The 112,500-nt window shown below is 36.6% G+C and overlaps 7 protein-coding genes, 1 long non-coding RNA gene and 3 pseudogenes across 9 annotated transcripts in view; 3 read left to right on the forward strand and 8 right to left on the reverse strand.

The window, feature by feature from the left end:
* Nucleotides 1-2,560: 2,560 nt before the first annotated feature.
* On the reverse strand, nt 2,561-4,961 carry psmb9a (proteasome 20S subunit beta 9a). Its single transcript, XM_058753687.1, has 6 exons — nt 4,681-4,961; nt 4,382-4,449; nt 3,983-4,114; nt 3,723-3,852; nt 3,443-3,584; nt 2,561-2,812 (listed from the first exon to the last, which is right to left on the reverse strand). Exons 1-6 carry the CDS (start codon nt 4,735-4,737, stop codon nt 2,685-2,687), a joined length of 657 nt encoding a protein of 218 aa, XP_058609670.1. The 5' UTR covers nt 4,738-4,961; the 3' UTR covers nt 2,561-2,684.
* A 790-nt stretch (nt 4,962-5,751) lies between these two features.
* psmb12 (proteasome 20S subunit beta 12) lies at nt 5,752-7,986 on the reverse strand. Its single transcript, XM_058753633.1, has 5 exons — nt 7,851-7,986; nt 6,966-7,036; nt 6,749-6,880; nt 6,117-6,655; nt 5,752-6,011 (listed from the first exon to the last, which is right to left on the reverse strand). Exons 1-4 carry the CDS (start codon nt 7,896-7,898, stop codon nt 6,523-6,525), a joined length of 384 nt encoding a protein of 127 aa, XP_058609616.1. The 5' UTR covers nt 7,899-7,986; the 3' UTR covers nt 5,752-6,011; nt 6,117-6,522.
* On the forward strand, nt 7,951-13,243 carry psmb13a (proteasome 20S subunit beta 13a). Its single transcript, XM_058753631.1, is given in 10 exon segments — nt 7,951-8,106; nt 8,371-8,464; nt 8,545-8,642; nt 8,852-8,992; nt 9,145-9,260; nt 9,948-10,006; nt 12,559-12,661; nt 12,664-12,687; nt 12,690-12,708; nt 12,928-13,243. Coding segments are annotated over 10 exon segments (837 nt in total). The 5' UTR covers nt 7,951-8,044; the 3' UTR covers nt 13,049-13,243.
* Nucleotides 13,244-14,224: 981 nt separating this feature from the next.
* psmb8a (proteasome 20S subunit beta 8A) lies at nt 14,225-22,192 on the forward strand. The gene is made up of 6 exons (XM_058753632.1): nt 14,225-14,665; nt 15,067-15,208; nt 15,377-15,488; nt 16,631-16,760; nt 18,555-18,759; nt 22,018-22,192. Exons 1-6 carry the CDS (start codon nt 14,534-14,536, stop codon nt 22,104-22,106), a joined length of 810 nt encoding a protein of 269 aa, XP_058609615.1. The 5' UTR covers nt 14,225-14,533; the 3' UTR covers nt 22,107-22,192.
* A 5,912-nt stretch (nt 22,193-28,104) lies between these two features.
* Nucleotides 28,105-30,563, reverse strand: LOC131525168 (class I histocompatibility antigen, F10 alpha chain-like; annotated as a pseudogene).
* A 1,243-nt stretch (nt 30,564-31,806) lies between these two features.
* LOC131525222 (H-2 class I histocompatibility antigen, Q9 alpha chain-like) lies at nt 31,807-51,721 on the reverse strand. The gene is made up of 8 exons (XM_058752599.1): nt 51,583-51,721; nt 47,604-47,864; nt 34,659-34,934; nt 33,294-33,587; nt 32,977-33,075; nt 32,863-32,877; nt 32,578-32,630; nt 31,807-32,471 (listed from the first exon to the last, which is right to left on the reverse strand). The coding sequence occupies exons 1-8, from the start codon at nt 51,632-51,634 to the stop codon at nt 32,460-32,462; spliced, it is 1,062 nt and encodes a 353-aa protein (XP_058608582.1). The 5' UTR covers nt 51,635-51,721; the 3' UTR covers nt 31,807-32,459.
* Nucleotides 51,722-60,421: 8,700 nt separating this feature from the next.
* Nucleotides 60,422-70,054, reverse strand: LOC131525221 (major histocompatibility complex class I-related gene protein-like). Its single transcript, XM_058752598.1, has 10 exons — nt 69,923-70,054; nt 68,106-68,366; nt 64,650-64,928; nt 64,009-64,290; nt 63,157-63,285; nt 62,816-62,857; nt 61,637-61,675; nt 61,420-61,518; nt 61,302-61,332; nt 60,422-60,894 (listed from the first exon to the last, which is right to left on the reverse strand). The coding sequence occupies exons 1-9, from the start codon at nt 69,969-69,971 to the stop codon at nt 61,304-61,306; spliced, it is 1,209 nt and encodes a 402-aa protein (XP_058608581.1). The 5' UTR covers nt 69,972-70,054; the 3' UTR covers nt 60,422-60,894; nt 61,302-61,303.
* Nucleotides 70,055-72,173: 2,119 nt separating this feature from the next.
* LOC131525220 (tapasin-like) lies at nt 72,174-76,901 on the forward strand (annotated as a pseudogene).
* Nucleotides 76,902-77,101: 200 nt separating this feature from the next.
* On the reverse strand, nt 77,102-91,254 carry LOC131525223 (major histocompatibility complex class I-related gene protein-like; annotated as a pseudogene).
* Nucleotides 91,255-98,407: 7,153 nt separating this feature from the next.
* The window catches only part of LOC131525225 (H-2 class I histocompatibility antigen, Q9 alpha chain-like), a 24,162-nt gene continuing 10,069 nt past the window's right edge, over nt 98,408-112,500 (reverse strand). Inside the window, exons 2-8 of the mRNA XM_058752601.1 lie at nt 103,367-103,627; nt 101,263-101,538; nt 100,059-100,352; nt 99,739-99,837; nt 99,625-99,639; nt 99,339-99,392; nt 98,408-99,235 (exon numbers count right to left, since the gene is read on the reverse strand). Coding sequence (XP_058608584.1) covers nt 99,343-99,392; nt 99,625-99,639; nt 99,739-99,837; nt 100,059-100,352; nt 101,263-101,538; nt 103,367-103,627 — 995 coding nt within the window. The 3' untranslated portion in view covers nt 98,408-99,235; nt 99,339-99,342. The remainder of the gene's footprint in view (nt 99,236-99,338; nt 99,393-99,624; nt 99,640-99,738; nt 99,838-100,058; nt 100,353-101,262; nt 101,539-103,366; nt 103,628-112,500) is intronic.
* On the reverse strand, nt 106,125-112,164 carry LOC131525226 (uncharacterized). 2 transcript variants are annotated; one of them, XR_009267154.1, is made up of 3 exons: nt 108,474-112,164; nt 108,214-108,312; nt 106,125-106,571 (listed from the first exon to the last, which is right to left on the reverse strand). It is a non-coding gene; the product is annotated as an uncharacterized LOC131525226 (long non-coding RNA). The 2 variants fall into 2 exon arrangements; XR_009267153.1 differs by having other exon boundaries at nt 108,860-112,158.

Genomic DNA, 112,500 nt, shown 5'->3' on the forward strand with positions numbered 1-112,500 from the left:
TATAAAGCAGATCCCGCGTACAGCAGCGCGCACCGCAGGGCAGATTCAGCCCACTGGCGAAACAGATTATAGTCGAGGTTTCTTGTACGAGACTTCAGCAAAGTTCCTCCGAGGTCCAGTGTGTAAACTATTATTATGTCTACACACAATACACACGCGAACACTAAAACTTTACGCATGTTGCATGTAGTATAAATCGGTTACGCCAAATAACCCGTACACATAAATTATTCTAAAAACAAAACAAACAAAAAAAAAAAGTTTTCAGTTAGTCTGGATTTCTTGTCGGTAACGTTTTAACCTTTCCTACAGAGTGCGAGGTTATCTTCTCTTCACACGGCACCGGGGCATTTTAGGACACCGACATTATTTTACTTTCAGTTTCTCAGGATGGGATTTTCCTTCAACACATAACAAAAAGCCTGCGCTTTGCTTATACGTTCACATTTAAACCTTGACTCAATCGGTCAATTTTCAGATCTCAAATCAAGTCATTCGACAGTAATTTTCTTTGATGCCCCTTGGTCATTAAATAATTAACATACAGCGGATATTTGTTTTTCTTTTTAAATAACAACAATAATAATAATAAAATTATTTTTAAATGTTAGGAACATATATATATATATTATTAACATAGGTCTATTTCTTTTTGTGCGTCTCCCTTTCCCGTGAAGAAAACTTGCTCTACAGCCTGCCTCGGTCATTTCTGCCTAGCAATTGATGACGACTTGACGAGTCAGAACAACAGAGACTTACTGAAAGAGATTTTGAGCGGGCTACATTTTGCTGTGTTTTGATATGTCCATTAGTAGAATTCATTATTGTTTTCACAGACTGTGATGAAGCGTTTCCAGTTATTACAGTTTTTTACAATTGCTTACACTCTAAAATTCTAAATAACACAGTTAGTGAAACCTCACACTCAAGGAGCAACCTCAGTCCAGATCTGCAGAACTATAAGCACATTCTCAGCCTCACACTTTTTGCAAGACACTAAACACACTTCTTTACATTAGACACAGAAATCTAACATGATATCACTTCTTTGCCATTTCAAGACACTGCTTTCCAAAATAACACACCTATAATACGCCATTTGATCACACAAGCTTTCCATTGATATATGGTTTGTTAGGATTAGGTTAGGACAATTCGGCCTAGATACAACTAGGCTATTTGAAAATCTGGAATCTGAGGGTGCAAAAAAAATCAAAATATTGAGAAAATCGCCTTTAAAGTTGTCCAAATGAAGTCCTTAGCGATGCATATTACTAATCAAAAATGAAGTTTTGATATATTTACAGTAGGAAATTTACAAAATATCTTCATAGAACATGATCTTTACTTAATATCCTAATGATTTTTGGCATGAAAGAGAAATCGATAATTTTGACCCATACTATAATTTTTACTATAAAACTGTTTACAAATAAAATTATGATCGATAATATCTACAAACAGGGGCGCCGGGGTGTGGGGAAGATATTTAAGTCCAAGGGCCCGACGAGGGAGAGGGGGACCAGATTTCTACCGAAGGACGCTATGAAATATCTTATTTTATAGCACTGATTAAAGATTACAAATATCAGTTAAGTTTTACATTCATGAAAGTACAAGTTAATGCGAAAGGGAGAGGGTGAAGTAAAATTCTTATCCCTAAAAATAGACATTGTACTAAATTTTTTAGATTGGAGAATTATACATCCTTGAAATTTTACATGATAAAAGAGGATGCTAAAACACATGTAAAGCAAAAATCACAGGCAAATTATACAGTGATGTGCACGCAAGTTATTTAAGGTGTTTCAATTGTCCTTCTGTTCCAACTGTACACAGTTACCCTACATTGTGTTTATTACCTTGGCATTAAAAGATACCTTATTGTAAGTGTTACAGTTTCACTGTCATCAGCTTTTTTTAATAAGAAAATGTAACACCCAAAAGTCACGTATACTCCTACATTTCTCTCTTCAGATGCACTTTTGAAATATCTAGCTTTGCAGTTTCTGTGTGAATGTTTGAACACAATGATTATTGGTGGAATGGGCTGTGAGGCAAGGGGCACCAGGTAAAATCTTGCCTAGGGCAGCAAATTGGCCAGGGCCGGCCCTGCATTGAATGACAGAAAACTGGTTAACACTGCTGCATGTGTATTTCTAATACAACAAGGGAGTAACAGAGTTGACATCTTTCTCTCTTTTGACCAGTGTAATCAATCTTTCTATATTCTTCCCTTTTTTGGGAAGTCAAAGAAACACTGTTTTATTTTGCTATTTGTGCAAATGGGAATGCTATTTGTATAATTTGTATTATTAGTTGTAGTAATAATTAGTAGTTTCCATTCACCAGTATAAGTTTACACAACTACAGCATGACGACCCCAGCTCTGAGGACCCCAGAAATGTGAAAAGGGTCCATAAAGGTTATGCATTGCATTATGTATTTTGTTTTGACTTTGTTTAAATATTTGACAGAAAGGATTTTTGTATTAGAATTAGACAACTAAAAGCCTACTTTTTTATTATCAAACCTTTTAAGAAAAATTGAACAAAGAATGTCACAAAAGGCGTTTGTGTTTTTAATTCAAGTGATACAAACAATTTAGCAATTTTATGCAGTATTTTGTCCTGCTGTACGCAGGTTACAAGTACATGCTGTCAATATGAGCAATGTCCTTTAATTCACTGATCAAAAAATTTGGGCAGTTCATTTCCTAAGACACACTTCTCTTCTGCTCCATCTTTATCAATGGTAACAACATATGCAACGCCTCCACTTGAGCCATCCCGACCCATCGCCAGAGTGAGAGCTACAGAGAGAGAGAGAGGTGAAAAGGCTTTCACATCTAATAGTACATTCATTCATTCAACTTTATTTCCAGACTTAAGGTCCATTAGTAATAACACACACTACAAAACAGTACAATGCACATTCAAAATAGATTAGTATAATAGATTAAATAGATACACTGATTATAAAAAAAACTTTAAAATCCTTTAGAATTATCCAAAGTCCTGTCATGATCTTCATTGGTTTACAGTCTTTAAGTACAAGTTATCAAGAAAGTATGATAAGAAGCACTTTCAAGGAGTTGCAGTCCATATACAATCAGTCTCTTGGCAGAGGTAATGTCACAGAAGAATCCACCACATTGATAAAACTGGCACTCATGGGAGAAATCTAAACACTAATGCCTCGTCATCAAATAAAACTGTATCATGACAGTTGCACGTCTTAGATGCTTTTGTATTTCTTTGGATCTGTTTTCTGCACAAGACAATAGTGTTGAATCTTTTAAAATCTAAAAGCAATAGGCTACACTTTGGAAAATGATAATGCATGCTATGATTGGTTTGCATTTATCACATAATACCTTCTCTTGTTTTAAATTATCACTTTTTTTTATTTATGCAGTTGTATATTGCACTGACAAACTTACCATTCACTACAAACTCTTGGCATTCTCTCTTTGTCATGTTTTTTCGGTACTCTGCATCCACAAACCCATTAATGTAAAAACTCCCAGAGCCACCGATAGCAAAAGGCTGCCTAGTCAGCAAACCACTCAGTGTTGCATAGACCTGTGTGGAATGAGGCACAAATTACCACATTTACAATAATAATATTATTATAATATTTTAAATGTACAATTTGTTTCAAAATGATCTGTTATACACATTAACTAAAACAATTTGTAATAAAATCAAAAATGAGCGAACCTGTCCTCCTTTTTTTCTGTCCCACCCTGCAACAATAAGATGTGCTGATAGTTCCTCTTTATATTTGTATGAAATGTTCTTCACCAGAGTAGCAGCAGAGCAGACCAGTGGGTCATCTTCCACCTCAATACTGTCAAGACACATTATTCAGCAAATTTATGAGATACTGCAAATGAAGCATGTTCCCTTTTTAATCATTGCACCGATGCGTAGGTAAATAGCCTAGACTCAAAGAATAACAGTACATTGGTGCTAAATACCTGTGCACATCCAGTTGGTAGTTGACAATCTCAGCAATGGTTTGAGCATCTGCTGCTGATCCAGACAGAGCACAGTAGATTTTGTCATGGAGCGGGGAGAGCTTGTTCATCACACGATTCACCACTGACTCCCTGAGAACAGTTTACAAAGAAATATATTTTTTCTATGAATCTTATTTCAAATATTAACTGAATAAATAATTATCAATGAATGATACTAATGTGTGTCTGTGTTTTGTAAAGTAAAATTCCAATGAGTTTATGTTATTTTATATAAAAGGTCCTAAGTAGTTTGTTATTCTGATGTTTTAAACTTTCAGTGACAAGTTTTGTACAGACTAATCATTTATGGTGCAAATCTTAGCCTACATCTTCTCATAAACCACAGGTGTCTCTTACCCCGCTGACACGCGCGAATCTGAGCCAAGAACAACTCCACCGTCAAAAGTAACCGCGATGATGGTCGTCTAAAATGGGATAAAAAAGAAAAAGGCAAACACATCTGTGTTCAAAATATATAGCCTATGCCAAGGCGAGTTTTAATTTTACTTACAATATATAAATGCTGAAGCAAGTTATGACTGAACTAGTTATCGTAAACAGCTTTAGATGTAAAATTTAAAACACGTTTCGCTAATGAATACGTTTATGCAGCTTGAAATAAACGAGTCTTTAAAGCACATGAGGCGATAACTCACCCCGGTTTTGACTTCTTCAGATAGCCATTCCGGCTCTGGAAACATTTCCTCCGACATTTTGAATGGATGGAAAGCGACTACCTGTCCTGTGCAAACCTGCCTGTGTTTGACACCAGAAGAGACTCGATACTCGATAGCTCTGCGTACCTCAAACGAAGCTCTTAACAGCGAGAAAATGAATTAGATTGCGAAAAAAGACGCTTTCTTGTACTGCCAGGCCTGTAGCATTTTAATGTGCCTACATTATTCCTCCATTTTCTGTCAATAACAGAAAGTGAAACTAAAGTAAGTTAGGCTACTTCCCATTGTGCTCATCACAGACTGAAGCAAGTAGGCTATATGACTGAATTTTAAATAGCCTACCATGTTAAAAAGTCAAGCTACTTGATACAGACAAATTAGATTAGATTTTGAAAATTACACGTTACAGTAAAAACAACAAATAAAACTGTCAAACAGTGAAAATTCAACTTAATTATTTATACCCCGGTGCATGCTGGGAACGCAAGTGTCATCAAATTAAGTAGATTTTACATAATGTTAAAGGCCCTACCTCTGAAAATTACATTTTCATAAATTTATAAATCTATACATTCATAATTTATTTTTTTTCCTATTGGTATTAATAAATATTACAAACAATCCTACTATGTGCGTATAGGCCTAAACTAGTTTCAATTTCTACACAAATTGAGTACAAATGTAGAAAAAGCTTACAATTTTCAATGTAATGCCTAAACTCAATATACTAAATCTGCTCTGCTTTATTTACTTAAATATAAAAACAATGTTTTAGCGTTTTCTTCAAATTTATGGTCTAAGACTGAAAGGTAATCTTGTATGGGTTCCCGGGCCCTTCCAGGTATCACATTCATGAGGCAAAGATATAGGAAAAATAGATCAATTCATACACTGTCTTTTCTGAAAGCACCTCTTGCCAGTTTGTTTGCACATATCCACAATGTGTAGTTCAGTTTATGCAATTCTTTCTATAACTAAATGAAGTGATCTAAAAATGATATAATATGCATTTTATGTCATGTATGTAAGAAAGGGACATCACACCGTATATATATATCTTTATTTATTATGAATAACAAAAGAGGTATGAGAAATACGTTTTAGCAAAATCATAAATCTGCACACATCCAATCACAAAGTAGTGATATTTGTAGAACCATCCACGTTGGTAATATTTGTGTTCTATTCATCGTGGAACTTGGGCAGTTTATCTCCTGGAACAACTATATGCTTGACTCCTGCTTCAGTGATCACAACCAGGTGAACCACACCGCCACTAACATTGTCCCGACCCATAGCCAGAGCCAGAGCTGTAGAGACACAAACATTAACCATCAGCTTTTAAAACAGTTTTTTTTATTCGCTGGACATATATGTCTATAACAGTTTTTATTGCAAAAATCTATGTAGCCTACTATTTGTGGAAAACTGCATAGCCTCTTCTAAACTCATGTCAGGTTTGAATTTGGCATCCACATAACCATAGATATACGTGCTGCCAGATCCACCGATGGTGAAAGGCTGACTGAGCAGCATTCCTCCCAAAGACACTACGTATATCTGTGCAAAGACAACACATTTGCAAAAGAGAATGTCATTCATCTGCATTGCAGAGATTTGTATAACATTTGAATACATAGACAAAAACATGATTTTTCTGTACTTTTTTTTCGCTAGGTAATCTTTTTCAATCCAAATTGGTGCTGTTAGTATTATATTATTCTCTTTATTATTTTTATTTATTTGCATGCATACAACTTTGAGATTGTGAAGCAGAACTGTATTCAGATCCTCTGTTCTTAGTTTGTGTTTAGTAGAGCATCACCTGTGGTCCTTCTTCCTGTCCCAGCCCGCTGTGATGAAGCCCGCCTGCAGCTCTTCCTTATTACTATAGCAAAGTTCCCTCATGATGGATGCTGCGGCTTTTACCAAAGGAGGAGATTCCATCTGAATACTAAAGTCACAGAAAGATTTTACAGCCACAGACAATTCTTCTAACTTATTAGCTTGGTCTTTCTTCCTAAAAATGCTGCAGAAATAAACAGACCTGTGAAAAGACAGCTGGAATTTGGCCATTTTGGTAACAGCTTGTGCATCTGCCAGTGATCCAGCTATGCAGCAAAATATTCTATCATGCACCTGGATCAGCTTGTTGATGGTTTTGGAAGACACATAAGATCTGTAATAAAGGTTATATTGTAGTTAAAAGAGGTGTAATTGTGTGTTATGCAATTTAACAATTTGTTGGAAAACAGCCTACTCACTCTCCCATAGAAGCTCTCGAGTCAGACCCAATGATAACTCCTCCATTGAACTTAACAGCAAGAATGGTGGTCTAAAAAATAAATAATTAAATAATAATTCATTAAAAAAAAAAATAGAAGTATCATTAATACAAAATGTAAATAAATTATAATAAATTTGACACTTACTACAAAAAATATAATTTTATAAATAAAAACATAAAAATATATAGCCAACTTATACATTATAAAATACATTTAAAAAAACACACACAAATCTAAACTAAATACTGAGTACACAAATCTCCCATAACAACATAAAAATACCTTTCAATTTCCAATATCACAATTGTCCAATGCCAAGAATAGATCAGTTGCCATATTAACTGTTTAGGTGTAACAAATCTCACAAATGCTGATGTTAAATAAAAATTAAGAAGAGCCATTCAATAAATGTGTTGAAGTGAGATTTAGTGACATCTATGGTCAAAAGGAAAATTAATCAAGGAAGGATCCCTACACCTTCTACCATTATTTTACATGCAAAAATGCGTAAGATAAGTAGGAATGTATGTCACAGTCTATAATTAAAACTTTAGATCTCTCCAGATGGAGGCTGATATTTCAACACTATCCTCGTCCTGAAGAATCATGCCACAATAGATCCACGAAATCGAAAGTAACTTTAGCCACGTTATACTTTGGACTGCAGATTCACAACTACACAGATGAAAATTGTAATATATTTAAAAGAGTATTTTATAACGTCGTCTCAGAGTAAGACGATAGATAAACAGCACCTGCCTGTTCGGCGACGCGTATTTAAAATCAATTTCGCGTCAGTTTTCCAAACAACGCTACAAAGGTTTGAGAGTCATATATAAACACGATAAATAGTCTACTTACGCCGGTGCTGACACCTTTTACTTGTGCGTGTGAATGATGCCTGTCCATTATTACAAACTCGACATACAAATTGTGGATAAATGTCTCGAGCTCGCGTCTCTCGGCTGTGACTGAACGCGCTCGTCTGAAACAGCAAACCTAGCGATCGAGATTCGCATTACATGCAGAGAACAGTTCCCGATTAGATTCTAGACATGGCACTTTCTTGCGTCCTCGAACCTGCTTTGTCTGGTTTTAACTTCGACAATTCCACAAGGTAAGAAGGAATTAGGCTTGATACAGTCATGTTATGATAATGCTGTGCGTAAAATGTAGAAAATACACTTTGCATCGTCGTAAAAATTGGTTCACGGTGTCGGAACAAAAGTGAAAGTGTGAAAACGTACATTGTCTTTTAGAATCGATTTTAAAGTAATCTTCATACATCAAATACATTCTGTAAAACTTTTTAAAAGTATGTTCTGACATGACGATTCTTTGCAATCTCCGATATGATACACAAATCTCCTTCTTCATTTAGAAATATTGTACTGGAGAATGGCTCAGAAGAGGGGAAAATCAAGGCACCAAAACCCATGAAAACAGGCACCACTATTGCTGGATTGGTTTATAAGGTAACCAGAATATCAAAACATGATAATTTGTCATATATTGTTTCTGTCAGACTAAACAGTGAGTGTGTGTGTGTGTATAGGATGGTGTAGTTCTGGGAGCAGACACAAGAGCCACCTCTGATGAAGTAGTTGCAGATAAAAAGTGTGCCAAGATTCACTACATTGCACCTAATATATAGTAAGTAACAGTAAGGGTTAAAAATCCAAGGTTGGAGCCCTTAATCCCAAACTGCACCAGTTATAAAAAATAAAAAAAGGGTTTAATGTCTATGGGCTTTTTAAAAAAAAAAAAAAAAAAAAGAATGTCAGATTTACATCATTTATAAAGCAAATAATTATAAAAATGCATGTAACTTATTATAAATTATTTTATTTTATTTTTGTTAGTTGTTGTGGAGCAGGAACAGCTGCGGACACAGAGAAGACAACAGATATGCTGTCATCAAACCTCACCATTTTCTCCATGAACAGTGGCAGGAACCCAAGAGTCATCATGGCTGTTAACATACTACAAGACATGCTCTTCAGGTGTGTGCAGACTGCAGACTGTGTATTATTAGCTTCACCTGTTATCACACAAACATTGTGTGAACATGTATGTTTGTACCTTTGAAGTATAAGGCTGTGTTTTATGTGATATCACTCTCTAATGTTTAATTGCTTATGATACTGTTTCTCAGGTATCGAGGTATGATTGGAGCTCATCTGATTTTAGGCGGTGTTGACTGCACTGGCAGTCACCTGTACACGGTTGGCCCTTATGGGAGCATGGACAAGGTGCCATATCTTGGAATGGGTATGTGACATCCAATTGATGATTGATTAACTTATTACTTAAGAATGTGCTAATTGAGATCAATATGTATTTCTGTTAGATGAAAATATATAGTAATGCTGCACATTTAACTGATTTTCAAAAAGATTTTCAAAAAGCTATAGTCTTGAATGTTACTTGCTCTGCTTTCACAATGGAAATTCATAGATTTTTGCATATATGTGACCCTGGACCACAAAACCAGTCTTAAGTCGCCGGGGTATATTTGTAGCAATAGCCAACAATACAGTGTATGGGACAAAATTATCAATTTTTCTTTTATGCCAAAAATCATTAGGATATTAAGTAAAGATCATGTTCCATGAATATATTTAGTGAATTTCCTACCATAAATATATCAAAACTTAATTTTTGATCAGTAATATGCATTGTTAAGAACTTCATTTGGACAACTTTAAAGGTGATTTTCTCAGTATTTAGATTTTTTTGCACCCTCAGATTCCAGATTTTCAAATAGTTGTATCTCAGCCAAATATTGTCCGATCCTAACAAACCATACATCAATGGAAACCTTATTTATTCAGCTTTCAGATTATGTATAAATCTCAATTTCGAAAAACTGACACTTATGACTGGTTTTGTGGTCCAGGGTCACATATGTGATCAATTCTCAAGTGAATAATCACAGCTATGTTTCTGCGTTTTAAGGATCTGGTAAACTGCCTGCTATGGGGATACTAGAGGACAGATTCAAAGCAAACATGGATGTAAGTTGCTTTTTTGTTGAACCTGCTTATTGTACGTTTCCTAATGTCAATATTACTGTTCCTGTAGCTCAAGGTGAAGTAAATGCAACAGAAAAAAATTGTATTTTCTACACTCAATAAGTTGGTTTAAGGGGTCATGAATTGCATATGATAATGTTTCCTGAGGTGTAGTTATAATGTTATATGATTTGTGTATCAAATATTGTCATAGTTTAGAAATAAAAAGCCATTTTCTACCCTGATTTTAGCCCTCTGATTTGAAAGCTCTGTTTGAAGGGGCGTGTCTGCTGTGAGACTTCAGTGTTGCGATGATTGGCTAACATTTTTATATATCAAATAAGTATTACATGTGGAGCTCTCTCAAAAACTTTTACTACGTTTTTACTATTACAGCTGTTGAGATTAACTAATCATGGAGAGTGTTGATTATAGCATTATATTCAGATCTACTCTTGTCGCATGAAAGGTTGCAGTGATGAGCATCAGAATCAGAAAGAGCTTTATTGCCGAGTATGTTTGCACATACAAGGAATTTGTTTTAGTGTCACAAGCTTCCAGTACACAGAGACAACAACAACACACAGATAATAAAAATAAGATGTGAATAAAATACACATACATAAATATAAATAAACCACAAAAAAGGAATAAATTGTATGTACAGGTGTGCTATAGATAGAATAGGAATAGAATAAAAAAATTAAAAAAAGTTGTAGGGATGTACTATGAAGGGTGATAAATAAGTATAAGGTTATTGCACATACTTTTATTGCACAATGGGAGAACATTTAACTGTTCATGAGGTAGATTGCCTGGGGAAAGAAACTGTTCTTGTGTCTGACTGTCCTGGTATTTGGGCCTCTGTAGCGCCGACCAGATGACAAAAGTTCAAAAAGGGGATGACTTGGATGTGAGGGATCCAGAGTGATTTTCTGAGCCCTTTTCCTCATTCTGGATGTATACAGTTCTTGGATGGAGGGCAGGGGAGCACCGATAATCCTTTTAGCAGTCCGAACCATTCTCTGTAGTCTTCTGATGTCTGATTTTGTAGCTGAACCAAACCAGACAGTATCGAAGTGCACAGGACAGACTCGATTGTAGCCGATGACAAACTGTTGAGTGCATGAATGCAGTACTCTCGTAATTGCAACTCGGGTTTTGCACTTTCACAGATGCTTTCATCATAACTAACAGTGCAAACATGATGTAAATAAGAGATTCATTGTGCAGTGTAGACTGCGTCACTGAATATACACTCATGCTATGTGACTTACAGCTCCAGCAATAGAAAGGGAGCGTTCTTTGATCGCTTTGTGTATATAATTTAAGATTATGCATTAGAATTAACACGGTTATTTAAATGTTGTAGTATTACTATCAGGCCCTTATCTTACAGTAAAAGTCTGTTTGCAAAGCCTGTGCCAAAACTGCGACTGATTTACCAAAGAATCCACAGTGAAATGTACTGAACAAACAAATAATGCTCTGCTGAGACATCCACATAGTTAAAAATAAATAATCACTTTCCTAGGATTAGGATCCTTTGGAAGGCAATGTGTTTTTTTTTAGTCCAGTGATCCTGTATTGCTCTTCTCTCCTTATCATTTCACTAATGCTCCAGTGGGCGGGGCCAAATATGCGATGATGTAGAAGTAGGCGTTGATCTGATTCTGCAGAGGCGGGCTTTCATTGCACTATTATGTCATAATGTGACAAAATATAAAACGAGTCTTTTCTGATCTTGGTTTCAAAAAAAGGTTGTTTTTGGACTAACGAGGAAGTTTTGAGCTCTGAAACTCTTAGGATGTACATTGACCTCTTACATGTCAAAACATCAAGGAAAATTTGATTTCTCAATTCATGACCCCTTTAACTTGAAAAGCGTATTCTACTTGTGTGCTCAATTCAAATATGTAGAAATGAAAGTTCTAACTTACAAGTATTACTTTGAAATGTTATTTACAGTGCAGTTCTCAAGTACTGATTCAAATGTAGGAAAGCTAGTTTATCCACAAGTTAGTACTTTTCAGTGGTATAAAAGTGCAATTTTCACTATTTCTTTTGCAGATGTTGTTGTAAAGTTCTGTAACATGCCTGGAGTTTGTGTGAAAAAAAAAAAAAAGTCATCGTTTGTCACCATTATCATGTTTTATGTGCTGAGGTCCGTGTGGGTCTGTCTTTTGTTTCCAAAATAAATATTTAAAGGTCATGTCTCACAGATTAGACAATAAGAATTTAGTTCTTGATCTGATTGGTTTAAAATGTGCCTTTAAGTTAACCTTGTAAGACAATTCAAGATTTGTATGTTTTTTTAATGTTTTGAGATTATTTTTAAATCTTGTTGTTAAAGTTCAAAGTTATTCTATAAATTGAAAGGCTTTAGAATTACTCACATTTTTCAATATATCACAATGTATATTTTACTTCATTTTCTGAAAAAATTGTGTGAAAATGCTTGTGCAAAAGAAGTTTTGAGTAAACTGTACTTTACATTTTGTTTAGTGTATGAAACTACATCTTTCTGTCACTATTGTCTTTCATTCAACCTTTAGCTGGAGGAGGCCAAGGCACTGGTAAGCGATGCCATCCATGCAGGGATCATGAGTGACCTGGGATCAGGCAACAACATAGACCTGTGTGTGATTACGAAAGAGGGGTGGACTATATCAGACCTCACCGAGAGTCCCTTATAACTATAAGAGGTAAAAAAAATTAATTAATAAAAATAAAAAAAAAACACCAGCATTTTTGTCATTCTTGAGGTTTTGATGTTTTTTTCTTTTTATAAAATAACACATTTTTACTTACTGTAAAATTATATAATGTCACAGCAATTCAATGCATATTTAAAGGTTAGTGTTAATTGTGCCTAATGCCTAATATTGGTAATATACTGATCTCTCTTTGTCTTTCTCTTACAGACAGGCAAAGTACAAATATAAGCCAGGTACAACACCGGTTTTAACTAAAACCGTGAATCAGCTGGAGCTGGAGTTAGTGCATGAGACAGTTCAAATGATGGAAACAGCAGGATCCAGCTGAGCCAAGGAATACCCTGTGATGTTATAATGTGATCTGGAAGAGGATCGTTTCAACTCAGCTACTGTTTTGACAAACAAATGGAAAACAATTCAGATTGTGGTGTAAAATGTGTTTTTTATGTCTGATGTTTGTTCGCATAATTCCATGGCTGCTAGTGGACTAATAATCATCAATAAACTATTACAATTTCCAGCATATGCCCTGCACAGCAATTTTTTTTTATGTTTTAGAAACAAAGATCTGTTTTAGTAAACACAACACTTGACAAAAAATAAAAATAAATAAATAACACAAATAAATTCCAAATATATTTCGTGAAATATTGCTATTATTGGTTATTTAATATGCTCAAATGAATGATTAAAGCCAAATGAAAGAGATTTCAAAACAACAATGTTGCAAATCATAAATACTTGCCTCTTGGTCCTTGTGTTCCATTTCGAAAAAGTGGGCATGCTACATATATATAGAGAGAGAGAGAGCAACCATATGTGACCCTGGACCACAAAACCAGTTTTAAGTCGCTGGGGTATATTTGTAGCAATAGCCAAAAATGCATTGTTTGGGTCAAAATTATCCATTTTTCTTTTATGCCAAAAATCATTAGGATATTAAGTAAAGATCATGTTCCGTGAAGATATTTTGTAAATTTCTTACCGTAAATTTTGATATTTTGATTTTTTTGCACCCTCAGATTCCAGATTTTCTAATAGTTGTATCTCAGCCAAATATTGTCCGATCCTAACAAACCATACATCAATGGACAGCTTATTTATTCAGCTTTCAAATTATGTATAAATCTCAATTTCGAAAAATTGACACTTAAAACTGGTTTTGTGGTCCAGAGGGTCACATATTATATCAAATTAAAGGACATTTAAAGAAAAGCGCAAAAAAAGTTCAGTCAATGGCCTTTAAAAAGACAACTGAACAGCATTAGTAGGCTACTGATACATTCAAGTAGGGTCACTCTGTTCATTAGTTCATTTAGGCTAATTGCAATCTTTTTTATAAAATAGTTTATTCTGCAGTTTCAGACATTAAACTCAACAACCCGCAATAGGGTGTCCTTACGTTTCCGCACTTTCCCAAAGTTTAACCTGGTCTTAACCTGCATCGGGTAAATCTACCCAGATACTGACGACGCTGACAGACTCTCGCTCCTATTGGTCAACCAGCTTTATACAGAACATTTTCCTCAGACAATCTCAAAATTATCATGTTTATCGCAAATACTCGTAAACAACATAAAATAGACAAATAGAAGAAATGAATTTACAGCTGTTATTCGAAGTTATAGATTATAGTTTTATAATATAAGATATTTTCTGGTCGTAATCGAAACTATTAACTATTCTACTAAATCTTTCGGTTTCGAAATCATTGTCTTCCGCATGGGATCGTGTTTCCTTCATGTAAAATACACTTAGGCCATTTCGTTTTTACTGTCTGAATTACATTAATTGTACTTTCTTTATATAAAGAATGGCTCTTTCGGATGTAAGTGGATATAATTCCGCATCACAGTTTGGCTTTAAGCAAACGCATCTCGATCGGTCGAATCACTATAGTTTTGGGACCAAATGCCAGGAGTTCGCGGTACCTGTTGGAGTCGACGTAAGTAACTTTATTAATATCAATTCTTCACTAAATATTATAGACACATTGTTACGGTGTTATGTGATAGACAGCATAAAAACACCCATGCTCGCACCCAAACATGTTGAACAGATTAATAAAAAAATTATCCCTTGATACACAAATCTTTATTTTTCCAGTTTTGTATACTATCTTCAGCAATTGTATAGAGCATGTAATATGTAATTAAAATGGCATTTTAAAGGTTTTTGATTTGCTTATATGGCAAGAATATTGAGAATATGTCTAGGGTTAATTTGCTTATTGAAACATAGGGGGCAGAGTCTCAGCAACAGCAAAAACTAACATTTAAGAAAAAAAAAAAAAAACATGTAAATATGAATTATCCTGCCTTGTAATATATGCTGTGTTCCCATCAGCCCTCCAAGTTTCTGAAATCATGCAGTTGTGAGGATGGCGTTTCCATAGATCTGAATCATGGCACCACAACCCTGGCGTTTAAGTTCCGTCATGGAGTCATTGTGGCCGTTGACTCCAGAGCATCAGCTGGAAAATACATCGGTAAGCAAGCATCCATACAGTTTTAAAGTGGATAAACTCTTCCATGGAAGCAAGCTCACACCGTAGTACAAAGCTTGTCATTCATACTGAAAACAGCATTCAGAATAAAACACAATTGTCAAACTGTATTTTTTTCTATATCATGATGTTTCTTCCGATGTGTTGCAGCATCAAAGGAGGCCAATAAAGTGATAGAGATCAACCCTTACCTGCTGGGCACCATGTCCGGCAGCGCTGCAGACTGTCAGTACTGGGAGAGACTGCTGGCTAAAGAGTGCAGGTCTGTCTCAGCATGCATATGAAGGGGATGAGCATCTGCTCACAGGATGAAGTTACCAGTGTTCAGCTGTGTCAGAAAATGCATTCAGTCAAAAGCTTTGGTTAAAGATTATTAGAAGAACAGTCTTAAAAAAAATACTATTCACATCATGTGAAAATAATCAGCGCATCAGCAAAGATTAAAAGGGATAGTTCACCCAAAAAATACAACATTTTGTCATCATTTACTCGCCCTCATGTCGTGCCAAACCTGTATGACTTACTTTCTTCTGCTGAACACAAAAGAATGATCAATGTTATTTGAGGAATGTTCAATTTAATGGGATCAAACAAAAAAACTGTTAAACTCCAAAAAAGACATAAAAGCATGAAGCAACACTTTTTTATGATGAACAGATTGAAATTTAAGCCTAAATCAAAATATTGATCAATGCACATGTACACAGACCACATCAAATATGGCGACACAAACTTCAATTGGTTCTCGTATGTCATGATGTGATCACATATCATGATGTTTAAGGATTGTGTCATCATATTTGTAGTCTGTAAATGTGTTTTAATTGATTTACTCATTTTAAAGTGAATAAATACTTAAATTTCGATCTGTTCATTATAAAAAAGTGATCATGACATAAAAGTTTAGAATGACGTGAGTAAATCATAGTAAATTATGACTTTTCATTTTGGGGTGAACTATCACCTCTTTTTCTTCTTTCAATTTAAAATTCTCATGTAGAAATGTGTGGTTAATGACCACAGTTCCCGAGGAATTGAAAATGCATTTTCATCCATTACTGTTGTGATTTTATCTTAAGAAATTCAAGTGTGCAGAAGCCCACAATGTTGATTCCTACACTCTCAGAAAAAAAGATACAAAGCTGTCACTGGGGCGGTACCTTTTTACTGTAAAAGGTACACTTTATGCACTATTATGTACATTTAAAGTACTAACATGGTACCTTTAAGGAACTAAGTATGTAACATTTAGGGTAAATAAGGTACAAAAGATGTATCTTTTAGCTTTTGTTTATAGGATACCACTCCAGTGACAGATTTGTACCTCATTTTCTGAGAGTGTATATTTGCAATTATTCTTTATCAATATATTAATATGTTAGTAATTATGTGATTTAAAAACAGACTTTACAAACTGCGTAACAAGCAGAGGATCTCAGTGTCTGCGGCCTCTAAACTGCTGTCCAACATGATGCTGGGATACAGAGGCATGGGTCTGTCTATGGGGAGTATGATCTGCGGCTGGGACAAACAGGTAATGTGTGTTTATATACAGTCATGGCCAAAAATATCGGCACCCTTGCTAAATATGATCAAAGAAGGCTGTGAAAATTAATCTGCATTGTTAATCCTTTTGATCTTTTATTAAAAAAAAATCACAAAAATCTAACCTTTCATTGGATAATAAGAATTTAAAATGGGGGGAATATCATTATGAAATAAATGTTTTTCTCAAATACACGTTGGACACAATTATTGGCACCCCTAGAAATTCTTATGAGTAAAATATCTCTGAAGTATATTCCCATCCATATTCACAATTATGAGCACTCCAGGGTGATTATGAACATGAAATTATCCAGCCATGGCTTCCTTTCACAGAAATATAAATAGGAGGGAAAACAAAGCCCAAATTCCCTTAATCATCCATCACAATGAGAAAAACCAAAGAATATATTTCTGATAATTGAGCTTCACAAATGAGTGAAGTGGCTTTAAGAAAAGAGCTAGATCAGTGAAAATCCCCATTTCCACCATCAGGGCAATAATTAAGAATTTCCAATCAACATAAAATGTTATGAAACTGCCTGGAAGAGGACGTGTGTCTATATCGTCCTAATGCACGGTGAGAAGGAGAGTTTGAGTGGCTAAAGACTCTCCAAGGACCACAGCTGGAGAATTGCAGAAAATAGTTGAGTCTCGGGGTCAGAAAACCTTTTAAAAAATTGTCAAACAGCAGCTACATCAGCACATGTTGTTTGGGAGGGTTTCAAGAAAAATTCTCCTCGCTCATCCAAAAACAAACTCCAGCATATTCAGTTATCAGACACGACTGGAACTTCAAATGGGACTGGCTTCTATGGTCAGATGAAACTAAAAAATGAGCTTTTTAGCAGCAAACACTCAAGATGGGTTTGGTGAACACAGGGATAAAAAGTACCCCATGTGTACAATGAAATATACTGCTGTATTTTTGATGTTGTGGGCCTATATTTCTGCTGGAGGTCCTGGACATCTTGTTTAGACACATGGCATCATGGATTCTATCAAATACCAACAGATAAAAATCAATAAGTGACTGACTCTGTTAGAAATCTTATAATGGGCCATGTTTGGATCTTCCAACCGTACAATAATCCAAACACAAACCTCAAAACAACACAAAAATGGGTCACTGAGCACAAAACCAAGCTTCTGCTGGCCATTCCAGTCCTCTGACCTGAACCCTGTAGAAAATGAGTGAACTGAAGAGAAGAAGCACCATCGTGGAGCTGTGAATCTAAAGGGTCTGGAGTGATTCTGGATGAAGGAATGGTCTCTGATCTCTTGTCAGGTGTCTCTAACCTCATCAGGCATTATAGGAGAACATTTAGAGCTGTTAAACTGGCAAATGGAGGTTTCAAAAGTATTGAATAAAAGGGTGCCGTTAATTGTGGGCAATGTGTATTAGACATTTATTTCATAATGATATTTCGCCCATTTTAAATTCTTATTATCCAATGAAAGGTTAGATTTTTGTGAATTTTTTAATAAAAGATCAAAAGGATTAACAAATACAGATTAATTTTCACAGCCTTCTTTGATCATATGTACCAAGGGTGCTGATATTTTTAGCCATTACTGTAGAACTGTTTTTGTGTTTTTTTGCTTATTAGCATATTTTCAGGGTGCTCTCAGTATAAGCATATAATATTATACAACAGTATTAAATAAAACAATAAAATAATATTGTAATGCTCTCAGTAAGATCTGGTGTCACATATTCTATGCGTCACAGCTGCGCACATAATCTTCAGTTATGTTCATATTATGTTTTCCCTCACATCAGGGTCCAGGTCTGTACTATGTAGATGATGATGGCACTCGTCTCTCCGGCCGGATGTTCTCCACTGGCTGTGGGAACAGTTATGCGTATGGTGTAGTGGACAGCGGTTATCGTGAGGATATGACTGTAGAGGAGGCGTATGAGCTGGGCCGTCGTGGTATAGCTCATGCCACACACAGAGACGCTTACTCTGGTGGTGTGGTCAACCGTAAGTACAGCAGTGTATTACAAACTGGCTAACAATAAACCTGAGACTGACACCTTCTTTAACAGTAAATATATACATTTGTTCTTTTAATAATATTAACTTGATGTGCCATTTTGCTTAAACCAAAAGCTGTGAGAAATGTCTATTTTGTCTTCAGTAATAAGTTTACGGTGACCGGGAGGGTACATGCTTGGTTCACTTAATTTTGTTGTGGCTACGTCATATTAACTCATGGGAATGTGATATTATGTCATGGCCACACGATGTGACGTCATGGCCTCGAGAGCCTAAGTTGAGGGAACGATATATTTTTCCCGTGGCCACGAGCAGGGGCAGACTTAACCAATAAGCGAGGTAAGCGGCCGCTTAGGGCCCCGGAGAATCAGGGGGCCCCATCTGATATTGGCGAAACATATTTGCAGCGTTGAACAATGTAGCCGTTCACAGACATGTGCGCTGTTTTCTTGAACGCAGTGACCAGATCAAAATGTGAGTTTTTGTCAAGTGCTGAGTTCTGCAAGTTCGGGAATCATCTCATTATAACAAAGTGTAGATGTAAATAAGAGATTCATTGTGCAGTGTAGCTTATTAACGGAATGTCGTGAGATCGCAATGAATTGAAGTGAGAGACAGCTATAGTGATTATGAGGAAGCGCTCTTTGCGCGCATGCTAGGCTGTCTGACTGTCTCAGAACATAGATATTCACCTCAGTAAAGAAAGTATTGTGTTTCAAGTCACAATTTTATTTATCTTGATGTTTCAAAATGACTCTCTTGTGTGCTTCTCCAAGGCGCACTGGCACGAACTGCCGCGTACTCGTATAAATGCACGAATGCAACGACTGGAGATTTTCCCTTAATAATAATCATTTTCGATTTTTTTCTCGGCAAAGCCTACAGTATGCCTTCAGAACACTTGGAATATATAATGAGTTGCCTGGGATAATTTTATGTTTGTAAAAAGATTGGAAAGGTTTACAATTTATTAAATGGACAAGTGCAAGTTTTTTTTTTTTTTATCTTTTCGTAATTTGTAATCTCCAAAAATAAGGTAGCCAAATTTGGCTTTAGAACAGCATCAGGTTGACAAATTACTGGTTGTGACGGTACAAATAAACTATAAACTAGAGCGAGATAAGCAAAATAAGGGTTATAAACACTTGGAATATGGAATGAGTTGCATAGTAGATAGTTTTATGTTTGTAAAAAGATTGAACATTTTTACAATTTATTAAATGGACAAGTGCACGCATTTTTCTTTTCTTTATTTCTTTATTTTTTGATAATGTCTTCCTTTTGTGATCCGAAAAAAAATAAAAAATAAGGTAGCCTAATTTGGCTTTAGAACAGCAGCAAGTAGACTAATTAATGGTTGTGAAGGGATAAATAAACTAAAAACAAGAACAAGCGAGCAAAATAGGGGTTAAGCATAAAAGGACACATAGTTATTGTATGGGACCCCATACCTGGAATTTGCTTAGGGCCCCCAAATCACTAAGTCCGCCCCTGGCCATGAGTTTAATGCATAAACAAACCTGCATCACCATAGCAACCTGGGATTATCAGAGATGGATTTATTAATATTTTATTTTGAATTAAGAAATTATTATATTAATTACTATAGAAATTATTACATTATTAAATTATTATATTAACCATAGGCCTTAGCTAACGGACTGTTTTGCGTGCGATCTAGACAGAATTCGAATGAAGTTTATCATGAATAAATGTTACATAAAGTACATAGCCTACAATAAAATAGGCCTACAAGAAAACATTATTATCCATCCCACAGTCTTGTAAGTCCATTAACTAATAGTCTTTTTCCAGTAATATTTGTATATTATTATTATTATAATTAGCTATTATTAGTAGTAGTAGTAGTAGTATTAGCCTATTGTTATTGGTTATATTTTTATATTAGTTTATATTAGTTTTTTCCCTTCATTTCGATCTCTTTACTTAACATTCTGAATACTTTTGTAAATAATAGCCTACTGTAAATTGACATGCCAATAAAGCTTTGATTATGCTGACTTGAATTTTTACTGGAATGCAGTTTAAATTTAACATATATTTCATTTTATTTCGGCTAATTAATAGACTATAATTATAAATACTATAGTGTTTCGTTGAGGAATTAATCATTCACGTAGTTTCATTTGTAAATGAAAACACAACACGCTCATTTATCATCACACACGGGCATAAATACAATCATAAAGTCAAAACTTTATTGGCACAATTGTCAGGCATTCAGAACGTTAATTAGGTAAAGCGATACACTAATTGAAAGGGGAAATAATAAATTATTAAGCTACATTTATATGAAATAAATATAAAATATAGCCCTAACAAGTTAATAATAATAATAATAATTATTATTATATACAAATATTAAATTAAATGTTTCATGTTAATAAAAATGTTTTATCCATTTCTGATAATCCCAGGTTGCTATGGTGACACAGGTTTGTTTACGCATTAACTCGTGGCCACTAGAAAATATTTTGTTCCGTTGGAAACTCAAAAGCGAAGACCAGGAGACTCTTGGGTATCTTCAGCAGAGAACGTGCTGCGTGGCGCTGCAGTCATCAAAAGCCTAACTAAGGCAGTGTTACATTGTAGTTTATATAATTTAGGGGGCAGTGTTTAGGAATGGAGACAGGTGACGACCTCAAACAAAGCATGCAAATGAAGTATTCAGGTATAGCAACCCGCCCCATTTAACCAGTCCTAATCTAATCAGCATAACTGCCCAAAGACTGGGGCAGGGGCATCAAGAGCCATTACAAACAAAAGGTGAGAGTCTCAGTATCTGGCTCATTTGACTTACAATAAGAGAACAGGAACTGGCAGGAACCTCTTGCTACAAACTTTGTTTAACAGAATCATTCATCTGATGTCATCATCTTCACCATAAATGCTAAATACAATGTATTTCACCTTAGATTGTATGTCAGGACATAGGATCAGTAGATCTAAAACAGATTCTTAAATTTGTAATCCCACAGTTCCCTCAACATAGAATCTCGAGGCCACGACATAATATCACATTCCTACGAGTTAATATGACGTTCCTACAAATTAAGATCTCGTGGCCACGACAAAACTATAAGTGAACCAAACATGTCCCCTCCCGGTCACCGTACTTTTTGTTCTACAGTATTGTTTTCTTAATTCATTCATTCATTAACAACGTTGTTGTTGAACACTGTTTGTATGCTGTACTTAAGATGGTATGTTTGCACCTTTTAGTGTACCACATGCAGGAGGACGGCTGGATCAAGGTGTGCAAGGAGGACGTGTCCGAGTTAATCCACAAATATAAGAAGGGAATGTTCTGATCACATCTGATCTCTCATTCATTCAAAACCCACTGTTTTATTATTGTAACTGACACAGTAAACAATAAATTCTCAAATCAAATCAATGTTTTTGGTGCATTCTTTGTAATATGTCTTTTCTGTAAGAAGTCTTCAGGTGAATAAAAATTGACTTAATATACTTAATGGCAAATGTAGCCCCTGCAGAGGTGAACACAGTACACAATTCCATTATTTGAGTGAAAGTACAGATACACAACAGTTCTTCTGTGGCTTTATGGGTAATATTTTCACTTACACAATTTAGCAAAATCAAGACAATATTGTGTCTAATATATACCACAATATTTACTTCTTCTTTTTGAATTGTTGTAAATAAATATCACATTTGCAATTGGTCAGTGTTCAAAAAAATGCTGGGAAATAACTTCACTTCACTGATTACTGATAGACAGTCTGAAAAAAGTCATGTTTTACCCACTGACTTTCAAAGCTGCTACATAGTAACGACTTTCCACTTTGAGGACCTTGATAGAAATGTAGTGTATAGTGAAAATTATGATATGTGTCTGTCAAATGTAGTGACGATAAAGTCAAGTTTCCAGAAAAAAATAATACTCAAAAAGTGTACTTAAGTAAATGTACTTCATTACTATCCAACTCTAAGCCCCTGTATTTGAAATGATTTACATTTACATTTAGTCATTTAGCAGACACTTTTATCCAAAGCAACTTACAAATGAGGGCAATAGAAGCTAGTGTTAGTATTTTTTTTTTTTTTTAAGAAAACAAGCAGTTAGTAAATGAATAGAGTGCAAGTCTAAAAGGGACAAGTTTTTTATTTATTTAAAGAATAGAATTAGAATAGAGAGTGCTAGAGTTAGAGGGTCAAATATAGATGGAAGATATGTGTTTTTAACCGATTCTTGAAGACGGCTAAGGACTCAGCTGCTCAGATTGAGTTGGGCAGGTCATTCCACCAGGAGGGAACATTTCATTTAAAAGTCCGTGAAAGTGATTTTGAGCCTCTTTGGGATGAACAATAATGTGTCATTCACTTGCAGAATGCAAGTTTCTAGAGGGCACATAAGTCTGAAGTAATGAATTTAGGTAAAGGGGTGCAGAGCCAGAGGTGGTTTTGTAGTTAAACATCAATGCCTTGAATTTTATGCCAGCACAAAACTGGTCTAGGCATCATCACAATACAGAATTATGGAAGCTCAGTAACAATGGAACAAAATGGAAGTTATGAATGTTATTTTTAGTCAAACCCTTAAATTCAAGCATTAATAAACATTATTTTTACTTTTACTCCAATGAAAATTTTGAACTAAGATCAAAATTCTGTAAATGAAAAATGTATCATTCTTATGGATTGCCAAAGCTAAATAAAATAACAAATAAATAAATGAATACATAAAAATATACAAAGAGAGGTAAAATCAATCTATCAATCTACAAGAAAGCAACGAAGATAAATATGTCTATGTTTATTTCCTCATGCACAATTGTATTTTTCCCTAATTTATTTCTTTTTACTGAAGTCATTTAAAGCAATGAAAGAAGATCTTGGCCATATCACCCACTTTCTAGGCCACTTGACTTGCACTACTCAGAGTTCTGAAAGCTTCTTCCTTGCTTTTGCCAGAACACCCCCATTTTACCCTACGGACAAAGAAATTAATAAATAAATAAATGTGGAAATAAATCAGTTGCACTAGTGTGTCCCTTCCCTTTCTTAAAATAGGAAATTACTGCAGCTGTAATTATTTTTGTATCTTGCAGACATGTTCCGAGATGGATCCAGTTACAGTTGTCATCTTAAATTCAGTCATTAAAAAGACATGATATTATTCTTATGACTCTGACATTCTGTAGGTGAAGAATGTGGCATGCCAGCATGCTTGGCCAATTATATTGTACCAACAGTTAGGTAGAATTCAGTGAAGCAGCTTGTACTGTATATCATGTCACACTTGCTTTGGTGATTAGAGAAGAAGCATCTGATAGAAACCTGATCTGATTACAATGTTTTAATTTCAAACTGAGCAGGAAAGCTTATGTCAGTTCCCCAATCACTAATACAGCTAAATTAATTTAATGAATGGAGAAAAAATTATTTGACGTAATGATTGCACATTCTTCTCCTTCAAAAATATTATAGCCTATTCCTTTCATGTGATCGCTGGTACCACCACAGTCACCCTTGACATTTATATAGATTTCTTTGGGATTTTATAAACAGATTATCTATTTAGTCAGTTAGGTCGATGATTCATTTTTAAAAGGAATCAAATATTTCTCAGCAGAATACGAAATGAATAAGTAGAAATAAATATTTTGCTCAATAGTAACATGGCCAGATTTATTTCACCAGCTATTCCACTGCAAGATTCCACAAATTATACTGCATCCCTGCAGTGGCGAATTAAGTGATTCTGATTTATATTTCAAATCTTATGAATGGACTCAGATACCTTCTGCTGTTTTAAGTAATGACAGACATTCACTGTTTCTTCCTTTTTATGAGATTTTCTTTATTTTTAAAGAATCAAAGTGACATTACATCATTTTGAAGGCAACCAATATTCAGAGAAATCGTGTATATTTTATTTAATGTCCAGATGTAAAAATTTAACAGCACAACATATTTTGAACCAGTTATTTTGTACATTATGTCATCTAAATCATTTAAAAAAAAGAATTAAAAAGAATTCTATAAACATTAATAGCTCAACAATCCCCTGCAAAGCATAAAATACAAAGCCTGCATATTGAGATGTTTAATTGGAAAAACCCAATTATTAAATCTAGACCGTTTAAAGTACTTAAAATATTGCATTTAATAAACTATTTTTTAAACAATTCCATTGACTTCTTAGTCTCCTACAGAAATTGTCAGCAAAACACAAATAAGCTTTATAGACTTGGATAGGCTGTTGTACCCAGGTGGTTACATTGACATTTTATATATATATATATATATATATATTGTAACGGTAGGAAGAATCACACGACACGGAGGTACAATAAATGCCCCGAAGGGTGCGTTTATTGGGTGCGTGAATGCGTGCCGTAGTGCTCGTGAGTGAGGAAGTCGTGCTCCAGGATCCGCTCGTGTCCCTGTGCTCTGCGTGGGTGAGAGTTCCGTGATCGTGTCGTTCGTGCGTTGAGGGCTGGCCGGTTAGTCGCTGCTTTCTGTGGCAGAGAGAAAGAGAAGTTAGCGGTGCGTGCGCTGGAGTCATGTCTCACCCTCCTCTCCTTCTGGCTTGCTTTTATCCCCTTCTTAATTGGCTCCAGGTGCGGCCGGCCAGCCCGTGCTAATGACGTGCAGGTGATTCTCCTCTGTTTCCAGGGCGACGCTGATGAGGTCCCGGGACACGCGTCACAATATATATATATATATATATATATATATATATATATATATATATATATATATATATATATATATATATATATATATATATATTTATTGTGGCGGTGGAAGAATCACACAACAAGGTGGGTCAATGAATGCCCGAAGGGTGCGTTTATTGTGCCAAGAATTCGTGCCAAAGTGCTCGTGTGAGATATTCTCGTGCTCCAGGATCGCGTCTTCCCTCCTTCCACGTGGGTGAGTGCTGGATGTCGGGTGGTGGTTTTGCCTCGGAGCTGGCCGGTCAGACACTGCTCTCCGTCAAGTAAGGAGAGGGAGGTTAGCGATCTCATAGTCGGAGACGTATCTCACCAGTCTGTGCGTGTTGGCGGCTTTTGTAGGTGTCTCTTGATTTGGTTCAGGTGTGGCCGGCCAGCCCGCGCTGATGGCGTGCAGGTGTTCCTCCTCCGTTTCCAGGGCGACGCTGATGAGGCCTTGGGACACGCGTCACACTCCCCCCCCCTAAGCGTTGTCCTGGTCCTGCGAGCCAAAGGGGAAATTAGGGGTGGGTGGGGAGAGAAAGCTGACAGACCTGCGAAAGCTGCCCATATCCGCGAGAGTCCATCGGCGTTAGCGTTGACCGTCCCCGCCCAGTGTCGCACGACGAAGTGGAAGTCCTGGAGCGCCAAGAACCAGCGGGTGACCCTGGCGTTGGTGTCCTTGGCCCGGGCCATCCATTGTAATGGGGCATGGTCAGTGAAGAGAGTGAACTTTCTGCCAAGGAGGTAATACCTGAGCTCCAGGACTGCCCACTTGACGGCCAACGCCTCCTTCTCGACGGCGGCATATCGTTGCTCTGTTGGGGTCAGCTTCCGACTGATGTAAATCACCGGGTGTTCCTCACCGTCCTGTACCTGGGAGAGGACGGCTCCCAACCCGGTGTTGGAGGTGTCCGTTTGTAACAGGAAAGGGCAGTTAAAGTCCGGGGCTCGTAGTACCGGTTCCGCGGTGAGAGCCGCCTTCACTTTCCGGAACGCCTCGGCTTCGGTGGGGCCCCAGGGGATCTTCTCTGGCTGCCCCTTCCTGGTCAGGTCTGTCAGGGGCGCTGCTAAGGAGGAGAAGTTAGGGATAAAACATCGATAGCACCCCGCCAATCCCAAAAAGGCACGCACCTGGGTTTTTGAGGTGGGCCGTGGGGCCGAGAGGATAGCTGCCACCTTCTTCTCCTGGGGTCTAATGAGGCCCCGGCCCACCTGGAAGCCCAGGTACTTGGCTTTCGTAGAGGGCCAGGTGACATTTCCGGGGATTGGTGGTCAGTCCCGCCCTGCGCAGCTCCACAAGCACCCTCCGCAGCCGCTCCAGGTGGGGTCCTCCCAGGTCTCCGAATGAACGACGACATCATCCAGATAGGCTGCGGCGTAGGACTGGTGGGGCCTCAGTAGGATGTCCATCATCCGCTGGAAGGTGGCTGGGGCCCCATGCAGGCCGAAGGGGAGAACCCGATACTGCCAGTGGCCACTGGGGGTGGAGAAGGCTGTCTTGGGTTTGGCTTCATCCGTTAGTGGTACTTGCCAGTAGCCTTTAGTGAGGTCCAGCGTTGAGATATATCGGGCTCTCCCCAGCCGATCCAGCAGCTCATCCACCCGCGGCATGGGATAGCCATCGAACTCGGAGACTTCGTTTAGGCGGTGGAAGTCGTTACAAAAGCGGAGGGTGCCATCTGGTTTCGGGACCATGACGATGGGGCTGGACCATGGGCTGCGCGAGGGCTCTATTACCCCTAACTTCAACATCTCCTGCACCTCCCCTTCGATGGCGTGTTGCCGAGCCTCCGGAACTCGGTAGGGCCGCTGCCAAACAATGGTTCCAGGTGGTGTGCGTACGTCATGTTGGAGGACGTGGGTCCGCCCAGGGAGTGGGGAGAACACATCGGAGAATTGACCGACCAGATGTTGTAGCTCGTTCTTCTGGGCAGCCGATAGGTGGGGGTTGACGTCTACAACCACGGGGTTGGAGGTGGCCAGGGCAACCCATCGCTTTAGGAGGTTGACATGGTATAATTGCTCTTCCTTTCTTTTCCCAGGCTGTCGCACTCTGTAGGTGACGGGCCCCACTCTCTCGGTCACCGTATATGGACCTTGCCACTTCGCGAGGAACTTGCACGTTGCCGTCGGAACTAGGACCAAGACAAGGTCTCCTGGCTGGAACTCCCGTGGTTGGGCTGCCCGATCATAGTGGCGTTGTTGGGCCTGCTGGGCTTTCCTGAGATGCTCCCGGACCATTGGCATGACCCTGTCGATCCGCTCCCTCATCTTGCGGATGTGCTCGATGGTGGACCGATGGGCGGCCGGCTGTTGTTCCCACGCTTCCTTGGCGACGTCGAGTAGACCGCGAGGCTGACGTCCGAATAGGAGCTCAAATGGGGTGAAGCCGGTGGACGCTTGTGGCACTTCCCGGATGCCGAAGAGAATATATGGCAGCATCCGGTCCCGGGGGGGGAACAAAAAAAAAAAAAAAGAAGAAAAAAAAAACGATGCTTGTCTGTGATTCTCCTGGAATTATGCCCGCATTCTCTCACTGCTCTCCGTCAAGTAAGGAGAGGGAGGTTAGCGATCTCATAGTCGGAGACGTATCTCACCAGTCTGTGCGTGTTGGCGGCTTTTGTAGGTGTCTCTTGATTTGGTTCAGGTGTGGCCGGCCAGCCCGCGCTGATGGCGTGCAGGTGTTCCTCCTCCGTTTCCAGGGCGACGCTGATGAGGCCTCAGGACACGCGTCACAATATCCAAATCTTACAATCAACTTTGCTAATCAATCATTGGCATTCTTGTGTATTTGTCACTACAGGGAAAAATATATTTTCATAAAGTAAAATCAACAAAATGAATGTAAATCAAGATGAACAGAAATCATGAAGGAACAAAAACTTGATGTAATTAATGTAGAATCATAAGACATGAATCCCATCACAGAAATCTACAATTTTGCGTGCATGTGTCCATTTTTGTTCAATTGTTTGTGCAGTTTATGACTGGACAGATGTGCAGTTGGACTAGCATCATTTTTCAACTTCATCTCTCCCAAGTGTCTGGTCTCCTAAAATACCAAAAAAAAACATTACATTTTGTCTGTTTCACATAACTGAGGGAGATATACTTATGAATAAAAACACTTACATCATCATGCATTAGGAGTTGTTTGAACCATCATCAGATGCTACAACAGAAAACAATATTACAGATAAATAATACAACAGACAGCGCATACAAAACTGTTTATATATATACAGTGTCATTTATTTTGATTACAATAAAGAGAAATATTGTAGAACAAAACTTCTATTTTGATTTACTATATACATTTCTCAAACATTATGTTGCAAAATCAGATTTGAATATGAACATAATACACAGACTAATATAAATCAGTGTCCAGCGGCAGAGTCCATGTGATATTAATGTACTTAAATTAAATAGAGATTATGAGGAATTTACCATTGACTGGTTTGAAGTCTGAAAAACAACCAGAGAAATGGACTTTAAGTTCAGTAATTTCACCCATCAGAGCAGCACACAAATGTGTGAAACATACTCAATACAGTCATGATAATATTACAGTCTCTGTCTCACCTGTCTCTTTCTTTTTCTGCAACACCTTAAACACAATGACCTCCAACAGAGGGACAACAGCAGCAACAACACCAACAATGATACCAATGGGAAGAGAATCTGAAGAATATGATCAGATAAAAAAATTTAAAACAAAAAAGAGATCGTTAATGAACATTTTTGAAGATACAAAAACAGAATCTGTGACTGTAATGCTACCAACTAATAATAATACAGGGCATGATATATTATGTTTGCAGAAGTGAAACAAATGATCTCCATCAACATTGTTCATGGTCTGCTCATCAATACAATCTTAACATTATTAATCACTCTTACTGTCTGCCAGTATCTCTCTGATTGTTTTGCCCTGATGCTCCACCACACAGCTGAACTTGTTCTTCTTCAGCTCATCAGATGTAACTCTGATGTTGCTCAACCTCTGAAAGGTCCCATCCTCAAACTACGCATAATAATATACCCTTATTACCCGTATTATCTGTTTTCGGGCAGCACACTTCTTAAACTAGATAATGTACAGACCCTCCAGCGATGCCCAACGTGTGAAATATGCAGGTTTATACCATAAAAATCTCCTGCATGTCATTCACATTCTGTTCTCATTTTTAAGCAGATAAATGTTGTTTTTTAAGCATACAAGTGCTCTATTTTTTGCTAAAAATGGGAATGCATTTATGATAAGCGTTCACTGTGCAGTGCTCTGCAGTGACACAATTTATAGGCTATTATTACATTTTCTCTCCAGTGTCCCTGCCATAACCCACATACTTCTGCTGTTTGCCTGTGTTCTGGTGGAATCCCATTTAATCTTGGTAATCATAGCTTGAGGATTGGCAGCAGTCCAAGTGTGGGTGCTCTTATCCAGACTGATGAAGTCCTCTCCAACATAACATAGTTTGTAACCATAAGTATCCTCGTTTGGTTCCATCAGTATCCAGCTCACAGCCAAACTGGGATATGTGAGCAGCTGAGAAGTGAAAATCAACACAGATCATATCACACTCACCTGTCATCTTGTTAATTACTCATTAGTCCCTCGTTTGCTTTATTATTTCTAATTCTTGTGTTCCTGAGTTATCCGTTTTCCTGAGTGAGTCTTGAATTAAAGACTATTTGGATTTTATTTTTGTCTTTGTGTGCTAATTATACTGCAACCACCTGTGTCAGCATGATATTAACTAATATTAAATATTAACTATTAATTAAGATTAATAAATTCTGTGTAAGTATTGTTCATGTTAACTAATATAGTTAACTTATGATAAATCCTTATTGTAAATTGTTAACAAAAAATGTATGTGAGATATGCAAAGATGAATTATCTTGGAATCTGACGACTTCAAAATAGAAACCGAACTTATTGCTGTAGTTAAAGACATTTTTAGGTAAATGTATTAACAGTCTGAATGTGACACTGATGTGGATAGTGTCCGTAATTAGAAACTTAGATGTGTGATTTAGGTCCATGTACATACACAAACCTCTAGACACCATTACAATTATGTAAGCTCTAACAACACAAACATTATGAATGTCCTTTTTTTTTTTTATTAGTCAAATCCTTAAATCAAGCGTTATTAAAAAGATGACTCTTATCTACAAGATTGTTTCTCTTGAACAAAAATTGATCAAAGATTACATTTTGTAAATGAAGAAAGTGCCTTACTTGTCCAATATTACTGAAGGCCTTTAGTTGCTAAGTAGAATTGAGTGCAACAGGCTGTGTATCAAACAAATGATGGAAACTTCCCATCTTTGTGAGCATGAATGTTTGGGAAATTCATCAATGAATTAGTGGTTTTAATAAAAGTACTAAGAATTTGACAATGGCAAGTCACAGTTAGATTACAGCTAAATAAATTGACATTAATTACTATATATTTACTTGCTGGGTAAAATGTTTAACCCAACCTTCTGGGCAGTAACCCAACCGCTGGGTCTAAACCCAGCATTTTTTTAGAGTGTTATTAATCTAGCAGCAAACAGCTAATGGGTTCCGATTTTCAAGTAAAAAAAAATATATATATATATACTTTTATTTATTTTATATACTTTTAAAAGGCTGTATCACGTAGAATTAGTTAAGATGGATCCACCACAGTCTAGCTATCATTTTCTTTGGAATATATCTAACCAAAGAGTGACCCTTAAGAGCTCTTTAAAGTACTAAATATTATTTCTGGTGTCATATCTAAGCAGTTCAACACTCCTTTCCTCCATTCCTTCTTGTGTTCATTGTGAATATATCACTACATTTCACCAGCAAAAAATCTATAAATTCTGCTGCATGGCTGAAGTGGTGAATACAGTCATTTTGATTCTGATTAATATTTCATATTCATTCATATAGCAAAATTTAATTAATAGATTCTGATAAAATATGGATACTGCTGTTTTGTGAGGGAGTAAGTATCCTGAAAGTCAGACATTCACTACTTGGCCTTTTTTGTGAGGTTTATTTATTTTTAAAGAATCAAAATAAGATTACAATGTTTTGAAGGCAACCAATATACAAAAAAATATTCATGTAACTTAATTTAGATTTAGTAACCTCAAATAAAGGAAAATATTTATAGTTTACTGTACTGTGCAGATGTTCATGTAAAGGTATAACAGTACAATATACATCACAAGAATCAATATTATTCTGTAGTAAAACTTATCTAAATAATGTAAAACAAAAAGGAACAGAAAACTTCCAATAATCCCATAGAAGAAAAAAAATATGAAGCCTACATATTGTTTAATTTTATTGATGGAGTAGCTCAATTCCAAAATTCATCCAAAATTAAAGTTATTTTAAGTTTTGCAGTAGATAAAGAATTTGATAGCATTCCCCTGATTTATTTCATATTCCATCTCCCACATAAATAGTCTCTCTAGAAACATCACACACTTACAGAGAGTGATTTTCTTAGACTGAGATATAGACTGGTCTTACTCAAGAGCTTAAACTGACTATAAACACTTTCTAGTGTTTATTTTCACAAGTTTCTCTTTTTTTTTTCACAATCAGTAATATCACAAATCCTACAAATGAATCAAACTTGCAAATCAATTATTCGTATTCTTGGTTACTTTTGTCACCAAAGAGAAATATATACATTTTACAATTAAAATCTGAGATCAACATGCCATCTTAAAATGAACAAGTTCCTACAATTAATGAAAACCAAAAATGAACATAAAATGTGATGAAACAAAAACTTTACTTTGCAGATGTAATTAATGTAGAACCATAATATAGATCAATCCCATCACTGAAATATATGATCCTGTGTGTGTGTGAGAGAGAGAGAAAGTGTGTGTGTGTGTGTGTGTGTGTGTGTGTGTGTTGTAAGCAAGATGGACAGCAGAATAGGCATCTTTTTTAACTTCATCTCTCGACGCTCATCTGGTCTCCTAAAATGCCAGAAATTACATTTCATTGAATTCACATGACTGAAACAGTTGCACTAATGAATAATAATAATAATAATAATAATAATAATAATAATAATGCACTTACATCTTTATGGTTTTGATTAGAATGAGTTGAGCTGTTAGAGCCATCATCAGACGCTAGAACAGAAAACAAATTACAATCATCATGACAGTATAGCTACATCAGTTGCACAATTTCTTATTTATTAGATCTATTTAAAGAAACATATTATAGAACTATATTGACTTACTCTTTGACTTTACATGAACAAAATTTTAGAAATATAAACATATTACTATTAACCACATCAAGAATGGCAGAGCCCATCTGTTATTAATAAATATCAAACAGAGATTAAGAAAAACTTACCAACAGGTTTGAAGCCTGAAAAACATAAATCCAGAGAGATTAAATATTAGCACACGAATGTGTAAAACATGCAATGTAGTCAATAGTGATGATAATAATATCTGAGTCTCTCACCTTTCTTTTTCTGATACACCATAAACCCAGCAACAGCAATGATCACCAGCAGGAGGACAACAGCAACAACACCAACAATGATCCCGATGGGGACAGAAGCTGAAGAATCAGATCAGGTGAAAACATCAGGTTATTTAAGAGGCTGACAATCTTAGAAACTGGTACAGGTTTCAAATTTCAGTAGATGACAACAACAACATCTATGAGTGTGACATCTGCAGAATATTAGAGCAGTCTAATCAGATACTGGCAATAGCAAATTATTTCCTTTAACATTTTGAGTTTGATGGTCTACTCGTCAAGTCAATCGCTCTCACCGTGGTTAGTTTTGATCTTGTCCTCTGTCAGAATCTCTCTAATGGTTTTGCCCTGATGCTCCACCACACATTTGTACTCATTCTTCTTCCACTCTTCAGGTTTAACATTGAGGGTGCTCACTCTCTGAAAGGTGCCGTCCTCATTGATAATAAGTTCACCCAGATCCACATCCTCATCATGTTCTTGCCCCTCCCTTTGCCAGGAGATAGTTACTCCACTGGGGTAAAAACCTGTAGCATGACACGAGACTGAAGACGAGGGAGACTTCTGCAGCAGAGACACCTGAGGAGAGACTGAAGAGAGAGAGAGAAATTAAGATAAACAGAGAGAAAATTAGATATAGTCTGCAATATTAAAATAAAATAAAGCAAATCTATAAGGTTCTATATATTTCTTCTCATTATCTGTTTTTGTAGTCCAAATAATCTGTTATTAATCAGACTGATGGCTCAATAAGAGTGAAAAGCTTTCATGTAAACACCATTCAATCCAACTGAGCTTGATCTAAATGAAATTTCAATCAGATTAAAAAAGGTGGCGTAAAATAATCTGATCATTAGAAAAAAAATGCAGCATCTTCTCATATTCAAATAAACCGTGCTATGAAGCACCTGTCCTTTTATAGATCTATTTACATGTGTTTTACATCTTATGAACTGGCCAGTGAAGGAGACTGAATATTTAATAATTATTTCTGGAAAAAAAAAAGAGCTCTTCTGTCATATTTGTCAAGGCAAAAACGACAACTGTAATCATGGTAGCTCCAGTGAGATTATAGCAGTTCTTTCTCCAGTTCTGAAAGAGGCAGCTGATGCACTGTGCATGTGCTGAATACATGAATGCACATTTAAACAAATGTGAATTGGATTGTGAAGTTTAAGGTTTATATAAACAGAGCTTTCAGGATCTGAAATCGATTGGATCCATCCAGATTGATGAAAATTGGTGCATGTACTGTAAACATATTTGTCTCCTGGATTATTCTAATAGTGCTTCACACTCTCTGGGCCTCGTGTTAATGTGAAAATTCAGTTTGTGTAGTGTTGCTGTATGATAAAAATCCCTCATAAATACCAGATATACATGTTAATATACAACAGCATTTAGCATTATGCATGATTATATCATAAATATCAAAATGTGATTCGAACAACCTTCTAACATCTTGTAGGCATTTACATCATGTTTTAATTTTTAAGCAAGTGAATGCAGACAGAGTATAAAGACAGAGTGTAAAGGAGATATAGTCACATATTCCCAAACTTTTTGTTGTATACAACTGTTCTGTTTCCTGGTGAAAAGATAAAGGCTGCTATGATGAATGCTCACTATGCAGTGATTATCAAAACAACTGATATTCCTACCTTTTCTCTCCAGAGTGCTCTTGCCATAACCCACATACTTCTGCAGCCACTCAATGCATATGTTCTCCAGGTAATTAGATTGAGAATTTGCTAATGCTCCAGTGGAATCCCATTTAACCTTGGTAGTCATAGCTTGAGGATTAGCAGCAGTGAAGGTGCGGGTGCTCTTATCCAGACTGATGAAGTCCTCTCCATCATAACCAATCTGCCAGTATCCTCGTTTGGTGCCATCACCATCCAGCTCACAGCCGTACATGAACTGGAACGTGTGAACACCTGAGAGGAGAAAATCAACACAGATTATTATATCACACTCACCATTCTTCATTTTCTCTAATACAATCTTAAAGACTTGTTGATTAAGCAGAACATCTTCCAGTCTTCTTTTTCTACACAAAACCAAACATCCCCATAAAGATGAAAGCAACTATGATTAGCTAATGGAACTGGTTTTATACTAAAATACATTAGCATTCAGAAGAAGTGAATAAATGAATATGATTACTTATAAACACAAAACCTTTGTCTGAGCATATATACTGAAAATATCTGACAGCTGAAGGTTATTCAGTAAAAGGTGAAAGTCAGAATCAACACAAGCTGTTCTTTAGGCTTTTGACAAACAGTGTTCAGTGCTGCTGCTGATTAGAAATATGGGCAGAAGAAATATGTGAGAGAGCATGGTTACAGTGCAGATGTTATACTTTGTATATACAAATTTCCTTAAATGTGCATGAGAGATGTTTGTATGCCATGGTCGCACTAAAAAATGAACATATCTAATGTCCAATACCTTTACGGCAGCACATTCCAACACAATGATAATGGTATTAACAAACAGTGTTAACTCTGATCAGCAGCGTAGAGGAGAGAATTAAACCATCTAAAGCATCTCTGCACAAACATTTCACTTTTTCTCCTCTGTTTCTAAAGCAGAATCAGTTCATTTCTTACAAAAGAACTAGATTAAAAAGATTGTCAAGACAAATTTTATGTTGCTTTGGAAAGCAGTTTAAAAAGTGTGAAGTTTTAAATTTGAATCGCTTTTAAAAGCTTGAAGTTTGAACACCTGAAATGTAACTTTTTTATTTTCAGTGAAATCAATGTAACAAATTTTTATTTGATAATATTTTTTTCTTTTATATTTTGTATTTTGAGAGAATTTCATGGTACTAGTTAATATTTATGCAATAATTATGATCACTGAAAACACTGAAAATGTATTATTTCACTGAAAATAATGCATTTTTCCTAATATTTTCATCTCATCTAAAAAATCTATGCTCACACATTTCACTTTTTCTCCTCTGTTTCTGAAGCAGAACCAGTTCATCTCTTACAAAAAATAAATATTAATCAAATGATTTGATGTTTGGTTTAGTCGGTTCATCTTCCGCTGATGCTGACAGACACTGAACTGAAATACTGACAGTGTTTCCTAACTACTGAATACAGCAGCACAGCAAAATAAATTATTTTTAACAGAGATGTGAGTTTATCATCTGAATTTATTATGATGAGCAAGACTGGCTGCTGTGAAATAATACAGAGACAATAAACAGACATGATTTCTATTGTGATGTCCTCTCTGGATGAACAATCAGTGCACAATCAGTGTGATCTGACTCATGAATCAACAACTCTTATGAATCGATCTGAGTCAATCACTCACTGAATGAATCGTTAGGAGCCGCTGTCAATCGATTCGCTGCGGCGGAGGTCATGTGATTTTAATCACGTCCAATCAAACTGAACCATGATCTGTTTCTGTGTTGTGTGTATTTTAGGTTTGTGCGACTCAAATCAGTGAAGATACTGAATTCTTGTTTAAAGACGAACATTAGAAAGAACATTCTGTCATAATAAATGGTACTTTCATTTAAAAATAAACGTTGCCAAAAGTGGTATTGAAAATGCTTAATATTTAGGATCAATTACACTTCAAGTCATCATTAATGCAGTCAGTTAATGAACTGAAATCTTAAATTCCTCATGATTCCTGTCACTACTCATCTAATATTTTACTGTCTAAACTGATCAAGATGTTTCCATCCAAAGTCAGGAATTAAACTTATGCGCAAAACTGGAATATCGCATAAAACTTTAGCGAATAAAGCACCGTTTCCATCCAGCGAGCTGAAGAGAACAAAATCCTTTTAATTAATTTTAATTATCAAATTTAATTTTCTGCAGCAGGAGAAGGCACTGTATATAATAATGTTTGTAAACAATAAACTACGAGCTTCAGAGTGCAGACAAAACGCAGTCATGTTTTCTTATTTTCTGAGTCTGCTGTTTGTGACGCAGTTCTGGGAATTAATTATAACGAAGCACTTTGACAAGACTGTGCTCAAGCATTTTAAAATGACAAAACTATCATTTCAGAAGCTGTGAACGAGATCGAGTTATGTGTCTCGTCGCAAAGCCACGCGTCTTTTTTGATGCGCATGAAGGAATGTACTCGGTAAAAGTGTTTCCATCGTAGTTCCATGCGCATGTTTTCTTACTGGATATGAAATTTATCCGACTTAGTTTTTTAGCATTTTTAGAGTTTATGTGCATCTTGCCGTTTCCATCCATTATTTTATGCAATATCCCAAAATGTGCATAAAAATAGGTGGATAGAAACATTAAAGCAGAGTTTTCTCGACAGCAGAGAGCAGAATCTCTAAAGTGACCATGATATTAAAATCAAACCAGAACTGCATTTGATTGATCTCAGAGCAAAACTAGATCAAGTTCAGCTCTGATGCTGCTTCGAGAGTTTAATATAGTTTATATCTGATCGCTCTGCAGCAGAGACACAGATGTGTGTCTGTTTACATTTGAATCTTTTGACAGTTGAGATTCAGTTGAAGTTTGAACGGATTCAAGATTCCGAACGTTCCGTTAATGAAAGTCTATGAGGTTCTTGTGAGTCTTGATCGTCTGCGGCGGAAAAACTGTCAGTTAGAAAAGATAAAATAATAAACAAATTAATCAGCTTAAGTCAGGAAAATCACAGTAATGGCTTCTTGACTCATTAATTTATTATTAATTATTTATTTTATTTGAAATTCAATTCTATTTGAATTGATCCGTCTGTCTTTCTGTCTCTCTTCACTGGGTTCAGTGTGTCTCTGTGACTCTGAGCGTCTCGTACAGGTCATTATTCATTAGAAACAATCAAAGTCCAGCTGAAACACCAGCTTAGACCTGTATTTATAGCTCCTGCTTGTCTATGTGGTCTAGTGCTGGTCTGGAGCTGGTCTGGAGCTGGTTAAGGTAGTTAATAAGTCTGGTGGGATCGTTTAAGAAAGCAGCATTCAAACACACATATAAGGGTTTCCAGCTGAAGTGCTCACTGGACTCTATCTAGTGCACTTCCTCGCTGTCTACGGGAGCTTCTTCTAAGCAGCGATTGAAACAGACCCTCATTAGAGATTAATGTGGAGTTTACTCATTTCTCTTTCACAGCAGTGAGGGAAAGTCACATTGGCTGACGAAATCAGACTTTTGTTTACATTCAATAAAAATGATCATAGTTTGATGACGTGTTTTATTCACGTTAATCATACATTGCGTAGGTCACTATAAAGTTTACTCTGGTCTTATCTCAGTCGTTCACTTTCTTGTGTTCAGGGAGAAGAGGATGTATTTACGTGTTGTGAATCCGACAGGCTTTTGTCTCCTTTACGGTTTTTTTATTTTAGATGAAATTATATTTTAATTAAGGTCTCTGATTTCTTACAAAAGAAGAACTAGATTAAAAAGATATTAAAAGACAAACTTTATGTTGCTTGAGAAAGCAGTTTAAAAAGCGTGAAATCTTAAGTAGTTTTACATTTGAATTGCTTTTAAAAACTTGAAGTTTGAACACATGAAATGCAACTTTGTTTTATTTTCAGTAAAACTATTATAATATATTTTTGTTCAATAATATTTTGTCTTTTTTATTTTGAGAGAATTTCATGGTACTAATTAATATTTATGCAATAATTATTATCACTTTTTACCACCGAAAATAATAACTCTTTTTTCTAATATTTTCATCTCATCTAAAGCATCTCTGCTCACACATTTTTATTTTCAGTAAAATCAATGTAATATATTTTAGTTCAATAATATTTTTCTTCTCTATTTTGTATTTTAAGATAATTTCATGTTTCTAATTAATATTTATGCAATAATCACGATCACTTTTTTCCCATCGAAAATAATAACTTTTTTTTCTAATATTTTCATCTCATCTAAAGCATCTCTTTCAATTTCAATTTCAAAAACTTCATTTGTCCCCGAGGAGCAATTCAAAGTCACACCGAGCAGCACTTCAAGAAAATCAACACTTTTTCAGATAAATACACAATGCGCAAATAAACAAGTAAATATTTTTTTAAAATTCAAAACTGAAGAATTTAAACAGTATAAACAAGAATTGTAGATTTCCAGGAACTATGTGTTTACAACATTACAATATTATTGCACTGATAATGATAAACAATAACAATAACAGCAAAGATAATTTGGTTCTAAGAAGGAGTCCTAAAAGTGCATAATAAACAAATAAGGAGAGTCTGTACAGAATAGAATTAATACTAAGTTTAGAAACTTAAAAGCAGAACGGCTTCAGGACCAAAGGTGTCCCTCCTCGAAGCCGTCCTCCAGAGGAGAGCCACTCAAAGCTGAGTGAAGAACATGTGACGGGTCTTTAATAATCCTGCTCGCTGACCTGAGTGTGTGTGTGTGTGTGTGTGTGTGTGTGTGTAAGAGATCTAACACACGAACCAATCATCTCAGAGCACACTGTGACGCACCCTGCAGCCGCTTCTGTTCTGAGACCAATACACTGAAACCAACAAGTTCTGCAGAACGAGACGAGACTCTCAATGAAAGCGTAATAAAAGCACAACAGAACGTCTCCAAAGCAGCGAAGTCTCCTCAGAAGATACTGCGGCGGCCGACGCCTCCTGAGAGTCTCCTCTGTGTCGGAGAGATTGACCAGAACTCTCTGAGACCCGTTGCTCAAGAAGTCCAGCGAGCACAGAATCAGCCGCTCGTCCGGATGAAAGCGAGACAGAGTTTAGAAACACAACGAGAGGCTGCAAGGCATCGAACGCTGAAGAGACGTCAGCAAACAGAAGTCCGACTGAAGCGTCGAGGAGCTGCAGGTGTTTGTGAACACATCTATAATAACTGTTTTAGCGTCGTCAGCACCTCTTCCAGCACGACACGTGACCTGAAGAGGATCTATCAGGGAGTCCGGCGCTCTGATGATGAGATGTTTTAGGATCCTCTCCGTAGAGCCACGGCTCGCAGGTCATTCAGTGCTTTGCTCTTATTTTTCTCAGGGATGGGAATCACTGCTTTATCTCTGATTCAGAGCCGGTGAAGAAAATCCTCTTCTTCCTTTTCAGGATCTCCTTAAGCTCTTTGTGATCCGAGGATTGTTGTTAGAGAAGATGGAGACTGTTTCTGAAGGAGCGATGTTATCGACACAGAAGGAGATATATATATATATATATACGATGAAACCGTCTCTATCTGCTCGCTGATGTTATTGGAGGAGGAACGAAGGCTGTCCCAGTCTGTGCTTGTAGGGGTTGAATACTTTCCAGTGTGCGCTGTGTGATGTTGTTAGTAAGCTTCGTGTGTCTGCTAACAGCTGGTGTATATGCTGGAGCGAGCAGGACGGTGTGGTGTGAAGGGCTCTCGCGGGACCCGCGCAGATCTGACGGAGCCGGCGGGTTTAGCTTTGCTTCGCTCAGAAAGTTTGGCGGGAGACTCGTGGGATTCGGCGTGTAATAGAAACGGAGTCGACACACGAGGTTGAGAAGAACATTAAAGCGGCTGTTTACTCGACGAAAGCAAAGCAAGGCAAGACGTCTGGAAACAATTCTCAAACGCCACTGAAAACATGTTAAACTTCGTAAGTTGCGATAAATGTGCAAAAGTGTTCGTTTACAGCGAACGTGAATCTGGCGGCTCAGGCGACGCACCTGTTATCTGAGTCCTACGTGTTTATTTATTTACTAAGTTAAAGTTTGTCATATTGTGCTTTGGCTTATTTACTTCAGCAGTTTGTTAGCAGTTAAACTGTGTGTTTAGTTGATCGTGTGGCGCGTGTGAATCCTGCGGTGCGGTTAAAAACTGAGGCGCCGCTCGCTGTGGCTTTGTTTTCACGGTTAATGTTTTATAACGCTAATAAAAAACACCCGATGTTTGTCACGTGTGGTGCTTTGGTTTAGCATTACTTCGTCTTATTTAAACGCAGTCGTGTTTAAAGCCTGTTATTCTGGATGTTAACTTGGACGAATGTTTAGTCGAGTATTTGTGTGTTTTTCACGAGCTCTGAGAGAAAGTCTCGGGTTTAAGAAACTAAATTGTGTCGCTGCAGCAAACTCTCAGCAAAAACATACATTTTATATGTTCATTTAGTTTTGTTCGTAACATAATATAAAGCCATAATATAATATTAAAATGTAAATAACTGTTTTTAAATACATTATATTTGTGAAATTTTTTTTTGAATGATTACAATTATTATTATTTTTTTATTAGCTAGTAAACAAGTAAAACTACACTTTCTGAGCAGTTATAGTTTAAGCCGTGTGTTTGTAGTTAGTTAGTGATACACTTTAAGAAAAGTCTGTAAAATAGGACACAATCTACTCTGTTAATATGAAGGGATTTTCTGTATTGATTTTTCCACAGGTTTTTACCTGCATTTTTAAACACGCGTTGTATTTTGTGTTTTTGGGTTACAGCAGATAATGGAGAACAAAACGTGCTGCTCTCAGAAGATCAACAAAACACAACATAAACATATAAGAACAATAATGAATAGTGCTGCTCAACTATTTCAATCTCTGTTCACACATTTCACTTTTCTCCTGTTTCTGAAGCAGAACCAGTTCATTTCTTACAAAAGAAGAACTAGATTAAAAAGATATTAAAAGACAAACTATCTGTTGCTTGAGAAACAGTTTAAAAAGCTTGAAGTTTGAAGTCGTTTTAAATCTGAATTGCTTTTAAAAGCTTGAAGTTTGAACACCTGAAATGCAACTTTGTTTTATTTTCAGTAAAACCAAAGTAATATAGTTTTGTTTGATAATATTTTGTCTTCTTTATTATGTATTTTGAGAGAATTTCATGGTTCTAATTAATATTTATGCAATAATTATGATACAATTTCCCCCCGCTGAAAAATAAATAAATAAATAAATAAATTCTAATATTTTCGTCTCATCTAAAGCATCTCTGCTCACACATTTCACTTTTTCTCCTCTGTTTCTGAAGCAGAACCAGTTCATTTCTTACAAAAGAAGAAATATTAATCAAATGATTTGAAGTTTGTTCAGTCGGTTCGTCTTCCTCTGATGCTGACAGACACTGAACTGAAATACTGACAGTGTTTCCTAACCACTGAATCTACAGCAGCACAGCAAAATAAATCATTTTTAACTGAAATGTGAGTTTATCATCTGAATTTATTATAATGAGAGAGAAAGACTGGTTGCTGTGAAATAATACAAAAACAATAAACAGACATGATTTCTATTGTGACGTCTTCTCTGGATGAAAACGATCAATCAGTGCACAATCAGTGTGATCAGCTGTTTACTGATTCGCTGCGGCGGAGGTCATGTGATTTCCATCACGTCCAATCAAACAGAACCATGAACTGTTTCTGCGTCGTGTGTATTTTAGGTTTGTGTGACTCAGATCAGTGAAGATACTGAATGGCTGTTAAAGACGAACATTAGGAAGAACATTCTGTCATAATACTTTAACTTAAAAAGAAATGTTACAAAAAGTAGTATTGATTATGCTTAATATTTTTAAGCATTAGGATCAATTATTCTCCAAGTACTTAAAGAATCATTAATGAATCAGTTAATGAACTAGAACCTTAAACAAAGAGTACAGAAGACCAAGAGGCGATTTCTAAACAAAGACAATCTACACTGAAGAAAATAAATGTGTTAAATCTCAAGTAACAAAATGAAGTGAAAAGTGACTTCTAGTATACAAGATTATTTGGGAAACATGCACATTAAGTAAAAATCTTGCCTTTCATCATTTGTTCAAAGACCCTGACAGGTGAATATTCACAAAAGTGTAAAAATATTGTGTGTTTTGAAGCGGGACGTAGCGCTGTCTTATGCACCTGCTGCCTTTAACAGTTTTTAATCTAGTAGTAAACTTACATCCTTTTAGGATCTGCAGGTCCTAGCCATAGAAAACATAATAATGATTATATGGATATGACACTATAGTTATAATGAGCTTATGCAACTTTACACATTTACAATTACTTACTATATTATTATTTATCATTGCTCCACTGGGTCTGAAATATTGTAGGTTTTAATCTGCTGAACACACTACGAACATGAGGATCTGGAGCTTGATGCATTGCTGTGTCTGTCATCATTAAACAATTAAACAATTTTGGATAAAGTGGCTGTACATGTGTTTTTGTTTTGTTTGTTACATAAAAACGTTTTTTTTTGTTGTTTTTTTACAGTCTTCCTTTAACGGACACTAATATAAGACAATACTGCAAAAACAGTTTACTGTCAAGCTGTTATATTCCTGTTATATATTTATTGTCCAACATTATTGTCCTAATTTTTCTGTCATTAATTTAATTAATTTCATAATGCTGATATTAATTCAGTGTTTATAATGCTAACACTTGAACTTGAAATATTTTCAGCCGAAGCTGACATGGTTTCTAGAGAGCAAAAGGTTTTGTGAAAAAAAGGGAAGACTTTAAAATAAAGTCTGTAAAATAAACTGTTGAAAGGATTTGATGATCACTAGTCTAGTGATTGTACGTTATTGTTGTCATCGTTTCAGGCTGTATTTCAGCTTTAATGCACGGTTTTTTAAACAAATCAGCTGATATTTGCCACAGCGACAGCTAGAAACTAGTGGACTCTAGAGTTTCGTCTCTTGCTCTTTGCCTTAAATATGATTTCTGTCACTGCTCATCTATTATTTTACTGTCTAAACTAATCAAGATGTTTCCATCCAAAGTTACGAATTAAACTTACGCACAAAATTGGATTATCGCATAAAACATTTGCGAATAAAGCACTGTTTCCATGCAGTGAGCTGAAGAGAACAAAATCATCACTTCCTGATTAACGTGCGCTAAATATCACAAAGAAAACATGAATTTGCTGCAGCAGGAGAACTGTATATAATCATTTTTATAATAAATCACGAGCTTCAGAGCTCGCAGATGAAACACGCTCATTTTTTCTTATTTTCTGAGTCTGCTGTTTGTTAATTAACGCAGTTCTGGGAGTTAATTATAACGAAGCACTTTAACGAGACTTTGCTGAAGCATTTTAAAATGACAAAACTATATTTCAGACGCTGTGAACGAGATCGAGTCCAGTTATGCGTCCCATCGCAAAGCCACGCGTCTTTTTTGATGCTCATGAAGGAATTTATTCAGTAAAAGTGTTTCTATCGTAGTTTATGTGCATGTTTTCTTACTGGATAAGAAATGTATCCGACTTAGTTGAGCGCATAAGTTTTTTATGCTCATTTTTAGAGTTTATGCGCATCTTGGCGTTTCCATCCAGCGTTTTTTAATGCGATATCCCAAAATGATAATAAAAATAAGTGGATGGAAAAATATAAAGCAGAGTTTTCTCGACAGCAGAGAGCAGAATCTCTAAAGTGACCGTGATATTAAAATCAAACCAGAACTGCATCTGATTGATCTCAGAGCAAAACTAGATCAAGTTCATCGAGATCAGCTCTGATGCTGCTTCGACAGAGACTCGTCTGAGAGTTTAATATAGTTTATATCTGATCGCTCTGCAGCAGAGACACAGATGTGTGTCTGTTTACATTTGAATCTTCTGACAGTTGAGATTCAGTTGAAGTTTGAACGGATTCAAGATTCCGAACATTCCGTCAATGAAAGTCTTCGGACCTTTTCACGTTTCCGGGTTTCTCAGCAGCGGAAGTCATCATAGTCGGGTTAACTTGAAGAGCGGTGAATGGGAGGGTACCACAAATATATTTTTGCACTCCCATTTGCTCAAACAGCAATAGAAAAACTCCATGAAAGTGTTTCATGACTTTCAATAAAAGGGAAAAACTGAGAGAGACTGATAACGACAGTCAGAAGAGACAACGATGTCAAATTCACCTTCCCTCCCACAGACGCCGCATTAGAAACACTCGCATTAGCGTTAACTAGTTTATTTGTAATTTGATGTAAGATAATACAATACAAAGAATAGTGTTATAAATGTAAGTACATTTTTTTTAAAATACAAATATGAAAAACTTGAGGATTTATGATGCTGATGACGGTTAAATGCGTTCATCACAGTCTTGTGAAAAGGGTTCATGAGGTTCTTGTGAGTCTTGATCATCTGCGGCGGGAAAACTGTCTGATCAGTTAGAAACGATCAAATAATAAACAAATTAATCAGCTCAAGTCAGGAAAATCACAGTAATGGCTTCTCGATTCATTCATTTATTATTCATTATTTATTTTATTTGAAATGAAATGATATTTGAATTGATGCGTCTGTCTTTCTGTCTCTCTTCACTGGGTTCAGTGTGTCTCTGTGACTCTGAGCGTCTCGTTACGGTTCATTATTCATTAGAGACAATGAAAGTGCAGCTGATAGACCAGCTTAGACCTCGCCGTCTACGAGAGCTTCTTCTGAAGCAGCGACTGAAACAGAGCCTCATTAGAGACTAATGTGGAGTTGACTGACGAAATTAGACTTTTGTTTACATTTGATAAAATTGATCATAATTTGATGATGTGTTTTATTCACGTCAATTATACACTGTGTGGGTCACTATAAAGTTTACTCTGTTCTTATCTCAGTCGTCCGGTCGCTCACTTTCTTGTGTTCAGGGAGAAGAGGATGAATTCACGTGTTGTGAATCCGACAGGCTTTTGTCTCCTTTACGGTTTTTTATTTTAAGTCGCAGCCGTGTTGTGTTTGTGTTCAGCTCTTTCTGCTGCATTCATCAAATAATCAACACCCTTCTGAAGACCAGCTTAGACTGGTTTATGAGGGTTTGTGCTGGTCTGGTGCTGGTTTAGTTCCTAATTAAGGTAGTTAAGAACCAGTTCATTTCTTACAAAAGAAGAACTAGATTAAAAACATTGTCAAGACAAACTATCTGTTGTTTGAGAAACAGTTTAAAAAGTGTGAAGTTTGAAGTAGTTTTAACCCTAAAACAGGCAGCGTTTACCACGAGATACACTCTTTAGTGGCACATTTCACTTTTCTCCTGTTTCTGAAGAAAAACTAGTTAATTTCTTACAAAAGAAGAACTAGATTAAAAAGATACTAAAATTAAGATTTCTGTTGCTTGAGAAAGCAGTTTAAAATGCATCAAGTAGTTTTAAATTTGAATTATTTGTAAAAGTTTGAACACCTGAAATGTAACTTTGTTTTATTTTTAAACTTTTGTTTTAACTTTGCAAAATCAATGTAATATATTGTTGTTCAGTAATATTTTTTTCAATAATGTTGCTATTTTTCTTTTATATTTTGAGAGAATTTCATGGTACTAATGAATATTTATGAAATAACTATGATACATTTTTCCCCATCAAAAATAATAATTAAAAAATTATAATATTTTCATCTCATCTAAAGCATCTCTGCTCTCACACATCTAACTTTTTCTCCTCTGTTTCTGAAGCAGAACCAGTTTATTTCTTGCAAAAGAAGAACTAGATCAAGAAGATCGTCAAGACAAACTATCTGTTGAACACCTGAAATTTAACTTTGTTTTATTTTGAGCAAAATAAATGTAATATATTTTTGTTCAATAATATATATATATATTATTGAACAAAATTATTACAGCGTATATATATTTATTTTATTTTAATTTTTTTGAAAGAGAGAGAGAATTTAATGGTACAAATTAATATTTACACAATAATAATGATCACTTTTTTTCCCCATCGACAATAATACATTTTTCCTAATATTTTCATCTCATTTAAAGCATCTCTGCTCACACATTTTTATTTTCAGTAAAATCAATGTAATAAGTTTTTGTTCAATAATTTTTTATTTTGTATTTTGAAAGAATTTCATGGCACTAATTAATATTTATGCAATAATTACGATTAATACTTTTTTCCCCAAATATTTTCATCTCATCTAAAGCATCTCTGTTCACACATTTCACTTTTTCTCCTCTGTTTCTGAAGCAGAACCAGTTCATTTCTTACAAAAGAAGAACTAGATTGACTAAATGAATCTGATTGATCTCAGAGCAAAACTAGATCAAGTTCATCGAGATCAGCTCTGATGCTGCTTTGACAAAACCTCGTCTGAGAGTTTAATATAGTTTTAATAGTTGATCGTTCTGCAGCAGCTACAGCAGAAAGACAGTATGACAGACAGTGAGAAAGACAGATGTGTGTGCAACTTTTTACACTGGAATGTTTTGACCATTGTAGTTTTAGTTGGAGTTTGAACAGATTTTGCTGTTTGAATATTCTGCCAATTGTCTATGGGACTTCTGTCAATTTTGATCATCTGCTGTGGGAAAACCATTAGTCTGGTCATTCATAAAAGATACAATCAAAACATTAATCAGTTCAAATAGAATACTTTGTCAAGACAACATATAGAAGCACACAAGCTATTGTGAGCTTTTATCTTTCTTTTTTGAGAAAGCAAGACAGAAAAATAACAGTAATGACCTCTAGATTAATGAAATCATTATGTATTATATCATTTATTGTTTTAGAACTGTCTGACTTGACTGCTTTCTTGGTTCTTTCAACTCCCAGACAAGCAACTACTATTGAGATGAATAGTAATTCTACAGTCTCCCAGTATTTGTTTACCTGTCTAAACATACATACCAAAACTCAACTAATTTAGGTGTTTGTTTGTTTGTTTATTATTGATGGGTGTGTAAAAATACGAATCATACAGTAGTGCTCACCTCCAGTCTGATTAAAGCGATCTTTGGCAACATTGATGTTGTTCACGAAGCTTTGTTCTGTCCCAATGGTCTTCTGAGTTTCCCCCTCCCAGTACTCTTCTCCTTCAGATTTAGCCATCCACTCTTGTCTGGGAGTCTCTCTGCGAATGTTACTGTCATAGTATGTGAAAGGCTGTCCATCTACAATCCCAACTGTCACAAACTGTGGAAAATTTGGTAAACCTGATGTTGCTGTATAGAAGTATTGCAGGGAATGTTTTCCTGAAAGAAAACAGAAACAAACAGAAGAAAAACTCAATGCTTTAATAATGACAACAGTAATTGAGATTCCTTTCACCCTCTATGACAGAAAAGAAAATCGGTAGAGACACTTTGCAGATCTGATGGAAAATGTACATTTATTGCATAAACTTAAGAACTTAATTTTCCTGTGAACTGCCTGATGCAACTCAAAGAGTTTTCTAATAATAATCGTTAATAAATCCCGCACTGCCCTCTAGTGTCAACAGCAAAAATATTCTCTGGAGTAATATTAGAATTGTAACCTCAATAAGTTACTCAGTTACAGTTTCTCCAGTCTCAGCCTCAGACTGAAGGTCTGGCTACAGGAGACTACAGTTTCTCTCAGCACTGTGTTACATTTCTCAGATCACTACTGAAATTCTCAAAACTGCTTGTTCAAGCTCTGCATCATCTAGTGACTTGTGTAGATCAGAAAAGCAACTTCTCATTCTTCATTCCTGAACATTCAGTTCTCTTTTAGAAGAAAACAAACACAACCTCAAGTATTTATTTAATACAGTGGCTAAATTAACAAAAAATATAACATCATCAGGTGCAGACTTTACCCAGCAGCACAGCAGTAATGACTTTATAAAAAGTAGTTACTTCCAAGATCAAAACTATTAGAGATACAATTGTAACCATGCAGCTGTCAGCCACAGTATCGCATCAGATAATACACTATAGATCCCCTGAAGAACAATTCCACTCATTCTCTTCTATTGGAAATTAAGAATTGTATAATATAATTGTATATATTTTGTCCCAAAAACCTTCAAATTGGCTGTAATTAAGCCTCTCATTCAAAAACCACAACTTGCCCCAAAGAATTAATTAGACCGATCTTGAATCATTTCTAAAGCTTTGGGACTCAATTTTATTTCCACAGTGAAAGCCATTATCCACAAATGAAGAAAACTTGGAACAGTGGTGTGAACCTTCCCAGGAGTGGCCGGCCTACCAAAATTACCCCAAGAGCGCAGCGACGACTCATCCAGGAGGTCACAAAAGACCCCAGAACAACATCTAAAGAACTGCAGGCCTCACTTGCCTCAGTTAAGGTCAGTGTTCATGACTCCACCATAAGAAAGAGACTGAGCAAAAACAGCATTCATGGGAGAGTTCCAAGACGAAAATCGCTTCTGAGCAAAAAGAACATAAAGGCTCGTCTCAGTTTTGCCAGAAAGCATCTTGATGATCCCCAAGACTTTTGGCAAAATACTCTGTGGACTGACGAGACAAAAGGTGTGAACTTTTTGGAAGGTGTGTGTCCCGTTACATCTGGTGTAAAAGTAACACAGCATTTCAGAAAAAGGATTGTTAGGCTGCATTAATTAGGTCAACCAGAACCGGGAACACTCCCCATAACACACGATGTACTTGTTACATCGTAAGAAGAATGGCATCTACGCTAATATTAGTCCGTTTCTTTCTTATTCCGAGGTCACCGTAGCCACCCGATACAGACCGTATCCAGATCAGATGGTGGATCAGCACCTAGAGACGACCTCTACAGCCCTGAACGTAAGCGGAGATCAGGACACCTAGATGAGCCCCAGAGACATGCTTTGGAAACAGCCGCATTCTGCTTGTTTCCAAATCCTTACACACACTTGAACCTAAAATAATCATTCATAAAATTCGAAAAGGTTGAAGCGAATTACAAGGGTGTTCACAGTGGGCTGTGTTTACATTAATCTCGTGTCATAAAAACATTCTGAGCCGAGGTGAAATTACAGACTCAGCCGAACGAACAAGCGCTCTTCAGCATTCTTCTTCTTGAGCATTTGAATATGCGGATAATAAATAGATTAGAGCGCCATCTGCTGTTAAAATCTAAGCTCAGAATCGCATCGCGATGCATTCTGAAAATCTCAGAATCGATCCAGAAGAATTTATTTATAGAAAGACTCAGCTCCTATAAATATCTAGGTATTTGGTTGGCTGAAAGATTAGCTTTTGATATTCATATTGATAAGTTGCTGAAAAAGCTTAGACTAAAACTAGGCTTCTTTTATCGTCTCAAAAACTGTTTCCCTTATAAGGCCCGTAAGAAATTGGTAGAGAGTACATTTTTATCCATAATTGATTATGGTGATCATCTATATATGCATGCAGCTACTTCTTTACTTAGAAAACTAGACTCTGTTTATCATGCAGCATTACGTTTTATTACAGGTGCAGAGTCAAGGATGCATCACTGTATTCTGTATGAATCTTTGGATTGGTTATCCTTATATCAAAGGAGAAAGCTACATATGTATTTATTCATCATAAAGGCCCTCTTAGGTAAATTACCACCTTATATTTCTAATTTGTTAACGTTAAATATCAACAGTCGCTGTACTAGATCAGGTTCTTGTATTCGGTTAACAGTTCCAAGGTTATTGTCAAAATTTGGTAAATGTGCTTTTTCTGCTTATGCTCCTTGGGCTTGGAATGAACTGCAAAATGTAATTAATCTGGATACACTTCCAACATTGAGCACTTTTAAATGTCTTTTGTATAATGTTTTAAAGGATACTTGTAATTGCTTTTCATGATCAGACTCTATTTATGAATTGTGATTGTGTAATTTGTGGTATTGTCTTTGTGACATTTTTTGTTTGAAACTTTATGTGCTGCCGTCTTGACCAGGTCTCACTGGAAGAAGAGATAGTAATATCTCAATGTGACTACCTGGTTAAATAAAGGAAAAATAAAAAATAAAAGAATCAATGTATCGTCCCAGCCCTAGTATTTATGTTTAGATATGTATTTAAATGAATCTCAAAATACTAGAAATAGGCCATTATCATTAAATAATAATAATAATTTTACATAGGCCTATTTTAAATTACATAAATTATTTAAAAGGACAAACAAATGCATATGAATTTTAATAATAATAATAATAATATCTGTACATATTGTTTGTAAACCTGAACATTAATCATGTATAAAACATTACGTGATAATGAAATCTTACCAGCTCTTGCACTACACATGAAAAAGAAAAGAAAAACCAAGATATGCATGTCTACAATAGTATCCGCCTTCATTTAAGAAGTTTATGATCCGAGCTCGCAAACTGAAAGACTAGAAAAGTGCGATGCATTTTAGGCAATGATGTCCACGCCTACAGCGGACTAGCCTACATTAACAAATTATGGTCAATAGAATTAGAAATTACCTCTAACTTTACTCATTATTCTCTAGGATGCATGCACTAAAACATGTTCATTAGACAAGTTGTGAGTAATCAGTAGTTTATAACTATAGGCTTACATTACTTTAACTCTCTAAATATAGGCACAGCACATTACAAAACGAGCATGCGTAGGCTAAAAAAAGGGTTAAGGATGCATTTAAAATTATTCTGGCCTATTCTAGGCTATTTAATCTTCAGGCTACGAATGCTCACAATTGATACTGTATGTCGTTACTCAAATCCACATTTAAGTCAAATCAGGTCAGTTTTTCCGCCTGAAATGCCATGTTTAATCATCGGGCTGTATTATTAACCCAATCATCAAAACTAAATTACATTATTAAAAAAAATAATAATAAAAATTTTAAAAAGCAAACAAAAACACATGACATTTTGAATCTGTTAATAATTCATTTTAAATCAGTGACGATAGCAACATTAAACATTTTTACACTGTATAAAACATCAAATAATCAACCATAGAATAACGTCAAACAATCAACTCACCAGCATAAACGAGTTGGATCCCGATGAGCAGAAGAGCTAGTACGGACTGCATGTTTACTTTTTGATTTTAAAAAATCGTTCTACAGTAATTAGCTTGTCTTGTTTTAGACGCCTCAGTGACTGTCTATAAACTGGCGAATGTCCCTGCGAGAGCTCATATATAGCTCTTGAAGCTGTAGCCAATAGATATTCTGGACAGATTCAACGTCATCAGTCTCTAAGATGAATTTCATACACTGGGTTGTTTTCGAAAGCGAAAACAAAATAAAGTGTATCACGGCCTTAACCACCCTTGTATCCCATTTCCAACCTATATTTTTCACATCGTATATACAGACGCTTGACATTACCCTACTGTAATTTTTTTTAAATATATTTTAAAGCTTGTTTTTTTTTTCCAACTGGAGCTAATTTCATTTAGCAACTTGGACTATGTTGTTAATTATTACATCTGTAAGTCTCATGGAGTTAGTCTAAATAATGATTAAGCCAATCAATCAATGTTGTTGCCTTACTAGCTAATCTCTTAGATTGTTCCACATATTGTACAAAAGTAAACAAAAAATGTAAAAAAAGAATAAAAAAAAAAAAGGTGTTGGTCACAAATTCAACAAGCATGTGTGTTTTTTCTAGTAGTGGTCCTCCAAACTACAATACCAGTATCATGTTGTTTCTTTAGCTGTTGTGTAAACAATAAACAATAAATCCACATTTTAGGCTATATACCACTTTTTTTGTTTTTATTTTATTTTATTTTACTGTCTTTCCGCAGTAGCCTACAGTTGGGTAGGCTACTGTTTGATTATCAGAAAATTGTTATTATTATTAACAAGTAACTGTTGAATAGACTAAAAATAATATTAATAATAAAAAGATAAAATTGACTCAGGGCTCAACATGAAGTTTTTTTTTCTACTGGCCTGGGGTGCGTTTCCCAAAATCAACTAGGCCTGTGGATGCAAGTCCTGTTGTTACCAATAGTTCAATGGAACATCAGACCATAGTTAGCCAACGATGATTTTGGGAAACACACCCTTGATCAGGCCAGTAGATCAGATATTTAGGCCTACTGGCCCTGCCAAAACATTCACTAGTCCGTATAAATATTGTTTTCATTGTTTTTGACCTATGAAACCTTAGGATCAACAATTTATAGACCAGTGAAATTTCAGTCACAGCAAAAACTACTAGCCTAACTAATACAAAGTTCAAACATTAAAGACAAGTAAATAGTCAATAATAAAATAAGAACAAATAAGTAAATTACAAGCAATAGCACAAATAATAGAACAAAGATAGGCTACATTAAAGAAACTACTTCACATTGTTTGTAAAAACTGTATTACTATATGAAATAGTATACAGAAATACCTATTAAAGCTACGTTATTTAGTTAAGAGCAGTGAGTAATTCTCTATTTTTCTTTTGTTGTTTAATTATTACAGTACCATAGGAAAAGCACAGATCCATTATACCTTTGACACCCATCCAATACTTTAATAACCTACTCATCAAGACAGACATTCTGACATAATTTTGTGTTTATTTGCTCAAGAAGACGTGAAAGAGAACTCAATTCGGTATTCGCGTGCTCTCTTAGTAGCAGCTTTCTCTGTGTGTGTGTCCAGTGTGCACATGCGCAGAAACAAGCAAACATGCTTAAACTGACAAGACTTAAAAACATGTGAGAATGATAAACTTTCTTGAGGACGCAGTACTGGCCCCATCATTCAAACAGCTATTTATAAATTGGGGCTGAAGCCCACCTTAAAAGGGTCTAGAACCGCCCCTGTGACTTTGGCACAATCACCTCTGATACGAGATTACTCTTTATTGTAATTTAAAAACAAGCATTTTCTGTAAAGCTTCTTTGAAACTATATGTATTCTGAAAAGTGGTGTTTAAATAGACGTGAATTGAAATTATTTGTTTATTATCATGCTCTGAAGCACATAAAACTGAGTACAAAAACTTGGCTGGTCCATTAGAAATACAAATGCACCTGATTTACAACTGCCCAGTTCTACATGCATTTCTCTACAAACAACAATAAAAATGTTTTTGGTGATGCAGCTTGATCCACTACAATTTTGTATCTTCATCAAGATAGTGTTTGTTTTATTAACAAAATATTTTAGTTAATTTTGCATAATTAACAAAATTTGATTGAAAAAGTGCTGCATTTATGCAGAATTATAAATACTGAAAGTAAAGAACTCAAAACCTCAATTTTAAACAAGGCACAACATTATGCTAAGAGACAATTAACATCCGCTTTAACTAAATAGCACTTTTTCTAAAATTGTACAAATCCATCAACTTATTGTGATCAAGTTATTCAACACAAATTTCACCGCCTGAAAAAAAATAATATAATAATAAATAAATAAAACACTGGAAAATGATATGCAAATAAACATGAATAAAACCACATGCTATACAGGTTTGGCTATCTGTTGTTACCACACTACAAAAGAAGAGACGGTATTTCCCTGTGTCCTTAACTGCACTCTGTTATGAGAAATCACGTGATATTATGGCAAACTCCTCCAGCGTCAAATCAATAGTATATGATATGACGCGTTTGGGATACTATTGTTGGCTTGGAGCGCCACCTAGTGGAAACTAATAGCTAGAAGTTTTAGCAAAATACATGACTTTTAGGCCCGGTTTCAATAGCAGCGAGTGATATCACAAATTTTTGAAAACTCTTCATACTATTTATCCTTTAGTACAAAACAGTGCTAAACTAGCCTTTTTTTAATGTCTAAATATAAATCCTAAAGCAAACAGTAATAAATAAAATAAAATATATTGTAACTGGTATGTAAATGGTAGCTGTACTCCTAACACTGTATCATTAATATGTAAAATAGTCAAAACTAAGAAGTCATGTGTGTAAGTAGGTTTGTTACCAATTTACCTGTTGACTGGTTGAAGCGTGCCTTTAGGGCCTGGATGTTGTTTTTGAAGAGCCGATGCTGACCAATATCAGTCTGAGTCTCTCTGGTCCAGTAATCTGCTCCCTCATTCTGTCTGATCCACTCTGTCTTTGGCACAGCTTTCATTGTGTTGCTGTCAAAGTAATAAAACAGCCCTTCATCAACCAGACCTACCACAGTGAACTCTGGGAAGACATTGATTCTAGACACAGCAGTGTAGAAATATCTCAGAGAGTGTGTTCCTGAGGAGAGAGACACAAACAGAAAGGACATCTCCACATAAAGCCTGTTCAAAATTCACACTTTAAGTATTACATCAACACTGAAATTAACAGTATAGGCTATATTTAAATAATTTATGCCATAGCAGGTGAAAACAGTTACCTATATTGCAATATTTAAATTTACTAACAAAAAAAGAAAAGAAAAAAATGACACCCTGATATACAAAAGGACTGTAGCTTTAGTTGTTTATTGTCCGTCTAATTATGTTCATATTCCAGATCTTCCTATGTTGCCTAAATTTACATTTGAGACGAGTTATTGTACTAAAAATATAGCAAGATGTGCTGTATTTTTTATTAAAACAATATTTACTCATAGTCTTATTGGTCAAGTGTGCTAAAACACATAAGTGTTTTGATTCCAGTTACTTTAAAAAATATAACACAAGAAGACAGATAAAAAAGACATACAGTATCTACACACAGTAAACTCCCCTGCAAACATGCCCCTGCGGGGCCCATGCTGGCTTTTTGTGGGCACAGTGGGCTAGGGCCAGCCCACACCAAACAGGCCCAGTGCGGGCTTGCCCAGGCAAGGCCCACAGCTTTGGGCTCACCGCAGGCTCTCTGTGAGCAACCCACACTATGGGACTGCCCACATTAATCCAATGATGGCCCAGTGTGGCCCAGCCCATTCGGGCCCAGAGCAACTTTTGTACCTTTGGACCCATGCAGGTTTTTGTGTAGGCAGCCCTGTAATGCAACTAGGAGAATACTAACATTGACTGGCCATTCTTTAGCCACTCAGTTGAACTGGAATGGCTCAAACCAAAAGTCACCTTTTCGGGAAACTGTTGCAGGGATCCTCAAATCTGGCTCACGAGATCCACTTTCCTGCAGAGTTTAGTTCTAACCTTAATCGAACACACCTGAGCATGCTAATCAATGTCTTTAGGATCATTCGAAAATCACAGTTGGGTGAGTTTGATAAAAGTTGGAACTAAACTCTGCAGTAAAGTGGGTCTCATGAGTCATATCTGAGGTGCAACAGACATGAGCCTGTTAATAATAATTTTGTGGCGGTTTTCTTCCTTACCACTAGGGGTGCTAGGGTGTTTTAAACACACCTGCCCAGACTGTAACACCACCACCACCAAAGGCTCATCTGGTGACACAACGTGATCTCACAGAATTCCGTGTAATGTTCACGGACTTAATTAACCCCGAATCTGTGGTGGCATCACGGAATCGCCGAAAATTCCGTGATGGGCTCACAGAAGTGATACCAATGTAAGTCAGTGACAGGCATCAGCCGTGCTCCACGGAAACCCTTAGCATCAAATATGCCGACGCGATACTGGGACATTTATCGTCATTATTGTTCAGAACTGGGTAGGTTTAGGGTAGGGGTGGGGTCAGGTACTCCAGTGAAAGTATAACTGCATCGGAGTCACTCTTTTTACGTTGAACCAGTGAATCCGTGCATGGACCACGGCTGATGCCTTCTGTGAGCCCATCACGGAATTCTCGGCGATTCCGTGATGCCACCACAGATTCGGGGTTAATTAAGTCCGTGAACATTACACGGAATTCTGTGAGATCAGGTTGGGTGACAACCGTGGCTGATGCACAGCTTTCTCCTTGATGTCTCCAACAGCATTGGTGGCCATCATTTCTGCTCAATGTGAATTGACTTTAATCAGAGAACAGCACTGGTTCCTCATCCAGCGCAAATGCTCCTTGGCCCATGCAAGTCTCCCTGGCCATTACAGTCTGGGCAGGTGTGTTTAGTCAATACAGAACTGGCCTACACCTTGTGAACGGTACTGTGACAAGCCAATACTACCTGAATAACATCATTAATCCAGTCATTGTGCCTCTGCATGAGCAACACAGGCCTGATTTCATCTTCATGGACGACAATGCCCCAGCTCCTCGAGGTCATATCATCAGGGAACGGCTGTTGGAGGCTGGGGCACTTCAAATGGAGTGGCCTGCACTTTCTCCAGACCTGAATCCCATAGAAAATACATGGGATCAGCTGAGTCGTCGTGTAAAGTGTCGTAACCCTGCACCCCAGAACCTCAATTACCTGAGGGCAGCCCTTCAAGAAGGGCTTGCCATGCCTCAGCAGACAATAAGTCGACTTGTGAACATCATGAGGCGTTGTTGTCAAGCTGTAATTGATGCGCAAGGACACGTGAGAAGTTATTGAGACATTGACATTTTTGTTGTGGTATAGCCACCACTGTTGTTAGCTTTCGTTTCAATAAATAGTTTGAGATGAAGAAATTAATATTGCATGGTTCTACATAAATGCTCTACTTTCACGATATAATATCGCTGTAGCATGAATTTTTACATTTTTCATGAATTTCACCCGAAAGTCAAATATCCCTAACTTTTTGTGAGTAGTTTATTTGTCATTTTATAGGTAGTTAAACACTTTAAGATATAGGCACAGTTCTAACTTAAAAGCAAAATTGAACTTTGGTACAGTATTGGATTGCAATACTTAAGCAGATTAAATATATATTTTAACACCATGTTGACTAAAACCAAGTTTAGTTTACTGTACCACCCAACATTACCAAAGTTAAAAAGTTGCTTTTAAATGTTGAGCACTTCCTGAAATACATATAGGGTTCAGACAATTTGATTTTTAATATGATACGTTTAAGTTTAAATGTAATTCTAGGCCTAGTAAATCAATTTATTGTAATTATATTATAAAAACCTAACTTTTACTAATTTCTTACAGATGCAGTGATCCAGAAATTTCTTCACCAAGGGCCTATTGGGGATGGTAATAAACCAAAACCTAACCAAGCTGTGGGAATACAAAACTGTAGACCTTTAGCTGAACCACTATAATGGGTTGATGTTCTGTTTCTTATGCCTGTTCAGTGTTTTGATCAGTTATATTGTTTTGTTTTGTTTTCTATTTAAATAAAGACTGTTTAAATAAAGATGTTACTTTTTGTAGCTTATTGCACCATTTAATATTTAAATGAAACAAAGATCACGTATTAAAAGATCAAATATATGAAACCATATATTTCATAATTAAAAGATTATGGCATATATAAGTGACACGTCACATATATGTAAATCATTTTCTATGCATATATGTCTAATTTGTATATAACACATAATTAAAATAGACATATATCTCACATATATTAATAATTATATGCAGTGGGTACGGAAAGTATTCAGACCCCCTTAAATTTTTCACTCTTTGTTATATTGCAGCCATTTGCTAAAATCATTTAAGTTCTTTTTTTTTCCTCATTAATGTACACACAGCACCACATATTGACAGAAAAACACAGAATTGTTGACATTTTTGCAGATTTATTAAAAAAGAAAAACTGAAATATCACATGGTCCTAAGTATTCAGACCCTTTGCTGTGACACTCATATATTTAACTCAGGTGCTGTCCATTTCTTCTGATCATCCTTGAGATGGTTCTACACCTTCATTTGAGTCCAGCTGTGTTTGATTATACTGATTGGACTTGATTAGGAAAGCCACACACCTGTCTATATAAGACCTTACAGCTCACAGTGCATGTCAGAGCAAATGAGAATCATGAGGTCAAAGGAACTGCCTGAAGAGCTCAGAGACAGAATTGTGGCAAGGCACAGATCTGGCCAAGGTTACAAAAACATTTCTGCTGCACTTAAGGTTCCTAAGAGCACAGTGGCCTCCATAATCCTTAAATGGAAGACATTTGGGACGACCAGAACCCTTCCTAGAGCTGGCCGTCCGGCCAAACTGAGCTATCGGGGGAGAAGAGCCTTGGTGAGAGAGGTAAAGAAGAACCCAAAGATCACTGTGGCTGAGCTCCAGAGATGCAGTCGGGAGATGGGAGAAAGTTGTAGAAAGTCAACCATCACTGCAGCCCTCCACCAGTCGGGACTTTATGGCAGAGTGGCCCGACGGAAGCCTCTCCTCAGTGCAAGACACATGAAAGCCCACATGGAGTTTAAGATGGTGAGAAATAAGATTCTCTGGTCTGATGAGACCAAGATAGAACTTTTTGGCCTTAATTCTAAGCGGTATGTGTGGAGACAACCAGGCACTGCTCATCACCTGTCCAATACAGTCCCAACAGTGAAGCATGGTGGTGGCAGCATCATGCTGTGGGGGTGTTTTTCAGCTGCAGGGACAGGACGACTGGTTGCAATCGAGGGAAAGATGAATGCGGCCAAGTACAGGGATATCCTGGACGAAAACCTTCTCCAGAGTGCTCAGGACCTCAGACTGGGCCGAAGGTTTACCTTCCAACAAGACAATGACCCTAAGCACACAGCTAAAATAACGAAGGAGTGGCCAAATTCCTTGACACGTCTGTGTGTGGTGGCTCTTGATGCCTTGACCCCAGCTTCAGTCCATTCCTTGTGAAGTTCACTCAAATTCTTGAATTGATTTTGCTTGACAATCCTCATAAGGCTGCGGTTCTCTCGGTTGGTTGTGCATCTTTTTCTTCCACACTTTTTCCATCCACTCAACTTTCTGTTAACATGCTTGGATACAGCACTCTGTGAACAGCCAGCTTCTTTGGCAATGAATGTTTGTGGCTTACCCTCCTTGTGAAGGGTGTCAATGATTGTCTTCTTGACAACTGTCAGATCGGCAGTCTTCCCCATGATTGTGTCGCCTAGTGAACCAAACTGAGAGACCATTTTGAAGGCTCAGGAAACCTTTGCAGGTGTTTTGAGTTGATTAGCTGATTGGCATGTCACCATATTCATAATTTGTTGAGAGTGAATTGGTGGGTTTTTGTTAAATGTGAGCCAAAATCATCACAATTAAAAGAACCAAAGACTTAAACTACTTCAGTCTGTGTGCACTGAATTTATTTAATACACGAGTTTCACAATTTGAGTTGAATTACTGAAATAAATTAACTTTTCCACGACATTCTAATTTATTGAGTTTATGCACCTGTATATATATATATATGTATATGTATATATATTCATTACATTTTATATTATCATTTCACACATGGATTGGCATTTTCTTTAATGTATTTCTATAATAAAAATACATATCTGATATGACTTAATAAAAAACACTTAAAAATCTAAACTCCTATGTAGACATGTTTACAGCTATTGATTCTAAAACTTATTTATATTGCATATTGTCTATATGTTTATATTAATTTAAAATAAAAGCTTAATAATTACTATTAAACTAAGCTGGCTTGTGTAATGGATTAAGGGTATAATAATTATAAAAAATAATCATCTCTAAAAATCAGATTTTATATTTTAAAATGTTTTACTATGTAGCGTCCTTTAATTTGGAGTAAGAGAAACTGGAGGAGTGGCTTTATTGCGTCAGAGACGTTTCACTTTGCTTGAAGCTGATTGGTCAGATTTCAGTTTGAGATCTCTAAACCAGAACATAACCTGCCGGAGCAGGTTAGCTGTGGAGCGTAAGTTACTATGGTGATGAACACTGCTAAAAGCCAAAACACTTTCATGGTACCTAAAACCCAGAGTTGGCGCAAACTAAACTGAAACTTACCTGGCTAGCCAGCTAAACCGGCTTCATGGTACAGACCCCTGGTCAAAGCTAAACACTGTAGGAAAGTAGCTCTTCCAGGAGCAAGATTGGACACTCCTGAGCTAAAACAAAACATGACAACAGCATACCAGGGATAAAATAAACTTTTAATGCTTGACTGTTTGTTGTAATTTATTTCAAAGCAACAAATGGAGAGTTACATGATAAGAATAACATATTTAAATCCACAACAATGTTAAGGCACTGTAATTAGTTATTTCCTAATTTTAATTTTTTCCTAAGTTATTTCCCCCTTTAATCAAAGTTACACACAAATTTACATTCAGAACACAAATACATACTCTTGCGCACATGAATATGCACTCATAAAACACAAATTCACACCCACAACCAAAGACCAACCATTTACACTGGTTTCTAAAGATACATCGTGCATTATGCATGCCCACTTAACAAAAACAGCTTATCTGAAATTAATTCTGCATGACTGCACAAGCGACGCATAGAAACAATTGATTAAAAATATCTCTGATATCTCTGGTTATCTTCTCATGTTCTCCACCAACTGCATTAAAGAAGAAGTGTGGTGTAGCATTACCTCTTTGAAAAAAAAAGTCCAAAATTAGTGAAATTTTTTAATTTTTCCTCAAAAAATAATACATTTTCTCACTATAACTAAAAAAAATTGGGTAACTCTTTACAATAACGTGTAATTTATTAACATTAGTTAATGTATTAACCAACATGAACAAACAATGAACAATGCATTTATTACTCTATTCATCTTTGTTAACGTTAGTTAATGAAAATACAGTTGTTCATTGTTTATTCATGTTAGTTCACCGTACATTAACTAATGTTAACAAACAACTTGTGATTTTAATAATGCATTAGTAAATGTTGAAATTAACATTAACTAAGATTAATAAATTCTGTAGAAGTATTGGTCATTTTTAGTTCATGTTAACTAATGAACCTTATTGTAAAGTGTTACTAAGTGTTCTCACAGTCATCTTGTGTCATTCGCAGTCATCTTGTCTGTTTAAGAAAAAATGGATAATTATAGTTAATTCAGCAGGACTTGTCAGATGCATGGTTTGAGAAAAAGAAAAAAAAGATTCTTACGTAATAAAGTTGTGGTGCTGTCACAACTTGAGCTGTCAGAGCTAACAGAGCCATTATCTGATCCACTATCTAAGTTACTGCAATATCCAGGGTCCAGAGCTGGAAAGGAAAATTAAATTTTGAAACAAAAATGCCAGAACACACTGATCAAGATTGATACTGAGACTCAACTACAATAGTTGCATGTTTTTGCTGTTGTTTTTAATTATTCACTTACGTATTAGGCTTTTGCTTCCAGCAATTCGGTCGTCACAGGCTGGCGAAAAAAATCAAACTTTTACAACAAAACTCCACTGCAAATTTAGTATCCCATTTAGCAAGTTCAAATCCCATGGTATTATAGATCCATCTAGAGTTAGAGTGCAATATAAACTAGACTACAATCTCACTTTAATATTTTTAAAAATGATTTTGGTGTAGAGACTATTTTATCATGCACCGTTAATCCTTTTAGGGGTTGCTGGGTGGGGGAGTGCTTATGTAGTTAAGAAAAATTATTTTTTATTAGTCTTTGTAACAGAGTCTTGTGCATATGTGATAACTTAAAGGGATATGAAAATTCTCTCATCCTTTATTCTTTTGCCGTGCCAGATGTATATGACTTTCTGATGAACACAAATAAAGATTTTTAGAAAAATAACCCATCTCTGAGTCCAGTTGCATGACATGAAATTTTTGATGTGAAAGCTCACTACTGTTTCACAACACATTTATGCCATGCTTCGTTTACCTCAAGTGTGAACTAATGAACCTGCATATGACAGTTGGCCAGAAGTGATGGTTTACAGTTTAAAAATGTTTTTTTTTGTTTGTTTGTTTGTCTGTCTGTTTGATTGTTTGTTTCATTTCACTTCAGAATACACTGATTCTTCCACTAGGGTTGTATGGATTCCCATAGTGTTCACTTTGTGTGGTTTGGTTTTTGAAGCATCAGCTTAGGGTGTCCCATACACTTGCATTTTATGGACTCACAAAGATGCATTATTTCTCTAAAAATCTTTCTGTATTCATCTAAATAAAGAAACATTTGGTATGGAAGGTAAAAGATGAGAATTTTCATTTTTGGGTGGAGTATCCCTTAAAATAATAGTTTACTATGAAAAAGCATTAGTTACATAGAGAGCCTATGTCACTAGTCTTATCACTATATTTGATTAATGATTAATTAATTAATTTTGGTTATGTGCATTTTTTCAAACTCTTTGCACAGTTGGTTTTTCCAACATGCAACTTTATAAAAAGCTTTAATTCAGATCTAAAAATCAACTCATTCAACCCTATAGCAAACATTCACACCCAGCAAAAACACTTTATCGCTGCCAGAACACACTGCAAAAGATGAGCTGATAATCAACTGCACTATACATAATACACTATATGTGTACATAATACTTACTTTTTAGGCTCTCTGTGTTTTTAACACTTGAGCAGGCAGAGGCTGAAGAAGAAAAACAAACTTTTACAACAAGAACACACTGCTCATACACAATGCCTAAAACAGCATATCTGTGAAAGACTGTTTACACAGTGCTAATAGACACAATGGTAATGAAATGAGAGAAAAAAAAAAACTTTAGGAATAATCTACTGAAGAGCAATCCTGTAAATGCTATTATCAACTGGTAAAAAAAAAAAAATGATGTTCAAATAATAGTCTACTACTATCTATAATCTGAATCACGTGACTAACTAAAGCAGCACACAATACATATATAGTAAAGTCATTTCTGCTCTCACCTAATTTCTCTTTCTTCTCATGCAGCATATATCTCTTTCTTCTTACACATATAGCAAGAACCAACAGGGAGCTGGCAGTATTAACAGCAACAACAGCACAAATAATGATGCCAATGGGAACAGAATCTCCTGTTTGAGCAGAGGAAAACATTAGATTACTCAGTGATATATTACATTTTTTTTAAAAACAATACAGTTACATAAAAAAACAACACAAACTTTATAGGTTTATACTATATTGCATGAGCAATATAATGAATGACTTTTAAGCATTTTATTGTTCTGTTGTAACATCCAAGTAGTAGGTTTGCTATTGTTCATTCTCTCCTAATCAGTCTCTTTATTAACGAGAGAATGGGATACAGTCAACACTTTTGAGTCTAGGTCTGAAAAAATGTAATGAATACTCGTTTAATTTTTCAGTTAAAATCCCTGTTAATAAATCATTAGACAAAGACATATTTTCCACTTCAGGTTTTTTTTTTTTTTTCTCCATTCTGTCACAGAGGGAGTTTTGGTTCCTTGCCGCTGTTGCCTCTGGCTTGCTCAGTTGGGTACACTTAATTTCTAGCGATTATCGACGATTTGATTGCACAGATACTATTTAAACTAAACTGAGCTAGACAATGACATCTCTGAATTCAATAATGAAATGCCTTTAACTGAAAATTGAGTGACACTCTACTGACACTCTATCCTCCAATTTGATACTGTTAAGTGCTTTGACACAATCTGTATTGTTAAAAGCGCTATATAAATAAAGGTGACTTGACTTGACTTGACTTCAAAATGTTTTATCACTGGAGGGATTTACCCACCATATTTTTAGTTCACTCATCTAATTTTTCTTACCATTGTTTGTCCTGATCTCATCCTCTGTCACACTCTTGCCCTGGTGCTCCACCACACAGCTGAACTTGTTGTTCTTCCACTCTTCAGGTGTAACTGTGATGGTACTCCTCTTCTGAAAGGTCCCGTCCTCATTGGGAAGAAGTTCACCAACCTCCACATCCTCATCATGTTCTTGTCCATTTCTCATCCAGGATATTGTTACTCCGCTGGGGTAAAAACCTGTAGCATGACACGCCACTTGAGATGAGGGATCCTTCTGCAGCAGAGACACCTGAGGAGAGACTAAAGAAATACAAGTGATGTTATGCCTTCAGCTGCTGTAAATGATCCAAAAATCGGGTGTGCTTGGTCTTCAGTGAACATCTAAAACACACAATAAATAAACTACAGTAGTCTTTTAACTGATGCTTTATCCAATTTCCATTTAAAGAACACCTCTGTTATTAATTTCCATAAAGATCAGACAATCTGTAATGCTTAAAATAATCAAAACAATCTACACTGAAGGAAAGAAGTGTTGAGAAACCTCAGCTGAAAAAAAAAAAGCATAAATAAAAAATTATTTGATCAATGACTTGTAGCATAAAAGATTGTTTTAGGAAAACATGCACACATTTACTCCTGGATAAGAACTGATGTACCTGTTTTCTCCAGGCTGCTCTTTCCATAATGCAGATATTTCTTCAGCCACTCAATGCACTGAGCGCTGAGGTAATGTTTGTCAGTCTCAAGGAAGCCTCTGTCATTGTTCCACTTCCATGCAGTAAGCAATCCTTGCTGCACTGCTGAAATAAATCTCAGCTCATTAAAATCCAAAGCCACAAAGTCCTCTCCATCATAACCAAACTGATGAAACGCATTTGTTGCTTCAGTCTGATCATCCCACTCACAGCCATACATCAGCTGGACTGTGTGCACACCTGAGGAAGAGAGACATAATGAATCTGTAATCTATTCATACAGTTAGAATTAAATCATCAGACAATCAGAATGTCCCAATATATTTGACAATTAAATTAATCTGGTTGATCATATTTTGGAAGAGTGTGACTTTATAATTTAACATATCTGTCACATATCTGACAAATCCCATCTGATCCTCAGCTTCAGCAGTGGCCAAAAAAAAAAAAAAAAAAAAACCGCAGGAGAACAATCTAATTCTGAGGAACCACAGGAGACACGGGGACAGAGAGATGACGTGAAACACTCTTAAAGTGTAGAAAACAGATTCTTTAAGGAAATCAGTCATGATTTCATTCAGCAGGATGTCCTGTTATATTACTGCAGCTCATCTAAAACCAGCTCTGCTCAAACACTGAACTTTTCTCCTCTGTTTCTATGACAGGACCAGATAATTTCTTACAAAAAAAAAAAAGTTTAAAAAGTTCAATGTTGGCTTGAGAAATCAGTTTAACACTCAGACTGCTATGTGGTTGCTAGGGTGTTCTATGTGGTTGTTATACAGAGCCACGTTTATCACAAAACACTGATGAAAGCATATATACCCCCACTTTATTAGTATTTAAATAGTATATATTTACGTTGAACTTTATTCTTGAACAGATGGCGCTGTATTGAGCAGTATATAAAAAGTGTTTCTGTTGCTCATGAAAACTTTTCTGAAATGTCTTGTGTATTTGACAAATATTGCATTTTATTTACTTCATCTGTGATAGAGTATGCAAGCACCGTGTGAGCGTCACTAACGGGAGCAGAAAGTGTCCGGCTTGACGTATCTGTTTTCAACTCTGCCCCTGATTGCAAGTGGCTACTCTTGTTTATTCTGTATTTTGAGAGAATTTCATGGTACTAATTAATATTAATGAAATAATTATGATAAATTTTTCCCATCAAAAATAATAATTATAAAATTATAATATTTTCATCTCATCTAAAGCATCTCTGTTCACACATTTCACTTTTTCTCCAGTTCATTTCTTACAAAACAAGAACTAGATTAAGAAGATTATCAAGACAAACTTTGTTGCTTGAGAAACAGTTTAAAAAGTGTGAAGTTTGAAGTAGTTTTAAATTTGAATTTCTTTTAAAAGCTTGAAGTTTGAACACCTCAAATGTAACTTTTAAATTGTCAGTAAAATCAATGTAATATATTTTTATTCAATAATATTTTTTATTTTGTATTTTGAAAGAATTCCATGGTACTAATTAATATTTATGCATTAATTATTAATGCACTCAAATGAATCCAATTACGATGTAAAGTTTTTCTTGATTGCTAAAACACTATAACCAGGCTTTTGAACTAAAATTTCAAAACCATAAGGCCATTTTTAAAAAAGCACACCCATTTCCCTAAACTATAAACACTGTTCCCCTGCTTCGACACATGAGTCAGATTTGGTGAACTGTTACTGCAAAACACAAATCCCTTCATTTCTCAGCTCTTACACCATGAGCTCATTTAGAAAACACTAGCATTCAATATTGTTCACTCAAGTCTGCACAGTTTGAGCTCAATTAGCACACAATCACAAGTGGAAACACTAGGAGTCAAAATTTATCACAAACCAATCAGAAGCTTCGATGGAGATAAAAGGATCAAAGTCAGCTGACAGTGTTTCTCAGTGGCTTTGGTGCATTTCTCAGATCAGAAATCAACTTCTCAAAACTACTTGTTCAACCTCCACATCATCGAGTCACTTGTGCACATCATAAAAAGTTTCTCATTCTTTTGATCAAGTTGTGATTGCTTTGGTTCATTCATGAACTGATTATGTACATTTCTCTACAGTTTCCTACATTATCAGTTACTAATGTCATGTTGCTCAAAATGTATTATTCACTCTTAAAAATAAAGGAGCTTCACGATGCCACAGAAGAACCTTTCTGTCTAAACGGTTCCATAAAGAACCTTTAAAAATCTGGTTTCTGTTTCACAAAAGCTTCTTTGTGGTGAAAGAAGGTTCTTCAGATTATAAAAAGGTAAGAAGGACTGTTCTTTAAAGAACGTTTGACTGAATGATTCTTTGTGGAACTAAACATGGTTCTTCTGAGGCATCTCTGTGAAGAAGCTTTGAAGCAGCTTTATTATTAAGAGTGTATAGATATCTGTGTTATTAGTTTCACCTCAAAACATCCAGTCATTAGTTCATCGTAGAAATCATTACATGCATCATTTTTTATCTAGTTATCATAAACTGTCAAGCATATTTTCTACACATTTCTATTAGACTTTTGATAAATTTGGCATGAATTGTTGAAGTGAATCTTGACTTTGACTAATGAAGAGAATAGAGATCAATGATAAAGCAGTTCTCTGAAACGAGCTAAAAGGTGCATCTCATCAATCTTCAGTTGAAAGCAAATATAGACGGAGAACACCACAAGAGTTACAAACTCTTTTCTCACATTTGACTTTTTCTCCCCTTTTTCTGAAGCAGAACCAGTTCATTTCTTACAAAAGAAGAACTAGGTTAAAAATATATTAAAATCAAACTTTCTGTTGCTTGAGAAAGCCAGGCCTGAAATTCTGACAGTATTTTGAAGCAGTTTGAAGGCATTTTAAAGTTTGAATGTTATAAGTTTGAAGTCATTTAAAAAAGCTTGAAGTTTGAAGGTTTTGAGTTCATTCCGTCTCTCCTTCTCTCAGGGTGGTTGCTAAGGTTTTGCTTTGTGGTTGCTAGGGCATTCTGAGTGACTGCTAGGGTATTATGGGTGGTTGCTAGACAGTTGCTGGGGCACTCTGGATGGTTGCTAGGGTGTTGCTAGATGGCTGCTAAGGTGTCTAAGGTGGTTGCTATGCGATTACTAGGGTACTCTGGGCAGTTGCTAGGGTGTTGCTATGTAGTTATGTAGTTTTAGCATGTATACTAGCTTGTTTCTAGCATTTGTCTAGCATTTTTGCATGGTTATTCTCCTGCACGCAGACTTATGAGACAGTGAAAGACCTTCTGAAAGACCAGTTTAGAGCTGCATGGATGACTCAACTCAAAACTGATTCAGTTTGGTGTGAGCTAGTCAGAGGTAAAGAGGATGTTGGTTAAACTTAAATCAACTAAAGACTCAGCAGGTGGGTATTAACGGGTGGTTGTAACATGTAGTGTGATATTGTGGGGCATAAAAATAATTTTACTAACCTCCAGTTTGATTGAAACGACCCATTGCTACTTGTATGTTGTTTTTGAAAGTTTGCTCTGTACCCACAATGACTTCAGTCTGTTGTTTCCAGTAGTCTGGACCCTCTGAATTCTTCATCCATTCTGTGCGGGGAACTGTCTGCTTGCTTATGCTGTCATAATGAGTTATCAACATGCCATCAACAACACCTATAGCTGTAAACTCAGGGTAGTTGGTGACCCCGGTTGTTGCTGTGTAAAAGGCTTTGAATGAGTGGGTGCCTGAAATGTTAGAGGGGAGAAAACACATTAGACATGATTCGGGATAGCAACACAAACCAAACAGACAGAACCAACAATGTCCCTACAATTCTTTTTTCTTTTCTTTTTTAAATAAAGCTCACAGGTGAAATATTGATGAACAGGTGTTTTCATGCATTTTAAATCATGTTCTCTCAAATGAATCCAACTTGTGAAGCAGAATCTGACCGGTGAAGTTGACACTCACTGAATTCATTACCCCTACTTAATTTAACTGAAGAAAGATTTCACACACAATTTAATTTGTTTCATTCAAAATAAATCTGTTTAGTTGGATCAAAGCAATTTAGCTGGTTTAAGTCAAATTAATTTAATCTAAAGTATGTTCAAATTTATGTTTGTCAATATCATTTTGTTTTTTTTTTATGGGGGACAAAATCTTTCTTGTTAATTCAACAAATTTTTAATATATATTTTTTTAAGCTTAAAGAAGTATTGTGTTCATCATTATACACACCTCATATAATAAACAAACACAAAAAAGACCGGTGTCAGTACTGTCGCTAGAAGAGCAATGATTTACTGCCCACAGCCTCACAGGCGACTCTTGCATAATGGTAAAGACAAAATGAAAAAACATTACATAAACTCCTCAAATGTCCAACATAACTCAACATTAAACATTAACATGTCTTTCCCTTTTCCCTGAAAAACACTTTAAAGATAATACTTAATCCCTAAATTTACTCTCCTAATGCAGTCCCTTGCAAAGCATGATGGGAACTACAGATCCACTGCCCAGTTAGTTATGTTAGTAAAAATTATTAATTTCCAAATGATTCCATTTTGCTTCAGCTATTACACATAAACTTTCTCTCTCACACACATAGATTTCAGTGATGTGATTGTTATTGATCTGTGTTGTGTCTGTTGTACTTGTGTTGTGTCCTTTATCTCTTCCAGTCCTAGCTTTTACTCATTTGAACGATGACTGTAACCTTGTATAAGGGCACTTCTCGTGTTTATTGTCATCTTATGGTAAATCGCTTGTTGTATTGCTCAACTGTAAATCACTTTTGATAAAAGCGTCTGCCAAATGAATAAATGATTTACATTTTCAAACTCAAACCAATAAGTTAAATATATTTGTTAGCTAATAATGCATTTATTTATTTTATTATACGCGCATGTTTTGGAATAGGCAATTCCTATTCTCCTGTTTCTCAGCATAGTAATTATTAGCTATTTAATATTGATTATTATTAAGCTATTATTATTGTTATTAGTAGTAGTAGGCTATGGTGAAGTCAGTTTTGTGAGCAAAGAATAATGTAATCAATATATAACGTCATAGACAAACATGAACAGGATAAGTTTAAAGTATGATCTTTAGGATATTAAATCATTAAAATATATAAAACACGTCAAAACACGTCTCTGAAAAAGTGTTAGTAACACAAATCTTTGAACTCGAGTGGGCTGTTCATATACAGGTCTGTTTCAGTAACAGAATAACTCTTAAAAAGCAATCACAACAAATAATAGGCTACTACTGTAATATTGAAATAATCACTCACCAGCATAAGCCAGATGAGCTCCGAGGAGCAAAAGCAGTACATGCCGCATCCTTGCTTTTCCCTGAGAAACAATTCCTTTCAGAAAAGCCTTCGACAAGATTTGTGTGATAAGTGATCCAGTCGCTTCGGTTGTCACAGTTGAACTGATGACGTGTTTCTGCGCAACGCCTCATAAATAGATTCTGAAATTCTAGCCAATAGCTTTTCTTGACAAGTTTGACGTCACGAGTTACTATGAGGTATTTCCTTCGCTAGGTTGATTATGAAAGCAAAGAGAAAATAGTAACTAAATGACTATGGTTTATGGAACCATGTGAGACTGTGTTAGAATTAAATATTTTCTCATTGGTTATTTGTTTTCTTACGCTAATGGAATGCACTGAAATGCTTGTCTACAAACATACTGCAAATCAAAAGTCAACTTTATACTGTGTTGGTTATATTAATAATATAAATAATATAAATCTTACACTGTAGTTGTTGACAAATGTTTGTAATTTCTGAGGATGCCACTGAGGAAGTACAGGGATGAAATCACTATCATACATGATCACTATATTCTTGAAGTGACAACAAAAGCTGTAAGTCTCTGTACAGAAACATAAAAGATTTTTAGGACAAAATACAAATTTGTGTTATAAAAATTTACATTTCACTTCTGGATTATAATTTCATTTGCAAACTCCCCGATATTACAGCGCATGCGAAACCACACAAAGCAAATACCCCAAAAGTGTGAAGCGGCGTGACCCGATGCATCCGCCAGCCGCGCGTTTTGAGGGGGCCTTTTTAAGCTATTTTTAAAATCAATTAATAAATTAAATCCCATATTATCATTACATTACATTACATATAATTAATAACATAAAGACTCAAACTCAGGCTCAAACTGACTGGCTTTCACTTTTATAGTGAGAGTAGCAGATTTTTTTTTTATTTTTTAAAGAGGAATGCTACTACATTAGCAATTCATCTAAAGAAGACAGTAACATACATAAGTGCTCTATACAAAGGTCTAAAGTAGGCTGGAAAAATAGCTGCATATACTGTATGTGAAAGTGCAACAGTAAACAGCAGAGAGCAACAACTGTGCAGTTGTAAGCAGTTAATATAGTCATTAATCAACAAAGAGCTATCAATATTTTGTGGTGGAGTGAATGTACACTAAAACTAAAGCTCTTACAGGCCTAATGACAAAATGAAGTGGCTAACATGTATTCTTCCCTCATCTTAAAAGATAAAATGTTCTTTATTTACAAAATATTTAGGTTAATTAAGCACTGATGAAGATACTATAGCTATGGATGAAGATTAGGTGCAAATAAGGAATCAAAAGTATGTATACCGACATGAATACTTAAAGGGACAGTTCACCCAAAAATGAAAATTGTGTCATCATTTACTCACCCTCAAGTATTTCCAAACCTGTATGAATTTCTTTGTTCTGCAGGACACAAAGGAAGATATTTTGAAGAAAGTTTGTAACCAGGCTGTTTTGGGGCACCATTGACTTCCATAGTAGGAAAAAAATGCTATGGAAGTCAATGGTGCCCCAGAACTGCTCTGTTTCCCACATTCTTCAGAATATCTTCCTTTGTGTTCAGCAGAACAAAGACATTCCTACAGGTTTGGAAATACTTGAGGGTGAGTAAATGATGACACAATTTTCATTTTTGGGTGAACTATCCCTTTAAAGTAAGAACACAAAACTTCCAATTTAAACAAGATTGTTCTGCAACCTGTAAGTTTTGCTAAACGAGAGATCAAGGAAACATTCTTCAATGTGATTTGAACCTTTTTGACATATCCTTCATCCTTTAACGAGCAAGTTTAGGTATACATTTTTCACACTCTAAATAAATAATAAAGACATAAATACATAATGTTATTGTTACCACACTACAAGAGACAGTAAGAGATGGTATTTCTCTGTGTCCTTAACTGCACTCTGTTCAGAGAAACCAAGTGATCTCGTGACAAACTCCTCAAATCCTCTCAGAGTCACATTCACTGTGTGGCCTAATAATGCTGGCTCGGAGCGCCACCTAGTGGAAATCAGTATACACTAGAAATACTAAAATACATGTATTAAAATTATTTGAGTGGATTTAATGTATATTCTAAGAGGTTAAAAAGATTATTGTAGGTGTAAACTGTGCCAAACGACGAACAAGTATTTTCAAATATCACACAATGCTATTAAACAATAAGCAGTTAAAGCGCATGCGTCGTAAACAGAGCGGAAGTGAAAGTGAAATGATGAAAGCTGTGCTAATATTTTGGGGAAACCCGACGGTTTTACAACACAGTTATAAACGCTGAATTTGGACATACAAATCAACGATGTCTGAGATCTCGACAATATACGAGATATCTATCATCGTATGTACATTGTTTTTTGGGGGTAGGTTTTGCTGCATGTTAGTAGCCTAATCGAGAGCGCTTTGTCTTTATTGCATTACATTATGTGTGCGACTTATGAACAGAATTGTCGATCTCTCTTATCCTGCAGCTTCCGGTTCTGTATGTCCGGTTCTGGAGTGCTGGTTTGTTCAGGAGAAACCGGGTCATGGAGGGGGTTTCTCAGCACCGATGAGTCAAGAGAAATCTCTCATGTTCATCAGAACTGAAGCCTTCAGTGAAGAGAGCTTGTCTGAGCTTCATCCTCCTGCAGACATCAGCTCATCCAGGATTTACTATGTGACCGGTCTGTGACAGCAGCATGGGATTTTTTTTAGACATTTGTGGACTAGGTCTATATATAAATACTATAGTAATTTATTGTAAATTCTATAGTGTTTTTGAGCCATACTATAGTAAAGTACTTTAATAAATTTTTTGTGTTAATTCTATAGTTGCTGTCATAATATAACAACTATAGTAATATAGACAAATTACTTTACCCAATACTGTACTAAGTTTTCTACAACTATAGGGTATATTATACTACAATACACAGTTTACTGTAGTAAAAACTAAAGTATACTACAGTATTTATTACAGTTTATCGGTTCACTATAGTTAATACTACAGTATGCAGTAGCATTCATTAACAAAGTGTTGTAAATACTATAATATATACAGTATAATACACTTTACTATAGTATGGTTCAAAAACACTATAGTATTTACTGTAAATCACTATAGTATTTTTTCATGTGGGCTGTAACTATTCATAAACTCTGTCCTTCATTCAAAAAGGATTTGTGTAATGTTGTGCTCACATTGTGGTCTGTATCTACTGTAAAGTTTATGGTATAGTAATATAGCCTAAAACTTACTGTCCAGCGAAATAAAAATACTGTATTTAAATCCCTTTTCTACACCAACCAGATCCAACTCTAGCCTACAATCACAGATGTTGCAGTACATTGGCACCTGTTTAGAGTGTAAGACAAGTTTTGATGATAGATTCAGATGAGAGCAAGTTTTGTATTTCATTTGGAAACCAAGGTCCTAGAGTCTGGAGGAAGGGTGGAGAAGTTCATAGCCCAAGTTGCTTGAAGTCCAGTGTTAAGTTTCCACAGTCTGTGATGATTTGGGGTGTAATGTCATCTGCTGGTGTTTGTCCATTGTGTTTTTTGAAAACCAAAGTCACTGCACCCGTTTACCAAGAAATTTTGGAGCACTTCATGCTTCCTTCTGCTGACCAGCTTTTTAAAGATGCTGATTTCATTTTCCAGCAGGATTTGGCACCTGCCCACACTGCCAAAAGCACCAAAAGTTGGTTAAATGACCATGGTGTTGGTGTGCTTGACTGGCCAGCAAACTCACCAGACCTGAACCTCATAGAGAATCTATGTGGTATTGTCAAGAGGAAAGTGAGAAACAAGAGACCCAAAAATGCAGATGAATGAATGAATGAATGAGGCATTTATATAGCGCTATTAATTACTACACCACCCAGATGCAAAACTACATCCACAGATGACAGTATAATGACAAGTTTTAAGTGATATCTAATCTTTAATGCATGTCCTCCTCCAGATCCCGCTGGTACGTTCTGCAGTGCTGCTCTGAATCCAGCCAAAGGCTCTGTGAACAAACCCAAGTGTGAGATTAACCCTTTCATGCCTCACGCCTCTATGGTCAGATGGACGTCTGCTCTCACTGACTCCGCCCAAAGCCCAGTCTACCTGCAAGCTGATTGGTTCTCAGTGGCAGCACAAGGACTTGACGAGCAGCTGACGCTGTCCAATATCATGAGAGCACCTTCAGCTTCTAAAGAGCCACAAGGTAGAGAGTCCAAATTTATCATATATTGGAGAAATAATAATAAATAGCCTACATTTTACTGCATATAATAATATATAATAGTGTATATTTGCATAGTATGTTGTATAATAAATTATAATAATTGTTTGTAAAGAGCCAAAAGGTAGAGCCCAAGTTTCTCATGTATTGCATAAAAATTGTATTAATGTATTGTATAAATGCATGTAATATCACATACTTTATATCAACACAATAGGTTATATAAAATGATGATAAATGCATATAATTTATAATAATTTTTAGTGGTAGTACATAATGTGATTTCAAATTTGATTTGTATTTTTTTATTTTTTTTTATTGATTTGCTTTCAATTAGATTTGAATCTATATATCTTATGATGTGATTTCATATTTTATTTGTATCTTAATTTAAAAAAATTATTTGCATTCCAATACGATTTTGCAATCCATGTATTTTATAATTTGAGTCATTAAAGTAAGGACTGAACTCTATTTAACCCTTCTGAGTTAATGAGGGTTAAACACTTGTCTTTGCTCAATTAATCTCACTTTTCTTCTCTGTCTTGAAGTGATCCTGAGTGTGTCCAGTAAGACTCCTGTGGTCCGCTCTAGACTGGGAGAACCGGTTCTGTTGGACTGTGGGTTCTGGGTCGATCCGTCTTCTCCGGTTCACGGCTGTGGATTCTCTGTCGAGTGGCGCTATCAGTTCAGGGGTGAAGGACGGCTGGTCCTCGCTTACGACGGCAAGAACGATCGGTTTGCAGAGACATCAGAGACCGGAGCCGATATCGACATCACAGGCCTCTATGAGACAGGAAACGCATCACTGGTTCTGGAGGAATCTCGAGTGAGACACTCAGGAACTTACATCTGCACCGTTTATCTTCCTCACCTGCTGGCTCAGGTAGCTGTGGACCTGGAGATAGTCGGTGAGATGGTGGTATACTTATATTATTATGCATATGATGCTGTAGCCACCTAGTTTAACTATTACAATTATGAATAGAATAGTAATCCCTGCCTGTTTTCTTCCAGAGCCTCCGTCTCTGTCCATCTACCCGTCTCCTCTTCCTCTGCTGGTTCCTGGGCAGGTGCTGCTGGTTCAGTGCGGCGTCTGGTTTTGCTCCTCACACTCTGGATCTGAGCTGGGAGTTCAGCGGGCAGACGGGACGCCCCGCCTCTGGGTCAGGGCAGTGTAACGGGTCACAGACAGGCGTCTGATGGCACCTTCAGTCAGAGCAGCCGTCTGGAGCTGGACTCGGGAAGCTGGGACTCGGTCGCGGTGGAGACGTCACCTGTGTGGCCAAACATGAGGGAGGAACACGACGAGCTGCTGCTGCACTCAATGTGATCGGTGAGTTACACATGATTATAGGAGAAGCCAAAAGAGCAAAATATATATTAAAACATGTATTTTTAATATTTCACTAAAGATAGTGATATGTTTTTGTAAATAGCAAGTGAATGATCATGCAAGATTACATGGTTCGCCAATAGGTGGCGACAAATCACTGTCTTTGTGAGAGAATCAGCCAAAACATTTTTTTTTTTTAATTTAGTGCATCTTCTGTTTGCATTTCCAGAGGAATATGTTTGTCAGTCAGATTGTTCTGCTGGTCTTGATTTGGTGTTTTGTTGATATCAGGTGTCAGTGCTCCTTCTATTGAGGACTCGATGGCGATGGTTGCTGTTGCACTTGTTCTTTATGGCATGATGAAGTTTCTTTTCTGGACATTCAGCTCTTCTGGTAACTCAGTTCTCTCTGATCATTACAATATTAGATTTTTCCCCCTAATATCACTGCATCACAGAAGTGCTGTTTACAAGTGAAGTCTGTCCTGTTGTGTATATTGACCATATGTAGAATATAGAGCTGTGGTTGTCGTAAAAGATGCCTGGCATATACATATATAAATGGATATCTAAATGTGTTTTATTTTAATTTAAATTTTCTTTTCATATAGATTCCAGTGACTCAGAGTTAAAAGACAAGGTAAGTAAATATTCACAGTACTTTTAACACTCCCAACAGGTTCATATTTTAGTGATGGTGTCATTTAAAAGTAATCTGTTTAATTATTGTTTGGTTCTCTCTTTTCTGTAGAAGAAGAAGTAAATCTGGACCTGGCCCTGAAAGCTGAACAGGGTGTAGAGACACTGAAAGGAAACTTAATGAATCAGAATGATTCAAAATGTCTTAGATGTTTATATTTGAGGAGTTATTGCAATTTGTACAAATGCTGGAAACAAAAACCACTGTAATATATATAAAATATGTGTGTGTGCATCTAACTGTGAGTTCACAGTATATTTTGTATGTATGGATCACTGTATATTTTTAAAAGAGCCATGAGGGAGAACATTAACTTTGAGAATCGAAGCAACATGTGATCTGTGATGTAGATAAGACTGTCTGAGATGGGGCCGGTACCATGATGGTAGCTGAACAAACTCAGGGTTACAGGATTAGTTTTGTTGGTACCATGAAGCTGATCATCAACTTTCTCTGTCAACTCAGGCTTGATCCTGAGATAATGGAGCGTGTGCTCATGAATGTGTGACATCATTAATGAGCAGCCAATCACATGCCTTGAAACTGTGATTCACTTCTCGTGAGAGAGTCAGTGCGATTTACTACCAAAGATTAAAAGATTGAACATTATGAAGAATTTAAACATTTACACAGCAAGATGAAATGATCTATCCATGAAAGAGGAAAACTTAAAGAGAACATCTTACCATATAAGTGCAAGTAAAAGTTGTAAAGTTAGTTTATAGAGTTTATAATATTTATAGGTATAAAAACACTTAAAAATCTAAACTCCTATGTAGACATGTTTACAGCTATTGATTCTAAAACTTATTTATATTGCATATTGTCTATATGTTTATATTAATTAAAAATAAAAACTTAATAATTGCTATTAAACTAAGCTGGCTTGTGTAATGGATTAATTTATATATTAATTATATAAATAATTATTTTAAAAAATAATCATCTCTAAAAAGCAGATGATTTTATCTTTAAAAATGTTTTACTATGTAGCGTCCTTTAATTTGGAGTAAGAGAAATTGGAGGAGTGGCTTTATTGCGTCAGAGACGTGTCACTTTGCTTGAAGCTGATTGGTCAAATTTCGGTTTGAGATCTCTAAACCAGAACATAACCTGCCGGAGCAGGTTAGCTGTGGAGCATAAGTTACAATTTAAAAAAAAAAATTCATTCAGCTTAGTTTATTACAGTTTTAATAATGAAAAACAAAAATTGCTATAATTCATGCGCTCTCAGAAAAAAGGTACAAAGCACTGGGATGGTACCCCTTCAAAAGGTACTTTTAAAGTACTAATATGCACCTTTAAGGTGGTAATATGCACCATTTAGTGGTAAATGGTTACAAAGATGTAACTTTTGTACCTTAGGATACCACCCCAGTGATGTCTTTGTACCTTTTATGTGGCTTGTGTATAAATTACAAAAGCATGATGCTGCAAATTGTAAATATATAAAGATTGCATTGACAAAAATATTTCACTGGCATAAGAGTTTTTAATTGAATGTAACTGAATCAATACACTGCATCAACTGACCATATAATGCGTTAAATCAGTGTTTCTGTAGAAATGTTAACACATTCAAATAGATTAAATGCACACAACTGCTCATTTAAATCCACAAAATGACACAACAGAGAGGATAAGGAGGAAAGGGCGAAATAAATATATCCAAATGAGCCTGATTGTATTATTTGTGTTGCTCTTGGTCTGCAAGTGTACATTTACTGCCATACTGCAGCGAGACGAAGAGAAAGTGAACAAGCTGAAAGACTGAATGCCTTCCAAATTCACATACCATCATCCATCCTTGGTATATTCAAGATTAGAAATAGTGTCACAAATCAAAGTACAGTGAAAATGTAATGCCAAATGTGTCTGCATAGTATTATTTACAGTTCATTTGGAAGTATGCACGTATCCAGTGTTTTTTTAGGTGAAGTTGCACACAAACCTTTCCACATTTTAACATTTAACTACAGTGTGTAACCCTGCAAGGCCGTAACATGTCTTGGACAATGTGGGTTGGACTTTATAAATATTTTATTTTGGGTGGGTGTTTGTAATGGCCTTATTGCTTAAAGAAATTAAATAAATAAAAGATTAAAATAAATTTAAGGCAATACAGATTAAGAGAGTTTTTTTGTAACCGAGTTTGAACTATTCACAAATATGATTATTTTAAAATATGAGTAAGTGTGAATGTGGTGAAAACGGAAAACAGTTTCTTGTCTCGTCACATTTAGTTATAAATTGCATGAATCATGTAAATGATTCATCCTATATTGGTGAAATTTGACAGAGAAGTCCAGTAGTTTGCAGAATATTATATCACAGAATATTAACGATGGTCGTTTTACATTTCTATTGTAAAACACTAAGTAGTCATATATTAAATATAAAGCTGCTTATATCTTACCTCACACCCTTTCACCGTTAAAAACTGAAGAGTCGTGCTGGAATTCATGTTCACATCTGTGAGCAATAAAGCCTGACATCATTAATTTGATCTCAGTCATTTTGACACTGACCGCTGAGGGGATGATTTCATTTCAATTTCATTTTGGGGGGCTATTTCTAATTACTGGGAGGGACCTGCACCCCTCGGTGTCTGTGGTGGTTACGGCCCTGCTGCATGATAACTAAAAAGTGTACAAAAATGTGCAACGATGTTGATGATGACTGAATTTATTATTGTGTGTGTGTGTGTGTACTGGTATATATGGTGTATGAGGACACAAATGTGTATAATAACATGGGTACTACAACATAAACATGGTTTATGAGGACACATCCTGTGTCCCCGTAAAACAAAAGGCTTAAAAAACATACAAAACAGTGTTTTATGAAATTCAAAAATTGCCAGTAGTTTCCTGTAAGGGGTAGGTTTAGGTGTAGGGCAGGGTTCCTCAAATCTTTCCCTGGAGGGCCAATCTGCTGCAGAGTTTAGCTCCAACCCTGATCAAATTCACCTACCTGTGACTTTCTAATGATTCTGAAGACATTGATTAGCATGCTCAGGTGTGTTTGATTAGGGTTACAGCTAAACTCTGCAGGAGTGGGCCAGATTTGAGGATGCCTGGTGTAGGCCGATAGAAAATACGGTTTGTACAGCATAAAAACTATTACGCCTATGGAGAGTGCCCGTAAACCACAAATTCAGTGTGTATGTGTTTGTGTGTGTGTGTGTGTGTGAGAGAGAGAGAGAGAGAGAGAGAGAGAGAGATAATTAATTTGTTAATTAATTAGTATACTTAATTATTTTACAGATCTATTCTTGTTTTGTTTATGTATTATATAATCATTTGTACCTTATTCATGTAATGGAAAATGCTTTGGCAATACTATGCAAGTCATGCCAATAAAGCTCATTTGAATTGAATTGAGAGAGAGAGGGAGAGGGAGAGAGAGAGATACATTTGTGACCCTGGACGACAAAACCAGTCTTAAGTGTAAATTTTTCGAAATTTAGGTTTATACATCATCTGAAAGCTGAATAAATAATCTTTCCATTGATGGATGGTTTGTTAGGATCGGACAATATTTGGCTGAGATACAACTATTTGAAAATCTGGAATCTGAGGGTGCAAAAAAATCAAAATATTGAGAAAATCGCCTTTAAAGTTGTGCAAATGAAGTTCTTAGCAATGCATATTACTAATCAAAAATTAAGTTGATACATTTACGGTAAGAAATGTACAAAATATCTTCATGGAACATGATCTTTACTTAATATCGATAATTTACTTAATATCGAAAAATCGATAATTTTGACCCATACAATGTATTTTTGGCTATTGCTACGAATATACCCCAGCGACTTAAGACTGGTTTTGTGGTCCAGGGTCACATTTATGTTTATCCAGTGCAGTGCTCTTACAGATACGCCCACAAACTCTTCTGATTGGCTGTGATATTTGATTGATTTTTCCACATCTTGTGATGAGAATTATTTGTCAGGATCTGTCACATTGTCACAGTCACATTGTGGTGAGGTGTCCTAAATTACTGAAACATAAATAGCATTGCATTTTCACTTCAAATTTCACTCCACATGACTGAGACAGTTGCACTAAATAATAATAATACTTACAATACTGTATTAGGCCTTTGAGATGTCTAACTGGAGGTGCTAGAGCCACTGCCAGAGGCTACAAGAAAATTAAACTTTTAAATTGTTGTAGTTTACACCCATGAATAGAGAACTGGACAAATAATTGACAAATAATTTCACACTTACATAGTAGACTACCGGTGCTTCTTTCACAAGAGCAGTCAGAGATCTCAACAGAGGCTGGAAAACAATGATAAACAGGCTCCATTAAAAACAAGTGCCACACTACTGCTTATACAAGAATGACTGATAGTGTTCCTGTATGTACAGAATCAATGTTACAACCAGAGGTGGGTAGTAACGAGTTACATTTACTTCGTTACATTTACTTGAGTAAATTTTTTGGGTAACTAATACTTTTAGAGTATATTTAAAATGGGTACTTTTACTCTTACTCAAGTACATTTTAGTGAAAAACGGTACTTTTACTTCGTTACTGTGGGCGACGCTCCTCTCGTTACTTTATCTTAATGCATACAAGTTAAAATCCTTCAGTTTATTCCAAGCGCCATCTACTTTTTTCTGGGCAATGAGCGATGCCCGTTCGCGAATGATTCATTCTTTTGAGTCAATTCTATTCAAGGCTTGATCAAACCAGTTGGCAGACCAATGAATCGGTTCGCGAATCAGTTTGAATGATTCGTTCAGTTCCCTGCAGCACGCGCTGAGTTGTCTGAGGCGGTTCTCACTCAGAGTTGTAACATCAAGAGCGCTGAAGACGTGGCTCTGGATCAACAGTTAGTTGAAAGCAAATCTGCAAAGGCTATGGTTTACTAGCTATGAAGATCTTTATTAGACGAACACCGCGTGTGCTGACGGTTCCACAGGTATAGATTCGATTACAGTACACGGTACCACTATGACATTACAGTTTGTTGTACATGTACCTTACACATTAAATACAATGTATATTTGATTCATTAAATAAGCTGTGACGGAGTATGAAATAAACACCCGCCAAACCGCGTTAGTTCCAGGAGGAATGCCTTGCCTAGACACAATTAATATGGACATTTTCACAATATTTACGCTTGCAGAAATAAAGGCTACATTTGTTTACATTTTGCAGAACAGACGGAAGAAGATCCGTCAATGTGCATTTGTTTCGTTATGTTCAGATGTTCTGTAGCAGTCATGTGAGGAGATTTTACTCTTCTCCGTGTCAGAGGTTATATACATTTATAATACATAATTAAACTTTTAATTTAACTCAGTGATGCAAATCAGAATTTGTATCAGCTGTTACTCCAGTTTTCGGTGTAATATGATCCTTCAGAAATCATTCAAATATATTGTTTTGTTACCAGTGTTGTTGAAAAAACAAAAACAAAAAACAGCATATGCTGGTTAGGTATGTTTTGAAGCTGGGATGCTGGTTTGTGCTGGTCATGTGCTGGTCTTGAGCTGGTTGGACCAGCTTAAATCAGTTCAAACCAGCATCCCATGCTTCAAAACATACCTAACCAGCATATGCTGTTTTTTTCAACAGGAAACAGTTTTGCTGCTTAATATTTTTGGAACCTGTGACAGTTTGTTCAGGATTCTTTTATGATTAGAAAGCTAAAAAAGAACAGCATTGATAATAAATCAGGCTGATAAAAATTCTGATTTGCATCACTGAAATAAATTACATTAAAAAAAAATTAAAGGTATTTTGAACGGCAGTGTGTGTGTGTGTGTGTGTGTGTGTATAAAATGTATCTAAATATCTATATATCTAAATAAAAATAGATTATATTCAGTATATGATCCAAAGTAACTAGTAACTAACTACTTGAGTAGTTTTTTTATCCGATACTTTTTTACTCTTACTCAAGTAACTATTCAGACTATTACTTTTACTTTTACTTGAGTAAATATTTCTTCAAGTACTTTTACTTTTACTTGAGTACAGTTTTTGGGTACTCTACCCACCTCTGGTTACAACATCAGAGATTTTAAATCAATATGTCCACATTTATAATTTTTAAAGGGTCAAAAGAATACTGTCACGAATCAGTCAGGCCCTTCACCCCACCAATCACAGCGTTCCAGGTCACCAGAGTACTAATCACCCGCACCTGCACCAAATCACCTCAGTAATCAACCCGGCTACTTAAACCAGCACCACTCACACTACACCGTCCAATCTCGTTGATTGCTACGTGGACTCTCATCTCAAGAAAAACTAAGATATCCTTACCTTCCTAAGACTTACCTTTTAAGATCTATTCCTGTTGTTCTCCATTTGCCTCTGTTGTCTTCCCCTTCCAGATCCTTCGTCGACGGTGTATAAGTGTGAGTCTGTGTGGTTCCCCTCGCCTCGCCTTCATAACCTGCTGAAACAAGAAACCAGTCATTCACGGATTGTCACTGCACCTTTTGAATACTCACCTTGCTTGGACTCACTTCAATAAACTCACCTTTGTTTACACTCACCTTTGTGTCCGGCTCTGACCTTAACAGAAGATCGGACCGAACCGACAACACCACGATGAGCACTACGGACCCATTCCAGGAGCTGGTGGATTCCATCAAAAAGGTACTGCTACAGCAACCCACACCACCAGCTCCACCATCACCACAACCACCTCCAACGATCACCAATCCTTCCTCACAGATCATACTCGCCAGTCCCATGGCCCGCCCAACACCCTTCTCTGGTTTGGCTGAGGAATGCGATGGCTTTTTAATGCAATGCACATTAACCATCAATCTTCACCCCCACGTCTTTACCACAGATCAAGCAAAGATCGCTTTCATCGTGACATCCCTTACAGGACCTGCGCTGAAATGGGCGGAGTCCATCCTCAATCAAGCCGGCCCCGCGACACACAGCTTCGCCAACTTCATTCATCACTTCAAGGAAGTGTTCAGCAGTTCGCCAGGGGATTCCTCCGTGGGGGAGAAATTATATCATCTTCGTCAGGGTAATCAAACCATACATCAATATGCATTGCAATTCCGCACTCTCGCTGCAGCCAGTGGTTGGAACGAACCATCCCTTCTTACAGCCTTTCGACAGGGGCTCGAACCCCGCCTACGCACCCACTTGAGTTCATACGACGACACCTTTGGACTGGAAAAATTCATTCAACTGGCCATTCGATGTTCCAATCGGTTACAGTCATGCTCCCAGGATCCATTCTCAGCCACCGCATCTCCACCACCTCGCCAACCAGAGACAACTGACCCTCCAGAACCAATGCAAACCGATTCCACTCGATTAACCTTGCAAGAACGTCAACGGAGAATTACCCAGCGACTATGCCTATACTGTGGGATGACAAACACCGGATCCTGGAGTGTCCCATACGCCGAGCCCTGGTGAGTTCTGTACTCCCTCTTTTCATGAATACAAACCTCTGTCCACCCATGCGCTGCTTACTGCCGGTTCCCATATGATTACAGTTACCGTCCTCCTCGACTCTGGCTCAGCGGGCAACTTCATCGCAGGATACCTCCTCCGCAGCTCCGACTCCCTACCTCGACCACGGCGACCGCCTATGCGGTACAATCCATAACTGGAACGCCCATCACAAGACGTTCCGTCCGCGCAGCGCTGGGCCAATTCGGCTACAAATTGGGCAGCTACATCAAGAGGAGTTGCATTTGTTGGTTCTGGAGGGTTCCACGGTGGATATCATCTTGGGTCGTCCGTGGCTGGTGCAGCACAATCCCCATCTCTCCTGGCGGACAGGAGATGTCCTAAAGTGGGGTGAAAATGTTTTCCTCAATGCTTCCCCAATTTGCCACAGCCCTTACGACGAGCCCAGGAAGTGATACCGGTCCTCACCACCTCCATAGAAAGCCCTAAAGAAAAGTTATCCATCGAAATCCCTACCTGTTATTCCCACTTTAGCGACGTCTTCTGTCCGAAGAGGGCTGCCCAGCTACCACCTCACCGGCCATGGGACTGCGCGATCGATCTCATTCCGGGTGAGCCTGTACCTAGAGGAAGGATCTATCCCTTATCCCCACCGGAGCAAAAGGCCATGGAGGAGTACATTGAGGAGGCTTTACAACAAGGTTACATCATTCCATCTACCTCCCTGCTGCTTCCAGCTTCTTTTTGTTGCCAAGAAGGACGGTGGCCTCACGACCCTGCATCGACTACCGTAAGCTCAATGACATCACCATCAAGTACCGATATCCCCTTCCCCTTGTCCCAGCAGCGTTGGAACAACTCCGCGGCACCACCATCTTCACCAAACTGGACCTCCGCAGCGCCTATAATCTCATCCGGATACGAGAGGGAGATGAGTGGAAGACTGCTTGTCACGCCCACCGCCACTACGAATATAGAGTTATGCCGTATGGACTTGTCAACGCCCTCCGTATTCCAAGGATTCATCCACGAAGTGCTCCGGGAGTTCCTACACAGATTCGTGATTGTGTATATATAGATGACATCCTCATCTACTCCCGGAGCCAGGCCGAACATCGCCATCATGTTGCGGAGGTCCTCCAACAGCTCAGAAAGTTCCAACTTTACCTCAAGGCAGAAAAATGTTTATTCCACCAACCCTCCGCTCACTTCCTAGGATACATCATCGATCAGCGTGGCGTCCGCATGGACAAGGGAAGGTGGAAGCAGTCACCTCCTGGCCCACACCATCCACTGTTAAAGAATTACAAAGATTTCTCGGATTCTCAAACTTCTACCGAAGGTTCATTGCCAACTACAGCACCGCCACCAGTCCCTCACAGATCTGCTCAAGGTTCACCAAAACGCTCTCCTGGAACCCGAGAGCCCAAGACGCCTTCAACAAACTCAAACATGCCTTCACCAATGCACCTCTCCTCACTCGCCCCGATCCGGAACTACCTTTGTGGTAGAAGTGGATGCCTCCACCACGGGAGTAGGCGCCGTCCTATCTCAGCAGCAGGGGAAGCCTCCCAAACTCCATCCATGTGCCTATTTCTCCCGCAAACTAAGCCCGGCGGAAAGGAATTAAGACATCGGCAACCGAGAACTCCTGGCCATCAAGCTCGCCTTAGAGGAATGGAGGCACTGGTTGGAGGGGGGGTCCAAACATCCATTCACCGTCCTAACCGATCACAAGAACCTACAATACCTCCGTGACGCAAAATGACTCAACCCCCGACAAGCCAGATGGGCCCTATTCTTTACCAGATTCCACTTCCAGATCACCTACCGACCCGGCACCAAGAACACCAAGGCAGATGCCCTTTCTCGTATACACACCCCGGACGATAACTACGAGGAACCTGAGACCATTCTCCCCACCAAACTCATCACTAATCCCATTCAATGGACCTCTCCACCAGCCGCATCTAATACTCCTCCAGCCAATCCGGGCTGTCCACAACACCTTCAGTATGTTCCTCGCCTTCAACGTAACCAACTCATTAAAACCACTCATACCTCCCTAGGTACAGGCCACCCAGGGGCCAACGCCACTCTCTCGCTGCTACGCAATCGCTTCTGGTGGCCCAACATGGCCAGGGATGTGAGAAGGTTTGTGCAAGGCTGCCCGGACTGTGCCATCTCCAAAAGCCCCGTCATCTCCCTACCGTAAACTCCATCCACTACCCATACCTCAACGCCCTTGGTCACACCTAGGAGTTGATTTCATAACTGACCTCCCCGAGTCAGACGGGAAGACCTGTGTCTTTGTCATAGTGGATCGATTCTCCAAATTCTGCCAACTACTCCCCCTAACTGGTCTCCCCACAGCACTTCAAACAGCCGAATTGCTCTTCAACCACGTCTTCCGCTATTATGGTCTCCCGGAGGACATAGTGTCAGACCGTGGACCCCAATTCGTTTCAAGAGTCTGGAAAGCATTCTTCTCTCTCCTAGGTGTGACCGTCAGCCTTTCCTCAGGATATCATCCACAGTCCAATGGGCAGACCGAGCACAAGATCCAGGAAGTGGGGAGATTCCTGAGAACCTTCTGCCACAGCCACCAGAACTCCTGGAACCAGTTCCTAGGCTGGGCCGAGTACGCCCAAAACTCGTTACGCCAACACTCAACTGGACTCACTCCTTCCAGTGCGCATCGGTTTCCAGCCTCCCTATTCCCTTGGTCAGGAGAACCATCTGACGTCCCCGCCGTCGACCACTGGTTCCGGGAGAGCGAGAGGGTCTGGGACGCCGCACACCATCAGCTCCAGCAGGCAGTGTGCAGGCAACGAATGACAGCCGACATCAGAAGAAGTGACAATCCTGATTACCAACCCGGTCAAAAGGTATGGTTGTCCACCAAAGACATCAGACTGCGCCTGCCTTGCCGAAAATTGAGTCCCAGATTCGTTGGCCCCTTCACTATCCTGGAACGCATAAACCCTGTCACCTATAAACTTCAGCTACCACCACAATACCGCATTCACCCAACATTTCATGTATCCTTACTTAAACCCTTCTCTCCTCCCATCTCCACAGGGCCTGACCAGAATGAGGAACCCCCTCTCCCGCTCTTAATGGACGAAGGAACTATCTACAGAGTCAAAGATTCTGGAATCCTGGCGTCGTGGTGGAAAACTCGAATATCTCGTGGACTGGGAAGGTTACGGCCCGGAGGAACGATCCTGGGTACCCAGAGACGATATCCTGGACCCAACACTCCTTCAAGAGTTCCATTTGACTCATCCCGATCGTCCAGCACCCCGAGGCAGGGGCAGACCACCGCGACGCCGAGGTCGGCCCTCAGGAGCGGGCCGTGGAGAGGGGGGTACTGTCACGAATCAGTCAGGCCCTTCACCCCACCAATCACAGCGTTCCAGGTCACCAGAGTACTAATCACCCGCACCTGCACCAAATCACCTCAGTAATCAACCCGGCTACTTAAACCAGCACCACTCACACTACACCGTCCGATCTCGTTGATTGCTACGTGGACTCTCATCTCAAGAAAACTAAGATATCCTTACCTTCCTAAGACTTACCTTTTAAGATCCATTCCTGTTGTTCTCCATTTGCCTCTGTTGTCTTCCCTTCCAGATCCTTCGTCGACGGTGTATAAGTGTGAGTCTGTGTGGTTCCCCTCGTCTCGTCTTCATAACCTGCTGAAACAAGAAACCAGTCATTCACGGATTGTCACTGCACCTTTTGAATACTCACCTTGCTTGGACTCACTTCAATAAACTCACCTTTGTTTACACTCACCTTTGTGTCCGGCTCTGACCTTAACAAATACAGATTTAGATTCAAGAATATACTAATATAAACCCATATAAGAGTCCGATGGCAGAAACCATCTTTCATTGAGACATTTCTATGAAATATGGATTATAAGAAACTTACCCTTGAAATGTTTTAAGTCTGAAAAACAACCAGAGAGGAAAAATATCAAAATGGAGCAGAATACAAATGTGTGAAACATACTGTTAAGACAGTATAGTGACATAAAATCATAAGTGTGTGCCTTCACCTTTTTTCTTCTGATACACCAAACACCCAACAACACCAAAGACAATCAACAGAACAGCAGCAGCAGCAATGATGCCGATGGGAAGAAGTGTTTCTGTTGAGTGGAAATTAGACGCATTGTGATTAATCACTTTCAGGATTAAGAGCAATTAAAATTAGTTAATTATTTGTATTGTATTACTTTATATAATTATTCTCTTGTCCCTTCTGTCTGACTCATTAGAGAGACAGTTACTATGGTTACTGTGTCAATTTCTACAGTTTTTCAGTCCTTTTTAGAAGTTATTGGTCTTGGAGTGAGTCTCAGTTTCTTAAGTTTGAAAAAATATTTGTATCAAATGTATTGAAGTAAAAAGAACAATATAATACTTTTGAATGTAGTGAATTACAAAATGTCCAAAAGTTAAAATAAAGTGCATTCTGATAAAGTACCAATGATCAAAACTACTTAAAGGAATACTCCATACAAAAATGTTCATTTATATAAAGCATTAATTTTGAGGGACCTGTTCACTTGCATTTAATGGACTGACAACGATGAGGGTGAGTAAATGATATGGGAATTTTAATTTTTCATAGACTATCACTTTGATTACAGTAAAAATACTTTGTTTCTGTCCACCACTGGTAGGTTTAATATTTTCTACACACTATTATCCAAGAATAATAGGGTTTGAACACACATTGTTTATAAGAGAAAAAAAGCAAATAATGATATTCATCAACATTTTTTAGTTTTAAGGTCTGCTCATTGAATCACTCTTACCAGAGTTAGTAATGATCTCTTCTGCTCTCAGTGTCTTTGTAACGGTTTTCCCCTGGTGTTTAACGACACAGCTGAACTCGTTCTTCTTCCACTCATCAGGAGTAACTATGATGTGCTCGTCTTCTGAAAGGTCCCGTCCTCGTTGGGTAGAAGTTCACCAACCTCCACATCCTCATGAAGCTCTTGTCCATTTCTCATCCAGGTGATTGTTACTCCACTGGGGTAAAAACCTGTAGCATGACACGAGACTGAAGACGAGGAAGACTTCTGCAACAGAGACACCTGAGGAGAGACTAGAGAAATACAGAGAGAGAGAGAGAGAGAGAATACAAGAGATTTCTTCAGCTGCTGCAAATGATCAGGTGTGCTTCGTCTTCAATTAACATTTATCACACATACGTAGATTACAATAGTTTACATGTCTTATAATTTCATTTAAAATGATAACATGGGGTTAAGATACTTACTCAAGGGCATAAATGGTGACAATTAATGGATTGCAAAGCTTAACCTTCTAGTTATGAGTTTTAACCACTACAGCACATCACATCTACATCTATATATTAACTGCACAAGCCACTACTTTTCCAGTTTTGAAACTTTGTCACTGGATAAATCATAATGTTGTAGAATTCCTATTTCTATGTCACTTTGGATAAAAAGCTCAGCTAAATTAATAAAAGTAAATTAGCCCCTACATAAGAATTTATTTTTTGATATAATCTATGAGTAAATAAGAAAACGATACACTGATTTGGTTTGTGATGGAAGAGCTCAATCACATCTATATCTTTGCATTCATTTCCTCCTGTTTAGTACTCCATTTAAAGTACACTTATTTTTCATTCCTACAAACAAAAACCCTGTGATTTGTATAGCTTAAAATAATCAAAACTTGAGATAAAATGTACAAATAATAAAAAAATACAAGCATACCAGATCATTTTGGAAAACATGCACATAATCACTGCTGGATGAGATCTGACGTACCTGTTTTCTTCAGGCTGCTCTTTCCATACTCCACATACTTCTTCAGCCACCGAATACACTGAGCGCTGAAGTAATGTTTGTCAGTCTCAAGGAAGCCTCTGTCATTGTTCAGCTTCTGTGAGGTAGGGAAACCTTGCAGCATCGGGGAAATAAATCTCAGCTCCTTAAAATCCAGAAACAGAAAGTCCTCTCCATCGTATCCAAACTGATGAAACGCATTTGTTGCTCCAGTCTGATCGTCCCACTCACAGCCGTATGTTTCCTGGACTGTGTGCACACCTGAGCAACAGAGAGAATGAGTTTATCTTTATGAAAATCAGTTTATACAGTCATCAGAATCAAATGAATCTGACTGAACATATTAAGAGCGTGTATAATTTATTATACAGATTTTCTGACTATTGATTTCATGCTTCACTGGTTGTGTCCATGAGTAGGAAGGTCACCTGCTGACTGGTTTAACCGTTCCTTTGCAATCTGGATGTTGTTTCTGAAGGTCTGATGTTGTGTGATCATATTCTCAGTCTCTCTGGTCCAGTAATCTGCTCCTTCATTCTGTCTGATCCACTCTGTCTTTGGCACAGTTTTCATTGTGTTGCTGTCAAAGTACATAAACTGCTCCTCATCAACCAGACCAACCGCAGTGAACTCTGGGAAGTCATTGACTCCAGACACACCAGTGTAGTAATATTTCATAGAGTGTTTTGCTGTGGAGAGAGATAACAATCATCATCTCACAAGAAACGCTCACATTCAGCTTGCTCAAAAGTCACACTATTCACAATGGACTCACTATTATGTGAAGCCGCAGTCAGAAATAAAGCCTAGCCTATATTAAAGCATGTTATGTCATAATAGGTAAAACATGCCTTTTTCAACGTGTAATTGGATAGAAATAATTTGTCAGTTATTGGAATGACTTTTGCAAGATACTGTGATTTCAATAGAAGCAGCTTTTGTGCTGAAACAAGGAATTTAGTTTTAGTTCTGAGTACTTACAATATATAACACGAAACAGAAAAAAAAAAATCATATAAACAAGTATATAAATATAATATAAAAAAGTAAATGGAGCATTTGTTGTATGCATTACATAGGCTACATCATTTCAAGATCTCATTTTGAACTACCTTATTGAATATAGCCTATAAATTTGAAAACTGCAATACTTAAATAAAGAGAGTAATGATTTGTTGCACATCTTCAATGCATCATTTTTAAATAATATTTAACATATGCATATATTTGAGCCCTGCTTGGGAATAATGCTGCTTTGAGACTTTGCCATCTGGTCATTAAGTCAAATTCTCCACATTTCTAGATCTTCTAAACTGCAGAATTTCGTTATTTTGATTTATTCTGCTGTTATTGGACTTTCCATCATATCTTGTGAAAGAATCTTTCTGAAGTTTAGCCTGTAAATAATAGACGACAATGCAGTGGGCAGGTTTTAACAAGTTGTTTGTCATCGCTCTGCAAAAGGCGAAATGAAACTGATTTGCATCTGACACGATATCCTAGCACTCATGTAAATAATCAAGTAAGTTTTTTGTTGTTATTCAGACCTGGAGAAGGCTCTCTCCAACGTGTGAAAAAGATGGCTGTATCTTTTAAAAGAATATTGAAGCGTGTAACATGCCTCAAAAAAAAAAAAAATTTCTTCATATAGGTTTGTTTAATAAGTTCATTGACACTTTATAAAGAACGCTTACTGGCACTATACTGAAATTAAAATATAAATAATGTACTCACCAGCATGAGCAAGATGAACTCCGACAAGCACCAGGACTACGAGCCGCATTCTTGACTTTTATTGAGAAACAGTGTTTAGGGGGAAAGTCTGTGCACCAACGCCTAAACATGCTCTGACATTTCATTGTAGTCGTTGACAACTGTTGTCAGGGCCTTAAAGGGGTTAGGCCCAGACCTGTTTAATACCATATTGATCCGAACTGCTCAACAACTAGCAGCATTAAGTCACTAGTTCTCAAATAGTTTTGCTTCAGAAAAGAGCAATTCAGAACAATTTGGCATGTATTCATTGTTTCTAGTTGGTTAAATGTTTCTCAAATGTTGATGGATTCATGCTCCCAATAATTCACCACACAAAACTTATCCTCAATTAACAAATACGTTTTTTGGTTCATGAGGTTATGTCACAAAATGTCCATGATAGCATCTGTTTAATGTAGCTGAATTTAGACAGATGAATTTGTGCCAAAATATTGTTGAACTGGATGCATGATCTGGTCTATAGCTAAGAAATAAGAAGTGTTTTTCCCTGCCTTTTAACATAATATGGCTATTTATTTTGCTATATCATATCTATAGACATTATTATTTGAATTTAACATTAATTTTTCTGTACTGTGACCCTGTCTAGACAGCAGGGAAATCTCTTTAATATCAAACAGGCCAGAAGTCACATATAGATAAAAAGTGCCACTCCAGCTGAGGCAGTTCATTTTCTCCACTGATGTTTAATTGCCTGTATAATAGCAAAAGCTGCTGTCTGAAAACCATGTAAGTGCATTCACATACACCACCGCTGTAAACTTACAGACCTTAAACAAGTGCAGAGAAATTAAAACAGTTACTGTTATGTCACTGTTAATGAGGTTATAGTCAATATCATTATAAACTCATCCTGTGTGACAAAAACTTTGTCAGGTTCAAGTTTTAAACATGGACGAGAATAGAAATAATGGGAATTACTGTCCACTGACCTAATTCATGTGGCTTAGACACTGAGTGGGCACACTGCGCCAGTTCACATTACGTTAACAATGTTATTATTTGAGAAACATGCCTGAATAGATCTGCATACATCAATTGTGTATATTCTAGTGCAGTCAAATGATTAATCGTGATTAATCGCATACAAAATAAAAGTTTTTGTTTATAATATATTTATGTGTACTCTTTTATTTATTATGTATATATAAATACACACACATACATTTATATATTTATATGATTATATTTTATATTATATAAAAATATATTATATAAACAACATATTTTTATTAAATATATACATGCATGTGTTTGTATTTATATATACATAATAAATATACACAGTACACATAAATATATTATATAAACAAAAACGTTTATTTTGGATGCGATTAATCGCGATTAATTGTTTGACAGCACTTATATATTCATATATATTCATACTCTTTCTCTATAATACAACTGCAAAATATAATTTCCAACATAGTAACAATATCTTTGACAATACAATTTAATATGGGTAAAAGAAAAGAAATCAAATTTTGTAGTGCTTGGAACTGACAACAACAGTCTCAACACAGCATTTGCATTGAAAAATAACCCATTTTTTTCTTCTCTTTTTTTTTTAATGCATGAAAACCATTAATTCCAATACAAGTGATTTTGACCACCTTTATATGTGTAGTTTTTTTTTATTTTTTATGATGCATTCTAGGGTTATCTAAAACAATCTCATCAAAGATATATATCACAAAGCTGCGATGAAAGTCGCATCAGTTGCTTATTGGGAAAAGCTAATAAAAACATCTAAATGTGTTGATGAAATAAGTTCACTGAATTTATTTGTAAGCAACTCGCAAAAGAGGAATTCTACAACAAAAGAATTCCAAAGACATAAGTGCTCTATTCTAGAAGAGTATACAGTCCACAAGATGGAGTGAAAATAACGCAGGCCTAATATGAAAAACCTATTAACCTTATCCTATTAATTGAAAAAAATGAAAATCATTAATTAGTGTTATTTATCAAATAAAACATTTGACATTTAACATTTAATTTATAACATTCCAAAAAAAATAATTGTGAACACATGTAGGATAAGTGCAAATTCCTGTATAAAATAAGCTATGCAGCTAATCAGGTATCTGTATGCTATGCTAGTACATAAGCTAACGAATACAGACATTAATTATCATTATAACGTAGTTTAAACAGCATTTATTATTACATGATTTTGTAGGAATTGTATTCAGGCACTAAAGAGAGTACCTATTAAAAGTAATTTGAGCTTGGGGTCCTAAGCGGACTCCATTTCTCATGACACCGGCTATACAGGTTTGGATATCTGTTGTTGCACATTACGAAATACAAATCTATTTCCTGTGTCCTTAACTGCACTCTGTTATTAAAAATATTTAACATGTTTGAGTTTAATGGCTGAGGCTCTAGATAAATTGATGAGGCTGGGTCACAAAGTGAGGCAGGACATTATTGGACGCCGTAGCATTGTAGTGATCTCTGACTGCTGCAGATTTGAAGATATTTACAGACATATTTGAAGACAATTGTTTTTATGCTCTAAGACATTACAAACAAAAAATGGTAATAAATGATGATGTAAAGTCTTCCGAGTTCCTGTTAAGAAACAAATGACCTTTTCACCTTATGCACCAGTGAAACATACGTGCAGCCATCCTGAAAAATGTAGTGCATTTAACAATCTTTCAACAAATGTGCAAATAAACAAAGTAATAATGTGGGGTTTTTGTACAGAAATTTAACAGCAGCATAGTGTTAATCAAAACAGTGGCATAGCCTAAAAAGAATAACAACATTACATTAACAAAGATATTAAGGCAGAATCCCTCCTCCACACACAACACAAATACACACACTCACAGAGATGAATAAACCCATGACACATACACACACTCACTGGCACCTGCAGCTGTACGGCTGTACACACCGTGTGCTCCGAACTCACATGAGGATTGTTTTCCCTGCAAATATTCCAGTAGTTATTATGCATGTTTTGGGTTTCTGTCAGTTGAACCTGCCATGCAACTAATTGAATTAATCATTCTTTTGAGTCTGTTCTTTCTTTTCACTATACTGGCCAAATGGGTAGAGACACCTTTGTTCTGCTCAGCTGTCTCATTCATTATCTTCTGCACTGCTGAATGTACCTATCATCACTATTTAAACATGAGCTTAACTCACGCTGATAGAGTGACTGAAGAACAGACTGCAAAGGTGCTATCAATTCCAAGAGACAGTTTCAAAGTGATTGAAAATAAAAATCTCTGACACCTCTAGTGATCTTCTCATGCCCACGACCCACTTCGTATTTGCTCAAATACTCCCAATTACCGTTTATGCAAATTTCATCTGAATCCATTCTTCTCATTAGTTCTGATGTGTCAAGTCGCTTGACAAACATAAGCCAGTAAAATTGATGGCTGTGGTACATGACAGATCTTCAGAAGACAAGCTTAGTACATGTGTAACAGGTCTCGAACCCGGGTCTCCGGCATGGGAGGCAGACACACTAACAAGGACGCTAGTGCATCTCTTGAGATCAGGAGAGTGAGGTTTACCTGCACAGCATCTACTAGCTGGCCTCCGTTACACATGGCACATTCTTAGGAGGAACGCCCCAAAAGGTGTCAAAATCCAGCCACAGGGAGCTACAACAGCAACAAAACCCCCTTGAAAAATCAGATATTTAGTTCAGTTGTCTCACTGTCATCTTGTGTCTAGCACAATCATTTTGCATCTGTTTCTGTAAGAAAAAAAACATTTAGCAGGACTTGTCAGATCCACTGTTTGAAAAAAGAAAAAAGCTACTTACATGAGCCACTGTCAGAGCAAACAGAGGCAAAGTCTGATCTACTGTCTGAGTGTGAGCCACTGCATGAATTATTGTCTGAGCCACTGTTATATCCATGGACAGGATCAGAGTTCAGAGCTGGACAGGAAAAGTACATTTTAAAACAAAAATTTGAGTAGACTCTGATCAAGAATGATGCTAAGCCTCAACTATATTATTGATTTTTGTTTGTTTGTTTGTTTGTTTGTTTGTTTCATTATTGGCTTACATGGGCTTTTGGTTCTGCCAGCAGTTGAGCTGTCTGTCACAGGCTGGAGAAGAAAATGAAAACTTTACAATAAAAATCCACTGCAACTTTAATAATCAATTTAATGACAACATGAATCACTTTAATATTTCATGCAGCATTAAGGCTTTTTAGGGCTTCTGATTGTGGAATTGCTAATGCATGTGAGATTTTTAATTACTCTGCACTACTTTGAGATAAAGTATTGTGCATATGTGACAACATGATGAAAAATCATAAGTTATATAGAGAGTATACAGTAATAATACTCGTATCATTGATTTTGTTTACTGGTTCTGTTTTTATGTGTTTTTTAAACACTTTTTACACAGTTGCTTTTTCCAACATGTAGATTCATAAATCAATCAAAATCAGTCTATGTTCCAAACTGCACTAAAGCCACCGGGAAGCAAAACTGCAAGAACACACTGCGCAAGATGAGTTGAGCATCAATTACTAAAGTAAAAAAAAATGCATAATATGTTCTTTCTGAGCCCCTGGTGTTTTCAACACTTGATCTGTCAGAGGCTGAAAAAGGAAATTAAACTTCTACTGTACAACAAAATTACCATAATACACTGTTTATACCAGAATGATATAACAGTTAAAAAGTTTAAGGAAAAACACAGTGTTTAAACAAACACTTAGTAGTCTTGTGGCACTGTCAACAGTTGAGGTGTCAGGCCCTTTTACAACAACACCAGAACACACTTGCTCATGAACAAATACCTAAAATAGCACAGTGTTAACGAACAAATGTATTGGTAATGGCCTGGGAGATCATATGGTTGCAAATCGTTGTTTTATATGGTTCTAATTTTTTATCAATTATTTTAAATGACCAATAACAGAGTTAAATTAATGAAAATAAATCACTATAAAATCACCTCACCGTCCATACTTTATACATAAATATCATATCACAGTTAAAATTATTTACAGTGAAGTGGTAAATAAAACAAATATTTTTGCAGTATTTTACAAGAAAATTCTATTTCAGTCTTTCTACTTAAAAATTTCACATTTAACTCAAAATGTTGCTTACAGTTTCATTGTAATTTTGTGTTTACTATGAATTTCTGCATGACAACTGTTTCTAAACCTTTTTTTCAGTGTGTGTGTGTCCCCCCGGTGCTGTTGAGGAGAAATCTTGTAAATTAATTCGATTAGCAAAAAAATGGATGTTCAAATAATAGTCTACTACTATTCATAATCTGAATTATAAGACTCTAATTAAAAGCAGCAAATAAGTGCATTACATATTGTAGTAACATCAGCTATTAAAGGTTAGTCATTTCTGCACTCACCTAATTTCTCTTTCTTCTGATACACCGTATATCCAGCGACACCACTGACCATTAACAATACAGCAACAACAGCACCAACAATGACGCCAATGTGAAGAGAATCTCCTGTTTGATCAGAGGAAAACATCAGATTACTCACAGAGCCTGGTAATGTTACTCAAGAACTATACTGATACATTGTAACAGTCAAGTGATAGATTTAATGTCCCCTCTTTTAACCATTGTGTGATTCCAGAAGTTGCAAGAACTGTGTTCTTCAATAAAAACAATAGTTATATTTAAATATGCAAATATAAATGTTATTTATATACACACAGGTGCATCTCAATAAATTAGAATGGCATGGAAAAGTTCATTTATTTCAGTAATTCAACTCAAATTGTGAAACTCGTGTATTAAATAAATTCAGTGCACACAGACTGAAGTAGTTCAAGTCTTTGGTTCTTTTAATTGTGATGATTTTGGCTCACATTTAACAAAAACCCACCAATTCAATCTCAACAAATTAGAATATGGTGACATGCCAATCAACTCAAAACAGTTTAAAAAAAAACTTATGCCATGGTCTGTCTGAATACTTGATTGGCTCTGGCAGCTAGCTATACTGTTGGCTAATCAAATCTACAACGGGTTTAGCTAACGTTACGTATTTAGATGGGAGAGCATGAGAAGAGAGAATAATTAAGTTCACTTGTCACTGAGTTTAGGATGTTAAATTAGTTATCTTACCCAGTAAACGACCTGTAGCTCGCCATGATACGACCTCGCTCGCTCTTCTGTCAGACTGCGGCGGCATTCTGGGGATTCCGAGGAAACGTAGTGGGCGTGGTCAACCTGTGACTTCAATCGAGAGTGACCAATAGAAAAAGGCCTTTCATCCTGGTGGGTAGAGACCGCCCACTGAGACACAGCTGGTATTGCAGAAGGATAATATTGGGGGCTTCACGCGCAAGCAAAACTTTTCAACTCGCAAACAAGTTTTAGACCCGCAAATAATTTTTTTATAAATTTCAGAGTTTTTTTGCGATCTTTTTTGTTAAATTACAAAATAATTAGTTTTGCTCTCAAACACAGAATTTTTGTTTGAACAATAAAGACAAAAATAATTCCATATTCCCTCGGCCCTTCTGCTCCTCCTGTGCCGATTGCCTCTAGCTGCCTTGGTTCTGGTGTGGGCTTCCTGTCTGCCAGCTCCAACCTGGAGAGTTGATCCATGAGTTGATCCGCCTCGATCCTCTGAGCCCATTGCTCCACCTCGGCCCATCGACCAGTCAGCTCTGCCTGGGAAGATTGTCCTTCTGGATCCACTGGGCTCCCTCGTCCCACTGGCTCCACTTCGGCCACTTGTCGATGTGGCTTCATCTCGTTCTCCTGGACCCCCAGCATCGCTTGGTCTCTCTGGCTCTGCCGTTCCACCTAGGTCAGTCATCTCCCTGGTGTCGCCTAGCACATCCACCAAGGCTCCATCATGGCTCCTCCCTCATATCAACTTTGTGAAGGAATCATGCATTTTAGCATCATAGATCTGTAATTCTAGAATGTTCAGTTGCATCTGAATCAAAAGTTAATTAATAGTTTCTCATCAAATATGGATACTGCTGTTTTGTGAGAGTAAGTATCCTGAAAGACAGACATTCACTGCTTGGCCTTTTTTGTGAGGTTTATTTATTTTTAAATTTCATTTTAAATTTTAATTTCAGTTTTAAAGAAGAATCAAAATAAGATTACACTGTTTTGAAGCCAACCAATATACAAAAATATTAATGTAACTTCATTTAGATTTAGTAACCTCAAATAAAGGAAAACACTTATAGTTTACTGTACAGATGTTCACGTAAAGGTTTAACAGTACAATATCTTAAGCATTACAAGAATCAATATTATTCTGCATTACAACTTATCTAAATTATGTAAAACAAAAAAACAGGAAGAATAACAGAAAAAGCCCAATAATCCCATACAAGAAATAAAATATGAAGCCTACATATTGTTTAATTTTATTGATGGAATAACCCAATTCCACAATTCATCCAAAATGAAAGTTATTTTAAGTTTTGCAGTAGATAAAGAATTTGTTAGTTTTCCATGACTTGTTAGCATTCCCCTGATTTATTTCATATTCTATCTCCCACAGAAATATAGTCTCTCTACAAACATCACACACTTGATTGATTGATTTTCTTAGACTGAGATATAGACTGGTCTTACTCAGGAGCTTAAACTGACTATAAACACTTTCTAGTGTTTATTTTCACAAGTTTCTCTTTTTTCACAATCAGTAATGATATCACAAATCCTACAAATTAATCCAACTTGCAAATCAATTATTTGTATTCTTGGTTTCTTTTTTCACCAAAGAAAAATACACAGTATACATTTTACCATTAAAACATGCCATCTTAAAATGAACAAGTTCCTACTATTAATGAAAACCAAGGATGAACATAAAGTGTGATGAAACAAAAACTTTACTGTACAGATGTAATTAATGTAGAACCATAATATAGATCAATCCCATCACTGAAATATATGATCCTGTGTGTGTGTGTGTGTGTGTTATAAGCAAGATGGACAGCAGGATAAGCATCTTTTTTAACTTCATGTCTCGCACTCATCTGGTCTCCTAAAATGCCAGAAATTACATTTCGTTGAATTCATATGACTGAAACAGTTGCACTAATGAATAATAATAATAATAATAATAATAATAATAATAATGCACTTACATCTTTATGGTTTTTGATTAGAATGAGTTGAGCTGTTAGAGCCATCATCAGACGCTAGAACAGAAAACAAATGACAATCATCATGACAGCATACAGTTACATCACACAGTTGCACAATTTCTTATTTATTAGATCCATTTAACGAAAAATATTATAGAACTATACATATATTTTGACTTACTCTTTGATTTTACATGACCAAAATTGTATAAACATATTACTATTAACCATATCATGAATGGCAGAGCCCATCTGTTATATCAAACGGAGATTAAGAAAAACTTACCAACAGGTTTGAAGCCTGAAAAACATAAATCCAGAGAGATTAAATATTAGCACACGAATATGTAAAACATGCAATGTAGTCAATAGTGATGATAATAATATCTGAGTCTCTCACCTTTCTTTTTCTGATACACCATAAACCCAGCAACAGCAATGATCACCAGCAGGAGGACAACAGCAACAACACCAACAATGATCCCGATGGGGACAGAAGCTGAAGAATCAGATCAGGTGAAAACATCACGTTATTTAAGAGGCTGACAATCTTAGAAACTGGTACAGGTTTCAAATTTCAGTAGATACAAAAACAACAACATCTATGAGTGTGACATCTGCAGAATATTAGAGCAGTCTAATCAGAGACTGGCAATAGCAAATGATTTCCTTTAACATTTCTGAGTTTAATGGTCTATTTATCAAGACAATCGCTCTCACCGTAGTTAGTTTTGATCTTGTCCTCTGTCAGTATCTCTCTAATGGTTTTGCCCTGATGCTCCACCACACATTTGTACTCATTCTTCTTCCACTCTTCAGGTTTAACATTGAGGGTACTCGCTCTCTGAAAGGTCCCATCCTCATTGATAATAAGTTCACCCAGATCCACATCCTCATCATGTTCTTGCCCTTCCCTGTGCCAGGAGATAGTTACTCCACTGGGGTAAAAACCTGTAGCATGACACGAGACTGAAGACGAGGGAGACTTCTGCAGCAGAGACACCTGAGGAGAGACTAGAGAGAGAGAGAGAGAGAGAGAGAGAGAAATTAAGATAAACAAAAAGAGAAATTGAAAGAGAAAATTAGACATAGTCTGCAACATTCAAATGAAACAAAGCAAATCTATAAGGTTGCTATATATTTCTTCTCATGATCTGTTGTTGTAGTCCTGAGATCACATCAAGAGCTTTATCAGCCAAATAATCTGTTATTAATCAGACTGATGGCTCAATAAGAGTGAAAAGCTTTCATGTAAACACCTCAATCAATCCAACTGAGCTTGATCCAAATGAAATTTCCATCAGATTACAAGGGGTGGTGTGTCAATAGAAAAAAAACATGAAGCATCTTCTAATATTCAAATAAACCTTGTTCACATGTGCAGTGCCATGAAGCGCATGTCTACCAAAGTCCTTTTACAGATCTATTTACATATGCTTTACATCTTATGAACTGGTCAGAGAAGGAGACTGAATATTTAATAATAATGAAAATTAGTGCATGTACTATAAACATATCCATCTTTTGGATTATTCTAATAGTGTTTCACACTGTCCGGGCCTCATGTTTGTGTGAAAATTCAGTTTGTTTAGTGTTGCTGTATGATAAAAATCCCTCATAAATACCAGCTATACATGGTTATATGCAACAGCATTAAACATTATGCACGATTATATCATAAATAGCAAAATGTGATTCAAACAACCTTCTCACATCTTGTATGCAATATACATTTACATCATGTTTTAATTTGTAAGCAAGTGAATGCAGACAGAGTATAAAGACAGAGAGTGTAAAGGAGATATAGTCACATATTCCCAAACTTTTTGTTGTATACAACTGTTCTGTTTCCTGGTGAAAAGGTAAACGTTGCTATGATGAATGCTCACTATGCAGTGATTATCAAAACGTCTGACATTCCTACCTTTTCTCTCCAGAGTGTCCTTGCCATAACCCACATACTTCTGCAGCCACTCAATGCATGTATTCTCCAGGTAATTAGTTTGAAATTTTGCGTCTGCTCCAATGGAATCCCATTTAACCTTGGTAGCCACAGCTTGATCTTTAGCAGCAGTCCAGGTGAGGGAGCTCTTATCCAGACTGAGGAAGTCCTCTCCATCATAACCAATCTGGAAGTATCCTTGTTTGGTGCCATCAGTGTCCAGCTCACAGCCGTACATCAGCTGCCATGTGTGAACACCTGAGAGGAGAAAACCAACATGATATAATCACACTCACCATTCTTCATTTTCCTCTAATATAACCTTAAGACTTGATAATTAAGCAGAACGTATTCCAGTCTTCTTTTTCTACACAAAACCAAACATCCACATAAAGATGAGAGCAATAATGATTAACTGTTTGTACTAAAATATATAGCATTCAGGAGAAGTGAATAGATGAATATGATTACATATAAACACAAAACCTGTGTCTGTGCATATATCCTGAGTTCACCGCATCAAAATATCTGACAGCTGAAGGTTATTCAGTAAAAGGTGAAAGTCAGAATCAACGTGAGCTGTTCTTTAGGCTTTTGACAATCAGTGTTCAGTGCTGCTGCTGATTAGAAATATGGGCAGAAGAAATATGTGAGAGAGCATGGTTACAGTGCAGATGTTATACTGAAAGGACACAGATCACAGATTTCCTTAAATGCGCATGAGAGATGTTTGTATGCCATGGTCGCATTGATATTTTTTAAATATTTTTACGGCAGCACATTCCAACTCAATGATAATGGTATTAATTTCATTCATTTTTTAATTTTATTTCTGCTGATATGTAAATACCTCCAATCAGCAGCATAGAGGAGAGAATAAAAAAAAGTGAAACGTTTGCGTTGGTATTGTATCAGACACTTGCACTTAACATTATATGAAAATCAAGCTCAAATGGAGTTAATAATGTTTTTGACCAGAGAATGACGGAGATGGAGTGTTTTGTCTGTCATTAGAACGGCTGTAACTGTTAACTGATCCGAGGCGGCAAGTGCATTGCATTATATGCTTTCATCAACTTTGACAAGTTATATAACGTTGACTGCAGCTATATGGGCGCTTAGTTTTTCTTGTTGTTTAATACACTTGGCCAAAATCTCAAATGAAGCGCTTACGCACAGGATATTTAAAACGTACACAAATATAGACGGCAAATAACTAATTCTTCTCCACTCTTCAAACACACAAAAACATGCTGTCTGGAACGCAGCATTAGGTTAACATTTCAATAAACTAGCGTTTACTACAATTACAAGCCATTCTATAAATTGACATTTCAGCACTTGACCAACGGATAGCGACTCCTAAGTAGCACTTAAAGCAGGGGTACGTGCGATTGTGTTAAGTGCATTTTTGGGAAACACACTTGAAACAATAACGAACATTCGTAAAATGGCTCGTAGAAAACGCTCTTAAGCGCTAAGATCAATCGTTATCAAGAAACCCGGCCCAGTTTGACTGAATCTTTCACTGACTGGAGCGGTAGGAGCAGCTGTCGACTGATTCGCTGCAGCGGATGTCATGTGATTTTCATCACGTCCAATCAAACTGAACAATGAACTGCTTCTGTGTTGTGTGTATTTTATGTTTGTGCGACTCAAATCGGTGAAGTTACTGTTAAAACACACATTAGGAAGAATGTCCCCCACAGTAGAAACTGCACTTAAACAGTATGTTACATAGTATGTGTAGGATGTGTGTGACAATATGTGTTTGTGGGAATCTGTGTGTTCTGCTGTTTTACCACCTTTTTGCCAAAACTGAAACATACTATTTTTTTGAGTCATACATATGACTAAATTGTAAAAGTGTCCCAATATGAAGTATTAAAAATATCACTACCTTACTATACAATAGAAAAGACAAAAGTGAACATTTCTGTCCTTAGTGAATATTAGTGTTTATTTAACAAACACATTTTTAATACTGATAAAAGGAGGTTTGTGCACACCACTGTGGGAAGAGATATTTCACTGGCAAGTAAAACTAATGGCTTTTGCTGTGTGTGTAGGTTTGTTACCAACTTACCTGTTGACTGGTTGAAGCGTTCCTTTAGGACCTGGATGTTGTTTTTGAAGTTCTGATGCTCGCCAATATCATTCTGAGTCCCTCCGTCCCAGTACTCTGGTCCCACATTCTGTCTGATCCACTCTGTCTTTGGCACAGCTTTCTTTATATTACTGTCAAAGTAATAAAACTGCCCTTCATCAACCAGACCGACCACAGTGAACTCTGGGAAGTCAATGTCTCCAGACACACCAGTGTAGAAATATCTCAGAGAATGTTTTCCTGCGGAGAGAGATACAAACAGAGAGAAGTTTAATCATCATCTCAATTAGACATCTCCACATAAAGCCTGTTCAAAATTCACACTTTAAGTGTTACATCAACACTGAAATTCACAATTAGGCTATATTAAAATAATTTATGCCATAAGCGGTGAAAACAGTTACCCATGTTGCAATATTTAAATTGACTAATAAAAAAATAAAAATGACACCCTGATACACAAAAGGACTGTAGCTTTAGTTGTTTATTGTCCCTGTAATTATGTTCATATTCCAGATCTTCCTAAGCTGCCTAAATATACATTTGAGACCTTGTCAGTTATTGTACTAAACATATAGCAAGATGTGTTGTATTTTTTATTAAAACAATATTTACTCACAAACAGTCTTATTGGTCAAGTGTGCTAAAACCTGTTTTTATACAGTCTATGGCTAAATCACAGAAGTCATTTTGATTCCAGTTACTTAAAAAAATATAACACAAGACGACAGATAAAAAGGCATATATCTAGACACAGTAAACTCTGGATATTGGTTATTTACATGTATGAGATTTTAAGATCTCACTTCAGGCAAAGACAAATGTAAGAAGAACAAATCTATGTACAGTGAATGTACAGTGCTCTCTCTACCCTCAATATCACGACTGAGGTGCCCTTGAACAACCCACAACTGCTCCCCGGGCTGCCCACTGCTCCGGGTGTGTGTGGGTTAAATGCAGAGCACAAATTCCAAGTATGGGTAACTTTCACTTCTGGCATTTTAGGATGCCAGATTAGTGTGAAATACTAAGCAAAATGTGTTTATTTTGCTTACTACACATAAACTTTCTCTCTGACACACAGGATCATAGATTTCAGTGATGTGATTGATCTGTATTATATGTCTATGTGTATAGTGTATATGTAGAATAATGACAACCATTCATATTGGTCATATTGAAACATATGATATGTAGGCCTATTTAAATATATATTTGTAATTACACATTTGTAATGATGAAGTTGTAATTGACTAGCCTACATTTAAAATATATTAACTACATATTATAAATATATTAGGGGCTGCCCCCCAGGGACGTGCAGAGAGTTCCTCAGGGGCAGGGGCTCAAATGTAAAATAGGGGTAGCATAAAATAAATAAATAAATTATAGGTCAAAAGTTTGGATACATTATTATATTTTTGCAAGAAGTCACTTATGGTCATCAAGCCTGCATTTATTTGATCAAATATTTAATAAACTTTAAAATACATTTTATGCAATTCTGATTTATTATCAATGTTGGAAACCTGTGATACTTTTTTCAGGATTCTTTGATTAATAAAAAGTAAAAAAAAAAAGAAAAAAAAAGAAAGCACAGCATTTATTTAAAATATAACTTTTGTAGCAATATACGTTGAAAAGCTTGAGGTCAGTATTTTTTTTTTTTTTAAAGAAATTAGTCTTCATTTAGTAAAGATTTGCTAAATTGACAGAAACAGTGATAATAAAGATTGATATTGTTAGAAAACATCTCTATTTTGAATAAATGCTGTTCTTTTTAATTTATCAATGAACCCCAAAAAAGTATCACGGGTTCCAAAAAAATAAAAAAAATCAGCACAGCTGTTTCCAATATTGATAATAAATCAGCATATTAGAAGGATTTCTGAAGGATCATGCACTGAAGACTATAGAGTAATGATGCTGAAAATTCAGTTTTGCATCACAGAAATAAATGCTATTTTAAAGTATAATAAAATAAATAAACATTCTTTTAAATTGTAATAATATTTCACAATATTACAGTTTTTTATGTAGGTTTGATCAAATAAATGCAGGCTTGATGAGCATAAGACACTTTCATAATGCTGCATAATTATCAAAAATGGTAACATGATAATGTCCTTTCACGTCACCATTTCACCAGCCTACACTTCACATAATAGGCCTGTAGGCAGCACTTGGGCTTCATTAACTATAATAATTTCATGAAATAGTAAACAGTGCCTCATACATAAATGTAGGCCTAAGTGAATTGAATACTGATTACCATTATTGCGACTTTTGGCACTGCACGGTTTTGTAATTTGATTTATAAAATGAGACAAACTTCTCTCCCATGTAATTTTCAACCGATTTATGAATAAGAACGGAAAATGACTGCTCCACTTCACATTATTGTCCAATGAAATTTGAACTTGTGCCAGATCATGATTGGTTGGTGTATTATTCATGACAAACGGGCATTGATGAATTATGTAATATTCTAAAATATAGCTTATATTATTTATGAAAAAAAAGTTTAAAATATTCCCAGCAAGCAATTTTCAGTTTAATAGACGTCTAGGCTAAAACAAGGCTAAATTTGGGCTGTCAGTGAAAATTTAATAGACGTCTAATCATAGCCCAAGTATAGACTAGTCATCAAATAGACAGCTAATGAATGCCTACATATATACATCTAATAGACAACAAAATGGCAATCCATCCAAACAAATTAAATATACAGCTTTTATTAAGAAAAATATCATTTTTAACAACTTAGACAACTTAAAACAATACAAAATGATAAAAATACAAAAGAATTAATGACATAATGACAAGAATATTATAAATACAATACACTTCAATATAAATATGATAAAAAAATCTGAAATTTGACAACTTACGATAATAAAAATGAAAAAATATTTGAAATAACTTAAGATATTTAAAAGAAAAAAAATCTAATACAAATCAAGAGCATGTTATCACACTTAACATAAAACACATTACGGATAAATGACAACATAAAAAAAAGATTAACCCTTTTGTTGGTTTACTTATTTTAACAAATAAAACAACCAACAGTGAACTTAAAGGAAATTATTAATTATTGGTTTTATTTCTTGTTTAAAATGCTTCCCAACTGCATTCCTCAAGTCTAACTCTGTTGCTGCCGGGAAGTTGGTCATCACAGCATCTGCCAAATAAGAGAAAAAAAAAAATAGCATTTTTACTTTAATTACACTAATTGTGACAGGGAGTCATTCTCTTTTGCTTGGATGCCTACTAAAAACAAGATATACAGGTGCATCTCAATAAATTAGAATGTCGTGGAAAAGTTCATTTATTTCAGTAATTCAACTCAAATTGTGAAACTCGTATTAAATAAATTCAGTGCACACAGACTGAAGTAGTTTAAGTCTTTGTTTCTTTTAATTGTGATGATTTTGTCTCACATTTAACAAAAACCCACCAATTCACTATCTCAACAAATTAGAATATGGTGACATGCCAATCAGCTAATCAACTCAAAACACCTGCAAAGGCTTCCTGAGCCTTCAAAATGGTCTCTCAGTTTGGTTCACTAAGCTACACAATCATGGGGAAGACTGCTGATCTGACAGTTGTCCAGAAGACAATCATTGACACCCTTCACAAGGAGGGTAAGCCACAAACATTCATTGCCAAAGAAGCTGGCTGTTCACAGAGTGCTGTATCCAAGCATGTTAACAGAAAGTTGAGTGGAAGGAAAAGTGTGGAAGAAAAGATGCACAGCCAACCGAGAGAACCGCAGCCTTATGAGGATTGTCAAGCAAAATCCATTCAAGAATTTGGGTGAACTTCACAAGGAATGGACTGAGGCTGGGGTCAAGGCATCAAGAGCCACCACACACAGACGTGTCAAGGAATTTGGCTACAGTTGTCCAGTGATCCAAAGTCCTCTTTTCAGATGAGAGCAAGTTTTGTATTTCATTTGGAAACCAAGGTCCTGGAGTCTGGAGGAAGGGTGGAGAAGCTCATAGCCCAAGTTGCTTGAAGTCCAGTGTTAAGTTTCCACAGTCTGTGATGATTTGGGGTGTAATGTCATCTGCTGGTGTTGGTCCATTGTGTTTTTTGAAAACCAAAGTCACTGCACCCGTTTACCAAGAAATTTTGGAGCACTTCATGCTTCCTTCTGCTGACGAGCTTTTTAAAGATGTTGATTTCATTTTCCAGCAGGATTTGGCACCTGCCCACACTGCCAAAAGTTGGTTAAATGACCATGGTGTTGGTGTGCTTGACTGGCCTGCAAACTCACCAGACCTGAACCCCAGAGAGAATCTATGTGGTATTGTCAAGAGGAAAATGAGAAACAAGAGACCCAAAAATGCAGATGAGCTGAAGGCCACTGTCAAAGATACCTGGGCTTCCATACCACCTCAGCAGTGCCACAAACTGACCACCTCCATGCCACGCTGCATTGAGGCAGTAATTAAAGCAAAAGGAGCCCCTACCAAGTATTGAGTACATATACAGTAAATGAACATACTTTCCAGAAGGCCAACAATTCACTAAAAATGTTTTTTTTTTATTGGTCTTATGAAGTATTCTAATTTGTTGAAATGTGAGACAAAATCATCACAATTAAAAGAACCAAAGACTTGAACTACTTCAGTCTGTGTGCACTGAATTTATTTAATACACGAGTTTCACAATTTGAGTTGAATTACAGAAATAAATGAACTTTTCCACAGCATTGTAATTTATTGAGATGCACCTGTATATTGTGCATCACCATTCAGTGTATTAAAAAAAAGAGAGAAGCTCTCTGGTAAATGTTGTGAGATGTATATAAATACCTAATGACCGAGAACAGTGCAGTCTTTTCAAATGCCTCCTCCTGCAGCAGACCACCCCCCTTTACGTTGAATTTGGACATGAGGGAATTTTTTAAAACCCTAAAATATAAAACAGATTGAGGTGGTTAACAATTGCGGACAAAGTTTGACATTTCATAATGACCAGTAAAGAAATTCTTTATTAAATTTCTTTCTTGCGTTGAGTATTGAGTATTGACACCACAATGTTTGATTGATGTGGCACGTTTTGAAGGCTTTACCTGTCCAGCATCCTTCTGGCACTGTCTTTGAGGTTGCTAAGGACAGTTTGTCCAATTCTTCTGAGTGTGTTCACTGTATAAATTAATATAATTAATCTTTGGCAAAGCTGTGCTTGTTCTATTGTTTGCTCTTTCGTCTCTTCTTGCGCTGTTTTAAAATAGCTTGAATTTGTAAACACGTACAAATGATAAAACTTTTACTCTATTATCTATTAAATTTAGCAATTAATCCTCTGAACACATGCATGCTGAACCGTGGGCCTAGTCACTGATCACTATCATCTACGATCTGCTCCCTTCACTGAAATGTCACGGTTCCTAAACATGATAACAAACAATACAGATAAATATTAAACACATGTAAAAATGAAAACACAGATACTTACAAGACCAAGTAGGAATGTCCTTTATGGTTTGTTGTTTGCCCTCTGCTCTCCAACAGTTAAACTAGTGCTCTCTCTCGTGTAAACAACAACATTAAAAACGCAACAGTGCTCTCTACTAACTTTCGTCTCGCGTTGCCTCATGTCTCAGTCGGGCTACAACTGCCATCTAGCGGTTGGGAATTGTAATTGCATTTTTATTTATAAAATGAAAGAGTCGAATAATATCAATAATGTATAATGTGTATGAATGTTACATTTAACAGCTTGTGGGATTCATGACATCATATTATCAAATGCAATTAAACTTTTGAAACAATTAAATTATCTTTGGCATAATAAATAATGCTGTATTTAATAATACTGTAAAATAATTCAATTAAATAAAATATAAAATGATGCTAATTTAAATGTTTAAAAAGTTCACTTGCATTTGATAAGCTGCTGCTAGGGCGAAAATTACGTAAACAATTTCGCTGGTCAATTAGACCCAGTCCCGGCGCCATGGGCGGGCAATGGGGGGCCTGGCCCGCCCTGTGAGTCACTAGTGCCCGCCCTGGACGAGCCTGGGCTGCGTTTCCCAAAAGCATCGTAAGCTTAAGATGATCGTAGCTACATTGGTTTCAATGGGTCTACGATGTACTTAAGCTTACGATGCTTTTGGGAAACGCAGCCCTGCTGAGTAAAGAAAACGCTGTACTATTCAAACATCAGTTATTATTTATTTACCCTTGCATTGCGAAAAAGCGGATATCTGTCTCCTCCAGGCTGTGCGCGGCGCGTCAATCTGAAAGGAGGCGGGGTGAAGTTACGAGCTTTTGCTGAGAGCTTGATGATCCAATGGCGTTACGAAGTTTTACTGACAAGCTCTTTTTAATGATCGGCATTGGTTAAACATTTTAAAACCCTCTGATTTAAAATAATAACGACGAATTATAATAGGGATATGAAGTATGGATCATTTTTCACGGTACAATAGGCCAGCGTCACATTTTCAATCGTGATGGTATTCAGCACTCTTGGTCGTGTGATGTTGCTTAACTGCAGTGGCGCCTGCGCTCAGACTGTCCTGAGATTTGCCCCGCAAACATTTCAGCAGTAAATTATAGGCCCGTTTGTCCCGTATTTCTGTCGACTGAACCATGCCATTAATAATGAATGTATCAGTCTTTTGCATGCCAAAGTCAATTTCTGCTTATAAACATTGCGTCAAATATAAAGAGAAAATCGTGCTTCACGCACTTTCATGAGATCGGGGTAGATTACAACAATTAATTTGTAGCCTATTTTACAAATGGGAATACAACGAATTCATGACAATGTTTTACATTCAAGCTACCTGTAAAATTGATAGTGAAAAGTTCTTTAAAATCATCTGGAATGCAATAAAGTAATTTTAAAAGTTATTTTGCTGCATGGATTAAAAATAGGCTAATAAATAATTCACACATCAGAACAAATTGCGTTCCAGAAAATCCTTTAAATCTTAGGGAATTCAGAGCAGAGCAACATAAAAATCAGAAAAAATATAATCGGGCCTGTTTTAGGCTTTTCCTTATTTTTATATTTTAGATGGCGATGAAAAATGACTTGCCATCTCCTCATTGGACGTGCCTTTAGAGAGAAGTGCATCTTTATAATGAAAGAGTTTTTGTTTTCGATTTGAATTATTTCGTTTTAAAGTAGTAATTTAAAGCTTTCTATAGATATATTTATAATATTTGTGACTCAATTCGTTGAGTTTCGGTTCAAGTGAAGCGCTCCTATTCAAGACGTGAAGGCGAGCGCATCTGTTTTCCTATTTATTTTAATAAAAGCACAACGTTTTGTTGATATTGTGAATGCACACAAATAAAGGTAGACCCTTTACAGTTCCGAATGACGTATTACTCTTACCTTTATAAGCAAAAATTACGGCATATTTGAAGTTGTTTCCACTATCAAGAAATAAATGCAAGTGACCGCTCTGGCGCCTCCATGTCCTGCAGAGCGCGCTTCAGCTTCCACTCTCCACACAAACGATTAGATATGCACCTAGCGCACATTTATATAGTTTAAACATTTAAACTAACATTGTGATGCTTGAACTGTTTCTATATATTTTATTTTAGGCAAGTCCTGGTGCTTAGAGAAGGCTAAATTGATCAAACATAGGCTATGATCAGCTCACTGTCTGCCGCTGGCCGCTTCATTACTTAAAAAACAAAAAAACCTTACATTTAACGAACAAAAAGTGCTCCGAACGTTTTTGTATTAGCTTTATAAAAAACGAAACGAAATATAATCACTTTACCATTACAGATATGACCTCATTTGTTTCTATTTCTCCTCGAGAGAGGCAGCGCAGGTAGCGTCATTACATTATGCACTATATCGATCGCCATTTAGACTAAACGATAAAGAATCATTATCGCGTTTTGGTGATTGTTATTAGAGTTTTAATCAGGCTAGGCTAATTGTCCGGTTGGGCAAGTAAAATTCTCTTTCAGTTGGCCTTTTAAAAAATCCACTTGTCCCGGATAAGCGGACAAGCGTTGATGTCGAGTCCTGCGATGTGTGTTTAGACTGCTTCAGTAGGCTAGGTTCAGTCTTTACGACTCCTCTGTCTGTTGTATTGCGTCAATGGAGTGGTACGTCAATTCTTCCTCGTTTTTTGTCCATTTAATTCATAATTAATTTTTTATTAAATCGACACACTAGCTTTGATTATTGATGAAAAATGTTTAAAATATTGTTTTGTTTATTTTTTCCTTCCATCGACCCATAGGCACTCACTGAAAGAACCATAGCCTATGGCTGGAGAGTTTCCGAACAGACTATAGAATATCAGTCATCAAGCAAAACGCACGCAACCCGTATCTAGCCTACGCCTCAGATTGACAGATATGTAAAAATAAACAGGAATTTTCCGACTTTTGAGAAATTAGTAACTGTTTTGTACAAATTTTCATGTTAATTAGAATTCAAATGCATTTAGTTTTATTGACCACAATATCATTGCTATTTGTCTGAGAGGGGCACTTTTGAATAATTTTGAAAAAGGGCAGGGGCTTGAGCCCCCAAAGCCTAGTCACCATGCGGTACGTGTCACGCTTTTTACGCGGACTTCCTTTTTTTTTTTTTTATTGACGCTTCACTTCCTGTGACCGTCAGCTTTATGGGTAAGCAGTTTCACATATAACGGTGATACCAATCATTACATCTTCCCTTTTTTTTTTTAACACGAACATCGGAACAACAAGCAGTCAAATCATATGGAAATTAAACAGTTTGACTTACATAATATCAGGGCTCATTCACATAATGAACTTCAGTCTATGGACTCATGTATAACGACAAATCCTCAATATACCCCTCTTACTAGTGCAACAAAACGCCCGTAGTTACTAATCTTGTGGAACAACAAATGTAAATATAGCTGCAAGCAGCGATGGCGGGCCCAAGCCGTGTGCAAACACCACCCCGGTGGCATCAGGAAAACTGTGCCCAGCGGGCACATGCATTACAGTAACCTTCTGGCAGTCTGGTTTTGATGGATACAGCAAAGAAAGGGTTAATCAAAACTATCAAGACATTGAGACACACACACACATACAAAAACCCATACACACAACAATATATACAATTTTGGTAACACTTTCAAT

This window comes from Onychostoma macrolepis, chromosome 19 (genome assembly GCF_012432095.1).
Source record: "Onychostoma macrolepis isolate SWU-2019 chromosome 19, ASM1243209v1, whole genome shotgun sequence".
Taxonomy (NCBI): domain Eukaryota; kingdom Metazoa; phylum Chordata; class Actinopteri; order Cypriniformes; family Cyprinidae; genus Onychostoma; species Onychostoma macrolepis.

What these genes read in the sequence shown, in the direction of transcription:
- psmb9a (XM_058753687.1), bottom strand. Translation starts at nt 4,737, where the DNA reads ATGTCGGAGGAAATGTTTCCAGAGCCGGAATGGCTATCTGAAGAAGTC. An exon ending in CTGAAGAAGTCAAAACCGGG is followed by an intron (nt 4,450 to 4,680) that starts GTGAGTTATCGC and finishes ATCCCATTTTAG; the next exon opens with ACGACCATCATCGCGGTTAC. An exon ending in TACCAACTGGATGTGCACAG is followed by an intron (nt 3,853 to 3,982) that starts GTATTTAGCACC and finishes GTGTCTTGACAG; the next exon opens with TATTGAGGTGGAAGATGACC.
- psmb12 (XM_058753633.1), bottom strand. Translation starts at nt 7,898, where the DNA reads ATGGACAGGCATCATTCACACGCACAAGTAAAAGGTGTCAGCACCGGC. An exon ending in TAAAAGGTGTCAGCACCGGC is followed by an intron (nt 7,037 to 7,850) that starts GTAAGTAGACTA and finishes TTTATTTTTTAG; the next exon opens with ACCACCATTCTTGCTGTTAA. An exon ending in TCGAGAGCTTCTATGGGAGA is followed by an intron (nt 6,881 to 6,965) that starts GTGAGTAGGCTG and finishes CCTTTATTACAG; the next exon opens with ATCTTATGTGTCTTCCAAAA.
- psmb8a (XM_058753632.1), top strand. Translation starts at nt 14,534, where the DNA reads ATGGCTCTTTCGGATGTAAGTGGATATAATTCCGCATCACAGTTTGGC. An exon ending in ATCAGCTGGAAAATACATCG is followed by an intron (nt 15,209 to 15,376) that starts GTAAGCAAGCAT and finishes GATGTGTTGCAG; the next exon opens with CATCAAAGGAGGCCAATAAA. An exon ending in TCTGCGGCTGGGACAAACAG is followed by an intron (nt 16,761 to 18,554) that starts GTAATGTGTGTT and finishes CCCTCACATCAG; the next exon opens with GGTCCAGGTCTGTACTATGT.
- LOC131525222 (XM_058752599.1), bottom strand. Translation starts at nt 51,634, where the DNA reads ATGCAGTCCGTACTAGCTCTTCTGCTCATCGGGATCCAACTCGTTTAT. An exon ending in TCGCTTTAATCAGACTGGAG is followed by an intron (nt 34,935 to 47,603) that starts GTGAGCACTACT and finishes TTCTCCTCTCAG; the next exon opens with GTGTTCACACGTTCCAGTTC. An exon ending in GAGCACTCTGGAGAGAAAAG is followed by an intron (nt 33,588 to 34,658) that starts GTAGGAATATCA and finishes CTCTCTCTTCAG; the next exon opens with TCTCTCCTCAGGTGTCTCTG.
- LOC131525221 (XM_058752598.1), bottom strand. Translation starts at nt 69,971, where the DNA reads ATGCGGCATGTACTGCTTTTGCTCCTCGGAGCTCATCTGGCTTATGCT. An exon ending in GAGCAGCCTGGAGAAAACAG is followed by an intron (nt 64,291 to 64,649) that starts GTACATCAGTTC and finishes GTATTTCTTTAG; the next exon opens with TCTCTCCTCAGGTGTCTCTG. An exon ending in TGGAAGCAAAAGCCTAATAC is followed by an intron (nt 61,519 to 61,636) that starts GTAAGTGAATAA and finishes TTTCCTTTCCAG; the next exon opens with CTCTGGACCCTGGATATTGC.